The 142,373-nt window shown below is 44.0% G+C and overlaps 7 protein-coding genes across 15 annotated transcripts; 5 read left to right on the top strand and 2 right to left on the bottom strand.

Annotated features, from left to right (window-relative positions):
- Positions 1-12,693: 12,693 nt before the first annotated feature.
- med10 (mediator complex subunit 10) lies at positions 12,694-14,109 on the bottom strand. Its single transcript, XM_058048068.1, has 4 exons — positions 13,801-14,109; positions 13,631-13,714; positions 13,263-13,365; positions 12,694-13,187 (listed from the first exon to the last, which is right to left on the bottom strand). The coding sequence occupies exons 1-4, from the start codon at positions 13,920-13,922 to the stop codon at positions 13,092-13,094; spliced, it is 405 nt and encodes a 134-aa protein (XP_057904051.1). The 5' UTR covers positions 13,923-14,109; the 3' UTR covers positions 12,694-13,091.
- A 586-nt stretch (positions 14,110-14,695) lies between these two features.
- Positions 14,696-24,665, top strand: ube2ql1 (ubiquitin-conjugating enzyme E2Q family-like 1). The gene is made up of 3 exons (XM_058048061.1): positions 14,696-15,147; positions 15,415-16,346; positions 21,042-24,665. Exons 2-3 carry the CDS (start codon positions 15,630-15,632, stop codon positions 21,171-21,173), a joined length of 849 nt encoding a protein of 282 aa, XP_057904044.1. The 5' UTR covers positions 14,696-15,147; positions 15,415-15,629; the 3' UTR covers positions 21,174-24,665.
- Positions 24,666-33,602: 8,937 nt separating this feature from the next.
- nsun2 (NOP2/Sun RNA methyltransferase 2) lies at positions 33,603-39,200 on the bottom strand. The gene is made up of 19 exons (XM_058046409.1): positions 38,962-39,200; positions 38,619-38,776; positions 38,455-38,550; positions 38,274-38,379; positions 38,052-38,123; positions 37,894-37,978; positions 37,614-37,806; positions 37,394-37,468; positions 37,119-37,249; positions 36,851-36,924; positions 36,653-36,783; positions 35,973-36,069; positions 35,657-35,853; positions 35,493-35,585; positions 35,286-35,421; positions 34,630-34,710; positions 34,390-34,528; positions 34,277-34,316; positions 33,603-34,206 (listed from the first exon to the last, which is right to left on the bottom strand). The coding sequence occupies exons 1-19, from the start codon at positions 39,091-39,093 to the stop codon at positions 33,930-33,932; spliced, it is 2,313 nt and encodes a 770-aa protein (XP_057902392.1). The 5' UTR covers positions 39,094-39,200; the 3' UTR covers positions 33,603-33,929.
- A 755-nt stretch (positions 39,201-39,955) lies between these two features.
- Positions 39,956-46,901, top strand: srd5a1 (steroid-5-alpha-reductase, alpha polypeptide 1 (3-oxo-5 alpha-steroid delta 4-dehydrogenase alpha 1)). The gene is made up of 5 exons (XM_058046410.1): positions 39,956-40,506; positions 40,604-40,770; positions 43,104-43,205; positions 43,286-43,436; positions 43,512-46,901. Exons 1-5 carry the CDS (start codon positions 40,196-40,198, stop codon positions 43,576-43,578), a joined length of 798 nt encoding a protein of 265 aa, XP_057902393.1. The 5' UTR covers positions 39,956-40,195; the 3' UTR covers positions 43,579-46,901.
- Positions 46,902-47,093: 192 nt separating this feature from the next.
- Positions 47,094-57,776, top strand: tent4a (terminal nucleotidyltransferase 4A). Of its 2 annotated transcripts, none has more exons than XM_058046406.1 (13): positions 47,094-48,092; positions 49,787-49,910; positions 51,496-51,542; positions 51,639-51,759; positions 52,204-52,311; positions 53,624-53,752; positions 53,862-54,069; positions 54,210-54,336; positions 54,407-54,510; positions 54,614-54,798; positions 54,929-55,087; positions 55,340-55,393; positions 56,335-57,776. In XM_058046406.1, exons 1-13 carry the CDS (start codon positions 47,344-47,346, stop codon positions 56,497-56,499), a joined length of 2,280 nt encoding a protein of 759 aa, XP_057902389.1. In that variant the 5' UTR covers positions 47,094-47,343; the 3' UTR covers positions 56,500-57,776. The 2 variants fall into 2 exon arrangements, with proteins under 2 accessions (XP_057902389.1, XP_057902388.1); XM_058046405.1 differs by having other exon boundaries at positions 47,100-48,092; positions 55,340-55,507.
- An 8,612-nt stretch (positions 57,777-66,388) lies between these two features.
- adcy2b (adenylate cyclase 2b (brain)) lies at positions 66,389-91,545 on the top strand. 2 transcript variants are annotated; one of them, XM_058046404.1, is made up of 25 exons: positions 66,389-66,951; positions 72,106-72,303; positions 74,779-74,940; positions 75,550-75,699; positions 77,051-77,199; positions 77,784-77,895; positions 78,734-78,861; positions 79,620-79,778; positions 80,025-80,157; positions 81,025-81,201; positions 81,420-81,460; positions 81,530-81,610; positions 81,810-81,879; positions 82,449-82,546; positions 83,084-83,168; positions 84,068-84,208; positions 84,772-84,903; positions 85,373-85,557; positions 85,675-85,759; positions 87,851-88,009; positions 88,077-88,223; positions 88,308-88,415; positions 89,019-89,133; positions 89,202-89,339; positions 90,007-90,173. In XM_058046404.1, the coding sequence occupies exons 1-25, from the start codon at positions 66,685-66,687 to the stop codon at positions 90,024-90,026; spliced, it is 3,240 nt and encodes a 1,079-aa protein (XP_057902387.1). In that variant the 5' UTR covers positions 66,389-66,684; the 3' UTR covers positions 90,027-90,173. The 2 variants fall into 2 exon arrangements, with proteins under 2 accessions (XP_057902387.1, XP_057902386.1); XM_058046403.1 differs by having other exon boundaries at positions 66,391-66,951; positions 89,202-89,326; positions 90,007-91,545.
- Positions 91,546-95,525: 3,980 nt separating this feature from the next.
- Positions 95,526-137,622, top strand: trioa (trio Rho guanine nucleotide exchange factor a). Of its 7 annotated transcripts, none has more exons than XM_058046620.1 (63): positions 95,526-96,016; positions 104,561-104,611; positions 110,425-110,499; positions 111,863-111,977; positions 113,076-113,268; positions 114,311-114,415; positions 114,503-114,699; positions 115,149-115,389; positions 115,987-116,109; positions 116,292-116,483; positions 117,172-117,303; positions 117,371-117,601; positions 117,934-118,056; positions 118,807-118,998; positions 119,188-119,357; positions 119,856-120,030; positions 120,105-120,300; positions 120,773-120,939; positions 121,015-121,134; positions 121,218-121,409; positions 121,551-121,700; positions 121,795-121,909; positions 121,993-122,108; positions 122,177-122,299; positions 122,385-122,579; positions 122,658-122,773; positions 123,256-123,322; positions 123,387-123,496; positions 123,716-123,785; positions 123,866-123,955; positions 124,041-124,133; positions 124,201-124,312; positions 124,381-124,571; positions 124,646-124,747; positions 125,581-125,610; positions 126,183-126,325; positions 126,425-126,524; positions 126,607-126,850; positions 126,973-127,080; positions 127,152-127,345; positions 127,418-127,588; positions 129,295-129,390; positions 129,464-129,612; positions 129,683-129,749; positions 130,123-130,226; positions 130,300-130,369; positions 130,439-130,528; positions 130,609-130,701; positions 130,775-130,825; positions 130,902-130,979; positions 131,604-131,795; positions 131,853-132,033; positions 132,100-132,339; positions 132,427-132,920; positions 133,490-133,737; positions 133,882-134,014; positions 134,081-134,108; positions 134,193-134,355; positions 134,792-134,913; positions 134,984-135,062; positions 135,149-135,349; positions 135,440-135,578; positions 135,839-137,622. In XM_058046620.1, the coding sequence occupies exons 1-63, from the start codon at positions 95,947-95,949 to the stop codon at positions 136,388-136,390; spliced, it is 9,270 nt and encodes a 3,089-aa protein (XP_057902603.1). In that variant the 5' UTR covers positions 95,526-95,946; the 3' UTR covers positions 136,391-137,622. The 7 variants fall into 7 exon arrangements, 6 of the variants coding, with proteins under 6 accessions (XP_057902603.1, XP_057902601.1, XP_057902604.1 ...); XM_058046618.1 differs by having other exon boundaries at positions 133,879-134,014; XM_058046621.1 differs by lacking the exon at positions 125,581-125,610.
- The last annotated feature ends 4,751 nt before the right edge of the window (positions 137,623-142,373 follow it).

Below are 142,373 nucleotides of genomic sequence, written 5' to 3'. Positions count from 1 at the left end.
TCCCTTCAGAGAACACAAAACGTCTGGGGACTCCCAGACAAACTGACTTCACGGGGTCTATTTTGTGACTCTTTTTTTCTTCATTTTTTCAAGCCGTTGTACATTTCATGAAGTCTTCAGGTGCCTTTGTCTGTGCCTGTGTCCAACATGCATAATGGTGTTTCTGTTGGTCAACTTAATTGGATGATGTGAAATGATACAAGGAAGTTTGATTTGGATTCAGAGTGAGGATCTAGTGTTCTTGTAAACCAGGGGTCTCAAACACGCGGCCCGCAGGACACTAGTTTGAGGCCCCCACCTTGATATGAAAGTTTAATGTTAGTGCGGCCCGCGCAAGTTTGATATGGATGCTGTATGGTATCATGTACCCAGAAAAAATTATTACGTTTGATTGATGTTCATGTTAAAGGTTAAATAACTGTTAATAGTTATCCTCCCTATCCGTGTGGAAGTGGTAAGTTTTTGGCTATTTAAGTTTAAAGGAAATAACTTGAAGGCTACTGTTTAGTCGCTAGCTCTCTAGTTTGCGAGTTAGCATGTGTCTCAAGACCCTGCAGTTGCGCAATATGTTGTAAATAAAAAAAGTATAAATGTGACTATAGTCGTGTTTTGTCATGTCTACAGGGCTCTAATAATGCTTTGTTAATTTTAATTTGAAAAATATAATTTGTCTACCCACCAACTATATGTGGTTTCTTAAGTTTTTATTATTTGCCGTTTTATTATTATTATTATATTAATTTATTTATTACTGATTGATTTTCTTTAGTCTTGATTTGTTTATTTATTTGCATCTTATTTTGTGTAGAAAAATAAAAAGTAAGATATTTGAGAACAGTGGAATGTTTTATCAGAGCTTTTCTTGTAGAAAATTGGGACCAAAGCGAAGTTTTTAAAAAAAATTTTGTTTTTAATAAATGCGTTTTTTTGTTTTTTTTTGGAAAACCTGATGTGGCCCAGTCTAACCCAGACCCGAGCTCCAGTGGCCCGCCAAGTAAATTGAGTTTGAGACCCCTGATGTAAACTGTAAAAAGCTTGAGAACCACTACTCCACGGCTTACATATTTGAAGTTCATTCATTGAGAAAGAAATAGATTTTCTAGTAAGACTCCCCCAGAGTGCGGCATCGACCAAATTGACTACGTTGCAAATGGCTAGTAGCGGGACTATGGTAATGCTATGCTAATGAGGAGTGAAACCGGGTTAAAAGTGAACACATGCGTCTGGCTGCGTAATCACTCAGGAGTCTGGCTGTTTGAGCCGATGTATGCTAATTCAAGATATGTGTCGCATGGTAATTTGATAGCGTTCGACACAGTCTCAGCACCCCCCCGGACACCGCCATTTTCACCTTTCTTTTCGGCTTGCCTCAGCACCGCTGAGATGTGTGTGGTAGACTCAAGATTGTGCTTTAAAACAAAGGTGATTGTCCTCTGTACGAATACATTATTTAGCATTACCGGGACATCTGACCATCATTCAGCCAACAGGAAGTACAGTCGAAGGTCACTGATGTTGGACAGGGCCTGTCCTCACAGGCATTATACTGTACTATTTTTCAACAAGTTTAGTCTCAGGGATCCCATAATAGTGCACTGGAACTGTACTGGTCTGTGTATTATGTGTTTGTCCACAACATACCAACCTATGCAGATATGCTGAGATGTTTTTTTTAAGAAAACCCAGCCTGCGTCTTAGCTTTGTGTTATTGGTGACGGGCATTTTGTTCGGAATATTCAAACTTTTCCTGTATTTGAGAGTGTGCCGAGGGCCAATCAAAAAACAGCCGTGAGCCTTAAATGGTCCCTGGGCCGCACTTTGGACACCCCTATGCATATTACTGTTCGAACATCATTAGATAAGTCTGTTTTGCATAGCAGGGTAGCTATAAATGATGTCGTGCTATAATCGGTCTATATAAACAAGCAGCGTTTGTACCTGTGAATATATGCCAATCAACACATACGCACTGACTTCTCAGTGCCAAGTGTCATTCCAAAATAACCACGGCACTGACACGGCAGAGCCCGCTTCTGCTGAGTCATGCTCAGCCCTTTTTTTTCCCCCAAATAGCCGAGTCACCAAGCAGCTCATGTGGCCTGATAATGTCCCCTTATGTAAGAGCTGTCCTCGCCGAGACGGGTCATGCAACAATTTAGTCTCTTTTGTGCAGACGACAACACTGTAATAGAATTAAATTGTGTGAAAGCTGTTTTATTGCCTTTGGATTACTTGGACACAACATGATGGTACTAAATCCTGAAGCGTTCATTCAAGCTTAGCTCCATTGAAAATGTGTGTGTAAGCCCCTTATTAGCTCTATTCCTGTCTGCGCCTACTGTAGTGCACAGGTGCTTACATAGGCTTAAGGAGATGACTGACTTTGTGCCGTGTGTGTATGTATGTATGTGTGTGTGTGTGTCTTCTCACACAGTGACTGAAACACAGCAGATGACATGAGTGGCATCATGACCTCACACACATCACACACACCATGCATACCTGCTCATTAGGTGATCATTATACAATAGTAAAGGCTTCAAATGCGCAGATGGAGTGCCAAGTCAACACGGAATAATTATCAAGTTGAGCATGCTTGCCAATCAGCACGCAAATGCCCCCCCCCCCCCCCCCCCCCCCCATGTCACATTTCCTGGAGGGAACGGGGGATTTATAGCACCACCACCACCACATATATAGCATATATCATCTTGTTCCCAGAGGTCTAATTCTTTTTACCTCCATGAAAAAGCAAAATCCCAGTGGTGGGTTTGTACACCAGTTGGTCCATAAACCTAGTCCTGAGTCCAGTCACGATCTCCCAAGCTGGTGGTAAATTTTTATCATATATGTATTCATTTAGGGCTGCACGGCGGACTAGGGGTTAGCGCGCAGACCTCACAGCTAGGAGACCAGGGTTCAATTCCACCCTCGGCCATGTTCTCCCTGTGCATGCGTGGGTTTTCTCCGGGTACTCCGGTTTCCTCCCACATTCCAAAAACATGCTAGGTTAATTGGCGACTCCAAATTGTCCATAGGTATGAATGTGAATGTGAATGGTTGAGAATGAATGAATGAATGAATGAATGTATTCATTTATTTACCTTTTCTACAGAGAGTCTGTTGACTGTAGGACACACAAAGTAGCTTTCAATTCTCAGTTACTTCACGTGAACAAAATAACTGTTTTTTTCTGGTGACTTTACATGTCATTTCCATTGTTTTTCTACTGCATTATTTGTGATGCCCTACCATGGTTTTTTGTTAGATGTGTTACTTGCATCAGGCACAAATGTGGATGAAATTTAGTGTGGAACTGTAATCTAACATCTACAAAAAATGGTGTTACATTCAAGTTTGTCCTATATTTGGGTGAAATGGTAGTTTGAGTTTTGGTTTTCTATGAAATTTTACACCAAAATGTTTCCTGTTTTTGTACATTGTCACAGTTATTGCCCATATGTTTGCCCTGTGCTGTAGCAGTCCGTGAAATTGAGTGCCCCTGCATGTTCTTGACTCACTGATTGTAGATTTTATATGAAGTGCGACTGCTATGTATCCGCATGGCCAGGATGTACGAGAAGTCCACATCAAGTTCATCAAGACAGAGAAAGGAAGGATGCTGATGTTGTCAAGGGGGTCTTTTGTTGGGAAGTTGTTGTTAGTAAAAATGAATTTCGAGTGTCTGGGATGGATGACTTGGATTTACATTCACAATTAATAACGAAAAGTGTGCGACATAGTGAATGCTATCTTGCGCTGCAGCATCCTCTCCCATTCTAATCATGCTGTCATCATTCTTTATGCATGGAGGTGCCACATAAATGGGAAGTTGCATCAGTAGCCTGCAGTAAAAAAGGAGGCAGGAAATCGTTGTTTAAACTCCCCCGATACACTTTGCGAAAGTGAAGGGGGGTGGGGGGTGGGGGGTGAATAGTGGAATGACGCAATAGCGATACGGAGCTGCAAATGAGAGCCTGAGAGTAAATATGAGTATTCCTCTCTGGAGAGTTGTCCATCCTTGGCAAAGGAATCTGGTTCCTAACAACAACAACAACACAGCAGCGCTTATTTAGCTGCACTCAGTGCCAAAAGTGCTGGAATGAGATCATGCCAGATTTGGTTTAATTAAATTTCGATTAGTCCAATTTTCTTCTCACTGAGGTGTAATTCCTCTTCACTTTCATCCCAGCTTGCCCTCGAAGCCGCTGTGACGCACACCTCAGCACAGGATGACATTTTCCTCCCGTGTAGATTCATGACATCACTCATGTAATCCATCTTTATCCCGCCCTCTTCTTGTCAGGTGAACGCCACAGTGCAAAAGAGTGAGGGTGACCTCGGCTTCTATATATAGACGCGGAACCTTTGGCAAGTCTTTACATAGACGCCTACGCTCTAATAGTCGCTTCGTCTTCACACCACTTGTCTGACGTTGTTTTCAGGGAAGGTGAATGATGGCGACGACCCATAAGGAACGGACCATAGCACCATTTAACACTCTAGCTGGGGGGAAACCATCTGATGAGAACCAAAAATGGGTCCAGGAACACTGATGTTGAGCGTTTTCTTTGTGTGAAGGCAGGCAGGGGGTGAAAGTGGGTTCATGGAAAAGAATCAATGAGAAAGTAGAAGGGAGGGGGTGAAAGATAAAATGCAAAGCTGCCGCTGCAGTCTTTGAGAAGGGATTATGTCCTTCCTACGGCGGATGCTGTTTCTCTGTACTACTGTGTTGTGTATCTATGGCTGGCTGTGACCTAATTTGCTTCACTTGGATGTCACCTAATGCTGTAAAAGGACATGATGTTTCTTTTTTTACTTACTGTGTACCTGTAGCAAATACTGTCAATTGCTGGAGGGTTATTTTTGTGTATTTTTAGTATTATTGTAAATTGTCTTTTCCGTTTTACAGCGCATATTCTCAGTGACAGCAAAATGTCAAGTCGCATGCTGGCATTCTTAACTATCCTACAAGTGTAAAAACAAGTTCATTATTCTTCAATTCAACATGTTTGGTTAGAAAAAAAATTGTATCCATCTAAATATTTGACTTTTTTTGCAGGAAACACGCATCAATCCGCCTGCTGTAGTCACCGGGTTCATAGTCTATAATCACAAATAACTGCTGTGGTCTGTAGGTAGAATACATAACAAAATATTAACAACTGTGACTGTAGGCAACCTCCGGATGTACACTAACATTCAAGAGTTTGGACTCACTTCCTCGTGCTATTTAATCAGGAAGTGTGTCCAAACTTGTGAATGGCAACTCATGATACTTCAAATGCTAGCTCCATTCAGCATCCAGCAACTTTATCTACCTCTGCATGCGCTAGAAAATGTTTGTTGTTGGTGTGAAACTCGTGCATGCTACACTTTTGCTACACAATTTAATTGTTGCCCCCCAAGTGTTCTGTTTGTTCTAGGTGCCATACTTGTACATTCCGAACTACAATCCATCTAAATGACAAAAAAAATATCTTATTTATAAGGATGACTTGAGTGCGTTCTTGCACTTGAAAGGGGAAAAATAGTCCAGCTCACATGCAAAAAAAAAAATCTAAATATTCCATGACCTTTTATTGTAGTCGTGTCTTCTCAGCTTGAATGACTTCACTGGTGAGTCACCCTAAACAGTCAGTGCCCAGAGGGGTTCCTTGAGGACACCATCGCTGGCTGAACATTCTCCAATTATCTCTGAAAAAGATGCTCATGTAGCCACCCAGCTGTGGGTGAGTTTAAAAGTCCACTTCGCCGCCGCTCCATGACGTAGTCTTACATAACGTCTAAGCCAGTGTTGCCACTGGTGGTCACTGATGGCTAAGCTGCTCAGACAGTGAACTCAACTTAACTGGGTCTGCATTGGACAGATACGTTGCACTGAGTGAGGGATGACTCCATTGTGTGTTTGTGCAGCAGCCAGGAATATGGAGAAAAAGAAGCATCCTTTTGGAGAAAAGGCATCATAAAAGCAGACAGAACAACACTTAAATTTAATATTTAATACAGAGTTGGCCGGTCTGTGCGGCTTCTGCTTTTCTAGTAAGATTTTGAGTCCCATATATGATTGCTCATTCTTCCAGAAGAGCATTTGTGAGAACATTTTTCAGGGCTCTCATCCAACCTGTATGAGAACAGAACAAGGCCTTCTCGACAGGAAGTGTCATTGTGGGAGTGATCATAGTGAACCGCAATTCCGTGAATAAATAATAGGAACTTTTAACATTATTAACATTCATTCATTCATTTTCTACCGCTTTTCCTCACGAGGGTCGTGGGGGTGCTGGAGCCTATCCCAGCTGTCTTCGGGCGAGAGGCGGGGTACACCCTGGACTGGTGGCCAGCCAATCACAGGGCACATATAGACAAACAACCATTCACACTCACATTCATACCTATGGACAATTTGGAGTCGCTAATTAACCTAGCATGTTTTTGGAATGTGGGAAGAAACCGGAGTACCCGGATTAAACGCACGCATGCACGCGGAGAACATGCAAACTCCACACAGAAATTGAACCCTGGTCTCCCGGCTGTGAGGTCTGCGCGCTAACCACTCGACTGCCGTGCCGCCCCATTATTAACATTTACCCCCAAAATCTGGTCATCCAACTCACTTGTGTTTAGTTAATTTAGTTAAGGATTCATGGCATTTTCGGTGGATTGTAACGCTGACCAGGCTAAAATGTATGCAACATTTATTTATGTAGTATTGTCCCGTTGGGAAGTTGGTGTACTGTTGGTGTACTTGTGTTTGTGAAAGTAATCATTGCTTAGCATGCAAGGTTGCCATACTAGCGTTATATTATCCTCACTTTCATTGCAGAGATGAATGTCATCCATTCAAGGCCGATCACGAAGACCTCCTCCGAGTCATTAGACAAAATGTGGGCAAACACGGTTTTGTGTTTCCTCCCACGCCTTCACTTCATTTTCTCAATAGGACAAACTCGACTCTTCCTGCAGATGAACACACAAGTTGTGTGCGGGACGGGTGGGCACCAAGGGGGAAGGGGGGAGGATGATTCAATGCTGCATTTGTCGATTTACTACTTTTGAGAAGGCAAGTGTAGGTTGGGTTTAGTCATCCTTTGGTGTTTGTGTGTGTGTGTGTGTGTGTGGTGGGGGTGGGGGCGACTTCGCCAAACACCTACACAAGCACACACACACACACACACACACTGCATTTGACTGGAGTGAATAGCTTATACCATTTTTCTAAGATGGATGTCAACTCCTATAAAGTTGGTTTCGTAGCTAGCAGCACAAACTGGAAGTCCTTAGCACTTGTGAGTGTGACCAACCACAGTGGAGTGGGTGTGCCTGGAGGCGGGCCGTGGTTGAAATACATTACACATTAGACCGTTTTCACAGGAAGCACGAAATCCAAAGAAATACTGCTGAGTTAGGTACAGATTCTGGAAGGACTCGAAAGCTTTGTGTGCTGTTTATTGTGTGTAGCTGCTCTATAGAAGTCCACAAGTCAATACAAAGAGCCAAAAAATTAGCATTATAGGTCCCCTTTAAAATATAAGATAATAGAAGATTCCTGCAATTTGTGTCACCCCTTGACATTGAGTGGTGATGGTGGGTCCTGGGGCAAAACCATTTGAGAACAACTATTCTCAATTCAATATACTCCTCAATTCATGGCATTTCTGCCCAGCGACAACATATTTCAATCATTCTCAATTCTCAATAATCCTAGACAGTTCATTTAGCATTTATGTTTATGATAGTGTTACCTTCTACACTGTTTTTATAATGAATGTGAATATTTGTCTGTGATTAATATACATGAGGAAAAGGCATTCATGCACACTGTACATAACACACAAGGAGAATCAGACAAACGTGTTGACGCAAAACCACCTGGCAGACTGTATTGCATACACACATATACACACACAAACACACACACACACATCCTCCTTGACAGAGATTAATGAGCTTTTCTTGTTGTTGTTGCGGTGCGGCTCCACATCTGCCTCCGTGGGCGACCACGTCAGCACGAGCCACAAACCGTATGGCCTGCATGGTCAATTATATCCAGTGACCACTCCATCTAAACACACTCTTCCGTCTTATATTTGACCCCAAGCACCATCCGGCACCCTTAAACCCGTTAAGAGTCTATCAGCCCCCCCCCCCCCCCCCCCCCCCCGGTCTACAACAACATCCAAAATGTATGTTGTTTTTTTTTTTTAGCTGGAACCTGGAAAAGAGTGGTTACCATGCATATGAAGTATGAACAGCACTTAAATGGGGTCAAAGAATGAAAAGGGGGTAGGGAGCGGGTGTCGGCTTGGCATTTATGTGTTGACCTCTGCAGGGGGTCACGTAGGAAAGCAGAAGTTAAAGCCAAATGGTGAAACAAAGGCAGGGCGTGGTGGAGAGTTTTATAGTGTGTGTGTGTGTGTGTGTGTGTGTGTGTGTGTGTGTGTGTGTGTGTCCACTGGGATATAAGACATCTTGTGTGACAATGGGGGTTATGGGTAGCAGCTGACTATAGGCTAAAATATTCAACAAGCAAATTAACATTTGACTCCACCACTTGGGGCATCACCTATTAATGTCACACAGTCTTATTTAATTGGGATTTAAACTCCATCCTCAATTATATTTTGTATTTTGAGGGCATGTGGGGGAACATTCTGGACCTTTGTGATCACATGATGGAAAGGATATGATTTACTGAATGGATGTATTTTGTGTATTTTCAGTGTCAAAAACCTTCTATTCTTTTTTTGTTGCATTTGCATAGCTAGATACCAATGGCCAAATAAACAACACTATAATCACACCTCTCTCATGGTGTTAATCACAACTAGGCATTATTATGTTTATAAGAATTGGCGCCCCCATTTGTGTTCATCTAAATCATTTGTTTAATATTGTACTTGTTAGCAGTGGGAACGGTGCTTTAATTAAGTTCCCCCGCTCAGCTCTAATACTCATTTCCCAGCAACCCCCTTTCAAAACGCCTCGAGCAAAAAACCCCCTCTGGCAAAAACCGCGACATGACAATGACCACACTGTGAGAAGATCCACTCATGTTCTTCCCGTGCACCTTTTAAACGGATGCCATCACTGTCTTAGACGTTTTGCAGCACATTAATATGGCGGCTAATTGGCTTTTTGGATCTTCTGGAGTTGACTAATGAGAGACGAGGGTTCAACTCGACAGCGAGACGACATCAGTCGCCAGGCTGTGTCAGAAATGTCACACTCAGGGCTCACAATGTCACCTTTTAACATCGCAGCACTTGAGGCACAGAATGTGCGGGCTTAATTAGAACCAAAGGGAAATGACGGCCTGTTTTGCTCTGCAAATTACACATTCAGTGATGCAGATGAGCAACAAAAGCATCAACGCAAACTGTCATTTTCTACCTATTCATGCCCATCTGTGGTGCTTTTTAAACAACGTCAGTCAATCGCCGCTATCGACGGGGTCCTTAGCGGTGGGCAGGTGCGAGCGAACATCAGGCGGCATATGCCGTCGCTCTGATTTATGGTTTTCATTTAACGCCTTCATCATCCCATTATTGGCACCCTCACGAGCACAGACGCACCCAATCTGTTCTTACTCCCGTTGCATCGATTGCTGACACTCGTGGGTCAGTGGCTCACTGCTTCAAAATATGACGCAGGAAGACAGTGGGGGAGATGATTGCGGGCAGATGGATTGTAAAGATGGCGCGTGAAGTGTGCGTCAGTGACAAGCTACGGCTATTTCTCAGAAAGATTAATTACAATTAGAAAACCAGAATAGCAGTCAGTCGTCAAGTTTGGATAGGACCGCTAACGAGTGTGTTAGCGTGTTGGCCACACAGTCAGGAGATCAGGAAAACCTGGGTTTCATTCCCCGTTTAGGAATCTCTGTGTGGAGTTTCTGTGTTCTCCCCGTGCATGCGTGGGTTTTCTCCGGGTACTCCGGTTTCCTCCCACATTCCAAAAACATGCTAGGTTAATTGGTCACTCCAAATTGTCCATAGGTATGAATGTGAGTGTGAATGGTTGTTTGTCTATATGTGCCCTGTGATTGGCTGGCGACCAGTCCAGGGTGTACAGTCAGCTGGGATAGGCTCCAGCATACCCGCGACGCGACTGGATGTGAGGAAGGCTCCAGTGAAGAAGGTGGCATAATTTTGACTTTATATCCCACAATCTTGAGTTTTTATCTCCTAGTTATGACTGTCTTATCTCATAATTTTCAGTTCCATTATAAAAAAAAAGAGAACAATATTCCTCAAACATAAGTAGAAAAGTTTGATGGAGCGATTGCATGTTAGTAGGATACTTTAGGATGACATAAAATGTCAGCAAACTGTCAGCTACTGTATGGCCCCGATGCAAGTGGACTACAATTTGGACAAACGGGGAAGAAAAATTAGTTTATGGGTGAACCAACTAACCAAAACCACACACACTATTAATGTAAAAAGGCATTCTAGTTGCATCACTCGTTGACGTTCTGGCATCCATATGGATCAATGAACGTACCATATGCTGGTGTTACTCATCATTATCAGCAATATAATTCGTATTGTTTTATGTCTGTGTGCAGCCCCAATGAGCCCTCTCAAAGAGCGACGTGGAATAGGGCGGAGTGTTGCCGTGGTGACGAATGCAACAGAAGGAAGATGGGGTTCCGCCTCCTGACCCTCACAGAGACGGTGAATGACAGCCACGGAGCCGAAGCGAGACGGGCGCTGGTCACAAAGCAAAGAAAAGACATGGGGGGTAGAGGTCGACCTGCACCCGTGCAAACAAATCGCGTGGGTTTCAGCGACTACTCTCAGCCATTTAGCATTAGCATCCAAAAGACATTATGCTAATCGCATCAAAGGCAGCTAAATGCTGCTTTTGTGTCCCTGGTAGGAAACCAAGGGTACAAGAAGGCCAGGAGGGGGAGATTCAAATAGTGGTTTCCCTGACCTGATGCTGCACCATACTCTTCCAATTTAGATCCAATCCCAGAAGTGGCTAATTGAGCAGAAATTAGACAAAAGGAGAAAAGCGTGTGTTGGCTAAACTTGTGTCCTTCTGTGTGTTCAAGCACCCTTCAAGCTTGTGGGCGCGGGGGTACCTGCGCATCAATCATTCCAACGAGACGTCACATACAACGCTGACAAAAAGATGCGGAGGAAGAAGGACAGAAAGACGACCTTAACACATCACTGGCGACATCACGCATCCACACGCTGCCAAACAAACGTGTGCGCCACATAAAGTGGATACAAACAGCAGCTAATTCAATTTTGCATCGCTCGCTCTTATTGGATTGGAGGAAAAAAAAGCGTCCTTGACCGCCGTTGCCTGCGTCATTCGCCGTAGTGCGAATACTTGTCTTCTCCGGAAGGACTCGCGGGGTCAAAGGGCGATTGTCTGATTTATGGTGCCTTTATGGGCTTATGAGGAAGCACAGGAATATTGATGGCACCGTTACTTAAACATTCCTAATGTAAACATTCCCAAAATATTGTGGATGCAGTTAAAAAAAGGCCACACTATCACATGTATTGCTAAATATCTGCAGAAACTAAAAACTAACGTTTTTGGCCTTTAAACGTAACTAAAGTTAGCACATCAGGTTTGAAAAAGGTGTTTTTCTCACACAGGAAAGAGTCAGCATCGCTCTGAGCTGTCTTGATGTGACAGGAGACACCTTAGATCACCGCTGCTTGGGATTGATGGCGCTACTGCTCTAGTTGCATCTCACCACCAACCAGAGAAGTGTCACACAAGCTGCTGTGCATATATTTGATGCTTAAAGTGTTTACTACCAATAATGTATCACAGTAAGAGTGGAAGTCATCTTCAGACTGGAGGAGTACACCACTATTGTCTTCATGAAACATCATCACTCAGCCTTCTGAGGACAAACAAGGTGTGTCCAGGGGTCCTCAAAAGGGCTGCCTTGATTACCAGCCTGCATATAATCACAAACCAATAACAAGCCTGTCTCCTTCCTCCAGCAGAGGGACGGGCACAGAACCCTCAGCGGGAGCATCCATGCCAGGTGTTATGATGGTGGCGGTCCTCCACAGCATCACAGTCCCCTGTTGGCACATCAGGTCAGATTTAGTTACCGTTCAAGTCGTGCGACACTGGAGCCGGATGATGCGATGTGACCCATGCAGGTGTCCTACTAACACACGTACTCATGTTACTCATTCATTCATTCATTTTCTACCGCTTTTTCCTCACGAGGGTCGCGGGGGTGCTGGAGCCTATCCCAGCTGTCTTCGGGCGAGAGAGGCGGGGTACACCCTGGACTGGTCGCCAGCCAATCACAGGGCACATATAGACAAACAACCATTCACACTCACATTCATACCTATGGACAATTTTGGAGTGGCCAATTGACCTGGCATGTTTTTGGAATGTGGGAGGAAACCGGAGTACCCGGAGAAAACCCACGCATACATGGGGAGAACATGCAAACTCCACACAGAGATGGCCAAGGGTGGAATTGAACCCTGGTCTCCTAGCTGTGAGGTCTGCGCACTGACCACTAGACCGCCGTGCCGCCCTACTCATGTTACTGTCTTTACTTATTTTACAAACATCCTAATAGTTTGCTAATACATCCTAATACAGCTACAACATGTAATCAAAATAACTCTCAGCGTGACAGCATGGAGCTGTGCAATATATTACCAAAAAATCAAAAAACTAATAAATGAGTCCATGAAGGATCGTTTACTTACAAAACTTTTAATACAAACGGGATACAAATGCAGAGCACAGGTCAGACCAAACAACGCCTGCATTCATAGGGTTACCATGGCTGTCAGAAACCTGAGCAATAATGTACTGTAAAAGGTGTAGGAATCGGTACAAAAGATATAAATAAATACAACCGCTTCATGGCAAATCAGGAAAGACCTGCTGCTAATACACGTCCATGCAACTCGGCAACAATTATGTGCATACATTTTCCTATCCATTTAAATAAACTCGTAGGAGAAAGAACAAGAATGTTGGCTCAGTTAGGTTGCAATCACGGGAGGATCCTCCTTGGGCCAACCTCTTTAAGCAAGGCTTAAAATTGTAAAGGTCAAGTGTGGAACGGTCAGGAGTCACTAAGAAGGGCCGTCATCGCCGTGAATGGCCTTGTATTTAGCCATCTCCTCTGGAAAGACTTTACCAAGCTCGGAGATGAGAAGACTCTTGAATTTCTGTCATGGGACAAAAACGAATAAATACTTGGCATCATTATATCATCATAAAAGACACACTGCATCATTTCTTACCGTCAGGGTGTCGATCTTTCCTTTAACCTGCTCGTTCCTTGCCAAGGCTCTCTCCAAACACTCCTTCGTGTACAGCTGAGGGTTTTTGCCCTGGTCGATATATCTGCAGAAAAATCACAAATGTTTTAGACTTGACGCAAATAATGTAAACAGCAAGCATGCCTTGTATTGCATACTTTGTTGTGTACAGATGGTAAACAATGTTTTGTTTATGCTGAAAAGAAACCGGAAGCTAAAGTATGATCCTGTTTGATTTCACAATAGGGTCTGATATAAGTATAGCTGTGCTTAAACTATAAGAATAATAAACGTAACAAGGTATATAGGCATAAACGAAAGACAAGTAGACGATCGTTGTCCGGACTCACTCGAAGACCTCAAGGGGCACGTTGATCTCATGAAGCTGTTGGCGACATTTCTCGATGTCTTGCAGCCCGGTTATCATTAAATTTCTGCAAATCAACAAACCACATCGTTATAACTTCCATTCGTTGGTAAAAGAGTTTGTTTTCAAGGTGCAACATCGAATATGACTCACAGCTTTTGGTTAAGTCCCGCCTGGCTGCTCGACTGGAAGTCGCTGACAATGATCCCAAGCTGTCGTATATTTTCCACAAACTTCTCCAAATGTTCCTCCAGGTTTTCGTTTTTCTCTGCCATTTTCAATTGAATGTTATTCCGAAGCGGTGAATGACTTAAAGTGGTCCAGAACGTCACAAATAATCGCCGGCTCAGTGTTAGCCACCGATGCTACAAAAGCTAAAGTGCAATGGTGCTTTACGGCAATGAACCAGCCAATCCCTGCTGGTTTAGGGTTGTTACCATGGTGATGCCCGACTGGAGGATGTCGTTTCCTGTCGTATTAAGCGATAAAATGTCGTTCTGTCCAAAATAAAATTGTTTCTTTGCAAGAGCACAAATTAAAGCAAAATGCGTACACTTTTGCACAATAGCTATTGTGATCATTAGCCATTTGTCAGAATTTAGAAAAGGTCCTTTATTATCGGTAGATGTATTTAAGCATCATCATTATAAACGTCCCAAAAGGTACCAAAATACCACTTTCGACACTGCTTACGCGGTTTTCTGTGAATACAAATAGTTGCGTAAATAAGGTAACTCATATGTGTAATTCATCTGAATTATAAATGCCCATAATACAGAATTGCAATCAATACATTCCTCAAACATTAAAACATCACCCACTTGACACTCACGATACTATTATCACTAAACACCTCTCTGCAAGGAAAAATAAATAATTTCCGTAGATAAAAGGAAAGAAAAGCAATTTCCCCTTGTCAATCATTTTGTCAACAGACGGGAAATTACACCACTTTCATTTCGCAATAAAAGCAATACATTACACATTGTACGTGACAATAAAGACATGAAACACTAACGTGCCACTATACATATTTTTAGGTTTTAATTTTAAGATACTTAAGATACTCGTTTGTGTGATCTCTTTTTTATATCATGTGTGTTTTTTTTATACATTGGCGCATTTGTTGGCCATTTTGATGAATCTTTTGTTTTTTTAATAATTCTTCTAAATGGCATGGCCTACTTTTGCTACGCTGCGAAAAAAACAACAGAAAAAACGTCGCTCGATGCAAAGACCTTTACTTTGAAATGTCTGCAGCGTTCCTCTGGTTGGCGTAGGACTGGCTGAGCCTTTAACTGGGGCTGCTTGCTGGTCCTCCCCTGCATTAATACGGGAGCTGCTGCAGCTGTACACACATACAAAGACACGCACACACAAACTAAGGCGCTCCTGCAGCTCACATCGGTGCTGGATCTCCTGGATCTGCTGGATTGTGTCCTCATTTTTACGCACAAGGGATCGCTATTAGAGGACAACACGCTGGATTTTGCGCATTTGGTAAGTGTTGAATCTTTGTTTTTTTGTATCACTTGTGCTTTTAGCCAGGGAAAATAATGCAGGTAGAAAATATGACCTCTCCATCTTTTATGACAAGAGCGTTGATGATGTCATTATCGCAATTTCGTGGCATTCTTCACGAATTCGCAAGGCATTTCGATGTAATGGCGTACAATGCACGTTTTTTCCAACAACCTCAACTCCTGTATGTGACAACTTTCAAAAGGTTTGTCCTTAATGTTGTTTGATCGCTGTTTTCTCGCGTAGTGACAACGTTCTGGGATGATGCAGTGAGGAAAAAGGCGCACAGCATCGTGGGCTGTGATCATCCCTCAAAGCTGCAGTGAAGGAGAGATTGTGGTGCAGCAACACGAATCAGTATCATCAGGGAAACCCATTTTGAAAGGGTGAAGAATCTCGACCCTCTACGTGGGGGGATCGGTGGAGAGAGAGAGAAAAAAAATAGAGCTGCAAACTAAATTATGGCCACTTTACTGCGGAAGATCGGTCTAATCCGTCTGCACGACCGAGACACCGAGGACCCCAAACACCATCAAGGCTCTTTAAAAGGAACCAAAGGGAACCAGAAAAACAACAAACACTGTCAGACGGCCAACGAAACCAACATCCTCAGTACCCCGGAGATTAAAGCGAGGAAGCTGGACCAGAACGCCAAGGACAAAACTCCCGGGAAGGAGAAGCCGAGCAAGGATGCGAGCAAGGAGAAGCAGCAACAGCAACAGCAGCAGACCGGCGGAGGCGGAAATAAAAGCACCGGAGCCTCCTCCATACCTCCACTGGCGCCCCACCGGCAACACTGCACCCAAGTGCGGACGCGGAGGCTGATGAAGGAGCTGCAGGAGATCCGGAGGTTAGGGGACAACTTCATCACGGTGGAGCTGGTGGAGGACAACCTGTACGACTGGAACGTCAAGCTGCACCAAGTGGACAAGGACTCTGCGCTGTGGCAGGACATGAAGGAGACGAGCACCGAGTTCATACTCCTCAACGTTACCTTCCCCGATAATTTCCCCTTCTCGCCGCCTTTCATGCGGGTGCTGACGCCCCGCTTGGAGAACGGCTACGTGCTGGACGGCGGCGCCATTTGCATGGAGCTGCTGACCCCCCGCGGATGGTCCAGTGCCTACACGGTGGAGGCGGTCATGAGGCAGTTTGCGGCCAGCCTCGTAAAAGGACAGGTGAGGTGGAGGCGGGGGTTTTTTTCCGGATGGGGACGTCGCCAACCACATCCATTACGCACACTCATTGACGCATTAATGTGCGTATATACATATCTTCCCCGCGTCCTGTAGCAATTTTATTAATCTTTGCATCCTTTGACAACAATGAAAGTCACGCAGGCTTCTGTGACCCCCCCCCCTCCCAATTGGGGAAAAATCATCATAATTAGACCATCAGGGGGGTGGAAAATCAAGCAGCAGGGAGCCACCATTGCAGGCCTCTGTGATTTAAATCGACTGGATTATGTAATCCTGTCAAATCCCAACCTCCGATGGAAATGGATGCATCCTCAAATGCACTCCAGGATATAATCTGGGTAGAGAGGAAAGGGAATGGGGGGGAGGGTTGCTTTAGGTTAAAAATACTCTCTGACGTCAGCAGGATGACAGATTTGATCAAAAATTGACCCACATATGATCCCATATTGTTGCAAAGTTATGGGAAATGCAGATTAACAGCTGTATTGCTAACTAATTATGGTGCAGTGTCTTATTGTTTCTAATGGAAACAGTATTGATCGTAGTGGATGTACAGTGTGTGTGTGTGTGTGTGTGTGTGTGTGTGTGTCCTACATCCTAGACACTCACAATGTATTCACGCATCCTCGTCTGGATGGTGTTCTGTGACAGCAGTGTAGTGATGTGCCTTGTTTAGAAGCTCTATTTTTAGCGTGAGGCGGGATACATGTGCTGAGATGAAAGTCAGTAGACATTACCTGCTGAGATGAGCGTACACGGTATGTGGGTCACAGGTTTGATCCTCACGTGTGATGGTTTTATGTGAAAATGCATAGCAGGGAAAAAAAACTACGGACGCAGGAAAACTACAGCAATTTCTCCCGAAGGCCATTGTTATCATGCATTCACAAGTCAAATTAGGACGATTATTTTTATAGGCAATTGATCTGAAGCTTGTTTTGATTAATCAAGTCATCAGTTAGGCCCTAGACGGGCTAAAATAAGAACCAAAGACTAACATTTAGCGGTTTGGTTCTGTGCATGGCTGTTTTCCACTGATGTGAATATCTTGTTTTGCCTAAAACACAAAGACGACAGGTCTGCTTTCATAAATGACAACAATGTAACAATACACATCTGAGAGGCTCAAAGCAAAACATACATTTTTAAATTAAAAAATGAATAAAATGCCAAAATAGATGTTGATTAATTGATTAATCAAAGTCCTCGATTAATCATTGCAGGTATAGTTAAGATTTGCTAAGTAGTTAAATGTATTTAAAGAAAAAAGATTGTCGACTGCAAATAGCCCGACTTTAACTAAGACATCGTTTGTTTATGTCAGGTGTATCCAAGCTTTTTGGCCTTTTTGCGGCGTTTCCCTTTTTTGTTGCTTATCTTTATTTCTCCAGTGTGCCGTGGGTCAATAGACATCATGCCGCAAATGGCCGCAGACATGGCCCCCTTCAACCTAAAGACCGAAATACATGTCATTGTTGCCCAGCAGCATCGATCAACAGACTGGCTAGTGTTCGTTTTCCCGCTCTCGTTATGCGTGTGCACATCCTCCTGTTGCTAGGCAGGATTGGTTGAGTACATTTATTTGCACGGCCAATGCTCGCTCGGTTGTTTCTTTGCATCACGCAGCATTGAAAGCCACAGGCAAGTCGAGACACGGAAGTATAGTTAAGTTTATATGCAGCCATTTTGCGGTTGCATCACTGCTATGTTGCGTATAAAATCTATGTTTGGAAGAACAACAAGCTTTGTTCCTCCTCTACTCCCCAGAATCAGTTTACTCTGTCAACACTGCGACAAAAAAAACAGTTTAGGAAATAAATGTTACAGTCAGCTGACAGTCGAACAGAATCAATCGCTTGTTCGCGTCACACAGTTCCACCGTTGTCTGACTTCCCATTCCTGCCGCCTCTCCCTGTCCTTTAGTTGCTGTGGAAGTGATGTACCTAAGAAATGTACCCAGGTATTGTGGTATTCCACTAAGACCAACACGTTGCTGTGATGCAGTTCGATTCAGTTCATAAGTCGCGTTCAGTCTGACCTTTTTAGAGATACGTCGACCTTTTTGCTTCTTACTATGTCAATATCTGGTGACATTTATATCCCATAGTGCCTCAAATCACATATTTTCCTATTTTTTTTATGATGGCAGATTCAAAACAAGGATGTTGATATCACTTTTGTGTTTTAAGTGATGAATTGTACCTTTCATCCTTACTGTGGCGTAGGAGCCAATTTCTCCACTGATTCTAAATGAATGCTGACCAATGCGATTGAAATGATGGCTAACTTCCCTTAAATTATGTTTTATCCTTTGGTGACCCTGCTGTCAGTCCCAGAGGGGCTCGGTGATCTGCTGCCATCGATCTCATGTTTGTTTATCCCAAACTCCTGAAGCACATGTGTTATGCAACACAACACACACACACACACACACACACACTCTGCTCCCTAGAGCTGATTCCCAGCATGCACCACAGCCCTGCATTTACTTCCTTGTCCTGTTCTGTCCATTGACTGATTCCCATTCATGCAATTAGCCAGCAGCCACTCTGTGCAAGTAAAACAGATAAACACCGACATGGGACTGAATAAGCCCCTGGTGCTCACTTAGGAAGACTCTTCTTTCTTTTTATTTCTTTTGCTTTGCATCCTTCTACCAAGACAAATGCATGCTTAATTTATCCCCCCCCCCTTATCAGGGTTGTAAAACAGTTTATTCTCTATAGTCTTTTGCACACACATGTGACCACTAAGGGGGTGACAACAGAGGTATGTTCTTGACCACGGTGATCGCCATGGCAGCAAAGTCTTTAACAATAGCTGATAACAACAAGGCAGCAGGCTGTCTGGCAAGCAGGCGCCATTTTGAGGTGTCGAGAGCAACCGTATGTGGTGTGGAAGATATGCATGGCTAATAAGAGGCGATGTGACGGGGAGCCGAGCTAGCGAGCGACTCGACAACACGGTGACATAACAGGCCGTTAGATCATTGTCCTCTCACAAGCGATGGGTGGAAAAACTCAATACGAGTTTGAATGGCGGTCAGGGTGGACAGTGGTTGTGAGCGATTGATTTCACATTAACTGGAAAGAGGAGGACAAAACCACTTGAAAATGGTTCAAATAGGGCGGCCTGCATGGAAAGAGCAACACACAAGTTGGACTAGAACCCTTCATTTACAGCTGATTCAAGACTTTATTTGATGCATAGAACTTTGTGGGAAAAGTTAAGGTTCCAACCCCCGTTATGGCTGCGGGCCCATTTCAAAATGTCAAAGGTCAGAAATACCCCAGGCCACGCTTTGGACACCCTGTCCTTGATGGACCATATCAATATGAACCAAGCACAGGCAGTGGTTTGGTCATACGTACAACATATCAAAATATCATATGTGTGTCAATATCTCGTTTTGCCTAATAGGTCTGTTATCATTGATGACTGATGAAAGTACAAAAAATCACTTTTGAGAGGCTGAAATCAGAGGATATTTCAATTTTTTGTGTTAATTAAGTAATCAATAGATTAATTGTTGCAGCTGTAACGGTAGCTAACATAAACAAGGTCCCTCGGGGCATGCTTGTACGAGTTTAGTGTGTAAGAACTGGACTATGGAACAAACTATATCAACTTCCTTTGCCTCACTGGAAATGGCGTCCAAATGGGGAATTATGACAGCGCTTTGATTTGGTGCGTATTCATATTCTCTACGTGCCATGAGATGAGATTTGGTCTACGAGATTAGTAGAGAAAAGTAAAGAAAAGTACAATGAAAAAAAATCAGGCAATATATTTATTACCTTACGATCTGCACTCTGTATGCTAGCAGCCCCGCCTCCACAAAGAGACTATATGACTGACAAAAGGGTGCACTCCTTTCATGCTGTTGTGCACGGAGTGAACCGTCTTCCTGCTTATTTTGAAGACAGGATACGAGGAAAACAGGCACGCAAGCAGATGGCAATATATGAAGGCCGGCAAAATGATCCATTTCATTTAATCATGCGGTTAATTCATTTATTATTATGACAAGGTCGAACATGCATCGCTGAGATTAAAACAAAACACTGTTGCATTGAATCATTCTTATTTTCTGCATGCCGTAGCTCTGCTGTGGTAGACGATGGATTGAAACTAATAAATGTCCGTAAGTTACGGTAACATAACATACCGCAACAGTAATGGAATAAAACAATAACAAAAGGGTTGTTGGAAGATTTGTTGTTTGCACTAAGGATGATAGTAAATAAAATAAGTCACACAATAAACGAAAATAAACTAGCTAATTTTGCCGGCATCGGAATATTGCCGTGTGCGTGTGTCTGTTTTCCTCCTCCAAACAGCCAGGAGGTTTCATACCTGGGTGTGTTTGTTCCATAGAATAATGGCATGAACGGAGTGAGCCCTTCTGTCAGTCATGCTAGGCCAATAGCATACATGCATGTCATTCTCGTTGACTCTCCGTGTCACAGCACTTGCAGATAGTTTGTTCCCTTCCTCTGCTGTACCAGAACAAACGAGTACAGAAGAAGGGGGGGGGGGGGGGCACATTATTAAGATTACTGTAGAGCCTGAATCTAAATGACTTTCCATTTTTAATTTCACTTCCTATCTGTTTTTTTTTTTTAATCTTGGCAATAATGAACTTTCTCTTTCGTCCTTGTGTCCTTCGTGCAGGGGCGTATATGTCGGAAAGCCGGCAAGTCCAAGAAGGCCTTCAGCCGCAAAGAAGCCGAGGCCACCTTCAAGTCTTTGGTGAAGACCCACGAGAAGTACGGCTGGGTGTCTCCGCCCGTGTCGGACGGCTGAGCTCTGACTGCACGACCCGTCCCCCCTAGTGCTGGCCATCCGGGACTAGCCTCGACACGCTAAAATGACACACCACGCTAACTCAACAATCTTGTCACGCTCACCTTTTTTTGCTGTAGCTTTCTTTTCTACGTGTGTGTGTGTTATTTAATTTTATTTTTTTAATACGCAGACAAGTCATCATCATCATGGCTCCTCCAGGAAGTGACTTTTGTTGCCCCGTTTTGGGACATGCCCAAAAGTGAGGAGTGTGTGCATTCGAGAATGCATTTGTTGCCCCCCCCCCCAAAAAAAAAAAAGCAGTCGGGCGCAGTGTGCAGCCACGTGAAAGACTAACTCCTGTTTCCTCACCATCTCCATGCTTTCCCGCCTTCATCGTCTGCGTGGCTGTGGGTTCATTTACATATAAATGAAGCTGTTAATGTTTAATAGATGGGGCAGCGCACCGACTCCTTCACTCTCTGTCATTTCAGCCATTTTTTTTTCCTTGCGCTCACACTTGGATGCAACATGACGATTGTATTGTACATGGAGTTCGCTCGTTCACACTCTCTCTCTTTCGTCTCCCGTGGCTATATTTAGAGCTCTCGCGTAGATGGGTATGATTTCTAATGACGAAAAAAAAGCAGTCACGTGTTGCATTATGCAGAGACTTTGTATCATATGTAGAATCGTCTGTGTGTGTGTGAGGAAGACTAGATGTAGATGAAGGCCAAGTGTTTGTGTGTGTGTGTTTGTATGCGTGAAAGGGGGCACAACCCTTTAAAACAGAGAAAAATATGATTAACTGTGAATGACACAAAGGCCTAAAGGAGTTACTGTAAACACCAGTGTGTGTTCTTAAAAGGAAAATGTGTGTAAAAGAACCAAAGTCCAGCAGAAAAAAATCCGCTGTGCTACTACGCACACCTTCTGTACCTGCATGGCTTGACAGGAGCACGCCATTTCCAAATGAATGTACGCTCCAGAGCACCACATGATTGCCCAGGAAGAGACAGGAATGGGTTCTTGGAAATGTCAGCCATTGGCCGTGAAATGGTAGGAACCCGCTTTGGCTTCTTAATGGATGCACAGGATGAAATGCGGTTATAAAGGCAGAAAAATGGTGGACTTTGGCAGCTGTGACACCTTCCACTCTTCTGGGAAGACGTTCCAGAGATTTTCCAAACGAAAATGCGCTGCTTTGGACAAAAGTATTGGGACACCATGTCGTTACACAATGTTCATTTTGCACTTAAAGGCATTTTGAGCCTTTTTTCTAGGTGGCAGTTCAGTGCAAAAGTAAACATGGCAGAATATTCCTCCTTCTGGAGTAGCAGCAGAGGCGAGTGGTGCCTGTGTCAAAGGGAATGCCGGTAAACTGGGGGGTAGGTTGTGAGATTAACGCTTCTCCCACCCCTGTAGTGTTGGAAGCCATTGTCACTAAGACAAGATTAGTTTTTTTAGAAGGTTGTTTTCAATGACTATAAGTATGATGACTGTGTGACAGGAAGAAAAGCTCTGACTCCCGCCCCCTTTTGCTGCCATTAATGGGAAGACTTTGTAGAAGACGTGCAACGTAACCTAACTACTGCACCATGTCTGCATACAAATACCCCCGCAAAATACACTCATAGTCCTGCCGCAATGAATGCTGGGTAGCCTATGGTACATTTTGCCGCATTTTTGCTCATGTTGAGGTCAACATTGGTTAACATACTTTTGATAGCAAATGTCTTATGACTGGGCGGCATGGCGGTCAAGTGGTTAGCGCGCAGACCTCACCGCTAGGAGACCCAAGTTCAATCCCTCGGCCATCTCTGTGTGGAGTTTGCATGTTTTCCCCGTGCATGCGTGGGTTTTCTCCGGGTACTCCGGTTTCCTTCCAAAAACATGCTAGGTTAATTGGCCACTCCAATTGTCCATAGGTATGAATGTGAGTGTGAATGGTTGTTTGTCTATATTTGCCCTGTGATTGGCTGGTGACCAGTCCAGGGTGTACCCCGCCTCTCGCCCGAAGACAGCTGGGATAGGCTCCAGCACCCCCCACAACCCTTGTGAGGATAAGCGGTAGAAAATGAATGAATGAATGAATGTCTTATGACTTGTGTTGCTGATGGACTACCCAGCATGCCTTGCGGCACTTGCTAATAACTTATATAACACTTAGCTGTTATCACCCAAGTAGAAGCAGCAGTTGATTTACATGATTAGTAAACTTTGTGTTTTCATTTTGTTGCACCGTGAGTACGTTTTAATTTAATTTAAGTGGACCCCATTGTGTGGCATCCATTTCTCATCCCATTCCCACACCAAATTCATCCAAGAATAGAATTATCCCAAACTACCTCGGAAAGGTGATGTAAAAACTAAGCCTAATGGAGAGGAATTGTCCCAATACTTTTATCCCTCGGTGTTACGTCAGGCATGTCCGCCCTGTCTGCGTGCGTGTAACTTCTGCTACCTGCCAGTTAAATGTCACGAGCAAAGCTGCTAATTGCTCTGACATTTCCGCCAAGCGTCATTATAGCGGTGAGAGCAGAAGGATGGAGGATGTCAAAGCGCTGACATTTGGTCCACGTTGCCTGCTGTGTTGTTTTATGAGTGAAAGGCAGAAGACGAGGTGTGTGTTGTGTGTGTGTGTGTGTGTGTTTGGAGCACCGTGACCACAAAAGACGAGATGTAACAACAGTGTCATTTCAGGGTTGATTGTATAGTCCTCTCTCTTGAGTGCAGAAATACTGTAAATTCATATTATACCACAAGATCTCTCCAAGCTGAGTGTTTGCTGGGTTCAAGCCAATCATTTTGTGATGTATAGTTTTAGACTGGTAGTTTGCAGACACTAACTGAGCTGGTTATGTTGTATTATATTTGCATGTCAACTGTGATTGGTAGCTAGCTACTGTATATCTTTCTTTTTTTCAAGAAAAGTGAGAAAAACACGGAGGAAAAACAAAAATGCAAACGCTTCTCTTGTTTTTGTTTGCTTTTTGGGGGGGTTAAGGGAGCGTCTGTGCTTTTCTTTTTACACGTTCTCAAAAGTCATATTGTCTATGAATGTGTGTGTTTTAATTTATTTGTGTTTTGCCAAAATGACGATTTGAAGCATGATGCAGGTATTGTCACAAGAACGTTACGAAGAATGATCCTTATTTGGAGGACTGAAGAAGTTGCAAAGCCTCAACACTTTAAAGGGAGTTTTCCCTTGAACACCTTTCATGAAGTCACACCATCCCCCATTGGTCCTGCAGTGATTAGGATTTGTGCAATTAACACCACAATATGGATAGTTCCCCCCTATAGGATCAGTATGACCTCCCTGCAGTGTTTCATAGTGGGCATGTGCACATCTGACCTGAGATCAGCTACTGCGGGTTATTCCACTCTCCCCTCCTCCTGACTTGAGTGTTTGGTCAAAAAAAAAAAATTGAAAATAAAAATAAGCAAAGAGGAGTCCATTGCAAGACCAAACAAGAATGTGCAATAAAAGTTCCAGCATATTCAAAGTGATTGGATTGTGGTGTTTTTTTATTTCTATGTAATGTGAACCAGCCAGCACACATTTGGGAAACTCGTTTCAGGGAGCAGTGTCCGCCCTCTGACCCCTGTGTCATCCCACTTCCGATCAAGACCAACACCATGTGAGTATACAAAACGTAAGAATAAGCCTTTAAAGCAGGTTTGCATAACTTGATTATAATTTTTTTTTTCTTTTGATGAAAGGTTTTTTTTTTTACTATCTTTCTGTATTCTCATGTTAAGCAATCAGCAGACCGCATTGTGTCGTCACCTTAAGTCCCACAGCCCGCTGAGATGTAGCAATAACACCCAAGTGCCAACAAGTGCTACTGTTTGGATTTGCTTCATTCACCTTCGCAGTTTTTGATGCTTGACTCCGATCTGTGGGGTAATGAAAGGAAACTAAGAGTACTACAACGCGCTACTTTGGTACCTTTGACCATTTTTTACAATAGTGACAAAATGTACTAGCATAAGCATGTGTTTCGGCAGTGTTGCAACTCATTCATTTTCTACCGCTTTTCCTCACGAGGGTCGCGGTCGCGCCTATCCCAGCTGTCTTCGGGCGAGAGGCGGGGTACACCGTGGCCAATCACGGCACATATAGACAAACAACCATTCACACTCACATTCATACCTATGGACAATTTGGAGTCGCCAATTAACCTAGCATGTTTTTGGAATGTGGGAGGAAACCGGAGTACCCAGAGAAAACCCACGCATGCACGGGGAGAACATGCAAACTCCACACAGAGAGATGGCCGAGGGTGGGATTGAACCCTGGTCTCCTAGCTGTGAGGTCTGCGCGCTAACCACTTGATCACCATGCCGCCAGTGTTGCAACTATTAAATGTTAATAGTGTTAATACATGCATATCAAACCTTGCAAGAGGGCTTCATAGTCGAAATAGGTATATCTCAATGACGTGCATTGTTAGCTAGCTCATATTAACTTGTTTTCTCATGTTGTAAAGCACAGAAAAGGGAAAGAAATATGTGTTCATGTTTCTTATAAGGATTGTGAATGATCGGCAAAATTCCCCAAAAAAGTGCAGTTCCCCTTAATTAATTAAGGAGACTAATGTCATTTTTGCACCATGTAACGTGTTCCATTTGTTATAGTGGAACTGCACGACTTGGTGAAAATGGGTCTGGAGTCTATCGTCAACTCCGGGATTTAATGGTAAACTGTCTTTAAATTTGTTTGATATAAAATATAATTTAAAAAATATATGAATCATTAATTTTCCTTGCTGCTTCATTCTCATTAGGGTCACCGGGGTAAAGGAGCCCATCCAAGTTGACTTTGGCCAAGAGGCGGGGTCCACCATTGACTGGTCACCAACCAATCACAGGACACGTGGAGACAACCATTCACACTCACTTTCATACCTATATGGTAGGAAAAACACGGAAACAGCTTTATTTTTAAAAACAACTTGTTTATCACAGCATTGTTAAGACTAACTATGTACACAACTTGGTTTACACTTTGCACATTTTGTGCAAAGGTTTACAAAAATACACCCCCACCATCATCAAAAAAAAAACAAAAACAATTCCATCCTAGTCAGCACATGATCAGCAGGTTCGAACACAGTTCTGCTGCAGTATACAAATTTGCAAGTGCTAAATGACACGCCACCACCTTTATAAACACACACACACACACACGCACGCGTCCTAATTAATGGATCCCCCAAGCGCTCCTTGTTTTTGTGTTGCTGATGATGTTCCTCACTGCTCATTAGTGCAGGACAGCCCAAGCAGCGTATGGATCAGTGAGTTAGTGAGCCAAATATTCATAACAACACCGAACGGACGCCTGGAGGTGGAAAACTGCAAAATATTAGTCAATAGAGTCAAATAAAAAAAATGAGCAGATAAGATTTCACATCATGAATCACTTTTTGATTAGGATATAGATGAGATGTATCGTTATTATTAGGTCCAATATCGGCTTTTTTGCAGAACTCTTAATTTCCGATACCGATATGTGTAACATGCCATGTCTTCAGTGGTGGAATGACATCAATCGGTTTTCATGATATCAACCGATATGGCATTTTTATGCTGATATTGGGCCGATTATTATTGTACATCCCTAGTTATTATGTATTGTGATTATTTTTTATCTAATATTTTGTATTCAACTATTTGATTTTATTCCGTCCTTTTAAATTGTATATTTTGTACTTTTGCATGATATAGTTTGTTGATTTTTAACACATTTTTATATACATTTATTCATATATGACCCACAGTATATAAGCTAATGTATTGGACTAAATATTTGATGTGTGTTCAGGACTAATTATCATGGCTATTATAATTATAATAAATCATATTATTTAATCATAAATATTTAATTTTATTGTCAAACATAAATATCTCTTTTGTCATTATTTAATAAATACTAAATTAATATGTGTGTATATATATGTTTTTAATAAATATGACTACTATTTTATTTAGGCCAATTTTTGACATTATTGTTTATTAATAATATGTCTGTAAAATTATTTAATGTTGTGTTTCTTAAGGACTAATTACAATTAATTGTTATAACTGTTATTGTTCATTATTCAATTGTAATAAATTCACAAATATTTTTTTATTTAAACATAACGTACTTAAGTTAAAAAAAATTGTAAGGACATAATATTATAATCCTTACAAAATAAATACTGTAATACATATTTGACTTGAATAGTATTGACATTTTCAATGAAATAGAACTTTGTGATGAAATATATTTGATTGTATTTGATTTAACGTTGATTTAACAAATGGATAATAGGGAGCGTTCAACAAACCAAAATAGGAAGTGACATTGACTTATAAGGCCACAAAGCTTACAGTATTAGCTCATCTCCATCTGAATAATATGAATATTATTAGATAAGATGGGATTTGTGCCTGTAATATTTCCTCTTTCTAATACGCACACACACACGCAGGAGATTTGCCACACTGACACACACATGCATCCAAATCTCACCCACAAACACTTCCTGATCCATGGAGACAAAATGCGGCCATAAAAGGTGCGTAACTGGGACATATCCTGTATATTACTATATGATCCCCTCCAGTGTGATATACCGTGGTTTAGCGTGGTGCTTTACGGTGAAGGCAGATTCAATTCTATGCAGCCGCATGTATAATGCAGTCATGGATCCGTTTACTTGGAAACGTTAAATAATGAATTTGCTTTTCCCCTGCCTGATATTTCAATGTATGGAATGAGACAGATTGCTCATAGATAATGAATGGTTTTGGCTGTTCCTTGTGTTCCCACCCTCCACCCGGTCATTGTCGTCGTGTCCCTGGGCGAGACACTTCACCCACCTCCAGTACCGCCCACACTGGTGTATGAATCTTATAAGGATGGGCTTTAGGTGTGAATTGGCAGCCACGGACAGCTGTTTCTACAGATATAGTTAACCGAAAATCGCGATATAAAATCTAACCGGTTATTATATTCAACTAAAGGACCTGATAGTTGACTCTGAGGTGTCCATCTTTGCAGTTTTACTAAAAAATGTGCATACTGAAGACAACACTGATGCCTGGTTGCTATTGGGGTTGAGTGTGTGTTAACTGCAGTTGCAGTGTGTCAAGCTGCACTTAGCTCTTATGTAAGCGCTGGCACTGGGATGGAGGCTTCAGTCAGCTTTGGCAGGCCACCCCCGCCGTCCCCTCCCCGCCTTTTCAGCTTCAGCATCCATGCCATTCTTAGCCGACTAAAGCTCACTATAAATATTGGATATGGCACAGTGCACGTGGGAAAAAAGTATTTTTAGACACCATACAGAGCTGCCATGCATTGGAATGGTTTTGTTTAGGATGTTTTATTATGGGGCTTGTGGGAATGTGGGAATAACTGAACAGCAAGAGAGGGAAAAAAAAAGGCCACTGAAGACATCTGTAAGCAAAGGTTGAGTCATTAAAATGCAAAGCACACGCCCGAGGCCTGCTAGGAAATGTATGCATGACTATAAGCGACACAGTGGGATGGAAAAAAAACTAAACAAAACAAAATATTTAGAATGAAATCATCCTTCTTTCTGGTACATTGTGTATTTTTCCACTCCCACACACCAAGTGCCCTCCATCTCACCTTGATCAGCGGTGTGGAGGACCACATGATTGCATGTGAGATCCATTAAGCTGATTTATTGAGCCCCCTCTCTCGTAAGAGCCGTCACATGCGCAGGTATCTTTTAACGATTCAATAGCGGCTAAGTGTAACGAAGCAACAAACGCTATGGCAACAACCTCTGCGGATGTTGTTCTCCCTCCCTCTTGCCCTCCTTTCCTTGTCTCCTCTCCTGGCTGGCTGCATGCAGGATGGCAACCATGCTGACTGCTAATGAGGAATGGTCGCTCCTGCTGCCAAATATGTGTGAGAATGAGAGTGCGGGTCTCGATTTGTGTGTCGGCATGACTTTGCAGTTTTTTTGGGGGGGGAGAAGGAAAAATAAGGCCAGGAGCGGAGAGAAAAAGGTTGCTAAGTGGCGGGAGGGATAAAGAGAGGGATGTTCTTCAGCTTCTCTTCTCTCACTTTCTGTTACTAGGCAACACCTGCAGGCATGCACTAAATAAAGCCTTGTGTCCGCCGCTCGCCCCCCCTTCCTCATTCCCAACCTCCAACTTTTCATTCACCTAATCCATCTTTTTTCCCCCTCTGGTAAGCCATTGCTGAGAACATTTGAAAATAACGACTTTGGGACGCACATTTCACCAATGACATTTCTGCAAACTTTTTATTCTATTCTTTAATGGGACAGCACTAAAGGAAGTAGACCAGCACAAAATATGCTGGTCATGCTGGCAGCTGGTCTCCACACCAGCATACTAGCACTAAAACGCAACATATGCAGGTCCTCCAGACCAGCATAGACCAGCTACCAGCACTAAAACACAACATATGTAGGTCCTCCAGACCAATATAGAGCAGCTACCAGCACTAAAACACAACATGTTGGCAACTGGTCACCAGACCAGCATACCAGCACAAACCACAACGTATACTGGCCTATGCTGGTCATGCTAGTACAGTAGCTGGTCTATGCTGGTTTTTCTATCAGGATTTTTTCTGCTATTGTGATAGGTCTGCAGTGGTCTAAATGCGAGGTTTTTAAATTGTAGCACGTGAGCCTCCCCTTAGAGAATGTAACACACTCCCCGAAAAACGTTTTCTGTTCATCCCAGACTTTACTCAGTCACTGTAGGAACTACAAATCTGTTTATTTTGCCCTTAAAAAGAACTGAAACTGGCTTAGCATGTTTTTTTATGTTTTTTCTTTCAGTCCATACGCCCTAGGCTTTACTACACGTCTTGAAATAGCCTGAAGTTTTGCCAACTCTCCGCAGGGAGTACGGTGGTCCACTGGCGGAATCAAACACAGACCAGCCCACACATCCCCGCTGATTGAGAGGTAAGTCGAGCAGAGCAAAAAATCCCCCAGCTGTCAATCCACCACCCAGCACAGCTCTTAAGGCATCAGGGAGTGAAGTTGTACACAGCAAACTATCAAACAGCCACACGAGCTGGCATTCGTTACACTTTGCATGTTGTTACAGCAGACAAGCACTGCATGGGAAAACACTGTTTGTGCTATTATGGGATGCAGCGATGATGATTAATAAGAGAACAGGCGGTGGCAGATGGCAGCCATGGCAGCAATGATGATGCATTATTGTTATTTCACGCCATTAGTATTTGCCGTGAAATCCTAATTGTGATTCATATGCAACTTCTGATGCCATTTGGTGACGTTCGTAGCGAACGTGTCCGAAGGAATAATGTGGGATAACGGCTTGTCCACTCTTGTCCTTTTCTTCAAAGACATCAAGATGAGTCTTTGCACTCCCAGACAGGTGAAAGTGACCCCAAACTGTCTGCGTCTTTCCCTCGACGTGTGCCGAGCGACATAAATCTTTGAAGTGTGCAATCAGTCAAAGTGACAGGCAGCCATTCCTACACGTTGGAAGCAATGACCCTGCTGCACTTTTTTATGCTTTGTGGCCTGCAATGCTGGCGTTTCTACTCGAGTTTATAGGCTTCTGTTATTGTCATGACCAGCAAGGAAAGGACACATTACATCATGTAAAATATTACATTAGTAAATACATTCATATTGATTTTATATTCATAATTAAATACATTCAATTCATTTATATATTTTATTAGGATTTTTTAAAATATTTTCTATAAAATAACAAATATTATTACTACAATTCAAATTTTCAACAAAAATACAGCAGTTAAAATGCGTACATGATGGATGTTAAGGACAAATTATAACTCATATAATTTTACATCTTGTAAAATTTTACATTAGTAAATATATTCATATTGATTTTATATTCATAATTAAATACATTCAATTCATTTATTTATTTTATTAGGATTAAAAAAAAATATTTTCTATAAAAAAACAAATATTATTACTACAATTCAAATTTTCAACAAAAATACAGCTGTTAAAATACGGACATGACGGATGTTAAGGACAAATTATAACTAATATAATTATTATAAATCATATGATTCATTATTAAATTGTAATAAATCAACAAGTAATTATTAAAATTAATTATAATTATTATCTGCATGTTCTCCCCGTACATGCGTGGTTTTTCTCCGGGTACTCCAGTTTCCTCCCACATTCCAAAAACATGCTAGCTTAATTGGCCACTCCAAATTGTCCATAGGTATGAATGTGAGTGTGAATGGTTGTTTGTCTATATGTGCCCTGTGATTGGCTAGCCACCACAAAGACAGCTGGGATAGGCTCCAGCAGCCCCCGCGACCCTCGTGAGGAAAAAGCGGTAGAAAATGAATGAATGAATGAATAATTATTATCATAACTATTTCATTTTTATTTCTCAAACATAAATACGTACCTATTTTGTCATTATTTAAATGAATACATGCATTTTTAATACTTTTGTAAAAATATTTTATTTTGGCAATCAATCATAAAGACCTATTTTCGATGTTCTTGTTTTTAAGTACAAATATTAATAATAATAAATTATTAAAACTGTTATTCATTCTTAAACTATAATGAATTCACAAATACTATAATAATTCATTTTTTAGTTGTCAAACATAACTTAAATCCTCCAAAATAAGGACCTGCTATCGCCATTTTTAATTAGAAAATATGAATGCTGTAATTAGAATATATTGTATTTTTGGGCTCATAATTCTTATGAAATGTCTAAACAAAGGAAAATAATACTGTCATACATAAAAACCTGTCACACAAAATAAAAGCAATAATACGACAGTCCACCTCTTGGCTAACAGAGTGTACACATGCATGTTCAGATTCAATAGAGGAGGGGAGAGAAAAGGATGAAATGCTGGACAAGCTGCAGCTTCACCAGCTAAAGCACATTGATGGGTGGGGTGGGTAGGGGGTGGGGGGGGGGGGTGTCTGCATCCTTGGCATTGTTTTACTTTGCAGGAGGAGGAGTGCACACAGGATGAGAGAAGAGGCTTTGCGCCATTATCAGACAAAGCCTGCAGCCATAGCCAGAGATTTAACAACAGATTTTAAAGGCCTTGCAGTGATTGGTTTAATCCAAACATTCTCCATCCTGTGTGTGTGTGTGTGTGTGTGTGTGCGCGAGAGAGAGAATTTGCCTCACTCAGTCTCTTCTAGCGTTGCGTAACTGCTTGATTACATAATCCCCAAACATATATGCATGTGGACGAGGCTTAGCAGGCGAGTGGGCATAAAGTGTCTCATCGACAGGACGAGGAGGAAGGAAAAGGAGGAAGGAAGATTCTGGTGTACTTTATGTTGAACTCTTCCAGAGGCAAGAAGTACATGTTAATACTGTTAAACCATATCTTCTCTTGATATTATTACATACATCTGGTCACTGCACCCACACAGAAGTAGTTTTTCAAGCACAGGTTAAATGAATGTGCCATCAAACAGCAGAGGAGGTGTTATGATGCAGATTTTAGGATAATTGGCATCAATGAGTCTTCTTCTTCTTCAAAAAAAAAAAGATGGACATTGAACTTTGTATCACCTTGCTGTCTATCTCATGTAGGATGCTAAGGTGCCTCTGTCCAATGTTTCCTGCCACCAGCGGAGCAAACAGGTAAGATTCCTTGTTGTCATAACAGCGGTTGTCGTGGTAACGCCAACAGGGCAGTAAACACTGTCCATCCATTCATTAGTTCAGCCGGTGCTGTGATGCTGACACCGCCGATATAGCACTGCCCTCAGCATACGTTCGTTGTCATGTTGTGTTTGGATGTATGGGCTTCAACCCAACCACCCCCCACCTCTCTATAATCTTCTAGACCAAAACCTATGCTAAAGCACGTATGCTTTAACAGTTCACACCTCAAAACCATGGCGTAACCACAAGAGTTGTTTGGAAGTGTACGTAATAAATATGAATCATCATAAACATCATACTGTACATACGCGCCTGCTGTAGCATTCTTAAAATATAAATACAAAATATTATCATTTAAAGACTAGTAGTTCTACGATAAGGACCTGTTTGACATTATTTACGATTATACTTTAAAAAAATAGTAATTTAGTCCAACAAATGACCTACAGTATTATCACAACTAGCTTTTAAAAATAATGTAGTACCGTAATAATTACTGTATTTCAATGCATCTACTATAAATCCTGTATATTAGTATATAACAGTATATATATATATATATATAATATACTGTACTATATATACATTTCTCTAGCATGTGTTATTGCAAGTCAATACAATTCAATTAAGTCTTAATTATAGAAATATTTCCTTTCAATTTAACACTAATACTAAAATAAATTATATTATAAACAATATATATTTTCTTAAATTTAGTACTGGTTAATAATCAACAGACCCATTATATTGAACTCAAATATGACAAGTGAATATTTGTCACACCTTTATTGATTTCTCCATTTCTGATCATACAGGTGTAGAAAATGAGATAAGACTGATATAAAACTTTTTAAAAAATGCACAACTGAAGGAAATGTTATGCGGCTGTGTGGTAATACCAAGACTAAAAAAAAAAATAACAGAAGCCATTTCATGAACTGAAAACATCGTCCTCCTAGAGGCATCAAAACCAGAATTTCCAGCTGAGTGCTGGTCTGGCAGGGATTGCTTCTGTAAACAAAGTCCTCTCCTGCAGATTGTGTTTTTTTAATCCAGCTGCTTTGAGCTTCAATGCACTTTCATCGAGTCCTCCTCCTCTCAGCCGCTCGTCCCATCCATCTTTGTTTGTGGTGATGCATTCTCACTTCCATTATCCAAGTCCCTCTCATCCTCCGCTGCTGCCACATCTCCATCTTCCTTTCTTTTGTTCTCCTGTTCTGTTGCTTTCTGACCCACGCCCTGCTTGTCCCTAAAGACCTCCACACCCAGCATGCGCAGGTAGTGGTACCGCTCGTTTCGGGCGACGAAGGCTCGGATGGACGTCTTTCCTCGCCAGCCGCACAGCTGAATAGGACACTGAGGCTCTTTGGGCTTGCTGTCAAATAGAAGGTAAACACATTAAAACAAACAAAAAAATTGCGTTCAACCAGCTGGAAGACACTTACTCTGGGTTGGGAATGTACTTCAACACAATGCTGCCCATTTCTATAAACAAAATGTAAATCAAGATATTAGCTCATTTCTAAAGCTTGATAACATTTAATAAAGTGCACTGTACCTATTTTATTGGCTTGAGCTTGGGCGTCGTCCTCCAGTTTGCTGAGGAAGGGGTTCTCCTGGGTGAGCAGCACCTTGATGTCCTCCACACTCACCGTGATGATCCTGGAGCGAATGTATGGCTGCAGAGTGTAGATACCCTGAAGAGGAGGAGGCACAGTTAGAAGGGTGTTGACTTAAATACATGTACATGCTTATCAAAAATATATCCCAAAAATACATAAAACCCCCTAACACTCACCTCTTGAGCCACTCTAAAGGCACACCCAAACTCCTCACCATCACTGTTGCGAGACCACACTTTCACCCCTGTGTTTATGACCTAGAATGGAGATGAAAAGACAAAAATCACAGTAGTCAGCACATCTCTGTAGAAGTCTGCTATTTTTAACATGACCGGCGTCTTTCATGAATTCTAACAAGGGATTCCACTATAAATTAGGCTGTTTGACTTGAACAAGGGCGCAGTGTGTTTTTTTTTCCCCTCTCCTCCTTGCTTAAGGCTGTGTAAACAAAAGTGAAGCCGCTCTCTTGAGTCCCAGCAGGAGTGGGAGGCATCGCTTTGTGCTTGGCAGAGTCCACATCACAACAGGAGGTAAATAGTCGCATTTACAATTAGGATGTACCTGGCTTAACATGACAAGAATTACAATCACAAATTGTGTTGTTGAGCAAACCGGGGGAGCCTTTTTGGCCCGCAGAATTTTTTTTTTTTATCTCCGAAAACAAAGCTAAAATGGTAATGTTTTCTACATGTAGCTTAGCATACACTGTCCAACATTGTGGCCCCTTCAATTGCTCTATGTAGAGAGAGTTTGGTCGCCCCTGCCCTCCAGGGAGTAGGATGGCAGGGGTTTGGGATTGAGGACAAAAAGAAAGCATTACGCAGACACGCACCTTCATGCGTTCGCTGTTGTTGATCAGCACGTTCCGCAGCTCTTTGGACACCATGTATAAGTGTCTCTTCTTGCCCTCGTGGGTTCTGGTCAGGACGTTCAGCTTGGGGAAGTTTGGGGACAAATCATAGAAGGATCTGGCGAGTAGAGCACATAATATGATGTAATGGAATGTGGAAACGGCGCCACAAATAGTTCTCTCGCTCACTGCATGGTGGTGAAGATGGGGTCATCTTCACTGAGAAAGACAAAGGGATCTTCCTTATAGCCAAACAGTTTCAACTTCTTTGAAGGTGGAGGCCTAGAGAAGAAGGGAAGGTAAGGTAATTAGTATTACCTTAATAATCAGTATACTCGGTGAAAGTGACTCACCCACACACGCCATCTTGTTTGTTAATCTTCTCCTGATCTCCTGTGGGTGCTCCATCCAGGGCCTCCCCGCCAACACCATCCTCCTGCCTCTCCTCTGCCTCTACAGCGCCGCTCTCAGGGAGACGGGAAGTCTCTGCAGGGGCCACTGGAGAGCTCTGTGTTTTGGCTTCCATGCCAGATGTGGGCTCTCTCCTCAGCTAGAGGCAAGCAGGGCAAGTAAATGTGATTAGTTACCAGCTGTGATAAGAAAAACCCAACAGATGAGAGACTTAGTATCTAATGATGCATGTTTTGCATGAGATGTATGAGAACGTACCTTGGGATAACGTCTGTTCCAGGGCATGGTGGCTTTCTTCATCAACACGGCCACAAAGAAACCTCCTGTGTTCTGGTGATGTGGCAAAATTCTCATACTGAAAAGAAAGAGCTTAAAATTAAGTCCCTGCATTTACAGAATCAAAACACATGGCTAACGGTGCCACCAAGAAATTAAGACTTGTTTCAGGGTTCTATGAGCTGAAGCACGTGACAACAGCGCCCTCTGCTGGACAACAGTTATAATCGCCCTTCCATGTACACTCAATTCATTCATTCATTCATTTTCTACCGCTTTTTCCTCACGAGGGTCGCGGGGGGTGCTGGAGCCTATCCCAGCTGTCTTCGGGCGAGAGGCGGGGTACACCCTGGACTGGTCGCCAGCCAATCACAGGGCACATATAGACAAACAACCATTCACACTCACATTCATACCTATGGACAATTTGGAGTGGCCAATTAACCTAGCATGTTTTTGGAATGTGGGAGGAAACCGGAGAAAACCCACGCATGGGACAACATGCAAACTCCACACAGAGATGACCGAGGGTGGAATTGAACCCTGGTCTCCTAGCTGTGAGGTCTGCGAGCTAACCACTCGACCGCCGTGCCGCCCACATTCAATTCAACAACTATCAAATAATAATGACAAGCTTTATTTTTTTTGACGTGTGTATGTACCATCTCTCCAGATGCATGCCAGCCAGTTTCTCCGCGTCATCCGGCGGGAACATGGTGGGTCGGATTTGAGTGTGCCGGCTGCTCGGAACAGACGACCAGTCAGGATACCACTTGCCTTCTTTGGTCATCAGCTACACAGAAACAAGAATAGTGTTTCACATCCAAATGATGTATAGCATGAGATTTATGTTGCATTACCTTCCAGGAAGTGACCCCAGGCATCCACTTCAAGCCAGGCAGGTCAGAAGAGCAGTCAACAAGCTCCAGTGCTCCTAGATGGGAGAAAGAAAGTAAGACCACACGTATACTATATACTAAATACTATAAAGATGAAACTTGGATGTACTTAGTAGTCAGCTTGTGTAGCATTTGTTATTGTGTAAATAGTTGGGTAGCGCACCAGTCCAAACTGTGGGAAGTGTGTTTGCGAGCACCATTTTTTATCTGGCCTCACTGTGTTGGCTACCTTCACTCTTCTCCAGCAGCGCCGCGATGACAGCTTCATCTTCAATAGGGTTAAGCGAACAGGTGGAGTAGACCATCCTCCCACCCACAGATAGCTGCTCAACACCATGCACAGCTATACGCAGCTGCAGGCTAGTAGGCGGGCACACACAAAATAGCACCAACTTTATAAGCACCAAAGGCCACTTCTTCATTGCTACTTCAGCCAAAAATTTATTTTCCACAAAGAACTACTTAAGTGGCTCCTTAAAGCACACAATCACCATTTCTGCTCACCCGTGAAGGTGCAGGCTGTTGCTGGTCGTCCACTTCTTCCACACGTCAATGTTCTTCCTCATGGTGCCATCCCCGCTGTGTGCCGACAGCAGCAGTTACATTCAAGCACATTGGGAAACTTGGCCAACAGTAATCTGATTATTATGAAGGTGCCTTGTCCCTAGATATTCCACTGTTGATGTAAATAACAAAGCGGAAGGCATAAAAGGCATCATCTGACCTGCAGGGCACGTCACACAAGATACGATCATAGAAGAGGATGTCCTTCTTTCCATCAGCCTGGATCTGCAGCGTGGGGATGCAGGAGGCGTCATGGTTGACCACTACAATGCAGGGGCTGTTGAGACGCTTGGTCTGGTGCACCAGCAGGTAGCAGCGTTTGTTGTCCACATCGTTTGCGATGACAAAGCCCTCTGAAAGGAAATTAGATGGCAGTACATCAGCCATGTCTATTGTATACAGTATGTGATCTCTCATGCATCAACTCATGTTATTCTTACCTGGAAAAGGTACTTCCATGTCAGCGTGCAGCATCTCAATAAGCTGGGCTGTCTTGGACCCAGGGGCTGCACACATGTCCAATATCTAAAACACACACAGCTGTTTCATTATTTTCACTAAAATAGATACCACCAAACTAAAAGGACTGCTCTCTGACTTTGTGATGAGGCTCAATCTTCAGTAGAAGAGGAGGGATCATACTGACTGCTTCCTGGCGGCTGATGTTACCCTGTAAAGGTAAGCACAAGAAGGGAGTTCATCTCCCTTCCACAGAATTCCTCGGAGCAGGGATTTTCCAAAGCGTGGCACAGTGAGGCTTCCTTCAGAGAACATAATACGGCAGTTCCACTCTCTTGCATATTTGTTTGTATCCACTCACCGATTCTGTCTCGCTCACAAGAAACTGGTGGAATTTCTCCAGCAGAGGAGACTTCCTAATGATCTTCCGGCTCAGGTTGGTGTGCCAGGCTTGCTCATCGGGATACCTGGAAAAGTGGGCAAAGTGAGTGAGGAATTTCTTATGTGGTGTGACTTTGCATGCATTCTCATATTCGGTTTACCAGCTGAGAGGCTGTGGCGCCTCAATCTTCTGCCCATCAATCTCCAGCTCCTTAAAGTATTTGTCCTTCAGACAGTGAAGGATCTCTTTGGCATGGCTGGAAGCAGAAATGGAGGAGGAGGACATATTTACTTGGTCATACACAACATGCTGTGCCAACCTTACCTCTTGTAGCCAGTGATACGTATAGTTACTGGCAATGGTTCCCTCATTGCGTCCATAAACTGTTCAAACTCTCCCTCTGGAACTAAGCCTTGCTCCTTGTAGTAGTGCTCAAACAACTGGTTTTCTTTAACAATGTCAGCATAACCAGCACCCCAGCCCTGTAACATATTGAATTCACTTCAATTAATCACATTTAGTTTATTTAGTTATTCTGTGAGTTCGACAACTGGTATGGCTTTGACAATAGCTCTTTCAGGACTATACAACACTGCAGATGTTGTCTCGGTCATTGTTAGCATGTTAAAAACACTACAAAACCTTCAAGTACAAAAGTGACTCTTACAGGGATATCTCTGTGGTCCCTGCCTGCTGCCGGCTGGTTTTTCTGTCTTTGTCTGCTTCTTTTCCCCATTTTGAAGACCAGTGAACCTCTGGAGGAACTTAAACGGGTGAGCGTGTTTCGAGGACACAACATAAAGTGGTGTACAACTCGGCTAAAACGTTAGCAGTGAGCCGCTATCCTATGTTGTATCCCTGAAGCACGTAGCCGCACTTACGCGTGTGAATTAAGACCCCTGTAAGCTGCCCCTGCGTTTGCCTGTAAGAAATACAGTGCAGCGATAGTGAAGAAAAAAAGCATTATTTTTACCCAAATCAATGTCTGGTGTTGGGACAAGACGCTAAACGATTGGCTCAGTTCGTGAAGTATTTCTATTTAACGCGGGGTATTGATGGGTATTTATGGACAGGCAGATCCTTGGACACACGGCACTCGCAGAACTACAGTTTATTGAACGTTTTTTTTTCTGTTTTCACAAGAAAGTGTTTTCTCCTGTCATTATGAAACGTAACATGAGTCCCTTAATAGATTTAATTAAGTGTAACAACATAATCTGACTAGCTAATAAAATTGGTAGTAATTGGTAGTACCACTGATTTTCTTTTGATACATCCATCCATCCATTTCTATCCCACTTAGCCTCATGAGGGTCGCGGAGGTAGGCTGGAAACGCGGGGTACATCCTGTCTGGTCGCCAGCCAATCGCAGGCAAACATGCAGACAAACAACCATACATATGGACTAGAGTCATGCATGTTTTTGTCAAGCTAATATAAAACAAGAGGGAAAAAACTAAATCATATAAAATCAAAATTGTGTTTTAAACAATAAAAAAGACAGCCAGTAAAGTAATAAAACCATCCCAACACATTAATAACTACTATACAAATTAAAACGTATTTAAAACGTATTTATTTATACGCCCATGTGCTCCTTGTCAAAGATGTACATTCCTCAAATAACTAAAGTGTCAAATAACTAAAGTGTTAAAGTAGCGATATTTTAATTACAGAACTCTAAAGCGTAAATGACCGGTATCAGAAGTATCGAAGTATCAATTTCCGTATCGACCCACACATCACTTGGCATTTGGCACAGTGTAGCCAAGTGATTTCGGCCCAGCGCAACACCACCCTGTCCGACAATGAGGCTTCTCTCGACTTCAAACTTCCATTACACTGTACTTTCAGCTTGAGGTTCCATTGTCATTGTTCGCCTCCCCTCCCTCGCCGTCAAAATGGACATTGTTCTTTCGGCGATCTTTTCTTCCGAAGAGGAAGAGCAGTACGTCTTGGACTGCATGGCGTACTTGATGTTATTAATGGCAGCTTGGACATTTTTCTGTTTGCTGTCTACCAATGTACCCTACGGCCGATATGCCATGTATGGACACGGATTTCCAGTGAATGCGAAGTTCGCTTGGTGCGTCCAGGAGCTGCCCGCGTTTCTGGTGCCCGTGGGTCTGCTAGTGTGGACTTCTGCTTCCAAAACATCACTGCTCACTAATAAATTGATCATTGCTATGTATCTCTGCCACTACGCACAGAGGTAAGTCTTATTCTCCATTCGTGCTTGTACACGTGAATGCACCATAGTTGAGTTGGGTACAATGGACACTATCAGGTGATGCTTTTTTGTGTTACAGATCGCTTGTTTATCCATTGTTAATTCGTGGAGGTAAACCAACACCGTTCATGTCGTTTGCTTTGGCGACCCTTTTCTGCCTCTACAATGGCTTCATGCAGATCAGATACCTGAGCCACTATGCCGAGTACCCTGCAGACTGGATTACACGACCGTGCTTCATCACAGGTAAGTGCACTGTTTTGTCTCCCGGATGGCCATTAAATGCATTAACATGAGACTTACAGTACACTCAAAGAAATAATTTGTTGGGTGAACGTGATAAAATTATGGAAATAATTTCCACCCAAGGCGGCACGGCGGTCTAGTGGTTAGCGTGCAGACCTCACAGCTAGGAGACCTGGGTTCAATTCCACCCTCGGCCATCTCTGTGTGGACTTGCATGTTCTCCCTGTGCATGCCTGGGTTTTCTCCGGGTACTCCGGTTTCCCCCCACATTCCAAAAACATGCTAGGTTAATTGGCCACTCCAAATTGTCCATAGGTATGAATGTGAGTGTGAATGGTTGTTTGTCTATATGTGCCCTGTGATTAGCTGGCCACCAGTCCAGGGTGTACCCCGCCTCTCGCCCGAAGACAGCTGGGATAGGCTCCAGCACCCCCGCGACCCTCGTGAGGATTTTATTTGTAAAATGACTGTATTCTTCAAAACAGGCAAACAATGACAGACAAAAAAGCATATCTTGACTTGATTGCCACGAAATGTATGAACTGAAAGTACTCTGTCATGAACCTGAGACCGGCGAGGGCGTGTCATCAGCCAGTCAAACTCTTTGGTTTGATGAAGCTGAAGAACCGGTCCCTTTCAGGTGGATGGCAGATGTAGGTGAACTTGAACAGGAGACCCTTTTAGTTTGTGACACAGGACATCTTCATAGTATCAAGTTCCTGGGATAAATTGAGACAAGAGTGAGGAGGACAGGTCAGCTTAGTTTAGTGACTAACAATCAAAGCAACACGTCAAAGGTTAATAAAAAGCTGAATTAATACATAATCATGCATTTTTTATTAGTTATGAACTTTTCCTCACGGTTTGACATATTTCTTAAATAAAAACATGAACGCTGTTCTATAAAAATTAAAATATAAATGTTAAGTAACAGTACTTGAAAAATGAGCTTTGAGCTGCTTTGAAAAATATTTCATATTTGTTGCAATAATTGGGATTATACAAATAACTGCCTAAAGAAACACACCATAAAAATATTTATTCTGAAAATACATAGAGGAACACACCATTCATACACCCACACAAATTAACATTAATATTTGATTACACATTTTTGGGGATGAAAAAAACCTTACAAGGAGCTGGGATTGTCTTCATTCTGTATAATATGAATGTACTATAATCTGGCTTGCTGCTCTATCAAGAAAGTTGTGATGTATGTCCCGCTTTGTGAAATAATATCAATAAATACGTCCATAAACTACTATTTTATCATACACCTGCACATATGTTTGGGAGGACAAAATGATCATCTCCGTGCACGCACGTGACCGTGCACTTCAGCCTAACATGACCACTTTAGCGTCAGCCGTTTTAACAAGTCACAAGTTAATTTTTACAGGCATGTGAACAGCCCATTGTCTTACAATTGTTAATTTTTCCACCTACCAATAATCTTACTTTAACTGATCTACTATGTGTTGTCTACGTGGTGTTTAACAATGGGCAGCAGTTTAGTTTTAGCTAAAAGGTAACAACACAAAAACTAGCAGGCATAAGTATCTAAAATACATAAAACAACGAAAGAAAGATCACAGAATTAAAAGTGAAAGTGAACTTACCAATTGAGATCTTTCTCCACCAGGGATGGTTTAACTTTTGATGGATGCAAGAAGCGGCGGCACGGTGGTCGAGTGGTTAGCGCGCAGACCTCACAGCAAGGAGACCAGGGTTCGATTCCACCCTCGGCCATCTCTGTGTGGAGTTTGCATGTTCTCCCGGGTACTCCGGTTTCCTCCCACATTCCAAAAACATGCTAGGTTAATTGGCGACTCCAAATTGTCCATAGGTATGAATGTGAGTGTGAATGGTTGTTTGTCTATATGTGCCCTGTGATTGGCTGGCGACCAGTCTAGGGTGTACCCCGCCTTACGCCCGAAGACAGCTGGGATAGGCTCCAGCACCCCCCCGCGACCCTCGTGAGGAAAAGCGGTAGAAAATGAATGAATGAATGAATGAATGAAGTGTTACTGCCACCTTCTGCTCTGGAGAGGTATTGCAAATGGGATTCCAATCTGAACCTGAAGCTGACATAAAGCGATCAAGTAGTTTTAAGGATTTTGCTTGTCATGTTAAAACTACATGATTGAAAAATGTCTAACCACTAAACATGAATAAATATAGCAGAAACTACATGTTACACTTTTGTTGATAAACCCATGTTGCTTTTTTTGAGTGTACATGCAAAGGTCAATACGGTGAAAAGCTCAGCGTTCCAGCTTTTTATCATGCCTGTGTTTTATTAAAGCAACTATTGATTTATCTCTTTCTAGGATCTGCGCTGTGGTTCCTTGGTTTGCTGGTGAATTTGCATTCCGACCACATTCTGAGGAACCTCAGGAAGCCTGGAGAGACTGGTTATAAAATCCCTAAAGGTTTGGCATGGAATATGATCTTTCATCAGCTAATAACATGCAGGCGGAAGACAACAACATGGACTTGATTGCAATTGCAGGTGGAATGTTTGAGTACGTGTCTGGTGCCAACTTTTTAGGGGAGATAACCGAATGGGTGGGCTTCGCTGTGGCGAGCCAATCTGTACACAGCGCAGCCTTTGCCGTCTTCACCATCGTGATTCTCAGGAGCAGGGCTGTGGGTCACCACAAGTAAGGAGATAAGCACGCCATGGTTTCCATTCAGTAGCAGTAATAATTCATGGATTGTGTCTTTGCTCTATGCAGGTGGTACCTTGCTAAATTTGAAGACTACCCAAAAACACGGAAGGCATTAATCCCATTTTTGTATTAGAATATACTGCCGTTTTTTTCCCTACAGGCAGGGTATTTTTTAATTCCAAAACTATCCCATATACTTTTTAGGAGGATTTTAAAAAAAACTATAGGGCTGCACAAAAAATGGGAAAAATTCCATCGGCAACACAAACATGCAAACTAATGTGGAAATTGTTTTAGAAAACACAAAGTTCCTGCTCTCTCGCCCCTATTTACCATCTTGAAGGACATTATATTCATTCATTTGTTGGGAAACGACTTTGTTAGCGCCACCTTCAGGACATGAATCAATCTTCAGCGACAGCAACGTAGGGTTGTTTAGTTTTTTGGTTTGTTTTTAATATTTCAAGCGTTCCACTGCTGCACTTCCTTTGTTTGTTATAGTTATAGGTCACCACTGGTGGAGTTTTTTTTAGGGTTTTTTCTTATTATGCATGAATATCTACTCAATATTTTTGATATACAGACTCCGAGTTTGAAGTGGAAGCAAAGCCAACATGCTTTGCTCTATAAAGAACCATAAAGAAGAATTGCAAAGCAGGCTTTTCATATTTTTGTATCTCAAGAGTCATCAGTTCTATTTAACAACCACTTGACTGGAATGGATAAGTAAGGGACCTCCTGTTCATTTTTTTTCCACCTCATCCTCTCAAATGCAGTACATAAAAAGACATAAAATGTAACCGCACCTCCAGCCTGTAACTGTAGCAGGGCTGTCCTTGACATTTGGACCTGCTTGGAGCAAGTATGGCGCTCAATCATAACTCGGCTATGTCTGAAATGGCCGGTGTCGCCTGAACACATCACTACTGTCAGGGTCTAAAGAGACCGGATCCCTGGATGAGACGACAGAATAAGAAATATTCATTTATATCATGACTAGACTATTTACAATCAAAAGCCATCAAACGTCCAACGCTAGGCTGTTTGTTCCTTTGTGTGTCGTCTGCATGCCACATTCTTGTGAAATGCAATATTCATATTTCTACAGGATTGAATGGGAAAGCTACAGCTTTTGCTTGATGAGGTTTTACACTGCATGGGAACTATCCAAACAATTGTATCTTCTAGCTGGCATTCTTATCTTGCATCTTTAAATGTAACATTTTAACATTCCTGTTATACATGTTTAAAGAGGAGGGGAGCACGGTATAATACAACTAAAATAACATTTGTCATTTACGAGTGGTAATGCGATGGTTAGCGCGCAGACCTCACAGCTAGGAGACCCAAGTTCAATCCCACCCTCGGCCATCTCTGTGTGGAGTTTGCATGTTCTCCCCGTGCATGCGTGGGTTTTCCCCGGGTACTCCGGTTTCCTCCCACATTCCAAAAACATGCTAGGTTAATTGGCAACTCCAAATTGTCCATAGGTATGAATGTGAGTGTGAATGGTTGTTTGTCTATATGTGCCCTGTGATTGGCTGGCGACCAGTCCAGGGTGTACCCCGCCTCTCGTCCGAAGACAGCTGGGATAGGCTCCAGCACCCCCTGCGACCCTCGTGAGGATAAGCGGTAGAAAATGAATGATGAATTGAATGAATAGTATGAATTTTTGTTAGTCCAACACAAGCTTGTTCATACTCTCCTGGACTCGACAAGAGACTGAGCATTTTTCTGCATTTTTGTGTTATTTCTTGACGGCAGTGGGAGAAAATCAGTGTTTTATACGTCTCAATTAAGGATGTACCAAGTCGAGCAAAGTCTGAAGTCCATGGGCTTGAAATGTTTGAGTCCTTACAAGTCATAAGCAGCGTGTCCAATGTCACAGTCTTTTAAATCCAATTGATTGTGTTTTCCCAATAAAATAAGACATGTGACAATACTTGGTCACAGAAAAAGATGTCTGGCACAACATTCAGGATTTAGTCTGTTAACAGAAAATTCAGTGAGGCAGATTCTGTTGGAAAATATACTGGAAATGACATTCATGATTGGTTAAATACTTTGAATGGACACATTTTATTAACATCACTAAAAATCTCAAGTATTTGCAGGTCATTGGACTAAAGTCAGGCGGCACTTTGGTCGAGTGGTTAGCGCGCAGACCTCACAGCTAGGAGACCAGGGTTCAATTCCACCCTCGGCCATCTCTGTGTGGAGTTTGCATGTTCTCCCCGTGCATGCGTGGGTTTTCTCCGGGTACTCCAGTTTCCTCCCACATTCCAAAAACATGCTAGGTTAATTGCCGTCTCCAAATTGTCCATAGGTATGAACGTGAGTGTGAATGGTTGTTTGTCTATATGTGCCCCGCGACCCTCGTGAGGAAAAGCGGTATAAAATGAATGAATGAATGGACTAAAGTCCGAGTCGAGTCGAAATTCACCAAAATTGTGACTTCAGTCCACACCTGTTTCTTGAATGGACTATCTATCCACGTGCAAAAACAACGGAAGTACTGAATGCAGCATTTCGCTCTGGCTTCACTTGACACCAAGCTGCTAATAGACTTGTTTGCCTCATCTGCTTGACTACAACCTGACGCCACGTCATGTTACACACAGCAATAGTCCGGTGTCGTGGGTGGGCGGGATTGTGTTCCAGCCGTTCCCAATGCGTGTAATCACATAAACGATGACAGTGAGGCAAAGCAGCCATGAAAACGCATGATACAAAGCCTCATAACCTGCTCTTGTTGTTGTGCGTGTGCTTGCAGCGTGTGCCAAGCTGATGCTTATGTTTCCTGCACTGAGAGATGAAGATAAGGATACGGCTTAGATTTTTTATTTTTTTTTTACACAGGCAGTGGGAGTGAGCAGCTGTGTGCATGTCTGCATGGGTGTTTTGTGAGGGAGAGAGAGCTGCATATCTTTTCTGACACATAGTTTGCTCTGGGGGGCTTTCCTTGACTCTGTCACATGCTACACGTGAGCAGCCGGGGTCGGGGCAAAGCATTATGCAAGAGGCGTTCCCTCTCCCTCACTCTCTTTTATAATGTATACTCATCCCACAAGGTGCTGGTTATGTCGTAGCCTGTCTTCCTCTGCTTCATGATGGATGCATAATGGGCAGGCTGGGATATGGCTGCCACTGATGCAGAACACCACCTGCTGTTATGTGGGAAACTGCAAATACAGTATTACAAATACTATATAGAAAGGGTATGGTTCAGTATGTGAGAAGCATGAAAAGATGTTTGCCTTGTGAGTATTTTATATGGCAGATGATCTCTACTGGGTTATGATTCATGTTTTGCTGGATAGATAGCACATTCTGCACACATGTTTTTAGTACTTATTCCCCCACCAATACAGTAATAGAAGAGACAAAGTTACATATCAGTATATGTACAGGTGATAATATGATGTGGGAAATGAATGACATTTACAATTGTTTGGTATATTTTAAATATGCTTACCAAAGTTACAATAGTAAACATGAACATAATCAGAACCTATTTGTGAGTTTCATTTTTGTTAAATAAAAAGTCAACAAATGTGGGTGCAGTACCTCAGCCGGCCGCTAGAGCGGTATTGGAGAAGTGGGCGGGGTGAGGGGGCGTAGTCGTTCTTTAAGGATCCCCTCTTAGCGCGCATGCGCAAGGATTTGACGAGACTCCGCCATATTGAATCCCCGTAGAAAACGGCTAGCGTTTTCTCCCCATCTAGCGGCGTAGAGGGGGCCGCTTTATCCATGGTCCCAAATCGTTTTAACGGTTAAATATTTGCCCTCTCGTCTCCCTGTACGTCTCTCTGGTCCCGGGGATCCGTACGGCATCACGACGGACTCGTTGGCGTTAGTTCGATACTTAACAGGGGGGGTGACCGGAGAAAGAAGTTGAATGGATCCGAGGGTAGCTTGGATTCAGCCCGAACAGAAAGGACCTGCTAACGCCTTATGGATGCACGTCTGGGAAACCTCTCAGGGAGTACGGACACTCTCCGCTCAGCAGCTCCACAACCAGAACCACAACCAGTGTGTGAGTTACGCCGCGTTTGACGTTTTGAAAAATGCGAGCAAGAGCTTTACGGGCAGCCATCACAGCATCATGAACGCTTGCGGTAAGGACGCCACCGCGTCCTCCTCGCTGGGGATGACGCTGTCCAACTGGAACGTACAAAGCCTTTTCACCTCCGAGACAGATGTGGGGAAGGGAATAACGCCCCCCAAATCTGGATCTATCGCTTCTTCGTCGCCGTCGCAGGAAACCGGGGCGGACAGTCCCCCGGCCGTCTGCTCAAAGGAGAGAACTGGTTATGTATCTGTCAATAAAAACGTCGGCGGTGCCAGCTTGCTCTTCAGTTTGGGGGACACCATGGACAACAACCGCTACCACCATCTTCATCACAACCTACAGGACATGCAGCACATTTTTACTTTGCAGCAGCTGTGCGCTAAACGTCAGCAGGTCCCCCCCTCGGTACCTTCAGTGAACCACTCTCACCATCACCACCACCCTGGCCGAAGGAAAAGTGACAACAAGGCCAGCACTTTTGGGGTGAATTACTTGCTTTCTAACTGCACTAATGGCAACTTTGCGAGCACTTGGACGCCCTGGAAGACGAGGAATTACAATCCCGGTGTCCTCGGGTGAGTGTTAAATAATGTGTTTTTTTTTGGGGGGGGGGGGGGGGGGGGGGGCTGTTACAAAATTTACGTTACAAGCGTGGACATGTACGGCTTTTCAATTTGAATACACCCGTACGTATGTAAAGTGGCGTAAGGCCCTTCCCTGAATAGCATCTGTGTCTTACGTAAAAGCACCAATCCACTGTCTGAGTAGGAGTTTTTAACATTTAAAAGTCCAGTTATACTTCGAAAAATATTTTTTTTCCGACACACAATTAAACTTTATATTTTAAGCTCTAATTTCTAAATAGTATTGTCTTGAAATTGTTTGCTAGTTTCCACCGGAAGTGGGGCTATCGCTTTCTCGCGAGCTTGACTAAGGAGCTAACTCGCACCCAAGTTATTTTCACATTGCGGTTATTTAATTAGTTAAATACATTCGGAATTTCAGGCAAGTCGTCATCGTGTTAACTCTGATATACTTATGGTAACTTTCCTCAAACTACTGGAATTTTAAGTAACCCCACGGTATGTTGTCAGTTATAGTTCTGTAAATGACTAAATTAATATTAATATAATAATAGAATCGGTAAGTTCAGTTATTGTTTTGCTTGTGTTTCGCTATTGCCATCTTCAGCTTGACTGAGAAGCCAACTAATCTAGCAAAAAGCATGAATTCCTACAAAGGTTCTTCTTTGCACTGACATTTTTGCACTGAAAATAACTGCAAAAAATAGTGTTGTGCTTTTGTTTTGAGGTGCAGTGGGACTACGTTAGTGGGTGTTCCAGCGATACTTGTGCTTCTTTGACTACTGGCATGGACGTGTGTCTTGCAGGCTATCTGGCTGGCTGGCAGAGGGCTTTCACCAAGGCGTGGGCACATGGGCTGACTGAATAGTCCCACAGGCCTTTAGTAATTGATTGTGACAGTCCCCCTGTTCTGTATTTCACACTGACACCATAGCATGCATTCCTCGAAAAATGAGCGGCCACAGGGTTGAACAGAGCGCCACTGTTCTTTGGCATTTGACAGCTAAGAAATATTCCCGTTATATGTAATAATGTAAGGGTTTTCTCTGGGTCACCTACACTATATACCATCTGCACGCATAAAGATATATGCAACAAGGCTCCCTATTCTCCTCAAAGTAATTTTTTTGTTCGTCATCCATCGATGACTTCAAAATTCATAAAACAAATTGTCAAATGTCGGACAAGATTACTTTTCACTTCCATGTCCCCGGTTCAACTCACACGGTTGCAACAGTACATGCAGATCAGATGTTAGTATTACACGGTCTGCAACGCTGACATCATGCCTAAACACATAAACATTAGCCTTTAAGCGTGGTTACACTTGAGGAATCACGTTTCACAGTGCATACCGACTGGTTTTGCTTGCCAATGTTTGGGATTTAAACCCACTTTATGAACATGTGTCAAGCATTTGAGTTGTGATATAACTGGAAATGTATTTGCATTATACCTCTTGCGTTTTGCAAGCATGTAAATGTATCATTTGGATCCAGAACATGTGTGCACAGGGCTTGGGCTAAGAAATGAGTCGCTGCTGCACAGCGTGACCATCAAGGTGCAATATGCCGGGGGTAAAAATGATGTAAAATGCATATGAGCTGACTATGAATCTATGTTAATGCGCACATTTCATGCAGGCAGAAAATTTATTGTCCTTGCATTGTTCCCGTCTTGCTCAGGCTCCATGAGGAGGTGATGGACTTCTACAACTTTATGTCTCCACGGCCGGAAGAGGCCGCTATGAGGAAGGAGGTGGTCAACCGAATAGAGAGGATCATCAAGGAACTGTGGCCCACTGCAGATGTAAGTTTGGTTCTATTTCATTGTAAAGCCCACATTCACATACTTAGCTGTGTCAGGCAAAGCTCAATCGCACGCTGTCTTTTGTGCCATTATCGCCTGGTCGTATTTCCCAGACGCAAAAGGAAGGACCTCCACTCCAGTCTCCCATTTGGAGAGCCGTTCCTTGCAGCCCTGAAACACACAGCTATTTCTTTTCTAGTCATTGTTTGCTTCGTTTGGCAGCGTTCTCCGTTTGGCAGTCGGCCCGCTCTGAAGTGGAACCCGGAAATGCATTGTCCAGCAGTGTGTGGATGCTTCAATTCAATATTATAGACTGTAAATCACTGATGCATATGGGATGTTATGCAACTTGGGAGTTGAAACGTGGAGTCGTAGTAGTGTGTTTGAATGGTATTGGTCAAAATCTAGCCTTGAAGCTGGAATTTAGACACGTCCTGGCAGCACGTTGTTTAGTGCATCCACAGCTTTAATGCTAATGAGCCTCCCTCGTCTGTCACATACAACAAGGTAACATCAGGTACAAGGTAACATACAGGAGTAGGATAGGAGGATACAAATGTTAGGGATACTAGCATAGCTGGGAACACACATTACTGTTATAACAGCATTAAAATGTCAATTTTAGGCTATGAAAGTTACATGTTCTCTGTATGCTTTGCTGTGTTTTCTTGCAGGTTAGATTAATGCAGTGCTTCTCAGATAGTGGGGCATGTTCTGTTGAGGTGTCGGGGGCTGCATAAGAGGGAGGAGCATCGGTGGCATCATGCATTGCTTGCATGCATGGTATTTATTCTTGAACAATACACACAGGCCTCCGGCTAGGTAGCAGCAGTGCTCAAACTAATCAACAGGCTGCCTGTTCAACCCAGTAGAAGTGTGCCGAGCTGACAGGGGAGGAGTGATGGAGAGGTTTCTGACAGAAATGCAAAGAAAAACAAAGGAGACGTCAGATGAAAGGAAAGCAAGTGACGATAACTGGAATTAAAAGACCAGGAAATAGGAGGAATCATGCATAGACATTGGGTTTACTGTGGAAACGGTAGGGAATGAAGTGTGTGTGTGTGTGTGTGTGTGCATGTGCGTGTGCATGTGTTGATGCAGATGTGACTGTATGCAGAATTCTGCTGCCAGCAAATCATTCAGTGGTTTGTACAGATGTATAAACACATATCAGGTTGTCAATAGTATTTCTATTTGGGTTTCTGTCCCTTAGCGGCTGCTTGACAGAAAATACGTGGGAACCTTTGGATTAATGATTAATGACACACTAATCCATGACGCATCTGTTGTCCTACCGTCTGAATGTGTGCGGCGACAACCGTGTTCGCCGATACTCTTCTTGCTGCATCCTTTTGCCATGGTTGCGGCCGAAACTAACCTGTTTTGTTCAATAAAGCAATTGTTGATTGACCCCCGTCCTCTTCATTGTTATAGCATCAGTGGATGCTACAATAATAACTGTAATATTGAAGCAAACAGAGCTCCAGTAGGAGAATGGGATCGGGATTGGAAGTGGCAAAAATGTGAAATGTGCATCCTGGTACGTGACCAGTGGAATAAATGTTTCTTGGTTTTGCTTTTCTAGGTCCAAATATTTGGCAGCTTCAGCACAGGACTGTACCTTCCAACAAGGCAAGAGGCCGACGACTCAATCAATGAGCTGTGTATACTTTCTGATTTGCCAGACATTATTTTGACGTGATATTTGTTTCTTCCTCCCCCTTACAGTGACATTGACCTGGTGGTGTTTGGAAAATGGGAGCGCCCCCCGCTGCAAGAGTTGGAGCAGGCTCTTCGCAAGCACAACGTTGCAGAGCCGTTTTCCATCAAAGTGCTGGACAAAGCTACTGTGAGTATTCTGTGATTTGGCTATTATTCCCATGCTCATGTGATTCAAATTTGATCCTGAAATCAACTTATTTGATGGTATCGTTGAAGTGTGAGAAGCTCCCTTAATGAGAAACAGTGCAGGGAACTGGATGAAGCTCTGCCAAATCACAACTTGGCAGCACTATTTATGCAATGGGGGGGGGGCGTTTTTTAGACTTCAAGTGGTCAGCCAGAAATCTAAAGCTTTGGCTCACTTTATCTTTTTAAGAAAAGCTAGTGGAGAAGAGGTGCACTAAACTATCAAACACAATTAGCATCATCCATCTGTTTGCGGATATCTTTGAGAGTGTCTGCAAAGCTGGGCCACTGGTGTCAAGACTGCCTTCCAAGAAGTGTGAGAAGAAGGAAGTGCCCCTCACCTAACACTAAAGCGCCGAGTGCTCTGGATTTTGTCGCTCCCCAGGTGCCAATCATCAAGCTTACTGACCAGGAGACTGAGGTGAAAGTGGACATCAGCTTCAACGTAGAGACTGGTGTCAAGGCGGCCAGCTTCATCAAAGATTATGTTCAGGTGAGACACACATCATAGGAAGACAGAACGGGAGAGAGAGTGACAAAAAAGGGTCATGAGACATACTTAACTAAAACTGCCCTCTAGAAGAGTCGCATAATTACTGTTTTACAGTGGCATCCAAATATAGAACTTTGGAAATTCCCTCTGTGAATTGTGGCCGGCCAGCATTTCAAAGCTTTACTTGCTTTGCCCCATCCCAAGATGGAAGCACGCTGGCGATGGTGCTACTCGATTACACTAGCAATGGCTCTCCCGCCGATGGTGAAGTTATGCTTGTTTTAACTTTAACACAGGAATTTCAGGCGCTAATCTTCCGGCAAGATGTCATCATTTGGGTTTTGTCCTTTTGTTTATGTTGCGTCGTGGTTCTCTGGGGCTGCATGCCGCGGCTTGACAGCCCACTGCTGACAACCACACTCAGTCAACCCCAGTGTAAGTGTCAGTGTTGTTAATGTGCGAGAGAGCAACACTGTGGTGCAGTCTTGTCATTGGGAGGATAGCATGTCTTCTTTTCACCTCTTTGAAGCCTCTTTGAAAAGTCAGCCAAGCCTTCCAGCACCGATAGTGCTTACCCATTTTCCACTGCTGAGTTTTTCCATTGTCAAGGCCCCCACAGGGGTGCTGAACTGGAGGTGTTTTTTGGGTTCACACCTGGCTCCAAAAGCTTGTGAACTGTTTGCATAATGAAGTGGGGGAGGTGTTACCTCAAGTAAATACCCCCTGTTACCTCCATTTATATATCACAGTTAAAGCAGACTTCATGTTAGTCGGCAAATCTCATGGGCCAACCAAGAGGCTCAACCACAGAGGGGGCAGAGCTCAAATCAGCCACAGGTAGGAAACATGGCCCCCTCGGACGCCGTGTCTGCCTCAAATGGATCATGGTCGAAGCTCTCCCAGGGTTGGGAGTCGAAACGCCTTCTGATCGGAGACTCTGCCAGACGTTCCTAGCAGACCCTCACAATGTATTTGGCCCTGGTACCTCCCCCCACCTTCGGAGCCAACTCACCCCCAGGTGAGAATGGTTGACAGTTCCGCCCCTCTCTTCAACTAAGTGTCCAAAGCAAATGGCTGCAAAGCCATGATGACACAACCTCAAAGTCCACCATTGAATTGCGGCCCAAGGTGTGCTGGTGCCAAGTGCACATGTGGACTCCCTTATGCTTGAACATCCTATGTACAATCTATTACCCAGCTGCCATCCATCTCATACTGCACTAGACCCCCTTGGGCCTGAAAATGTAGCCCCCAGAACAACTTAAGTGCCATACATACGCCATATGTGCTGTATCACCTTGTCTGCTTTCAGAAGTATCCAGTGCTGCCTTACCTGATCTTTGTGCTGAAGCAGTTCCTGCTGCAGAGAGATCTGAATGAAGTCTTCACGGGGGGAATCAGTTCCTACAGCCTCATCCTCATGGTCATCAGCTTCTTGCAGGTATGTATGCTTCATTTTTTTTAAAGGAAGTTGCCCCAGTACAGACTTTGCGGTAACAGTTGTCTATCATTATTTGTTAATTCCCCTTCCTATCACTCTCTGTCCTCAGCTTCATCCTCGTATCGACACCAGAAACCCCAACGAGAACCTAGGTGTCTTGCTGATCGAGTTTTTTGAGCTGTACGGCCGCCATTTTAACTACTTGAAAACAGGGATACGCATTAAAAATGGAGGTGCCTACATTGCCAAAGACGAGATGGCCATGACCAACGGTTACAGGCCGTCCACGCTCTGCATCGAAGATCCACTGCTTCCAGGTATGTCCCCCTTTTATTCTGGCTTCTGTGTAGGGATCTCTGTGCTGTCCACATACATTTGAACACTTAGAGAGGAAGCTCAGACCGAACACTAAAGCATTAGGATGACTCTTCTCTGGCTGACGTTTATTTTTGTGCAGGTAACGACGTTGGCAGGGGTTCTTATGGCGCCATGCGTGTCAGAGAGGTGTTTGACTACGCCTACACGGTTCTCAGTCATGCCGTATCGCCGCTTGCTCGCTCGTATCCCAACAAAGACTCTGAAAGGTTAGAACACAGAAGAGAGTCTGGATTAAAACGGTACTCAACCGAGACTGAATTTCTTTCCTCCTCGCAGCACCTTAGGAAGAATAATCAGGTTGACCCAGGAAGTGATCAACTACAGAGAGTGGATCATCAAAAAGTGGGGGGTCAGGGATCTGGCACGGACTGATAACAGAGGTACAATTCTTTTTATTCTTATTTATTTTGTCTTCATACTTCAGCAGCTAAAGTCTTTGTGGTAAATCACCGTGCACCATTAAACTCTGATGGACATGTCTAGTGCCAACACCCAAGGGGGCGGTGTCTGAGGAGGATCCCAGCTGCGTGCTCGACAGCGGCGTGTCCTCAGAGGAGCAGCAGAGGGACTCGGCATCCCCCCAGAGCGCAGACTCCCCTATGTCCATCTCTAGTCCCCAGCAGCACTCGTCCTCCTCCTCTGTCTCCTCGCTCTCCGGTTCAGATAATGTCAGTAAAATTACTAAACTTAATTTATTCATTTTGATTAGAAAACACCTTCTGGATACTACAACTTTTACCACAGCGCCCTTCCTTCAGTCCCGTACTTTATCTTTTATTTTGTGTGTCTTTTTGTCAGGATTCTGATTCAGCGCCACCATGTCCTGTGCCTCCACCTCCTCTGCCACCGTACCCGTCATTCCCGCCACTGGGCCTCGCTTTTCCACCGGGATTTAGTCTCGGCACCGGCAAGCCCGCAATGGGAGGGCCCCAACTGCTGTTGCCTCCTGGCTCACAGGTAAACAGGCTGCAACACCATGAACACCTTTCCAGTGTTTCCCACAGGACTGCCGTCTGTCTGAGGGGATGGCGTAGTCGTATAACTTGCACAATTGGTCATCTCTGTACTAATCTTTTAAATCGCGTTTTTGTATGTGTTTTGGCCTCTCGTCCACACATGAAAAAACTTAGCTTGGGGGAAAAACATTTGTGGCGGGCCACCACAAAATGAGTACATGGAAATATACTATTTTATTCTCCTGTTTGCCAGACTCGTGTCCCACTCCCTGGGGGTTTGACAATGCACTCCATACATGGCAGACAGGTGTGTATCGACACCGGTCTCCCTGCCTTCTTCCACATGCACCCCTCAGCCCATGCCCCCACCCCTTCCAGTCCCCAGCCTCCGCCTAGCCCCCACTCCAGCCACACTCACAAGGTAGGACTCACACACACACACACACACACACGTTTTCTCCATCACATACCGCCTATTTCTTATTATCCGTTTCTTTTTATCACCCTTATTGTCTTCAGACTAGATATGGAGTCAATATAAATTCCACCAGTAATCAGTTACATATCTCAGTGTTGACGGGCAACAAACATCCATCACAAGTTAATACTCACTTGGCAGCTACGTGACCCGGTTATTTATCTTTGGACTTCAATGTTTCCTTAGTGGGTTTGAAGCTGTCCTCAACGCCAGTTCACAGGGAGACCCTTGAGTGGAAATGTTTGCCTTGTTTTACATGCAGGAAAAATTTTGTTGATGCAGACTTCCCGTTTATCGGACAGGATCAAATTCAATAGCGTTTTTCACCATCTTTATCAAATCGGTGGCACTCTGAACTTTATTTGGCCACATAGGGGGTTATTTAGCCGTCACTGTCATTTATCGCAGTTGGGTCTGGAGCCAAGTAACCGCTGTAAACGAAGGAAGACTGGACTCGCTTTGTTCACCACTGGCATTTTCATGCTGGTTTGCATTAACGTAGTTAATTCCATGTTGAATACACTGACTCCTCCATTGTCTAGTGACGGGGAGATGAAATATGAGAAGGCGAATTTGAAGTCACTTGCGTCAAAGTTTTCTGGGGTTCACCTTCCGGCTTCAGTCCCTTGCGCGCGGCAACTGGAATCAATCAGTTGACGTGTATTAGAAAGGTGCCATTTAAGATGGAATGCAAATGTTTCTATCCTTAAAACGCACTGACCCATCCATTCTCTCCATCCAACCAATCGTCCACCCCTTGTCCTCTTCAGAATGGACCCAAGTTCAACGTGAAGGCCTTCCACAACCCGCCACTCATCACCAACCAAGTTGTGACCAACCGCGGACACATGCACACGCACATGCACACACAGTACCACCGCAACACTTGGCGGCGCAGAAAGAGGGACAGCCTCCCGGTTAGTCCCAGCAGATAGAGACGACTCCCTCCCTTCTATTATCGCCCTTCCCCCTCACAGAGACCAGCAGTTTTCACTCGACTGGGGCAACCGCTACATGGAGCAGCCGACAGCTCTGCTTGACTTTTGTTCACTGCCTTGTAGCTTTTCAGTATTATGTTGCTGTCAGTATTTTGTCTTCTCTCAGTTACGGCTTTTCTCGGTCTTCTCTCTCGCTCTCTCTCTCTTTCTCTCTCTCTCTCTCTCGCTCTCTCTGTGTGTTTTGTTTGACTGGTGCTGCTGGGAGCTTCCATTCACCTCTCCAACCTTGTTGTGACCCGAGCAGCAAAGCTGTTCAAGGCTCAGCGCTACAGTTTATTCACTTACTTTATTTTGTGCAATATTTTTTGGGGGGAGGGGGGGACTAAACTAAATGCTTATTTAATTTTGTGTGTTTATACAGTATGTCAAAAGCATTTTTATACAGTTTATTTTATTTTTGTAGTAGAGTTTAATTTTTTTTTTTTTTACGGAGCCTTTGGGCGTCATCTCTGGATAGGAACCAAGAGATGGAGATCCCGCCTCTGCCCTTCTGAAAGGGATAAGGAGCGCTTATCTTAAATAATCCTCACGCTTTCCCTCCTCCATCCGTCTCGTGAACGTCGACAAGGGGAGCCCGAGGACGTCGGGTTCCCCCCTCGCTCCGAGGCATCCGGGAGGGAAGAGGCAGGAAAACTGCACGCTGCGATATCCCGCTGGGAAGTGAGGCGAGAAGTTGCAATTGTATTTTGCCATTTGCAACCACAAGATTGTTGCCATATTTCATTCGTCACTGCCTTTTTTTTTGTCTTTCTCCACACTGGAGGTGTCAGCATTGTGGAAAGAGTCACTTGGGTTTTATGCTCAGTGTTTGGAAAGAGGCCAGCGATGACTTGCTTGCACTAAATCTGAGCGCAACTGTGCCGTGAAGCTGTAAATCAGCGTAGGCCAACACTATAAGGTGCTCAGCGATAAGGGGCTTCCCTTTATGGGTGGGGGTGGGAAGGTTGTACTCCTAAACCAAGGACTTGAGTCAAAGGGATTTATATTTTTTGATTCTATTCAGGAATCTTGTGTATATTTGATTGCCAGGTACTTCCGCTAATTGTTTGCGATGCCTTTCTTTGTGTTTACTTGGTGTGTGTGTGTGTTGTTTCCCGCCACGCAGCGCTCACACACTTGTGACTGTGACGCGCCAACAACACTACCATGCACCCCAGTGTTATTTCTATGCAAGTGGGTTACTCTTGATTGTCTCTGGTTGGTTCTTTTTTTTTTCCTTCTCCCACCCTCACTCCCAAATGACGACAGACTTTGCTCCTTTGGAAAGGACTGGAGTCATTCTACCTGTGTGTGTGTGTGTGTGTGTGTGTGTGTGTGTGTGTGAATGAACCACAGCCCTGCCCATCAGTCCTCTTATATTAGTATGAAGCCGGTGACTAGTTTTTTACATCTATCCGCCAAATGTAAGGAATTGGGGATTTTATCGTCCATGGTTGGGGTCAGAGTTTGTGTAGTGTGTGTGTCTGTGTGTGCGAGACATAGTCAGGAAAAGCTTTGGAATCAGACAGGCTGCACCTAGAGAGCGTCTTGCACTCGTGCACCTCCCACAGACAAGCTTTTTTACATAATGTTCAATGCTGTTACACGATTTATCTTTTTTTTTGTTTGCCCCCCACCCCTCACCCCTTGGTCATAAACTACATGCAACTCTGACTCAGTCTGTAAAAAAAAAAAAAAAGCAGCAGCGAAGGTAGATCATGAGCTAATCGCCACCATTGACGCCATAAAATGACCGTGGAATCATTCTATTCAAACCGTCACCTTTTTAATCTTGATGATTGTATTAGCAGATCGTACTCTTGATGTCTTCATGGGACATGAAATGCTCCATTCCAAGCTCCAAAAATGGATTAGGCAATTTAAAAGAAAAAACACAACGCATCCTTCAAATGACAATGAAATTGCTGATGGGCTGGGTCAGAGTTACCAGACGTTTTCGTACGGTGTCTTACCGCCTCCAACGTCGCTCGCTCCTTGCTTCATTCTTCATTCTCATTGGTATTTTTAGTCATGCTCTGCCCTCAATACATTTCAAGTGAAGCAACAAGAGAGCACCACAGTGTCGTTGAGGTGCAATGTAGTATCCTGTCCCCCCACCCCCCCTTGTGATGATGAGGGCTTTTAAACTGTGGCTGCTGTTTTGTGAAAGGTGCCCCCCCCCCCCCTTTTTTTTTGTCCTCTTCGGCTGATTCATGTGAGCGAATGGCCAGAGGGAAACCATTTGGCCAGCTTTTGTTTCGGGGCTGTTTTTTTATGTCTTTTTTTCTATTTTATTTTTTAATAAACATTTTAAAACTGTCACTCACAGTGTACATTTTTAAAGGTCACCTATCATGCAAAATGTGTCGCGCAGCAACCATGTCAAAAATATCTAATCTCTGGATGATACGAGACATTACTTTGAGGAAAAAGTACAATGAAAAAATATTTTAAAATACATTGCAATCTACTAATTTATACTATGTCACACTCTTCTGCAATCTGTGTGTATGCTAGCCGCCACTCACCAAGACAGACAGTATGACTAACAATGGGGCTCACTCCGTTCATGCCATTGTTCTATGCACATGGCAATATTAAGGCAGATAAAGCTATCAAGTTCATTTTCACTTATTGTGTGGTTAATTAATTTATTTTCATTATCCCAGGCCGAGTACCCACAAGACATTTTTCATTCTCAACAAGAATCTTAACATGTTTTAATCTTGTGACACCCCTATTAGTTGCTGGTTTTCATGACCCCATATGTGGGGGGGGGGACTAAAATCTTCCTGCAGGGACCTGATGATTGAGCCAGGTTTGGGGAAAATAAAAAACTACTACAGTGCAGGCTTTGCTGCACATCTTAAAGTGCAGCCTGAAGATGTCCCAACCATCCGGCAGCTGTAAGTTTGACCATTTTGTTTTCCTTCAGCATTAGGCTAAACTAGCATGTTTTTTTAAGGTAGCATGATAAAATGTAGTAAAGTGATAGTAATGTTATGCTACTTTTGCTAATGTTTGTTTCCTTCTGTTTACAATGTTATTTGTGATATATGGCATCGATTACATTACAATATTAGTTTAAGTGGATAACGCTTATAATAGCATCATTGGCATTCAAGCTAAAGCTAGCCAAACTGCTGTTCTCAGTATCAATTACCAACAACACTGTCGACATTCCAGTTCCAAAGCAGAATTTGGGGTAACGCTCTTTCAATAGTCTGTTGGGGGATCGTTGAGACTTATTTAAAATAGTTTGAAAACAATAATATATGGGATGTACTTTGATGTACTCCTTACAGCAACGCGGTTGCACGTGTGTACAGAAAACCGACGTTGGAGACGAATACGAAGATGGCTACTGAGGGGTATGTGTTACGAATATAAACTGTATGTGTTGCTACTTCAGCACTGCAAAAGTCAAACAACTTGTAAACGAGTTACGATTTCCGCTGTCTTTTAACCAATTTTCCTAGGTTTTTATTCTGTTTGTACTGTACTGACATTGTCAGAAAGCAGATGCACTGCAAATGATCATCAAATGTAGTCCCCCTATAAACCACTAGATGGGGCACTTGCACTTGTTTGACTCGGGGCCATTGGCTGCCCTACACATGGATTTTACCCCTATAGCTGGTGTACAGTGTATTGTAGATTACACTTAAAAGCACAACGTGCAGGTCTTATCTAGAATTCAAATAAATAAAAATGCATTACTTTGAACCAATAGTAAATATGTTATGTTTCATGCATTGCATGTGAATGACGCTGTACCTATGTATGGAAGTTGGTCAAGACACTGATTTTGAGGAGCTCTATCATCTTTCCCTCCCTGAATATTTCCCATGCAGGAAGGGGCGGGGTAGAAGAAGCTTATGTAAGAGTCAAGCAAAATTGGCCTGAAAATACTGTACAGTTTATATCATTACATTCAGTGGAGGAGACTATCAGTTTGTTATCCGTTAATGATTTCCTGAGTGTCAATTGGTAACTGCGCCTGTATGTTGTCTTGATTGCTGCATATTTAGGTCGCCTCCGTGTGCTTTTAATCACCGAGACGGAGGCACATTTTGCCCTCATCAAGGTGGGCTTGTTGTCGAGCTCATCAGTCATTCCGTATTCAACAGGTTGCCTTGAAAAGATCACCATATCTTAGGACCATTTTGTTATGACCCTTTGTATTGAACTGATCTGTCAATTATAATACATATTGTGTATTCTATATATATAGTGTACCTCTGAGCCTTATTATTCTTGTGTTGTTGGTTTATGACAACTTTCCAATTGGATGTCATTAGCCTGCATGTGAAACTATAGGCCTAATTGTTTTTAGTAAGTAACACCCATCAGCTGGATGAGTTGTGTAATTAGTTACCCTTTTTTTGTGTTGGGAGCCAGTATACCATTGTTCTTTTGGAGATAATTGTGTGTTTCAAAGCTTTTAGTTCATCTTATTGCTCTTGTGCAAACACCACTCTCCCTCATCAGTTTCTTTTCTGTGCACACACATCAGGCCGGTGCTTACCAAAAAAAAAAAACAAGCCTTAATAGGCCTGCCGCATGTCTAGTCCGGTTATTAACTAGCATAGAGAGCAAAGCGGAGCAACGGGGCAGCTTAAGAGTCCGTTATTGGACTCAGCAACAGGAATAATAATAGGAGGTAAAATTGGTGTGCAATTTCACATTGATCAGACTGTCAGTATAATTCATGTTTCTGGGAAATCTGAGAGGTTGCTGATGCGTTCTTGAAATTGTATGCAATTACTGTATAAAAAACCTGTAGAGATTCAATTTGTCAGCATGGAAAAGAGTGGGTGGATGAGTGTGGCACTTTCTGGTTTAAAGATAGTTATTCATATAATAATAAAAAGGTTTTGTACATCATTAATGGGCATTTAACAGTACACGGGGCCCCACAAGACATATACAGTACCAGTCTTCAAACCATTGACTGGGGCTGTACTGTATATATTAAGTAAAAATAAAAAGTTTGGATTATTTGTTTGTATTTTTAATGTTTTTTATGACCTTCCCAAAAATGCATGAGAGTTAGGTGCATGTGTCCGAATACTTTTGTCCACATTATGTTGCAGCCGTCTTCAAATTGTACACTGTGAAGTACTCGTCAAAAGTTTCGACACACTTTGCCATTCTATTGAATGAGCCAGTGTCTCTAAACTTTTGAAACGTAAGTTAATATATAATAAAAAGTTTGGGGAATTATCAAATCAACTTTATTTGTATAGCACTTTTCCTGCAAGGAGATGCAACACAAAGGGCTTTCCAGAATTAATTATATACATATATCTATTTTTACATTATATTTCATGCCCCCCCCCCCGATAAAACCTTTAAAAAAATGATTTTTAATGAGCTTCATGTGCATGTGTCCCAATATTTTTGTGCATATAATCCAGCAAACACACATTGAAATTGTGCAAAAATAATACATATGTGTATGGACAACGTGTTACTGGCCACCACATGAGTATCCCAATTTCCCACTGTACTGGAAGGCAACATGGTCCTTTCCCTGGCCCCTCCATAGGGCCGCGTCCACCATCCTGACGCAGTGAACATTGAGGCTGTTGGTTCAGGATTAGTGTGTTAAGACCACTCTTCCTCCATGTGCTCCCATTCTGTCACCGCTTTGTCTGTGTGTGCGTGTGCGTGTGTGTGTCTGCGGGGGAAGGGGGAAGGGGGTCGGCTAGCCCACACCTGTTTTTGAATGTGACAGGTTTTCCGAAGCTTATATAGTCTTCTCGGGTCCGTTTATAGCAACAACGCACATTCAGTACCTCGGAGAAATGTAGTGCACATCATCACCTCCCCCAAGGAGAATGTTTACAATCTTGGAAGAGGTCTGCCGAGCTAGTTTGTTCCTCTCCTTTGCTGGGGTGATGATTTTCAAGCGGTACCTTTCCGGATACCTCCAAAAGCCTAATTAGGGGGTCCTGCCTTTTTACTTGTGTGTTTCATTTGAGTAAGATGGCTCAATGGCCCATGAAAAGCATTGATCCCAGCAAGCCAAGGAATAAAGGAACACGAGTCACAGTTCAATGTCTCACACTTGCACTCGCTGACACGTTCACCTATGAACTGTTACTGCGTGTGCGTGTGAGTCGGAGTGCGCCCACTGGAGGAAACCAGTTCATTAACGTGGTCTCTGTTGCATCAAGGCAGGTCTAATTAGATTGCCTCACATGTGCCTAGTCAAGTAAATCCAGCAGGGAGACTATGATATGTTCCAATATGGCATGTATGCAGACGGGGAACTCGTTTAATTAGATTCAAACAAGACTCTCGCTGCTTTTTTTTTCTGGGAGAATCCATCAGCACGCTCTCACTGTCACAAAATGCAGAATGAGCAACAGTGAGATGCTGTGAACGCATCGCACTTCCGTGCAGCACGTCCACAGAATCTGCTTTTCGTATGTTGCTTCTTGTCTTTCCAAGTTATTGATATTAAATATACTTTTAAATATACTTTTTAAAGATTTTTTTATACATGTACGACATAGTATCTGAGATTTTGAGAATACAGTTCTAGATAGGGATGTCCGATATTGGCTTTTTTGCTGAAAACCAATATGCCGATATTGTCCAACTCTCAATATCCGATAACGATATCAGCTGATGCCGATATGTGTAACATGACATATCCCCTGTGGTGGAATGAACACACATGTGTTGTATATAGCATTTTTTTAGTATCGTTTTTTATGATCGGGAAAAAATCTGATCCCGATATTGCATTTTTATGCTAATATCAGGTCCATAATTATTGGTACCACTAATTATCGGACATCCCTAGTTCTAGAATAAATTCATGACCTTGTAAATTTACCACTTCATTCTTGTAAATTTACGACTAAGTGAATTTATGACCGGGCTGCACGGTGGTCGAGTGGTTAGCGTGCAGACCTCACAGCTAGGAGACCAGGGTTCAATTCCACCCTCGGTCATATCTGTGTGGAGTTTGCATGTTCTCCCTGTGCATGCGTGGGTTTTCTCTGGGTACTCTGGTTTCCTCCCACATTCCAAAAACATGCTAGGTTAATTGGCCACTCCAAATTGTCCATAGGTATGAATGTGAGTGTGAATGGTTGTTTGTCTATATGTGCCCTGTGATTGGCTGGCCATCAGTCCAGGGTGTACCCCGCCTCTCGCCCGAAGACAGCTGGGATAGGCTCCAGCACCCCCGTGACCCTTGTGAGGAAAAAGCGGTAGAAAATGAATGAATGAATGAATTTATGACAAAAAGTCATTAATCTCAGAGGAAAAAAAGGCACAAATTTACGAGAATAAAGTCAGAATATTACTAGAATAAATTCGAAAATTTACAAACATAGAATTTCCGACTTTGTTTTACATATATTTTATGAAAATGCTTGTTCAGGGTACGACCGAGTATTAGGGCAAATTGACAAAATATATCATTTGAGATTTTGAGAATAAAGTCGTAAATTCCTGAGAATTAAGTCATAAATTTAGAGAATGAAGTGGTTAATTTACATAAAAAGTTGTAAATTTACAAGGACAAAAGTAATAAATTCACAAGAATAAAGTCGGAATATTACGTGTCAGAGGGAAAATAGATTATAAATATAGTATCTGGGTCACATCGGGGTATACTTTTTTGTTTCACGAGTTATACAACTTTTTAGCCTAAGTCTATTTGTGTGTGGCCCTCAGAAGTTAACAGGGTAGGAAATAGGCAATTAGATATTAGTAGCCCTACTTGCAGCCCTGCACCGTATGCACACAGGCATGCTGTGAAAGTAATCAAGGCGGGGTTAAATGAATTTGGTGTGATCCCGTGGCGTCACAGTGTCCTCTGCGCCGTGGAGAAGTAGGACAACATCTGTCTTTTTCAGTCAAATCAGCACACATAGATTATAGGCCATTATGGTCATTTGAAGGCCCAGCTGGGTGAAGATCACTTAAAGGACCACAAACTCAGACCATTACTGAAGTTCGTTCAGGTTAAACATGCATATATTATTCATGTCATCTTTGAAAGCCTAAAGATACTAAATAGGATGTCATACGTGCCATCAAGCAATAGCCAATAACGCCATGTCATCATTTTTCCATCAAGGCCTGTTGACGTTGAAATCTCCTGATTCCTCCGCCACCACCCCCCCAGCCGTTTGACATTTTGGGATTTTTGTTTCCAGTGTTTCAACATCTATTGGATGGATTACCATGGAATTTGATATAGATATCCTCAGCACCCCCCTCCACCCCCCACCCCACCCCAGCCAAGGCAATGGATGCTAATTACTTTAGCAAATGCCAGACTTTTCATCAGCCTCAGAAGGTCAAAGTTTTTATGTTTCCAGTGAAATATTTGATTGTGAATTGCCATGAAAATAATTGCCCTACAAAATTTGGATTGATCCGATTCAAAACTACATGAATATGGTTTTACTAGCTGTGATGCACTAATTTTATGTTGTTTTTGCTTATGCTAGGGTTCACTGTGGCCAGTCCTAACATAAACTCGTCATTTTTCATAAACTCGTAGGTTCAGACCAACACATACAGTATACAGTACAGTGGAAACTTGGTAAAGATCCGCCCCGCTTGGCCTCAAAAATGTATGCTACGTTTCTGCCTCGGTGTGCATGCATTCGCTGGTTAGCTTCCAATATGGCGTCCATCTTGTGTCATTAATACACAGTGTGAGTCTGTGTGCTGTGTTTGTAATGTATTTTTTTTAATCGCAAAATGGCCTTACGTGTTAGCATTCTATTAGGTAGCTAATCAATATGGCCACCGGAACCGTGAGCTATGTTATGTTGCCCGTCTATGAGCTATGGTTGACTGGCAAAAATGACAACACAAAACACGTTTTTATAGCTTTACAATTAGTTCCTTCCATCCTCCATTATGACCCCTCGCTTGAGTCCAGTTCATTTGACCTTTTTTCCAGATAAAATTGTGGTACAATCCACTCCATGTTGTTTTCTGCTTGAACTAGGAGCCTGCGAGCCTGCTAGCTTTTCCAACTTCATTTGACCTTTTTGCCGTTTGAGTGACGACAGAAGGGTTCCTCTCACCCCATAGTCCAAAATGGTACGACCCAGTCCATTTTATTAAATCTTTCATTAAAAAATGCAAATAGTAAAGCCCCGTTTTCGTGAATCAGGAAGTGGTCTGCTTTGCTAGCTAACGATTGGGCAAACAGATACAACGCTCCAAAGTTTTGTTTAGATTAATTCCTTTGATGGAGCCCTTCCCTCCTGCCTAAGAATGCAAATGGTTGAGTCCTGTCAGTTTATACCTAACCTCATTCTCCACGAACCAGGGAGTAGCCTGCTATGCTAGCTAACAGACAAGCAAACACAAATATTGTGGGCACACCATCATTTTCTGAATGAATCACAAAGTAGCATTTGAACTACTGGATAAAGAAACATTTTTTAAATATTTCATTTGCTATTTATTTTAATCCCATTCAAGTTTTTGACACAAGCTATCATTGCATGCTTAACTTTTTCATTATCAGCTTCTAAAGCTCTCTCTCCCAAAGGCTTTTTTTTGTTTAACCTTCCTGACTTTGTTTCCCCTTCCTTTTCCTCCCCATTCTCCCCCGTAACCCCCCACTCACGCTTAACCCACCTGTTTAATCTTATCCCAGGCTGCTGCTAGTTGACATTTTATTCCCTTTTTTCGCCACACTAGTCCTGCTGCTACAACCCTTCTCACACACCAGTCACTTTCAATGGGCTTTTTACACACACACTCATTTTTCTATTCCCTCCTCTTCCAACTTCACACCATCTTCTGTTTCTGTGCTTCCCCCCCCCCCCCCCCCACACACACACTATCTCTCCCCAGCACATTTGTACACACCCTCTCTCCTTTCACACACTCCCTCCCAGCTCTACACATTCACTGCCTCCCAGTCCTCATCTGCACTTCGTCCGATCGGCATGCTGCCTCCCACAGCTGAGCCACTTTAGACGCAAAACAACCCCTGCCCCCCCCCCCCTCCAAAGAAAAGACCCTTATGATGCTGACCTGAGAAGATGTGAGGTGAGCCTGCATGGGTAGGAAGTGCCGGCATCTTCCACTCAGCCGTCCATCCGTCACATTTCAGCAAACTTTTTCCGGAAGGAGAGCAGTCTACCCATGTGGGAGGAGGCTCTGTGGACCCGCGGACGCTACCTGCTGGAGAAGAGCGATGGAGGTGAGAGCGGCGAGGGGCCGGACAGCCTCGGGGGAGAGGGCTGCCCGGGCTTCCAAGGGGAGGCGTGCATGGAAGGGGAGAAGCCCCAGGACTGGCTGTACGAGTCCTACTACAGGATGAGCCAGCAGCATCCGCTCATCGTCTTCCTGCTGCTCATCGTCATGGGAACCTGCCTGGCGCTGCTGGTGGTCTTCTTCGCCTCGGGACTGGTGAGTGAGCGTGGCTGCTGGCGCCAGACAGGAAATGTTTTGGCACGCATACTTTTCATTTGGAAGTCTTAGTGGCAACTTTTCACTATTCCTGCCTCCACTTGGTTGCCTTCACCATCGCCAGTTAATTTCATTTTTGTTGGATTGTTTGTTCTTCTTGAAGGTTACTGTTGATGACTTCCAGCTATTTCAAATATTATCAGCAATTTAAAAAATATGTTTCTTACACTTGATTGTTGTGCTTTGAGACTTGCACAAACAAAAAACATGATCATTTATTGTTAAATTATGGAAGTACAACAATGTAACAAATTATTTTTAATGACTAAATAATGTAAAATAAAATATTTGCTGTATGGATTATATAATTATATAATACGTCTAATGTTTTCTTTTCCCCACTTCCGCCGTTTCCCTGTCTGGGGAGCGAGGCTTAGGCTCAGGAATTGCATCCTGACGCAAGCTTAAGCCTGGCCCGGAATCAAACCTGTGCCCTGAAGAGCGCACTACATTGTTTTAATTATTGATTTCTTACTCAGTTATTTATTATTCAGTGATATTTCAGTGACAATAATATGGCTTCTCTCTTTTTGAGCAAGGACGTTTTGAAGGAAAGGCTGTATTGTATATATTTGTAGTATATACTTAATACAGAGCAGAGTAGTGCCCTGCGATTGGCGGGCGATCCGTCCAGGGTGTACCCTAATTTTGCTCAAAGTCAGCTGGGATAGGCTCCAGCATACCCGCAACCCAAATGAGGACAAGCGGCATAGAAAATAGATGGTTAGATGAATGAATATTTATGAATGCAATATTTTTGGAGTTACAGCACAGAAAACTTTATAGCCTTTGACATATATATATTTAACATTATTAGAGCCCACTAGACATGAAATAACACCCCTATAGTCACCTTTACAGTCATATTACCCAATATAGTAGAATTGATAAGAGAGAATACGATATATTAGCATTGGGTGAGCTTCTTGTTGTTTTTTCATTTCCTGTCCTAACTATTGTCTCATCAATGTAACATTACTGAAACCTTGTGACCAAAGTACAATACTACATATCATCACATGTTTTCTTAATGCCTTATATTTTTATTTTAGTTCATTTAGCCTTTTGGGGGGTTTTGAAAATGCTGACTCTAGGCCAGAATCATGTATAATTTGCTTAAATATGCATATTTCTTGACTAAAAGGCTGTAGTCAACCATGAAAATTTTATGATTATTCATTAATATATTTTGTAAAACCACAATATTTGAAGCGCCAAGTGGCAAGAGAAGACTGTAATCGGGCTTGGCAGTCCCCCGAAGGTGTGTGCCAAACTTTGTGGTGATTGGCCGAAACGACTTCAAGTTACAGTGGCTGCTTTGTAGAGTGCACTGTGCTGTGTGAGAAATTTCAAGTCGAGCCGACATCTGGGGTGGAACTTTGGAGTTGAAAATCTGCGCCACCATGTGGTGTATTTGAAAAGAAAAATAACAGCACCGGCAACACAGTTAGTGTGCACGTTTTCACAAATTTGCACCTTTTAGTGTGGAGCCGTTCAGGAGTAGCAGCGATAGCATAGCTTACACAAACACATCCCTTAATTACATTCAGTTCATTAAAAGCCCATTAAAAACAAGAAAACAGCAGCAGCAAAATGTATAAGAATAAAGATACTCTCCAGATGTGGGCAAGCTCTTTGTATGCACATAGCCTACATAGGCGATTCATGTTCTATTGTTTTTCTTTGTAATGTTATTTTTTGTGTTTAATTATATGCGACAACATAAGAGGGTGTGAAGCGCCACTTAAAAATCACAACGGTGGGTTCGCCAAGTGGATCAAGAGCGGGATGAGAGTGCAGTTCAGGGTTGCGCGGGCGGCGGTGCTTTTGTCAAGTGAAGACTATTGTTTGGACCATAAACACACGCCATTGTAAGTGAAGTGCTGCTGTTTTTTGATTTCATAAATGGCACACAAAGGCATGTGTACTTGTTATTATTTATGATCATTTGGTTTCTTCAGCATCATCATGGAGGTATTCTTCCTTTCATTTCGCCATAATCGTTGTGTTCCTGGAAAGCCGCAATCAATCACCTTGCTTGTATTTAAGACCAATCAATAGATTCCATGGCCTCCCCTTGTCAGTCAATTTATTTCCCTTGCACGTGTACAGGGTTACTCATTACTTTTCCAATTTGTTGCCATCCAAAGACATATGCAAGAACCATATGCAAGTGTCGCCAGCCAGGCGTGTATTTTATTGGGACAAAGAAGAATAGCAGGAATAAATGCAGTGGCGCTTTGGAGGGGACGAGGATGTTGTTGTAAGCGTTGGGCTCACCAAAGCAGCACTAAGGCTCCTAAAATGAAGGAACGCCTTTATCTTTCCCAGCAGATTAGAGCTGTGAGTGACTGAATGTGGACTTGATGGTGATGGAGGGTCCTCCGCCCACACTGTACAAAGTCTTGTACGTGTTTGTTACTGTTTGGGTGTGTTTGTCTGAGGAAGTCTCTCGTTTCCTTCTTAAGCTTATCTACAGTTTTCAGGGGGGGTAAAAATGGAATTTAGATTTCTTTAGGTGGGGTTAAGCAAGCTTATTTACACTTGTGGCTTCTATAGCAGACTTCATGGAGATCAATATATGATTCAATACAACGCTGCAACGCTGCATTTTCACCATTGATTATTACAGCACGATGTTGCATTATTGGCTGCGGGTTCATATTTCAAATGGTTTGTGATCATTAGCAAGCTTAAAGATTTTGTTAATATTGATTTACAGCATCCACATATGATTTCATTCCATCTTGGCGACATTTTCATGAACACAGTGAATAAAATGACATTTGTGGCGTCCCCATCCTCTGGAAGACATCCATGTGATCACAGATATCCGAAGCATCTTAGAATCGTACACATGTGCTTGTCAGTCCCCAAAAGGTGTGTACCAAATTTCCATGATAGTTTTGTGTGAGGTATACAGTATAATATATATTTTGTATTTTTATTAGTATTAACATTTCAGCTTCTTCTCCTGACAGTTTGCCTTTTTATTCAATTTTTCCCATTTGTCGTTTTGCTGTATTTCTGTGCCGCTTGCCAATAATGCCGCAAATGGCCCCTGGTCAGCACTTTGGACCCGCCTTGTCCTAGGTTGTCTTCGTTGGTGGTACTATATTTCACTTCTCTGACAATATATGCAATCAACGTCATAGAAAACCAGAACGGTACCCTTACTATGCTAGTTACTGTAACCTGGGACCCCTGCAGCCTAATAATGATGGCATGCCTAGATTTTCACACATTGTGTTCATAATATCATCATTTTGTCTTATTGCCGCGCTTGGAACTGATGTACAAGTCTGATGTCCCAGTTGAAATGATCCCCTGAGGTGGTGCCGGCATAGCATTTGCAGAAAAACAAAAAGCGAGCACTGTCACAAAGACGTTGTTGTCCATTTTGGTGACATTTGGGGACGAAGTCGCTTGAGGATAGTTCATGCAGCCATCAAGACAACACTGGTACTTGATCGTGATGGTCTTTCAACCTCTTGTACGCAATCGTCAACAAAAGCACTCAAGTTAACACAAAGCAGAGTTTGGTATGAGAGTTTGTTTTTAATGTAAAAGCCTGTTCACAAAACCAAAAATTTCAAAAGTGCAAAGATGGCGCCTTCTGACACAGCGCATTTGCTATATTTGTGTGGACTAACTGTGAATAATAATCGCATTAGTCGCACATCTTTTCATCCCATCATGCGGCTGCAGTATAATAGCTGCATAAGGCAGAGTGGGTTAAAAAGGGAGTTAATTGTTCTGGCTGGGAACACAATATATTATAACAGACAGGCAATTTCATCCCTCTCTGCCACACTGGGAAGGAAAATGGCTTTTTAAAAGCTCCTATTGGCTCGAGTGTGAAACATACAAAGTGAACATGTTACCACAAATAGCTGATTTTTTTGTGCAAGCATGCAGCCTTACTTACATCCTTATCAGGGCTCTATTGTGCACTGCTGTGGCGTCGGCCGTCGTGTCCCACAGGACCCCTGTGCCAGACCGTGACTCACACTACCTCAGCTACACTTTATACTCTCTCTTTGGCCCAGGATGCTCTGCTTTTCTCAACAAGCCGGTCCATTCTCAAATGAGTCATTAGAGGCGTACCAGACGTCTCCTTGACCGAGACCTTCTAATTGCAGACATGCAATTGCTTATTTTAAGGGACGATTCAGTGCATTAATTGGACGCATGTGCATGTGTGCCTGTGGGTGTGTGTGTGTGTGTGTGTTGACAGTGTCAAAACGCTGACTTTGACCATGCCAGCGTAGAAGTGATGCTGTAGCACATTCTCTAGGCTCAGACGCTCTGTGTGTTTGCCGATCTGCACGCCGTCTGTTCATCTGTTTGTGTCATATTGTGCCTCCGTCCCTGCGAGGACCGACTGTCCTCGTTAGCATGCAAAGATAGCGAGCGCTGCCCCACTAAAGTATATGGATAAGGCTTTTAGTTCGGCATTGGTTGTCAGGATTAAGGTGAACAAGCTGCGGTGAAAGTGTGTGGAAAGACAATTTAGTGGGATGGAGTTTGAACGCCATCTGTTTTTGAACACCCAATAGGATGTACCGGCATAGTAGCAGCACCCACTAAATTGAAAGAGAACAAAAGTCAAAACATGCCAAATGTAGTACACAGATTTAAAAAAAACTTTTCATTTAATAAAAGCATTTTTCCAAACAGCAGCAAACAGTGCATGTAACATGACTAGCTAAACAGTAGTCTACCAGAAACATATTAATCATCGTCTTAAGTCATCCTCTTCACAATTGGCTCATAATTCCTTCATCACACACCTTGTCGGTCTCTCTCCCGATTTGTTGTTGTCTCTCTCGACGTCACATCTGAGCTGTAGGGCATCTGAAGTCACTCTTGGACGACACAAAAACTTCAGTCATACCTAACACCTGCTCCTTCTTTTGGAATAAGCCAAAGAAAAAGCAGAACACTCGAGCATTTTATGCATGTTGATGAGGCTTCAGGAGGTAAATGAAGCTAGTTTGCATATGGGTCATCTTTGATGGTGAAAGGGAACAAAAATCAAATGAATGTTATGATTGAAAAGCATTCAAATGTAACCTTTGCCATCCTTCTCAGAATACGGAGGACCACCTGACCTTTCTCATCACCGTGCCCACGGCCCTTTTCCTCTTCCTGTCCATCTTCATCCTGGTCTGCATCGAGTCTGTCTTCAAGCGGATGCTCCGACTCTTCTCTCTCCTAATATGGGCGTGTCTGGTCACCATGGGTTACCTGTTCATGTTCTCAGGAGGGATACTCAGTCCCTGGGACCAGGTACGCACACAACAAGAACAATTTCAATACATGACCGATAAGAGCAACAGCACAGCAAAGGCAAGTTGCGATAAAACTGTCAGCTGTCATTATATAGACATCTTTATGCTTCTATTAGACACCTGCCTACTAAATAAGCCCATCACACACGTCATGCTTTTTACGCAGCAGTCTGATGCCACATGTGTGTGTGTTTGTTGACGTAAATAAATTCCACACGTGACAAGTGTTAATTAGGTCTGATGCACGCAGTCAGACACATTTGTCCTCAGTGTCTGACTCCTCCTCGCTCCACGTCTCAGGAATCCTATTTTCTCCATGTAGCGCCTTGTCTCCACGTATTCATCAAATCCCATTCTCTCCCCACCTGCCTCGTCCTCGCGAGTCCCCCACCACCCCGACAGCCCCGCCCTTCCTCTCCTCCCCACATGACAATTCCTTCCTCCCTCCCTCTTAGACGGGGGATATTTTTGTCATCAGCCACCTGTGAGAGCATAATCAATTTGAATTATTAAGCACCCCATAGCTGCTTCATATCTCCCTCTCTCTCTCTCTCTCTCTCTCTCTCTCTCTCTCTCACTCTCTCTCTCACTCTCACTCTCTCTCTCTCTCCCTCTTTCTCTCTCTCTCTCTCTCCCCCACGATCCATTGATATTGCATGAGCAAAAGTATCGGGACACCTGGCCGGCGTGAGAATGTGGAGCGTCCGCTTTTCTGGGAAGCCAAATGTCACTGCCGATCATCCGATTAAAAAAAGAAAAAGGACAGGGAGTGAGGGAGTACAGAAAGTGAAATTGCAGCTCCCTCTCAGCGGTTTGCCAGGATTGTGATGAGTGGAGCCCACAGAGCTAATAACAGCAAAGGTTTGAAGGGGGTGGGGGAGTAAAAGAGAGGTACATAGGCTTCCTGCTTGCTTACCATCCCATACACACACATGCAGACAAGCCTGTCAGACTCAGGAGTCAGAGGAATGCCAGAGTTCGTCATTGTCCACTTGCAAGCCTCCATTGAGATGCGTTAACCTTTTAGCCTGGGCTTTATTCGATTTCTCCAAAGGCCCTGTGTCTCTCTCATGGAAGCGTGACTCCATGTTGTCACAATTACCTGGCCTGATTTTAAATGTAGCCTCACTCCCACGCAAGTTTGGAAAGTACACAGAATCATTAATTGGTTTATGCCGTACCACTGGCAACCCTCTGTTTTGGGTACCATCTACAAAATAATCCATAATGTCCTCTTGTGTGGGTTACTGTGTGGGATCCGTTTTAGACCGTAAGTCCAGTTTTGGTGGAAGTTGGACCTTATATTTAAATTAAATTAATTTTTGTTGAGGGTGCTACCTGCAATGTGATCCATACCCTGTGATGTTCTGAGTTGTTGTAAGGTTCTCCATTGTTGTTCTTTTAAATACCAAATTTACCATCCCAAGCATGCCACTTTGTGGAAACAGGGTTTTAGTAAGGGAATTCTTTCCCACATCATTCTGTGTTTGCATATCCCTGTTGTGGAGGTAGGAGAGCAGTTCTGAATGAATGAAACCTCAGCCCGGGTTTGTGTGATCAGAGGAGTTGAGAGCGGAGGCGGTAGTAATCAAGGCAGCTGAAGCCAGGTGATGGCTGCTGCAGCTCCCATCTCGAGGTGTTTGAGGGAGTATTAGCATTCAGGTCGGGTGTGCGGCAGAGATGAAGTACGCCTGGCTAGCCAGCGCGGCTGACGGAGGCAGGTGACGCACCTGAAATTGGCCTGCCAATGTCAATTCCACTGAAATGACTGGACACCACACTCTCAATCTGCAGGAACCCCCCCACCACCCAACCCCCCACCCCAAACACCACCGCTGCTCTCATGTCAGCCTTCTCAGCGGTGCCGGTTCCCTTGGTAACAAAGTCTGAGCCTGCACGTAACACCGTTTTCTCTCGATATGTGTTGGAGAAGCAATTCAGTCAATCAAACACTTATCTTTGGTATCGGAGGATTGATAAAACACAACACAGTCAAAGTAGGAGCAATCACTTCTACTCCCTTTCAGAGACAAAAATACTTCAGAGAGATGCAACAACGGGGGTCCTGCCCTGTCGCTCTTCAGCAAGACTCTTTTTTTTCTGAGTTGCTGAAAGACACAGGAAAGCAACAGACAGGCAGGAAGGTCAGAGTTCATCTGGTGTGCACAGTTGAAACTGTCATGTTTGGGTGTGCAACCAGCACAACAGGAAGTGTCGAGGTCACGACAGAGGAAGTCGGCAAGGACGATGTCACAAGTCACACTTTCATAGCACGCCCCAAATATTTACACAATCTGAGAGTGGATGCAACAATTATTTCAGAAATGTATTTAGTTTAATTTAAGACATTTGATAATAATTATCCTGATGATTTATTGACTTGATTTGTATTGTAGATCTACGTATTTGATATGTATTGCTTTGTATTAATTTTAGACTGAATTTATCAATTAATCGATCTCTCTATTCTCAGGTCTCCTTCTTCCTCTTCATCGTGTTTGTGGTGTACACCATGCTGCCCTTCTCCATGAGAGCGGCCATTATCGCCAGTGCCATCACCTGCTTGTCACACACCGTCACCCTCAGCGTCTGCTTGGCCTCGGCCGCCGCTGACTTGGAGCCTCTGGTCTGGCAGGTGAGATGCTAATTGCACACGTTGACCCTCCTCGTGCAGGTCAATTGGAGATGATGTGATTATAAAGGCCATTTTCAGTTGAACGTGTTTGCAAGACTGAGGATGAAGTCAGGACTCTAAACCACACCTTAATTGAATAATTAATGAGTGTGACATTTTGGACTGTACATATTGTGCAGCTTCAGGCACTTTGTATAACATAGTTGCAAATTACGTCTGCTTCAGCTCCGCCACAGACAAAGGGCGTGCGGGTAAATGGTGTAATTGTCCCTATAAATACACGACATGCCACATAAAGGATCTGAAGTTAGACGTCATGCACGGAAAGACTTGCACAATGATGCTCACACACTCACAATAAAACATGTCCAAAGAAGCCTTTGGGTAGAGAAGCAAAAGACAAGCTATTGATATGCAAGGCCACATTTTAAAGAGCCTGAGGTTGACACAGTGGTGGAAAAGCACGGCTGAAGTGCACGCTCTTATCTGGTTTTACAAGGTAATAATGTAGGCGTAAATGGCAGGCGCTCGATAGCGGGAAAACACGCGTCACCTTCGTACGCATTTTTAAATGCCATGTTCTCCATGTGGGCAATATACTGGATGCAGATCCTCGCCAATGTGATCATCTTCACCTGTGGCAATCTCGCGGGGGCGTACCACAAGCACCTGATGGACCTGGCCCTCAGGCAGACCTACCAGGACACTTGTAACTGCATCAAGTCCCCCATTAAACTGGAATTTGAGAAGCACCAACAGGTAAAAAAACACACTTCTCCATGCTGTCTTACACATATACTTTAGAGTAGTATAGATTCTGCCACTATTGTGTTCAAAGTGTCATTAAATACTCTTGGGCATGGGCTCCACCAGATGCACAGGTTGTTAGTGAAATCCTCTTCCATCCTCCATGATGATCGCCGGTGGATGTTAGACACGTTGCGCACCTGTGCGGCCACACAGCTGCTCATTTGGGTTCAAATCTGGAGATGTACTTGGTCGCTCCATCAACTTCACCTCCTCAGCGTGTCAGCTCGAGTCTGGGCTCGTGATGATGTTACAAAACTACCATGCAGCCCAGTTTTTCCCAACAATTCAGAATCTCATAATACATGTTTTCCCCTCAATGAACCGCAGCTCCACATTACTGGCAGCACTCACATCTTATTGCTATCATGCTATTTCTGTGTGTTGTGTATACTGCTACACAGGCTCCCATGTACTGTACACTGACCACTCTAAAGTCTATCCAAGTTTCATCCCCAAGAAGACATAATGAAACGGCGACTGAAATGTGTGTGTGTGTGGGGGGGGGTACTGTTTTAATTCTAACCCATTCTGCTTCATTTCTAAAATATTTCACAGCTCCCGGCTGCTGAGTTGGCAACACATAGTCTGTGCATTATGCAGTGACATTTGCTTGACATTAATATCTTGACATTCGCCATTCATTTCAGCCCGGGAAATAACAAATAACAGCTTGGATTATAAATTGAGTCTTCAGTCAATTGGGATTAGCTATGAATATTTGTATGAATGCTGTTTGAGTATTTATCTGTCGGGGTGACGATAATCGGTCGTGAATATTGCAAATGAATGAATGAAATCAGTGAAGGAGGTGAGCCCTGAGACTGAATAAATACCACTTGGCTTCATTTATCAAACGTGTTGGGCACTCAGCGGAGTGGAGTGGAGCAGGGTGCTGAAGTTTTCTATTTTTGGTGCAGCCCAGCGCCCCACGACCTCTCCATCTTGTTAATTTTCTGCTGTGTTTTAGGAAATGAGTCCACAGTGTGTGAACAGTGTAATGACCCTCTGTGCTCTGAGCTGCATTTATGAGTCACACCCCCTCAGGCGGCTACTCCGTCTCTGTAACACACACACACACTCCCACACGTGTTGGAAAATCAGCCTGAAACACCTAATGTGCATGGAAAAAAATAGCGCTTTTAGTGATTACACAATAGGTATGAGGCAGCGTCCCCCTCCCAAAAAAGTGCAAAGTGGGGTGTTGGATGCCTGTAATTTAGCTAAGCTTGTCCAAACTGTAAAACACAATCATGTGATATGCTTTCCTTTCCTTACTCACTGTTCCTCTCTTCCTCTCCAGGAGCGTTTGCTCTTGTCTCTGCTACCGTCTCACATCGCCCGAGTCATGAAAGCCGAGATCATCCAGCGTCTCCAGGGACCAAACTTTGGTCGAACGGAGAGCACCAACAACTTCCACAACCTCTACGTGCAGCGGCACACCAACGTCAGGTGACTTTCTTTTCGTCACGTTCTACCTCCCCCTCGTTGCTCATCCTCAACCTCCTCTCATCTTCTATGGTGTCGTTTATTTCTTCTCTTTCTGCCTCTCTTCCCTGCACTCCCCGCATCCAATCTTCTTATTTCTATTGTTGGCGTGGGCAATTTCAATTCAGAGTTAATCCGTCTCCGTTGTACTCTGAGGTCACTTTGTAAAATGACACCCCCCTACCTCCTCATCACCGGTCGATGCAAGAAAGCCGAGCAGAGTACAGTAATTTGTTTGGGCTTATCACGAGTGGCACTCCAAGGAATGTCCTCTAGAAAGCTGATGTCCAAAACAATAAGACAATATCCTGAAGTGGTCTTCAAGTCAGGTTAGACGTACAGTGTCTTGGGGATAAAAAAAAACATTCAAAACAGCCTTTTACAACCACAGTTGCATAAGGCATGGCAGTTGTAATGTGATAATTTGAGGCTACATGAGTGCGACCTGCACTGGGGACCTGCGGTTCATTGAGGGGAAACATTAATTTTAGATGTTATTGTGATGTTCTGAATCAGAAACTTGTTAACTTTGGTGTTTATTCTTGCAGTATTCTGTACGCTGATATCGTGGGCTTCACCAGGCTGGCCAGCGACTGTGCTCCAGGGGAGCTTGTACACATGCTGAATGAACTCTTTGGCAAGTTTGATCAGATAGCAAAGGTAAAGTCATATAAATCATGCTCGCCAATCCCTATGGATCTTTGCACTATTTTTCTCAATTTTTTTTCTTGATGAACACAGTCATTGAGATGGGTAGGTATTCTTTCATACAAAATAGAGGCCACCACATACATTTTAAATTATGTTCTGGCAATGCAGGCCATTTTTAAAAACTAGCTGTAAACCAAGAAAAAAACACAAATGGCCCCCAGGTCAGACATTGTACACCACTGATTGATGTACAAATCAAGTTTTACCCAAAGTGAACATATGTATATATTTCTGTTAAATCTTGTCAGATCAGGTTTTCATGTATTTCAGAATTAAAAGGAAGTAGAAATGTTCTCCAAAGGCACATCACATTTACTATGTTGCTCCCCATGTGCCCTTGTTAGGAAATAAAACCCCAGTAAGGCAAGAAGTTCTGTGTTTCTGTTCCTGTGAGAACAATCTGGGTAATTATAAATAACAAGGAGAATGTCTGTCTTGCGCTGTCCATCAAATGAAGGTCAATCAATAAATCTTCACCCTGTCCTGCGGTCTTTCTCGGACCCCCGAAGACTCGAAGTTTGGCAGCGTATCCGCTGGTTCTTGTGGCTCTTTTTTACTCTCAAGTCCGGCTTTGTGCCCGCTGGTGGACGGAGCTGTGCTGTTATATAAAACCAGTCCAGCCACGAGCTGTTACACATCCCACATGTGGAACGCGGACTAATGTGTTATGTGAGTGGGTGCATGATGTTGGCCTTGATGCTGTACTTGTGTCCAGAGGAGGAGAAAAATAATCGACATTTACTGTATCTCGAACAAACCATTCTTACATATTCTCTCTCTCCTCTAGGAAAACGAATGCATGCGAATTAAGATCCTGGGAGATTGTTATTATTGTGTGTCGGGCCTGCCGGAATCACTGCCTCACCACGCCAGGAACTGTGTGAAGATGGGCCTGGATATGTGTGAGGCCATCAAGTAAAATACCAAATCTCTCTCTCATCAGTTTCTCTCTCTCTCTCGCTTCCTCTCTGACACACACACACACACACACAAACACACACAAACACATGCTCGTCAGAGTAGGAAGAAAGCCAAAGTTAGTTTTAGCTGTGTTTGAACTCTCCAGTAAACAAAATGTGAATACATTATGATAAGCCTCACTGCTCTAAACAATTTCAAACAACTTAGAAAACATTCTGTGGCATTCACGCACACACACACACATACACACACACAAAGAAGTGTTTTTGACCACAATCTGATTACCCAAATCATGCATTACATACAACACAAAATGCTTGGGAAAACATGCAAGCATGCAAAAGTTTTATAACGATCAGACAATTGATCACTGATTTATGGCAAATTGCTCAGCCGGTTTTGCTTAATGGCGGCCATGTTTTTCCCAATTGATCTTGCTCAAATTCTACATGCATGTGCTTGTCGGTCTCCTACAGATGTGTATTAAATTTCGTGGCGGTTTGGCAAAACATCCTAAAGTTATAGTAGGTGTTTGGGGAGCTGTGGCTCACAGGCGTTCAATAACAGCGCCATCACCATCTGTGGGAAAAGCAATAGCACTGGCAACACAATTGCAGGTGCATGTTTTGGGAAATGTTCACCCTTTTGTGTTTAGTGGCTCATGAGTAGAAGACTTTTCACATGACTTTAAATGAAATGCGTCAATCATGAAGTTGAACTGTCCCTTTAAATGTGTTTCTTGCTTTCTACAGGAAGGTTCGAGACGCCACAGGCGTTGACATTAACATGCGCGTCGGCGTTCACTCTGGGAACGTCCTGTGTGGTGTGATCGGCCTCCGCAAGTGGCAATATGATGTATGGTCACATGACGTGACACTAGCCAATCACATGGAGGCGGGAGGTGTGCCAGGGTGAGGCGCTTAGGCATATGGAAGAACTTGGTTCTGTAGTTAAACACAGACATGCTACCATTATACACCCAGTGCCAGCCTATTGTCTCACTGGGCCCCGCTGTCAGGAGTTTGAAAAATATCAGCTGGAATAGCATTGGCATCACCATCCATCATTGTTTTAAGGAAAACAATACCACAACATGTGCTTACATAAGCTAGAAATTACAATTCTATGCGAGCTAAAGTGTGCTTTCTCTTCCACAGGAGGGTCCACATCTCATCAGTCACTCTGGAGCATTTGAAGGGCTCCTATAAGGTGGAGCCTGGAGACGGACAGAGTCGAGATTCTTACTTGAAAGAACATGGAGTGGTTACCTACCTGGTCGTCAACCCCAAGGTAGGATCTCTGCAGGTGTCATCAACTGGATGTCTCTAACCTAACCTGACCTGACCTGAGCTGCTGGGGACAACAATACCCAATTCTTATTGCATATCATCTCCTTACATAATGTGACGAGCCTTCTACTTTGCACTCCTTCATTCACATTTATGAGGATCGCCTTTCAATATCCTGTCAGATATTACCAAAAAAGGCCGGGGGTGTTTGATGACATTTTCAAGAAGCTCTGAATGGATAAAGGCTATATATGCGGGGCACTGGCTGTCAGGATGTGTCGTCTCCACAGTCATTGTTATCGAATGTCACTGTCAATGCGCCCTGCTGGCATTAGCGCAACCATTTCCATTCCTATAGGAATGTGTTTCATAGTAGGCCTGTCACACCAACCATTTATCTTCTGTCAAAATAAACCACCAGGGACCATCCAGGAAGGCTTCTCTGATTCTATTATTAAGTAGGCCAAACTAAACCACAAGGCTTTAATTTTTATCTTTATAGGACTTTTTGTATGGCAGTTGAGCTCTCTGTCACAAACAGCAGGTGAAGGACAGGGAGATGCGACAGGAGCATAGAAAAAGCCAGATACAGAGAAGAATATAACGGGTGCCAGCCAATATGGATGCGTGGAGGTAAGGCGGTAAAACCTCGCTCCCTGACACCTTAGGAGTCGCGATTGAGTTGACATCTCCGGCTTTTTAGGCTCATTATGAAGACCCTGGTTTGAGAACGAGGGGCTGGTAGGACCAGTAGGGTTACACAAGCAATTTCAGGATTTTGTAGTGTATATACATTGATTTTTCCACTGATTTTCTACTTTGTTTTAATCTTTTTAATCAATCTTTTTGTGCGTTTTTTGTTGTTCAGACTGAGAGACACAGCCCACTGCTGGGTTTGCGCTCTCGCCCGTCGTTGGATGGCGGCAAGATGAGGGCGTCGGTGAGGATGACTCGCTACCTGGAGTCCTGGGGGGCCGCCAAGCCATTCGCCAACCTCCACCACCGTGACAGCATGAGCACAGACAACGGCAAGATCACCACTACCGTCAGTACAGTGCGGCCCACCGCCACTATTAAATACCGTAAATGCTCTAATGAACGCCCCATACTAATTGTCATTAACATCTGTGGCTGTAGGAAACCTCCTGATGTTTTTATTCCAATTCATATAAATAAAGGGCCCGGCTATAATTTGAGCATTTATGATACTCTGTATAAGACTGATTCAGATGTTAGCAGTGAACGTTTTATTCCTGTTGTCAGGATGTTCCGATGGGGCACTACCACTTTCAGCGACGGGAGAGGTGAGCTACAATATTCGGTGCTCTCTTTTCAGTTTCTACGTCAAACCGAGCCCCCCCTTTTTTTTCCAGGTCCAAGTCCCAGCGCAGGAGGTTTGAGGAAGAACTGAATGAGCGGATGATTCGCACCATCGATGGCATCAACTCACAGAAGTAAGCGCCTTCTTACATCATCATCATTTAAAATAAATATCACCCGCTTACCTGCACATTGGCTGCAGCCGAACTCAAAGCAGTCGATTCCAAAATGGGTTTGAAAACTGCATCACTAGACGTTATATAAGCATGTTGATATGCCAACCTGCAGAAGTTTCTGTGCAGTGGCTCTCGTAAGAACTCTTCTGCTCTCCAGACAGTGGCTGAAGTCAGAGGACATCCAGAGGATCTCGTTGTTTTTTCACAACAAAGCTCTGGAGACCGAGGTAAGGCCAGTGCATATAAAACAGCCTTTGTCATTGTTTTCAGCGGGAGCCAATCAATTGCAATGCGTTGGTAGCTGTGTAAGTCATGAAAGAGGCTGTTCAGTGTGGCACTCTCTCGTATGTGTGGGACCATATTTGGTCACTGAAATGCAATCGGTTTTGGTTGAACTGTAGAATTTCAATGAGGTCCCCTGGAAATGGTTTGGCCTCATGTTTCACATTTACGTCCCTGTTCACGGTCACATGAATGCAACAGCTGTGCGGAAAATTAAAACCAAAAGAAGCAATTGATGTTGAATCTGTTTTTGGGTGATGTGGCAGATGTGCCCAGTTGTAATTAAATGGACAGAAGAATTGGGAGCGAAATTGTCACAGAACTCAAGCGATGTATGCGAATATGACCCAGTTTAAGAAACAGTCGTAATAGCATAATAATAATAATACATGAGATTTTACATTCATTGATAGAGTTTTTAAGTATCGTACATGAGTCAAGGTCTAGTTTTGCTTCACTTGCCGTCTTCGTTTTATTCAGTCCTTAATTTACAATCTTGGTCTTCTCCCCACAGTACAGATCCACCACCTTACCAGCCTTCAAGTACTACATCACATGTGCCTGCCTCATATTCTCCTGCATATTCATAGTGCAAGTCCTCGTCTTGCCCAAGTGAGTTCACGCCCCATCACCGCCGTCGCCATAGTGTCGCCAAGCTCCAGCTGTGGCAGCAGATTGATGTGAGAAAGCTATTTGACGCCAGTCGACTCATTAAAGAGCATTAGGCAGGATGTTCAAATACAGACCCCAGGATGAAATGACTCCATGCCTGCTGGTGATTATAGATCAGGTGAATCAAAGTGTGGCGGGGCTGTAACGGCACAGGAGAGGGAGTCATGCTAATTTGCTGCCTGGGCGGGCCAAAGGGGTAATTCAGCATCTGAGAGTCTATTGATTTTCTAATTCAGCCCTCCTTCGCTCTTATTTTTTGAAACCTCTGGTCTGTTTGTGGCAGGATGGAGCCGTGACATCATCCACTTTATGACAGACATCCTTAAATCAGGCTCGCTGATGCGTTCAAGTAAATCCATTATAGAAACACAGAGCGCTCCCCAATACATTCTGATAAATGCTTACTTACATCGATTGCAGGACTCAGGCAGAATACATTAGGAATCTTCATTACATTTATTGCTGTGTGTGTTGCAGAACTGCAGTGCTGGGGATATCCTTTGGCTTGGCCTTCTTGCTGTTGGCTCTGATCCTGGTGCTTTGTTTTGCTGGTCACGTTCTGGTGGGTGAGCATGGATTTATCCGCAAAACGCACACAATCGCACTTAAACAGAGAATGTAAAGTGACCACGCTGCTTTTTTCCTGTCTTGTTTGTGGCGCCTCCTGTGGGCTGTGGTTAAAATTTTAACATGCATGTCCGATAAATGCTCAATGACATATGGAGTTAGTTACTAAGACATTGTTTGTGAAACTGTATGTATTATCCTGTATATAATTACAGCTATTAAAATAAGTGAAATAGGAGAGTTCAACATTTATGACATATGTAGCCAAATATATTTGAAGCATCAGTTTGCACTGATATTATAATGATGCATATTTACTTAATATTTTGTTTGTTAAACACTTTTTTCTTGTATATAAGTTTTAGAGGTATAACAGCCTCCAAATTGTCCATAGGTATGAATGTGAGTGTGAATGGTTGTTTATTTATATGTGCCCTGTGATTGGCTGGAGACCAGTCCAGGGTGTACCCTGCTATTTTATCAGATGTCCTGCCATTTTTTACGTGCTGGTTTAATCTTGACCATCTCATTCTCATTATCGCGATTTGGTCGTTTGAAGTTCCAAGCTGGTACCTGTCTTGCATGTTTTATGACCAATCCAAACACCCTCTTCCCCCTTAAGACCTCATCACTCTTCTGGCTGCTTCTCCGAAGAGCCGATAGTCCACCTGTAAGTGGGTCGCTCTCGAATCCACAAATGGTTATCAATAACCTTGGGGTTTGACCTAGATGTCACTATGAATGAGAGTCGAGAGCAGGCGAGAGGGATCGTTTTTAATGGGTTTGCAAAGGGCATTGATTCAACACCTGGCGTGTTTCTCAATAAAAGCAGTGCTCGTTGAGCTTGCAGTAGAAGTAACCGATGCATCGTTGTTGATTTTTATGTGTCCCTAGCAAGGAAGGAAGGGATCGGCGTGCTCTTTCCCCTGGTTGAATACTTCCTCCCGCATCATCGTCACTAACAATCCCTGGCTGCGCCTGGTCCTCACCATGACGACCACCGCTCTGATTCTGGTGATGGCCGTCTTCAACATGGTGAGACATCTTTCACACGCGAGTAAAAGTACAAATCTGAATGACCGATCTCAGCCATTTTCCATAAGCCACCATTTTCCATGATTTTGACAGATTTTTCAAGGCACACAGAATATTGTGTTCTTGGGCTATATAGACGTCGTATCGTATACACCAAAAGAAAGATTAGACGCTGATCAGAAAAAAAAGTTTGTTTCTACTTTTTTCATTGTTTAGTAATCAGCAGTAGAACATAAGTAAGTCCAATAAGTAAGAAAAAAAACGGTGAAAAGATACACAAGCATAACTTTCACTTTGATACAAATTTTGCCAAAATGTCAATGATGCCACAACATTAACAAAATTTTTCTGTTAGTTGTATTTCCACAATGTGCCACAAATGGCCCCGGGACCACAGTTCTTCTGTATGCATCCCTAAGTGAAATGTTGGACATCCTTCTTCCTATAATGTGTCCAGTTAGTGTGTGTTGTATACATACAATAAGTGCAAATAATGACAAAATATTTACTAATATTTGTATACATCAGTCCCTGTACTCATTATTTATTCAAATTGCTTCTAGTTCTTTGTGGAGGAGCCTGGGAGATCCATGCAGGAAGCCTTGCCGTCAGCCGCACCTGAACTGAACATGACCAATGACACCATGCTGGACTTCCAGGTTGAACCCGCAGGAGAAAGGCGGTTTTATCTCCCAGTGAGTTCACCGTAGATTCCATACATGGATAACGTCGAGATGATGTTCTCCACAAAGGGTCATCAGGACACCAAGTTCTCTGTATAGTATGCTGCATTCTTATGCATTATGCATTCAATTCTTATAGTTCAAAGCTTTGGTTTCAATGACTAATGAATTTTAAATATGCACACAAGAGGCCTTCTCCCTTGAATCACGTCTTTGTTGCTTACAAAGTTGCATCCGTGTCAACAGATAGCTTTGATGATTACTTGATTGACAGTTGATTTATAGAGCTATTTTGGTCCATTTCCACTTCAGCATTATTTTTGCTTTCTTTTTATAGCTACTGTATATGAAAGAGCTCTCAGTATCATGCATAGCAGTTCTACACCACTGCAAACTACAAACACCATGAAAGATTTTGTCTGTCTGGTCGTCAGAAAGGCAATCCACTTTGGCATAGATACCGTGTTTGTGTACTTTACAGTACTTTATCTACTGCTGCATCCTGGGCCTCGTGTCGTGCTCTGTGTTCCTGAGGATCAACTACGAGCTCAAGATGGTGGTGATGCTGGTTGCCGTGGTGATCTACAACATCATCATCCTCCAGACGCACGCCTCCCTGTTGGACGGCTTTAGCAAAGCTCTTTACCCCACGGAAACACTGGATAGGTAACATGCAACCGACCCGCGTGCAAAGCCATTACTCAATGATGACATCACTTTTGCATCTAAGTAACTTCCGCACGTAAGTCTGCTCAACGTGATTTTCTCTGGCTGCCTGACTAGACCCGGAGTCCTGAAGGACCTGAAGACAATGGGCTCTGTGTCTCTCTTCATCTTCTTCATCACACTTCTGGTGTTAGCCAGACAGGTCAGCAGTTCTTTGTAGTCCTTTGACATCATCGTAAAGGTATCTAGAGGGGCTGAGGTAACGTCCAACCCAAACTTTCATCAAGTTGCACAGCCCCGGTCGATTAATGGGATGAAAAAGACTGTTGTTCATAGAGTGCATTGTGTATTGCTTGACTGGCAGATCATCTTACTACTAAACGTGCCAGTGTGGCGTGCCTTCCTCCATCTTTGGCGAGGGAAAGATGCTCATCTGACACAGATTTACTTGCGCATGTTTTATTTATCCTTTATTTTGGGCGTACTATCCATCAGCTCTGGCCACAGAGCAGATGTTACAGATGGGGAGGACTCCCTCCAGAGGATCCGTAACCAGAAATGTACGCTCTCTCCGGAGAGCCGCAGTTGGTCCAAACAGCTTTGAATGTCCTCATTTTGGGTCACGATGAACAGATGGGAGGGGGAAGGTTTTGTCTCGGAGACGACAACTTTTTGTTTGTCCTACCTGGAATTGAGGTGAAATACACTGTGGGAAAAGATGACAAACAGCCATTCCGGATGGTGCTAGATTGCTTTTTGTTAGCGTAGCACAGGTGTCTCCAAACCACGGCCCGCGGGCAAAATGAAGCCCGTCATCCATTTTTAACCATATCAAACTGTAAAAATATGATTGACTATGGCCTGCACACAATATGTGCTTAACTGTTTTGTACGTCTTAGATTAAACTCTAGGTGGAGCTAATTAGCACAGTAAGCTTATGTTTCCATGTCAGTCTGAACAGTACAATTAGGAATTTTTAAAATGCGAGCCATATCTTATTTGTATGTAGATACAAATCTCATATGTATCCACCATGTGTATGTCATGGGTGTGTTTTACTGGGATGGGTCCTCGTAGGTGTAGACAACAGTGTCATTCAGAAATTATTTTTAAATTCTGTCAGTGACACGGCTCACGTCAATGTCCCAGCACTCCTGGCTCCGACATCCACCCACATGTTCCTCGGAACAGACGTCGCAGCCAGTTTCATTATGAACTCCTAAATCAAAGGTTGACTCCGGTTGCACAAAAATCCTGACATGAGAATCCTGTGATTGTATTTTCTTCATTGATGACGAAGGCTTGTAAAGCTTGATGCTCCATGAATGCCCCCCCCCCCTTGTGACAAATAGACCCCAACATGCATTGCGGGCCCCTACGCACAGCACGTGTTGTGTGTCTAGCAAGTTAATTACCGTAGTTACCAAGGTAAAGCATAAATAAAAAAAGAAATAAAGGGCTGTCAATCGACCCATTATTGATTGCCCCAGTGGGAAAACTCCTGGTACTCCCGATGGCCAATCTGCCCGTGTTGGACAAATGGTCGATGCCTTACGGACAGTTGGTTAACTTAGACCGCTAAGTTCCACCTTCTTCACAACACATGGATTGTGCTTGTCAGTCCCCAGTCAAGTTACAGTGGATCTTTTGTCGAGCACATTGAGCTGTGTGAGAAATTTCAAGTCAATCCATTGACAAGGTCACAATTTGGGGTTTACTAACCGCGTCATCATGTGGTGTATTTTTGTAACACCGTCGGGGTGCATGTTTTGACAAATGTGCGTGTAGCGGTTCAGAGGTAGTAGAGTGACTTCATGGGCTGTCATCATTTTTTCACTGTTTATAGCGATATATGAAACTGGCGCCATTCGCCAAACCCAAGGGAAAAATATGCTCTGCTCACATATATCATGTTGGCTTTTAACACACACACACACACACACTGCGGAGACCTGCCCACAGGTAGCCTGGAGCTCTCTGAGATGTGAGGAAAATGATGGTGGGGGTTGAGGAACCCAGCACAAACACTCCAGAGAGGTTTTGATCCGGATAGGCGACGCTTGCTGACATACACAAATGTGTTCAAAACTCCCCCAAGCATGAAGGAGACCAAGAAATCTTTGCTGTCTTTTATGCAAAATAGTTTCCGTTTCCATGAGCAGTGAAAGCGGCGCCTCTGTATCCTTTCTCTTTGGGGCGTTGGTTTTAATCATGAATATTTATTTCCATCCTGGTGTGTAGCTGTTTGGGAATGACGCAGGTGTCTCTTTACTCTGTGTCCTCCTGTAACAGAATGAATATTACTGTAGGTTGGACTTCCTGTGGAGGGACAAGTTCAAGCGGGAGTGTGAGGAGATTGAAACCATGGAGAACCTCAACAGGGTCCTACTGGAGAACGTGCTGCCCGCCCACGTGGCCGAACACTTCCTGGGACGCAACTGGAAGAACGAGGTCTTCTTCTATGAGGTCTTCTTCTCGATTGAAAACACCCATGTCTTACCTTCCGATCTGTCATCAGGATCTTTACCACCAGTCGTACGACTCCGTGTGCGTGATGTTCGCTTCCATCCCGGACTTCAAAGAGTTCTACACCGAATCGGACGTCAACAAGGAAGGACTGGAATGCCTCCGTCTTCTCAATGAGATCATAGCAGATTTTGACGAAGTAACCTGGCAACTGCTGTGACTTCCTGTTTCTGTTCATGTCACGTAACACCCTTTGCTCCCCCTCGCCGTCTGTCCTTGCCAGTTGCTGTCCAAGCCAAAGTTCAGTGGAGTGGAGAAGATTAAGACCATCGGGAGCACCTACATGGCGGCCACCGGACTCAACGTGACACCAGGACCAGAGTGCACACAGGTGTTTTTTTTTACACACATGCACATGGAAAATGATAGCTTCACACATGGATGTATGGCTCAAATCACTTTGGAAGGCCCCCCACTCTCCAATCAAATAAAATAAGATCCAAACTATAAACTGTATAAATAAATAAAATTAACTGGGGAATACTGGGAATAAGGCTGCGCGGCGGTCGTGTGACCTCACAGCTAGGAGACCCGGGTTCAATTCCACCCTCGGCCATCTCTGTGTGGAGTTTGCATGTTCTCCCCGTGCATGCGTGGGTTTTCTCCGGGTACTCCGGTTTCCTCCCACATTCCACAAACATGCTAGGTTAATTGGCGACTCCAAATTGTCCATAGGTATGAATGTGAGTGTGAATGGTTGTTTGTCTATATGTGCCCTGTGATTGGCTGGCCACCAGTCCAGGGTGTACCCTGCTTCTCGCCCGAAGACAGCTGGGATAGGCTCCAGCACCCCCCGCAACCCTCGTGAGGATAAGCGGTGGAAAATGAATGAATGAATGAATGAATACTTGGAATAAATCTTGATATCCGGTTGGTGCTGTACTGTAAAAGTCCCTTTATTGTATTGTATTTCTTATATTTTGTATCCCCATAGGAACATGACAGGCAGTACATGCACATAGGCACCATGGTGGAGTTTGCCTTTGCACTAGTTGGCAAGTTAGACGTCATCAACAAACATTCCTTCAATGACTTCCGACTGAGAATCGGTGAGGACTCTTTGTCCGTGCATTTTCCATTTCCTCAAATCTGACTTGTGTGGTTTTTTTTTCTTGAGGGATAAATCACGGACCAGTCATTGCGGGGGTCATCGGGGCCCAGAAGCCTCAGTACGACATCTGGGGGAACAGCGTGAACGTGGCCAGCAGGATGGAGACGACAGGCGTTCTGGGGAAAATCCAGGTTAGGAAAATAAGTGGGTATCACAGACCCCTTCTGGGTGTGGGGTCGTGGTCAACAAGGCAAAAAAATATATTAAAAAGGTAGTTGAAAGTGGGGGTGCACGATTATTATCAGAATTATGACCCATTAATCTGATAACATTAAAAATAGCTCAGATAATGAAACTGAAGCGCTCCTTTTTTGGCCTGTCTATGATGTTAACAACCTGTTGTAACTTCCTCTGACCTCACTTATAAACAAACATTTACTTTCCGAGGAAGACATTTTGCGTGGTAGTTGTACCAAAGGCTCGCAAAAATCACACACCTTATCAGCCGCCTGAAACGCCAGCGCCGCGGCGTTTGGAAAGTACAAAAGGTTTTCCATAGACCTCTGTGGCGTCACACCGGCTGCTCGGAGCGTGTGCCTGAATACAGTGCACCTTCCTGGGCACATCAGGTGCTTTCCTCCACTCTATACTCTGGTTCTCCGGATAGTAGTGCTGTCGTAGTAGTAATGCCATGATGTTTGATTAGCAGGTACAGTTTGTTCAAGTCCTTCTTAAATCCAGGTGCTGTTTAACTACAGTTAAATCTCAATTTAAAGGGTAGATATAAAAAATGATTGGTACCTTATCGATTCAGTTTGAGACAAAGATAAGGTACATCTCCTGTTCCGTGCCTGCTTTGCCGTCCATCCAGGTGACAGAGGAGACCAGTGAGATCTTATCCATGCTGGGCTATATGTGCTCGTGTCGAGGCATCATCAACGTGAAGGGCAAAGGGGAGCTGAAGACCTACTTTGTTCACACCGAGATGACCCGATCGCTGTCACAAGGGACCGTCATGCCTTGAGAGAAAAATAAAAACAGACTCAAGTGTGGATACACAAAAGTGGCATCAGCACTGATTGGTCATGCTCTGTATGTTGAAGTCGTTACCAGAGGCCACATCGGACTGTGAAGACACACAGTAAACCCCAGCCAGGCGGACACCGGATCTTGCTCTGTGGGTGTTTTTTTTTCACCTCTCAAGTGTAAAAGACCTGCTGAGGAGTGTCGAGTGCCTAACCAGAGAGTTGTTGGCTAAATGGCTGCAGCTCTCAAGGAGCGCAGTCAAGCGTTTGTACAGAAGTGCACAGCTAATTAGCCGAGTCAGTCTTGCAGTGCTTCGGAGCAGACTGTAGATATACACTATATGGGCAAAAGTAAGGAGACGCACTTCTTTATCCTTTTTCTATCTAACTTCACATCATTAAGGCGAGCGAATGAGATGGAGCCGGGATACACCCTGGAGCCGATGCCAGCCAACCACGGGGCACATACAGTATAGATAAAAGAGTCTCCGATTTAGCTGAACATGCATGGGAGAAACACAGAGATGTTCCAACAGAGATTCAAACCCAAATCTTCAGTCTGTGAGGCAGACATGTTAACCACTATCTAAGACATTTTCATCGAAGCAGGACGTTTTGGACTATGAAGACACAGTTGGGTGAATTTGCTATGGAAGAGCTGACTTTGTGTGTCCAGCATCACAATTGCTCTGTCAAGCCGTATTTGGTACTGCAGATGACAACGGTGACAGTATCTGCAAGGACAATGGTGCAGTGCATTGGCCGTAATTTCAGCCTGCTTTAATTCATTTTGGAATGTAATTTATTTACTGAAATGCATTACATTTACTCGACTAAGCTGCTGGACACGTCTTTGTCGCAATAAGTTCAATTTCTGGTTCTATGGTTATCATCACACTTTTTCCTCTTTGCAATCAGGGGCGATCCTGACAGAAGGATCGGGTTCTGTGCGGAAATTGTGCTGCTTTTGGCGTGTTTGACATCGGAGGTTTCACAAATGCACAAATAGGTGAGAACCAACTGTTTTCTCTCGTCCTGTTTCCCCCCTCAATACTTTTGTCTATATCCTGTATATGCATATATACATATATACAGTATATTTGCCTAGTTGGCGCTGTGGGACACTTTGCTCCTGTTTATTCCAAGCAGATGTTGAAATAAGAGTGACAAAGGACAGTTAGTGCCAACAACTACCTAGCTTGATTGGTAGTTTTGAATGTGAATTGTATTAATAGAAGCTTTTAGAGCAGCATTCCACTGGAGAGCAGATGGATCAAGTCGATGATTGCTTTCTACCTGGAAACTAGCCAACTGCAGTATGTGTTTAAATGTGCCCCTTGCTACCATCCTTTTTGCTATTCATTAAACATTCGTATATAACTTGACATGCTTGGTAGCTGTGTGTGTGTGTGTGTGTGTGTGTGTGTGTGTGCGTGTGTTCTAATTTCACCATTGAAGTGCTATTTATGATAACATGGTGGCCTATTTTAGATCTGGAAGTCTGGAAGAGTCATGCAAGCATTCGTTATGGCACATTTGATGACAATAAAAACAAATAAATACGCATTTTCTCCAATTAACAGCACTTATAGTCACCAGGTTTGTGTGTCACACTGACCCTTGTTTATCGTGGTTCTAGGTATAGTTCTAGGCCCGACCACGATAAGCAAAGTTTTGCCAAGTAGGATTCAATATTAATAAATGGAATATGTTCCTACAGAAAAGCCATTTATGACTTTCCAAATACAATTTTACCATAATTAGAGATGTGCAGACATGAAATAACACCCTTATAGTTACCTTTACATTCCTATTCTTTGTTCACACCACTGTGGGGATCACTGCAGGGACACAGATGGCCACCACTTCAAGCATAGCAAGCTAGTTAGCTTCATTCATTTTCTACCGCTTATCCTCACGAGGGTCACGGGGGTGCTGGAGCCTATCCCAGCTGTCTTCGGGCGAGAGGCGGGGTACACTCTGGACTGGTGGCCAGCCAATCACAGGGCACATATAGACAAACAACCATTCACACTCACATTCATACCTATGGACAATTTGGAGTCCGCAATTAACCTAGCATGTTTTTGGAATGTGGGAGGAAACCGAAGTACCCAGAGAAAACCCACGCATGCACGGGGAGAACATGCAAACTCCACACAGAGAGGGTGGGATTGAACTCTGGTCTCCTAGCTGTGAGGTCTGCACGCTAACCACTTGCCACCATGCAGCCGCTACTTAGCTTCCAATTAGTTTATTCTAAACTTAAGAAATGGAGTGGGGAAGAAGGACAAAGAAAAAAGCCAAAAACGGACCACTTCCACACGGATTTGGAGGAGACCTTTTTTGCACTACGTTGGACATGCCATGGCTGACTTCATGCAGCGTTAAGGTAATGTACTTGGAGGTAATGTCTCAACACTGTAACATTACTGACACCTAGTGGCCAGAATACTACATAGAAGTTGTCTTTCAATGTCTATAATATCCATCCACCATCCTGATCAAGGATCAAGAATAAGTAAACAACGTATTCCTCTCCTACTGTTCACCTCAGCTTTCATTTACTGTCTTCACTTGCAAAGGTTATGTTGTGTGTGTGTGTGTGTGTGTGTGTGTTTGCAGCTGTTGCGTTTAAAAGCAACAGTTGTGGACAATAGACAGAATATGTTGTTGTATGTTTGTTAAAGCCATGAGCGGCAGCATTGTGCGTCTGTAGAACAGACTGTGCCTGTGCCTGGCAGTGACACATTCACAGGTGGGTTTATTTACCATGGCTATTTTCCAGGAACAAAAATAACACATTGTGGCTGTTGTCCTGCATGGGTACACTTTATGCAACCAAATTAAAAATAAAAAAATCTAATTCCCGATTAAAATGTGTGGCGAAAGAGAGATGCTAATTTGATTAATTCCCTCCGTGTGTGTGTGTGTGTGTGTGTGTGTGTGTGTGTGTGTGTGTGTGTGTGTGTGTGTGTGTGTGTGTGTGTGTGTGTGTGTGTGTGTGTGTGTGTGACCCAGAAAGTCAGTATGAGCTACTTTTCTTGATGTGAAGAATCACCCCAAGGGGACTACTCGTCTTCAGAAGGAGGTACAAACAAGCTCACAGAAAAATAGACTTCAATAAAGTAAAAAGGTTTAATGTCTCACTCTTTAAAATGTTTGACTGTCGTGTTGAGGCAATTCCAATAATTAACTGTGCACTTAGGCGGCACGGCGGGAGAGCGGTTAGCGCGCAGACCTCACAGCTCGGAGACCAGGGTTCAATTCCACCCTCGGCCATCTCTGTGTGGAGTTTGCATGTTCTCCCCGTGCATGCGTGGGTTTTCTCCGGGTACTCCGGTTTCCTCCCACGTTCCAAAAACATGCTAGGTTAATTGGAGACTCCAAATTGTCCATAGGTATGAATGTGAGTGTGAATGGTTGTTTGTCTATATGTGCCCTGTGATTGGCTGGCGACCAGTCCAGGGTGTACCCCGCCTATCGCCCAAAGACAGCTGGGATAGGCTCCAGCACCCCCACGACCCTTGTGAGGAAAAAGCGGTAGAAAATGAATGAATGAATGAATGAACTGTGCACTTACACTGGCTCAGAAGCAAGTAAAATGCATATGCGGATATTTTACAATATTCCATTTTGATATGATTCACAAGCAACTTTATTGCCTGGAATTTTGCGTGAATGCTGTTTTGAGGCCTTGGAGTCGGGACATACACATGAGTTGCCTCGGAATCGTACTCATTTATGTCAACAAGACATTTTGGATCATTGCAGGCCCATAAAGCCATGCTTGGGTGGTTTTGGTGTGCAAGTCCTATCAGGTCCCATATCAGTGATCTCTGACCTTACAAAAAATATCAAAATCTTGTTGAAAGTCTTCCCAGAAGAGCATTTCTCTTTCTTCTTTGCTTCCTGTGGGTATAATGGACAAGTGTCCTAATGCTTTTAGGCATATAAAAGCAAAATCTCATTATTTTTCATGAGCCACAATGAAGTAAAACTACACCATTGAAAGTATTGCTGAGATATCAAAATTGTGGATATTGGGGGGGGGTGTCTTTACTGTCATGTGAAAATACTTATCCCATGGAGGCCTTTCCTGCCTGGTCTCTTCTCCGCTATATCTTGTCGTGCAACACTGGCAACGGAATCAATTTAGAACACTAGACAGTGTGTGCCTGCCCGGAGCGCTGTGAGGAATATGTGCTTCAGTAATGGGCGACAAGAAAGTCCAAATTGCCTCGGCTTGGGATATAAATAACCTCCCAGTTCGTCACTGGGCTAAAAACGGTGCACCTGGGTCTCGGCAAATTGAGTCCAATGGGGGGGACAAACGGCCCAGAAGAATAGAAGATTTCAAATAACAGACACAGTGGAAAGTCAGTGGAAAGTAAATACAACAGGCCATGCACAAAATGTCAGTCAGAATTTTCCCACCCCTATTCTCAATGTGGGATTATTATTATTATTACATGAACACAAACATTTGAGAGAATAATCTAAAATATATATATAAAATCAATCACATAAAATGTAAATTTCTAATATTTTTTTAAATAAATAATTATTTTCTAAAAATTCTTTGTAGTATGTTTACAATAGTGACTTTCATGCTACAAAAAATATTTTTAATGTAAAATATAATGTAAAATATGTATATAAATCAATCACATAGAATGTAAATATCTAATAATTTTTAAAATAATTACTTTCTACTACTACTACTAGTGAACTAGTGAACTACTACAAGACATTTCAGTGTATAAAAGTGATGCTTATGTAGTTGATATACACTGAAATGTCTTGTTCTTCACTAGTAGTAGTAGTAGTAGAAAGTAATTATTTTAAAAATTATTAGATATTTACATTTTATGTGATTGATTTTATATACATATTTTAGATTATTCTCTCAAATGTTTGACTTGTGATGTTGCTCTGAGTATATGAAGACAAATAACTGCAAAAAGAGCATTTGTGTAGTGTATATACACACATACACAATTTGATAAAAAAAAAACAAAAAAACGAAACGTCTGTTTGTAAAGCGGATCGGCTTCCCTCTAGTGTCAATGTAATGAAGTGCAACAACATGATATTCGTAAACAAGGCAAATACGAAATATATTGTCCACGATAAAAACATTTCCAAATTACTACTGTGACTTAAAAAATATTAAATTTCTAGTTAGAAGTGTGTCCCGATACTGTTGTTTTTCGTGCACACGTCATCAGTCTCTATTGGGAGACTTGCATTCGTTAGTAGTTCCATATGCAACCAGCAGATGGCAGCAAAAGCCCACATGACATTAAAAATGCAGCGAGAAAGAATACCAACATAGACAAATGTGAGTCAAAACATTTGACCTTTATCCTCCCTCGTTGTGTTTTTCAAAACATATACTTTTCCCATAAATGCCGTTTCATTTTACTGTCAATATGACCAATTAGTATATAATGTATTGTCCAGTTGACATTTGAATGTCACGGTAACCGTCGATCCTGGATGAGCCACCACCGGCCGGCCCCTCCCGCTCCCTCTTTCCATCCTCCGTAGCGACTCTCCGCGCTTCACTCCGTAGGAGAACCCGGTGCCACCCGTACCGGTTCATGTATGATTCTATGCTAAGATGGAGGCTCTCCGATGGCAAGATTAGCGTTTAAAATACAACTACACCTTCCGCGTGTCTTCGATGACGCCTTGGTTGGCAGCAAGAGGGATTTAGTGACATCTTTTTGTCGATTTTGAGGGGATCTAATCATCGGGAGCTGTTGGGGTAGTGTGCAGCCATGAGCTCCGGGGAAGGAGCAGAGGAGACGACGAAGGACGCCGGCGACATAGCGGCGTTTTTTAAGACAGGTAAGCCCTACAATGACGGAGATGGTCGGCTAAATCATGATGGATACTTTGTACCACTGTGTTGTTGCGTTTGGGGGTGGTGGACTCTGAACGACTGGAGCATAGAGGCTACAGTGTTTTTCATTATGATTTCACCTAATTAATATTGTTTAAATTGCTTACATTATAAAACATTGCTTTTAATGGATAATACACAGCAGTGTGTTAGCACGCTGTGTGGCTAGGCGACGTTAGCTTGAATGCTAGTGTTTCCAATCTTTTCCCAGATGTGCAACCATTTGTCAATAAATATACATTATAATACACTCGTTAACGTTTTTGCCGTAACTCCAACCACATGCACACCGTTTGCAAATGTAAAATAGACGTTATGCAATATAAGTTTTAACCCCAGCTGAAGTTGGAAGGCATACACCAACCGCGTGTAGATATCTTCCAACACCACAATTTAAAGGAAATAGAGCATCTGCACTTAATATTAGGTTTAGATTTACATATTTTGAGCTTTAAACCCTGTCAACTGTGCAAGCAGCGACCAGACAGAGCGATAATATACTGAGCCTGCAACATTAGCTTCCCGTAATAAGCTGCCTTGCTTGCTAACAAATGCTAAAGTAGCACCGCTAGCATCGCCACTGAGTTGACAAAAGCCTGTGTGTTTGTCAATCCGTGTGTGCGTGTATCTCAAAAAGATCACATCGAGGACAACCGTGGATAAAATGTTTAATTAGGTCAATTCAACGCGACGCTAACCAAACACAGTATGTGGTGTTTTGTGTGCGATCGTGTGAAGTATGTAAACAATACATGGCGTGGCACATCTAGCCAGCCTGGGTGTGCACGGTTTTAAGCTAAGCTAAGTGTGCTACAAAAAAGATCCAGGGCTGGGTCTTAATGATATACAATTTTTATTTTTTATATTCACTGCATGTATTAATGAGTATTAACACCACCAGTAAGTTTGACAGGACTACAGTGATAGAAAAGACAACAACAAAGGGTCATAAACTGCCAATTCCAGCAGGTCTTATTATTTTACACATGCATTTTTTTGGTAGCAAGGTTTTCCCCTGCCCCACCTATCCTCCCTACACACTCTATAGGATGCTATTGTGAATTTGTGCCTGTGGGCTCCCTTTGGCACATACAGTATGTGCCAAGTCACCCTCTGGATCCGTGCACTCTGCAGGCATCCACTTGCACCTGATGTCATGTCTGCTTGTGTCATCATCCTCAAAGCGATTGTAAAATCACTATCATGGCACTAACAAGCACTAGAAAGCTGACCTTAAAAGCAGCTTCCTGTAGTTTCATGTCTCTCGTGTGATTAGGAAACCACACCAGCGTCCCTATTATCTGATGGCTTCCTCTTTAAGAGAGCTCACATCCTGAAAGTCACAGCAAACCACACACTGGTTTGATGCCGCACAGCTGCTGCCATTCTATTGCCTTGTCAAACAGATCCCTTGCTAATTTGTCTTATAATTAGACATTGTCACACGTGGGTGGCTACTTTTAAGAAAACTACACTGACAAATTATAGGAAAGGACAAACAGACTTTTATTTAACTGAATCACAGAACAGTGCAGGTACATTTTGAAATGCATGCATGCATGCATGACCTAAGCATGGCGCTTTAAGTTGCACTGCTTTCCACAAACAAAAACAGAAACAAGTAGCTTTATTACTAATCATTTATGTTGATGTGTATATATGTAAATATCATGTAATATAGAGCTGGGGGGCGGCACGGCGGTCTAGTGGTTAGCGCGCAGACCTCACAGCTAGGAGACCAGGGTTCAATTCCACCCTTGGCCATCTCTGTGTGGAGTTTGCATGTTCTCCCCGTGCATGCGTGGGTTTTCTCCGGGTACTCCGATTTCCTCCCACATTCCAAAAACATGCTAGGTTAATTGGCGACTCCAAATTGTCCATAGGTGTGAATGTGAGTGTGAATGGTTGTTTGTCTATGTGTGCCCTGTGATTGGCTGGCGACCAGTCCAGGGTGTACCCTGCCTCTCGCCCGAAGACAGCTGGGATAGGCTCCAGCACCCCCCGCGACCCTCGTGAGGAAAAAGAGGTAGAAAATGAATGAATGAATGTTTACACTGGGAACGCCGACTGTAGGGAGCATTGCAAGATTTATAGTGTGGCACTTCCAATCCTGCCTGGTCATTCACAGTAACATTGCCATAGTTTACAGTCTGTGTGGTTGCTTGACCAGCCTATATGGATGCCTATGGCTTTCTACACTTAGCACAAAGCTACATGGAAGAGCATAGACTGTCACATACAAGCTCTCCTATTGCAACTCCTTCCTCCATACTTGGAATCTTGTTCGGACATGCACACTTTGAGTGTCTCGCCGCAGGCTATCCCCACCCCCGCCCCCACCTCCTCTACATCGCCGTGTTCATACTCTTGTTTTCGTTTGTCAGTGCAAACTTTTCATGTGTTTCCTTTCCTCTCTAGTTCTTGTTGCATCGTGTCGTAGTCATTCCATGCTGATGCACAGTGACAATTAGAAAAAAAAAAAAACACTGCCTCCTCACCTCGTCTTGCCCGCCCCCCCACTTCCTCTGTCTTCCAGACTGGAATTAATACCTTGGCTTTGCAGCACAGAGACGAGGAGGTTTGTTGTGGCATGTTGTCAATCATCAACTTATTCCACACCACAAACGTCTCTCTCTGTGGAGACGACATTGTGCATTGATTCCAAGCACATATTACACATTGCTAATGCGTTTACAGTTAAAGGTCGGACTTTGTGAATGAACATTTTCTGGCTTGTATGTTTGAATGAGCATGGCTGCGTGTGTGTGTGTGTGCGCCCCTGCAAGACATGGTAATTTGATCTTGAGCTTACATTTATGACTCAGGCCGATTCACCCAGGAAGAGGTTTGCTCAGCCAGACGCACAAACACACACTCATGCATGCACGCCCGCACTCGCAACACTAATGGATATTGATCCCCAAGATGGAGACTGATTGAGGTTTCCCTTCAGGCTCAACCTTGTCAGAAAAAAAAACAGACATGGAATTACGCAATTAGTTAAGCTTCCTTGTGCAAGTTCTGCTTAAAAAGTATCTCTGCTCGGCCTGATATGACACAATGAATGGTCACCAAGGGGTCAAGTTTACTCTGCAGTGACGTATTTCAGTGTCTGTATTTGTTTGCTCAGCTTTGAGAATATTCTGTGAGTTTAATGTTGAAATGGCTTTAACTGGACATCCTAGTCTTAGGACATCCTAGTCTTAGGACATGCCTTCCAATTAATCAGAGTTTGGGTTACAAAGGAGCTTTTCCTGTTCCTGTTAACTGTGACAAGTCCAAAAGCTTCTGTCCATAGAGCGTACGTCATAAGGTAAACCAAGAGATGCCTTTCTAATCTCTGCCGCGGCCCAGTAATAGTTTCCTGTGTGAAGAAGCACTCAACATTTTAGTGGTTGGAGCCAATCTGGCAGGAAGTTGTATTGGGTCCTGTGAAGATGATAAGCAGTGTTGAATTATGCCTGTCTGTAAATGGTGACATTGTCATTGTATGCGCACGTATGATGGTGATGCAAAGACTTAGCGCCGTGGTAACCGGCAAGCAAATAGGGGAAATATGTTGTGACCTCACAGATTGGGTTCCACTGCAACAAGAAAAAAAAAACTGTTGGAAAATCTTGTCCCACATGCTTTGGCAGCGCTGAACACTGTAATTATTCAATAGGAACACGACGAGCGGAGAAGAACGTGCAGTGGAGTTACAGTCGTTCACATGACGTCAGCGTGAATCTTTAGCAGCACCACAACAATACACCCCGAAAGTAGAACAAGGGATTAAATTACAGAGCTCACGTTCTCCACATTCACATGCCTGCTAACAATTCTGTCTTTGTTGGGTGTTGAAAGATGTGTGATCAGGACAGTGGAGGAGTGTTGGGCCTGTTAAGGTGAGAGTTCACTGGATTACACGCTAACCCAATCCAGACTGTGTTGTGTTTTGCTTTGCTTGTGTTTTTCTGGTTTGAAGGAACAAAGGGCACAAGGTTTGCTGTAGCTTTTGGGGAAGTAGAAATCCGTGACTGCCTTTCTGGATGTGTTTCTCAATAAAAACTTCCATATTTGGGAATATGTGCTTTGTTGCCACAAGTATTTCACTGCAACTGTTATGCACATGTAAAGACTTCTTTCCGGTACAACTAGCTGTACCTTACACATTTTATTGTGTTTCCATTGTTAAGGGCCCCAAAATATTTGGCAGAAACAGTCCCACTTTGGAGCACCAGCCCGCCTTCACAGCCTGATCAGGGTTTCTTCCATTGTTTGGCTTTTTGGCTACATCTTGGCTTTTGTAACCGTTGAGAAAATAAAGAACATAGAAAAAACTGTCTACATTACAAGAAGCCAACAATTTCCAGACAAGCTATTTGTAGGACTATTTCTTGTCCTGGTCCAATGACTTTGTAGGTCTGTCGTACCAGACTGTGGCCCGATTATACCACATCCATAATACTACATGTCCACGTTGGACGTTGTAGTCATACTACAAGAAACGGTAGCTTCATCCTAGTACACTTGCGTGTATATTTAAGAGACTAAAAAGGTTTTTTTCCGACTCAAAACCCACTTTAGTGCTGACATTTAAAAACGTGACGACCCTGAAGTTCACAACCATGACATTCTAAAACATACCTGAGTGCCATTATCAGCATACTGACTGACTGTTTTACTAAGCAGTCAATAGTACAAACCAGGTCAGTAAACGTCTGTGCACTCAGAAACACATCAGAGGTTAGGCGCGGACCAGATAAGTCTAAAGGTCAGCTGATAAAGATGTTTAGCAAACAGTGCATGTCTCATTCTGTGCCAGTGGGTTTAGGATTAGGTCAACTGGACATATTTATATATAACTCTCATACACAAGAAACTAGATATCACTCTACTATTATACAAACCTCTTGTCTCTATGTGGGTTTATTAGGAGCTGTCCCACTTTTGTCCCCTCCCACCCCCTCCTCATATGCCGTGCTCTCGTTCAGTAATGTCTTCGGCGTGATATCTAATTGTAGCAACCTCGGGGTAAAATGATTTGCTGCCAAAAGCTGTTGCCTTCTGGGAATGAGAGAGGGAACGGTGTCAATGCGCTAAAGAGCAAACAGGACAGGAGTCGGGGATGGAGAGGACAGGAGTCGGGGATGGAGAGGACAGGAGTCGGGGATGGAGAGGACAGGAGTCGGGGGATGGAGAGGACAGGAGTCGGGGGATGGAGAGGACAGGAGTCGGGGGATGGAGAGGACAGGAGTCGGGGGATGGAGAGGACAGGAGTCGGGGGATGGAGAGGACAGGAGTCAGGGATGGAGAGGACAGGAGACAGTTTGTGGGCGATGGTGGCCGCTATTCGGGAGAGGGCGACTGGAGATGATCATCTCTAAGTGCATCTGGAGGACCTAAAAGGCTCTTCAGTGGAAGTAGAAAGTGGCAGGCTTAGGTGTTTAATTTTCCTTGGATCTAACTGGACGGGTCTTTGTTCCGGTTTCCAGGGTAGAAAAAGACAGTGAGGCAGTTAACCAAACTAGGACAGGTCCTGAAAGACCATTGTACTCCTTTTTCTTGTGCTCTCTAGAGCATTCAAAACTGCTATCTCACTGTTGCCCTTCCTTTTTCTCTGACTTTCTCTTTTTATCTCTCGCACTGACTACCTCTACCCTTGATTTATCTTCAGCTTTGGGCTGGACGTATGAAGTCTGATGTACCCAAATAGAAATTCTGGTACCAAAGGATACCAAGCTAAATGATCCATTCTGCATTACTTTTTGGCACCCCTCCATTTGGGTATCGTCTACAGTGGTGGGGCACCTAAAGGGTGGAATAATCAGCACTGCAGCACTGCAATAGAAAGGAAACAAGGTGCTACTTTTGGTACCTAGGCAGTCGAGTCTATACCATATGGGTGACGTGAACCACAACAGCAAACAGGAAGATTAGCTCACTGTGTTGCTGTGCTTTAGATCTGAATGCTACAGTGTTATACTCCATAGTCTCATCTTCGCTGCAGTGCTCAGTTTTCTTACTGCTCCAACCATGCTGCGAAGTAAACATAGGACACCCTCGTTGTCGTCCATTTTTGTTGCCATGTTGCATTTGACACCTGAATGGGCTCGGAGTCAATAAAATGAAAGTTCAACACTTCTAATTTAGTTGAGTGTTTATTTGCTTGTAAACCCGCACAGCAACATATTTAATGTTGGAAGCATGCTTGCGATGAGGAAGGACTAGCTTGCTAGATAGCTAGTAGTAGAATGATTCATCTGTTTATGTGGCTGACAGCGACCTTCGGAAATGCTGTAATTATAACCGCTGTGTTCATTCACCTGCACCACAAAGAGGAAAGTAGGGCTAACTGGAGAGAGATTGTTCTTTCTGAAATTTGAAAAATGTGTCTTGTGTGTTTTTAGTCACGTTACAAAAGTTAAATATTAACTATTTTTTCACACCCTGATGTTATGCATGTTAAAACTTCACTCCACACCTTTGCATCCCAATTCCATGGCCCTAGTGTGTGCTATGCATACAATATATACATACAATATACGTACCACCATGTCATACCCAGCTCTGCAAGGCTGCCTCTACTTGCCTCATTTGAATCAGTGTGACCAAGACAATAGGTATTCTTAAATGAGGGAGGCCGCTCTTGTCTGCCAATGACTCAAGCGATGAGTGTGTCTGCCGAGAAGGGGCCCCATAGCAAGGGTGGTCTCGAGTTCATGTGGGCCGTGAAGCAGAAACTAGCGAGCGCTGGGGCCACAGGGGAGCTGTTTTTATTTTTTTTTTGCACAGGTCTATGTGAGTTGACTGTATCTATAAAGTACATATCACAGACGAAACGTCCGGTCGTTTTATGGGATCCAGCCTGGTTGGATTTTTATTTCTGCCTTGTCATTTCCTCAGTAGTTCTTATAGTGTGTCTATGCGTGTGTGTGTGTGATCTGTTACATTTTTTCCAACCAGTTGGCTCTGTGTTAATGCATGTAACGTGTGTGTGTGTGTGTGTGTGCGTGCGGTTGAGTTCCACTTTAACTGCTGCAGGGAAAGTTTCAATACTTGAGTCTTTGTGCCTCTATATGTTTGATCTAGCTTCTGTCTAGCTTACAAGTCATTGTTTATACAGTCATTCAATTTGGGAAGCTGTATTATGTTGTGCACGCTGTGGCATTACAAATATTTCAAGTATGTTTGGTCTGTTCCCCTGCGTGCCGTCCCATTCATTCTCTGAAGTCAACCTGAGAACCATTTGCCCATCTTGACTGCTTCCCATACAGCGGACACCATGTGCTGTTTAGCTTTAAGGTAAACCAGCAGGAGCCGAATGCTGAGCTGCTTGTCGGATTACTCAAGCAGGAAGAAAATCCCTGCAGACATACATGTGTTGTATAGATAAATTATGCTGTTTGGAACGGGAAACCGCTGGAAACTTGCCACGGGGATCAGAGGTCATGCATTGTTATTACATAAGAGATCATTATATTGGTCTTTTGGCTGAATAAATACATACGTTTTTCGTGGGTTTGTTGGTTTTCCATGACATATGCTAAACATATTGTCACTGTCAAATGCTGACCGCACTTTTGTACATCAAATATCTGTTATATACTACAGCAAAATATATATGCATATGTATGGCTTGTAATGAGCCAAAAATCATAATCATTGTATTAAATGTCCATACAATGTAATCTATCTTTGTGGCTGACTTTTATAGTGTGTGTAGCAAAGCCTGCCTTTTTTTTTAAACATTTTAATATTTTACAATCTACTATCATTTGTGCTATGGTGGCCCCGCCTCCTCCCACCAAGATCTTGTGACAGCCCTATTATTTACTTAGACAATTGCAACGATACACCTCATTTCAGTCAAAGTTGCCAATGAGAACTGAAACTCTTAAGAGTCTCCGATTTGCATCCCTGTATGTACTTATCACATGATGATCATAAGTGGCGTATGTCTCATGTTGACTTGATGTTTACGTCTGTAAGAAACCGGATCCTACTCTCCAAAGCCAAACAGGAAGCAGTCAAGCTGAGTCACCTCGGCCGGAGAGCGTGTGTGCGTGTCACTGAGTCAACCAGTTGACCCGTTGACCATTCACCATGTTTACATTTAGATGGCGCGTGACTTTTCAGCGTGTCTTTGCTTCGGTCGCAGCAGCAACAGCGCGCTTTTAATAAACTGCATGAATGGGGCGATTGTAGCACTCTGTCATGAGTTATAATGTAGGAAAAGTACATGATCTAAGAGGCAGGGATGGGTGTAATAAATCAGTTGTGCAGCTTGATGGATCCAATGTTTATCAACAAGGCTAGCTTGTTTTGCTGCTTCGTGGTAGTAAATTGATGTGGCTACTTTGCAGCAACCAGCAGAGGGCCCCCGTCATGTTGTTTGCTGCCTAAACGGGTTGCAGTTGAATTTGACACAAGATTTGGTGCCGTCTGTGTTCAAGTATTTTTAGCTGCCGGTTGCTCATTTATCTTTTCTTGTGTCTTTCCTACAGATGGAGCCCTCCCGAAAGAGCCCAGAGGAGATGTATCAAGTCAGATTGCAGGTAAAAAAAAATGGTCTTATGATGGTTCCCGCTGCCATCCATCAATTTGTCTGGGTGTGTGCTGTAAGAGTGTGTATTTTATTAGTCTACTGGATGAGGTCACAGCAATTTCTCACCATCACACTCACCTTGACTCTCTCTCGCTCCACTTATTGTCGCATCCCTCTACTGATTGGTTGTTCTGCGCCTGTCTCCGTAGAGACGGCAGCCTCTCTGGGTTGATTTGAGATGGATGTGTGTCGCCTTCACTCATTTTCCTGTCTGTGTGTTTGCCATTGGGTATAAACAATAGGGTTTGCTTTCAAGGGTTACTTTAATATCTTTGGGAATACAGGTCATCCCTCGTTTATTCCAGTTAATTTTGTTCCAGACCCGATCGCAAAAAGTGAATTTCTGCGAAACAGACTTTCTAAATATGGTTGTTAGCATTATTAGAGCCCTCTAGACATGAAATAACACCCCTATAGTCACCTCCACACTCGTATTACCCAATACAGTTGACTCACACATCAGCATTGTCAGGGTACTCGGTGGCTATTATCGCATAGATAGATAGACTTCCTTTATTGTCATTGTACAAAAACACAGCAGTGAAATTGGCAACGAAATGTCGCTGCCTGGCCTCATCAGTCTAATATCCTGGACACCTAGTGGCCAATGTAGTAGAATGCTACTGCAATGACGCAGTAAAAAGTCACACAGGAGCTGCTGTCAGCCACAACTCACCCCAGTCGCTGACACACTCCACACTGCCAATCATGCTAACGCTCAGCAACTGCACAGTAGCTAGCTGACATCACAGACACTTCTAAGGCCCCACCTCTTAAGATATTAAGATATTACACTACATATAATTTCTTATATATGTATTTCTGTTCATTTTGCCATTTGTATGATTGAAAATGTGCCAAGAATATATGCAATTTACTTATGCTGTATATGCATATGTTTTGACTAATAATAGGCATTATTCAACCACGAAAAATGTATCATTTATTCATTTTTGAAATATCGCAATAGAGTGAGGGGGCAATGTTCTAACAGCATAGAATGTAGCAAGGAACATCTGTACAGTAATCATCAACATTATGTTATTATGCTTTGAGTAGAGTCAGGCTTTGTAGTCCTTCAAGGAGGAACACGTAGTCACTGTTAAGTGATGGTACATTTTGGTGAAATCCACCCCCCCCCCCCAAACCTACATATAAAGGAGGACAGTGACTTGGCAGGTTGCACCAAGGCCTGAGGGGACAATGCTGGAAACGACTCCCATTGAAAAGAAAAAGTCAATTGAGACACAGCACCGCTAACTACATAGTATTTTTCTTAAGACTTTGTGCTTTCTAGTCATTACTAGAGATTTGTCGGGGATTAAAATCGCCCCATCTGTTGGCTTCCTCGGCCACTGGTCTGACTGGGCCAGGAGTGGGGGGCAGAAAGTTTATGTAATAGCGTTTTAGTTAGACATTCAAATCTAACAAGATGTGATGAGAATCACTTTATCTTGATTAGGAACAGTAGAGCTGCTCTAAAATGGAATCCATACAATAGGATTAGAGTGCATGTACTGTAAGTCATTTCAATTGTAATGCCAACTCCACCTCCAGGTGGCGTATGTGTGCGTCTTACAGCAGAGGGACGCTGCATTGACTCTCATGCAGTCGTTGAAAGGGAGGAACCTGCCACACTTAAAGATGCAGTGAGAGCATATGTATTGTAGAATGATAGTGTTAAAAGTGATGCCTTATTATAGTCTGCTAAATGTTTCCCTCCCTCAATAAGATACGCACTTTAGCCATCCTTTCTCCCTGTCCCCATTTTCTTTCTTCTCCTGGTCACTGGAGCAACCTTGGCCTGCTTCTTGCTCAGTAATCCTACCCTGCTATTAGAGGTCTGGACGAATGGGAGAACTGAAAGAGAGGCGTCTCTTGTCCTTTTTGCATCAAAGGCCAAATATTCAGATTTGGGGCCAAAGAGTGGATTGGAATTGAGATTCAGTACTGTCGAGTGCATGCTAATTAGTCAAACTTTGTGCTTGCCGTTTCCAGACGTAAATGCATTCTTGCAGCATGATTTGTCGACACTTTCTCTGATCTGAAGGAAATTATTATAAAGATGTCCAGGGACTTTAAGCGTCTCATCATACCCATAGCAGAACAGCTCTGAAATGATAAATGAATCCGTTTGGAGGAGAACTAGGTCCTTTTGTCCCATTTTAGTCTTAAATCTAGTGCTTCAATATAAATTTTATACCTCAGTTCCAGCATGATGGTGACATCAACATAAGGTCCATATGGGGCATGCTTGGATGAGTTAAGTGTAGGAGAGCCTGCACACAGCCCTGATCTCAGCCTTATCAAACACCTCCTGGTTCTGCAGGATTCATTTATTTCTGGAAAGTCCCACCGACTCACTCCAAAGTATTGCTGAAAGTCTTCCCAGATGAGTGGAAGCAATTTCCATGTTATAGCCAAGCGTCCAATCGCTTTTGTCCATTAGTAAAAATAGTGGGTGCATATTATTTATGTTCTTTGAATTGCCAGTATTGTCCCATTGTGTTTCACATCCCAACAACCAATCAGAGAAGCTCTTCATGTGAACGGCCCAATCCAGTCGTCTCTGAGAGGGGAATGGAATGGATGCAGTCATTGGAATTAGTTTTAATGCAAACCATATTTCTGTAGCATACATGGACAATCTGGGAACTCTATAAAGGACTTGGAAAAAGACATTGGTTAGTATACTCTATCTGTCCAGTGTTCTAAAGACTCAAAGACCTGAAAGGCAGCGGTCAATGATAGACTACTACCCTGCAGTGTTTACCTGTTTTAAACCGGATTTACAGACCCCTTGCTGTACAATAGGCGTAGAAACGTCACAGTCAACATTGGATCATGCATTTCCCATTGAGTCAATCAGGATGTAGGTTAGGGTTCCAGGTCACGGACACCCTATTCCTGGCCACTCAACCCCACCTCAAAGAATTCCTGCTATTCCCCACGCATCACTTGGCCCAGGAATTTCTGGCACGCGTTCAATGCGGGAAGTTCGCAGCTACAGTATGTGGCGACACACATGTGCATGGTTCTGGTTTCCCTTGCCCTGCAACAGCTGGCCTGTAGACGCTGCACCCAAGTCATTACTCAAATTTGATAACGCTGCCAGACCAGACAGGAGTGTTTGTTTTGTGGTATGATGGGAACTGTGACCCTCCCTCTACTGACCCGTCCCATCTGTCCCGGCCCAGGCAGCCGTCGCCTTCTGTCTTTCTCCCATCAAGGCAAAAAACACTTAGGAGGTATTTGTCACACAGTCTTTGTGTTGTGGTGTTGTTGACTAATCTGCTTTGTTGTATCAAGCCTGTCTAATGCCCACTTGACCTCCACAAGCCTTTGAAGAGCGTGTCGGCAGCTGATGTTTCTCGACACACGACTCTATGACACTCCTGGCCTGGAATGGTCACTGACTTTTGGAAAAGATGTCTCTAGAATTTCACTCCTACATCCTTTTGCCCTTCTCCATGAGGGGTGTAGTCGCATATTATCTGCAGCTCCATTTCGCCACCACCCGCTTTGTGCATTCACTCAGGAGATAAATCAATTCAAGGATAGGATGGACACACACGCACACACATATGTCCCAAGGAACATTTGTGGAATAACTAATGGATCTGCCTTCAAACCTCTGCAACAATGTCACAATACATCTAGTCAGGTGTGTTATTTACTGTAAATTAGATTACTTACTCCTTACTATACAGGACAGAATGAATAAAATATCAATCCTTTCAATCGTAATGATGACAACATATTTTAATGAAATTATTTTCAAACGGTGTGATGATTATATCCTGCTTTTAAGAAATCACATTCATCACTCTGGATAATTTAGCCTCATATTCCTGTCATATTCAGTTGCTAGGCAGTTCTTCACAATAATCTAGGGCTCACCACAGCTGCTGGTCGCCTCGCATGTGCAGGCTTTGCTATGCGTTGGCGGTGAGTTCCTCCAAATCCCGTCGTTTGTCACCTCCTTGTGTGACGCCCATTAGTTGACACTGAATCAACAGCGCCTCTGCTGGTTGCAGCTAAGTAGTGCGCTCTGCCGGGAGTTTGTATCACAGCGTATTGACGCAAATCCATGTGTCCGCCATAGTCTGTTGACTTTTGAGTGCATGGGAGGAATGTTTTCCAAGCTCCCATATATAGGTTTTCCCCGTCAGCCTCAAATCTTCATGCTAAGCAGCTTGTCAAGAAGTATAAATGCAGTGCAGGCATATTATAATTGCACCCCCTCACACACGGCCAGGATTACCTCCCTCAACCTGGGCTGGTGTATCCGACACCTAACAGCTCTGCGTCTGCGTCGGAAATGTTTGCCCCGGCTTTTCCATAGGAATGGTAGACAAAGTAACAGCAAAGGGTGTACTTTTCTCCCGGATTGGAATATCAACACCAAGGAATGCCAGGATTAGGCGCTGCTGCTTGCGGCTCTGCCGGCAGCAGGAATGGAATGGGCCCTTCATCGGAACCTAATTTGAAGCGTTTCTGGATGAATTGATGACGATGGCTTGCTGGGCAGCTAATCACACATGGTCGGATGCTCCAAAAGGCTCCACAGTCATTTGTCTGACAGGTACAAACTTGTCATTTACCACCACTTCATTCCCAATTAGCCTCTGCGTGCTTTTGTGCATGCGTATGTGTGACTGTGACCAGGCCACTCTATATTTAGCTGCTGTGCCACTTTCTCACATCCCACAGCACCTTAAACACACATAAGTGGCATGTATGGGTGTCTGTAAATGTTTTGGAAGTCTTCTGCATCCCTTCTTGGACCTGCTTAATGAACTGTGCGGTGATCACAAAGCAAGTATCGCCCTCTATCGATACCGTTCTTTTTCCACTAATATTGGCCGATACTGTGACCGATGGATCGGAGCACCCCTGGTTGAAACAATAATTCATCAAATGCCCTAAATACAGGATATAGAAGATCTTCAATAGTGCTGTAGTCAACTTAGTGTTTGTCCTTTAGCAATAGAGGGGGATGTTGTGTGTGTGTGTGTGTGTGTGCTGAAAAAAAGCGAGGCCTGTAAACGCTCTGTTTACGCTCGCACACCGTGTTTTACCGCTTGTCATCTTGTCAGTAGTGAACGTCTCACTGACCTTTCGATAATACCCGTGCTTGGTGGCAGGCTGCCAGTCAGACCACACATCAAAGATGCTCTTTCTTCAGAAGATGAGTCACTCGGCGCGGAAAAGACGCTGACGTGGGTTACATCCATCGATGCCCTTTACCCTTATTATGCGTTACTTCACTCCCCCCCCCTTAATATGTGTGCCTCTTAACTGCTGCCAATTTAGCTTTACTCAGCAATGGAGAAAGTAGTTGGCTTTCAGGGACGTTAATGACTTCATGACGTCAGTTAATGGATCGACTTCTGTCATCAGTAAAGGAACTTATCTGGGCCGTTATCTGCTGTTGACTCTCTGTCACAGTCATGAGATGATGATCAGAGGGCCTGCTTGTGTAAGTTGTTGCCGTCGGAGGGCATTTGCAGCACATTGCTTCTAAAAAAAGCAACATGTGATACGCATCGTTACTTGTATGGGTTTCTTTGAAGACCAGAAGAAGACATTTACAATGTCTGCACATTATTTATGTATTCTGTCACTGTTCTCATAGTATGTTATGTATGCCGGTCTCAAATTGACTTAACTGTGAATGAAGCAGACGGAAAGAGGCGCCGGATTGTCTGTTTAAAAGACGTCACGTTCATTTTGTCTTTCTTTTCTTCTTTTTCTCTCCAGGTTTTAGGAGAAATGAGGACATGAGAGCGATGGAGGTGCTTCCCATCCTGAAAGAAAAAGTAGCGTTTTTGTCAGGTAATGCTTTATAAGGCAACTTATCTTGCACAAATGTTACAAGACATGCTCCGAACGCCACTCAAGATGTGTACCAAATTTCATGGTGACTGTGCTCAAGTTACAGTGGGCCACCATAGTGAGCTCACATAAACAAATACATCCAGATGAGACAATCTGATGAGACAATATGTATGTACAGTTCTGTGACATTATAATGAGTGCCAATTGACAAGGTTGAGCCACTTGGTGTTTTTGCAACACACACAAGCACATACTCAACTCTCACCAGGGTAAAATGGCAGCAGCCTTTAGCTGACTCTTCACATTCATCTCACCCTATCAAATAAGTAACACATAGAAATTGGGGGTATGGGGGGAGCTTTGGGAAGGTCAAACAGAATAGCAATGACAGTCGTGATGACTCAGGCAAATACATTTACATCAGGAGACAGAGAGACAGGGTGGTGTTTCCATAGCGACAATGCATTGTCAGAAACGGCATCCCCGAGTCGTGGCTGGCTGAGTAATTGGCTTTGAATTGAAGAAAGCAAGGCTGGTGAGACAAACAAGGGGAAAAGGGGTGCGCGAGCAAAGCCTATTACTTTGAGCATGCACATAATAATAAACAAGCTTTGTTCGTCTTTCCCCTTGTTAGTCACATTTAGTATTTTCATTTTCGCCCTCAAGAGCCGGCGGGGCGAGCCTACGTGCTCGCTGCAAGCCCTCTCATCTGACTAATTTGTGGGCTGAGCACATTGAGCATGTGTTTACGAGCGTGTACACCAGCGCAGCAGCACTTCTCGCTGGCGAAATGCTCATCATCGTAGCTGAATACAGAGATCTTTAATTATTGTGATGTAATAGCATCAAAGACACAGCTTCTGCTTCCGAGTGGTTTTAACATGCTGCATATGGCGTAAGACTGAAAGCAGCGGGAAGTCCGTTACCACACTGAGAAGTTACAGCCGGTTGACCGCAGCTCAGTGTGATGGCTCTTGTTGTTTTATTACTCCCAGCAAAACTCATCTACTGTCAACAGCAATGCAAGCACCATTTATCAAATAGATACTACCTGAAATGCTTTCACGGACGCCTGGAATGAATTAACTGCAGATGGTGCCGGGATGGACAAAAGCTTCATGATGACACTACCTGCAACAGCTGTGTGACTAATTAAAATGTAAAAAACGTATTAATTTTGGATTTGTTTTTAAGCGTGAAGACAGATGTGCACGAGTGTCATTAAACGTAGATTACCGTGTCCGAAATGCAACACATGAGTCCCACTGCTGCAATAAACCACTTCCGAATGATCGCCACACATTTTATTTGCAGCATACAAGCATTTCTTTCTGTGATACATCTGTGTGTTTTGTCTTAGGCGGCAGGGACCGACGCGGCGGTCCAGTGTTGACCTTCCCGTCACGCAGCAACCATGACCGAATACGAACGGACGACCTGAGGAGACTGATCGCCTACCTCGCCGGCATCCCCAGGTTAGGCGTTATTTCATAGCCCCCTCTTGTAAAAATACATGAGAATGAAGCATGCAGTCCAAGCACGTGAAAGTGCTGAGTGGAGCATGTGATGGGTGAGAGAGGCAAGAGGGAGAGGGAATTATTCAAGAGCAGTTAGCTTGCCGCAGCCTTTTTTTTTGGCTGGCAAAAATCACTTCTCGAGTGACGAAAAGGGACGTGAGGGAAAGCCTGGATGAATAACGGAGAACAAGCGAGGAACGGAAAGCGGGATCCACAGGGGAGAGATAAGGGGGCGGGGCGGGGGGGGAAGATTAAAACCCACAGAGATGAAGCGCGCATGTGTGAGCTTGCGCGCATGTGTGTGTGTGCGTGTGCATGTATGTGTGTGAGGAAGCAAAACAAAACGTCGCAGTAGCTGAGGCAGTGCAGCAGCAGCGGTACTAGTTATTGTGGACTGCTTGGCTTCTCACCTCGCAGGTAAATTCTCCACCTTCTCCACGCTTGTCTCCATCCATCTCTTATTTCATCACTGCAAGATTTCATATCAGACATTTCCTGTAAATACCATCTGGTATTCTATAAGCAGTCATAGTCCTGTTATGATTTTGCATGATATACTCTATATACATATATATCATTTTGTGTGCACTTTGTGGGGATCTATTTTAGGAAAACACATTTGTCAGTTTCTGACAGGCTCCTGTGATGGAAGGATTTTAAAATGTCAAATTGCAAGGAAAGTGTTCAGAAATAGTTTGGAGAATGATAATCCTAGAGAGCTGCTGCCCAAATGTGCTGATTTATATGTTTGTGTGTGTATGTGTGTGTGTGTATTTCAACATTTGTTAGTCATTGTCACAGGTTTTTGAGTGCGTGGTCGGCTGTTTGAGTGCGTGGGCGTGTGGGATCCATGTTTGCTGCGTAGGCTTCTGACGCTATAGAAAAATGCGTCATCTCACAGATTTTTTATTCTTTTCTTTTTTTTTTTTAACCCCCCCTCTTCCACTCTTTCCCATGTCTGTCATCCATCCCCTCTTTTCTGGATTATCTCCAATCTCCCCCGCCTCTCTCTCTACATCCCTCCCTCCATCCATCCCTCCCTCTCCCTCCCTCTAGCGAGGAGGTTTGTAAACATGGCTTCACTGTCATCGTTGACATGCGTGGCTCCAAGTGGGACAGCATCAAGCCTCTGCTGAAGATCCTGCAGGAGTCGTTCCCGTCGTGCATCCACGTCGCGCTCATCATCAAGCCTGACAACTTCTGGCAAAAGCAGAGGACCAATTTCGGAAGCTCCAAGTTTGAGTTTGAGGTAACAATTTGGGTTGATGGAAGCCGTGGTTGTGTGCTTCATCTTTTTACCTTGACAGCCTACTTCCCCTTCCATACTGGATGTGCTGCTGGTTTAGAGATGCATTAGCCATCATCTCAGTGCATTCGTTAGCTTGATTGATTGTTTGCTGGGTTACACTACAGGTAAATGAAGATGCACAATTTGGTGCCGTTAGGAATTATGATTGTTAGGCATTGGCGGAGACCCGTGATTAGAATGTCCTCATTTGTTGCAGACATTCTGGTAATTCCGTGTTTAAAAATGAGCCGTTTGCTTTCCCAAGTTATGCCTCTTATTATTCACAGCCATACTCCCCATTTGTCACTGTTGCTGCACATCCATATTGATTATATGGGCGGAACACAAGCTTTGTCACACTGATTGACTTCATGTACTGCTAGCTGACCTTCTTGCATGTGCATATCAAAGTGAACTGTTTATAAATTAATTGCATGCGTGTGTGTACACAACATATGCTGAATTTCTCCCTGACATGCATGCAAACCAATGAACCAACACAATAGCATCAGCATTCCTTTCACCCTATGCAGTGTGTAGTGCTGCGTTGGTCGGGTCGGCCTTCAGCGAGCTTCTTCTCTGGCCATGTGTGTGGGGGTGTTTTGCGGAGGAGGCTGCGTGGAAAACGGCGCTGAGATGCCGAAGGCTTCTCCATCGCTCAACAAATTTGATATTGTCAGATGCGATTGTTGCATGCTATGCTGTTATATTGTATTTGTCATCGGTGCTAAGTGGAGGGTGCACTGTGCCGCCTGACATGATTGGAGGAAGCGGAAACGTGTTCACTACTAAATGCTGCAGAGATTAGTCGAGAAGCTCAGCTATTTGGCTCCATTAAGGTCTCATGTCGGTTGTTTTAGGGAAGTAAAGAATGAGCTGGATTGCGCTAATTAAAAACTTCTCAACAGAGAAAATTAGAGGAAGCAATTTATACCCATTTGATGGAAAGCGTTGTAAAGCCACACACACTCTGCTTCAATCCCTTAATGCTTTTTTCCTCCAGACCACCATGGTGTCATTAGAAGGCCTGACCAAGGTGGTGGACCCCTCCCAGCTGACAGCAGACTTTGATGGCAGTCTGGACTACAACCATGAAGAATGGATAGAGGTGAGATGACCTGTCTTCTAAAAACCTCCAGTGACTTTTCAAGAAGGCTTTCGCTCCTTCAGACCGGCATTCTTCATTTCCCCCCAGGTCCGAGTGGCCTTCGAGGAGTTCTCTGGTCATGCTACACAGATGCTGGCCCGACTAGAAGAGATGCAGGAGACTGTTTCACGTAAAGACTTCCCCCAAGACCTGGAGGGAGCCCGGAGAATGATAGACGAACACGCCACATTAAAGAAGAAGGTCATCAAAGCACCGATAGAGGAGCTGGACACTGAGGGACAAAGGTAACAACACAATGTCAGGGTGGAGGCCATACATCCACTTGCATGAGAAGATCCAGATCCACCAGATGCATTGTGTTTGTATACAATGACAGCCATGCATTTCTAATTTCTACAAGCTAAGTCTTCTACTCCTGAACCGCTGCACACAAAAGGACACAATTTTGTCAGAACATGCACTCCTACTGTGTTGCCTGTGCTGTTGTTTTTCTGACAAACACACCACATGGTGGCGCTGTTATAAACCCAACAAGTTGGCTTGGCATATCGCTTCAAAACACCCCCCGTAACTTTGTGTTATGCAGAATCACCACAAAATTGGGTACACAACTTTTAGGGATCAGTGTAAAATTTCTGAAAGATTGGTAGCAAGACTGGCTGCCACAATTTCAAGCATTTTGGGCAGGAATGTCATATCATGTAATTTACATTTGATACCAAACTCCCTCCAGGTTATTACAGAGGATCCAGAGCAGCGAGTCCTCCTCCAACCGCAATGGCGGCAGCAGCGGAGGGAGCGGCGGGAGCAGCACGAGCAGCAACGCCGACACCCAGGGCCTGGTGCCGCGTATCACCCAGCTGCTTGACAAGCTGCACTCCACCCGCCAGCACCTCCACCAGGCATGGCACGTCCGCAAGCTCCAGCTTGACCAGTGCTTCCAGCTCCGCCTCTTCGAGCAGGACGCGGAGAAGGTCGGTGGCCGTGGGGAGTCCGTGGGGCAGGGGTGCTGTCACTCAGTGAGGGCGGTGATGCGATGGTAATCTGTAACAACAGTGGCTGATCCACTTCGGGGCATGCGATATAAACACAACCTAATTATGGCCACAGAGAAACATTGATCTGGGCTGTGTGTGCAGAGCTCATCAATCCATGCCCATCTTCTTTTGGCTGGCAAACTTTTTTTCCTCCCTGCACATATTGTTTGCACTTGAGTTGCACATGATAAGACAGAATGAGGCAAAATTTAGAGATTCATCTCAGAGTGAGCGGAATGAAATAGCAGGTTGCTGCAACACAGATCACTGCTGTCTTGGATACACTGCAGTAGCAGGAGCTTGTTGCTAGGACACCACAGGCCACCAGTTGTTCTCTGGAAGAGAGCAAGAGGCTACATTTAATGGATTCATTTCTCTGCATGCTGACCTGGAAAAATGACAGCTCCGCACACTGCAGCAGTTTGCAAAAAAAACACCACCTGCACGGCTTGGTTGCACCTTGCTTCACAATGTCGCGTCCATTGAGTTGATGATGAATTTGGATCGGTTTGCTCTCTTCCCCTCCTGCCTCAGATGTTTGACTGGATCATGCACAACAAGGGCTTGTTCCTGGCAGGCTACACTGAGATCGGCAACAACCATCCGCACGCCGTGGAGCTGCAAACACAGCACAACCACTTCGCCATGAACTGCATGGTAAGACGCACATGCACGCTGAGCCAAGTACAATCACCTATTAAAGAAGCCTGGGTGTCAAATCCGAGCTGCTAACACACTCCTTGTCTTATCCACACTCGGCATTATATAACTGCTCAAAGAAGGAAGCCTCAAGAGATTCTCTCTTCTCATGCAAAAAAACACTTGGTTTCACCTCACAGAATGTCTACGTGAACATCAACCGCATCATGTCTGTGGGCAATCGACTCCTGGAGTCGGGTCACTACGCCTCCCATCAGATCAAGCAGATCTCAGGCCAGTTGGAGCAGGAGTGGAAAGCCTTTGCCGCCGCATTGGATGAACGCAGCACACTGCTAGAGATGTCGGCCAGCTTCCACCAGAAGTGTGACCAGGTTGGTGCTATTATAGACAGATTATATGCTGGTTTTTTGTTGTTGTTGTTTTGTGTTTTGTTTTTTTTTTAACCCGGGCAGGCAAAGTAGTCTTGCAACACTACATGCTTTACATAAATGTGAGGGTGGCATCTTTTTTTCTCCTCTAACTCAAAGAACCAGGGCATCTCCCTACTGGTTAGATTCAGCACCTTGGGTTTTAAAAAAAAACCATTAGGCTTTATTAAACCTACAAAGCCTAACATCTTTGCCACATTAGCATGCATTTACATACAATCAATGCACTCTTTATGTTATCTGCCATTGTTTCTGCTCATTAGTTGGACACTACAGAATGATGCATGGCCCAAATGGGAACATGCATATTTCAGCTTCACCGACAGGGAACACCGTTGTAATGCTTCATGTTTATTAGTGGAAATAGAGGCATTTCCCCCGTTTGAAGATTCACTCATGCACCTTAACATACTTAACATGGAAATGAGTGCATTGCACTAATGAGGTCACTTGTTGGTATTTATTGTTGTTTTCATATGCTCTCACATGATGCTTTAAGCTCTTAGAAGTCACCACAAGCCATCCCCAAATGATTGATACTGATAGCATACTGTTTTTTAGTCCAGTAAACAAAATGCATTACTGTGTGACCAGCATGTGACTGCAAGTGTGTGCTCCTCTTTCCTTGCAGTACATGAGCAATGTGGACACATGGTGTAAGGCGTGCGGCGAGGTGGACTTACCCTCTGAACTTCAGGACCTTGAAGACGGCATTCACCATCACCAAGGCTTATACGAACACATCACCTCTGCCTACTCGGAGGTAACCTCATTCTTTTTAACTCTTGGGGTTATTAATAGAATATTACAAAATTGTCTTCAACGCCCAGGTAAGCCAGGATGGCAAAGCCCTCTTGGACAAACTGCAACGACCTCTGACCCCAGGCAGTGCTGACTCGCTGACGGCTTCAGCCAACTACTCCAAGGCGGTCCATCACGTCTTGGACATCATCCACGAGGTGCTGCATCACCAAAGGCAGCTGGAGAACATCTGGCAGCACCGTAAGGTCCGGCTGCACCAACGTCTGCAGCTCTGCGTCTTTCAACAGGATGTCCAGCAGGTACACGCGTACACGCACACACCACCAAATGTAGCGTTACATTTGGTCTCTGCATTATAATGAGCATGATAATATCAAAAGGTCCAGTATGATAATGTCGGTACACACTGTCCAAAAAGGGGCATTCTCGATGGTGTTGACATGGCAACTGTTGCCATGGAGAGTGCATGCAGATGCTGAGGAAGTCTTGAGAGAGAGATAGAGAGGCTAAGAAGATAACATTGATTCGAGTCGCCATCATGTGTCTTCTTTTTGCGCTTTTTTTACCACCGTAGCCCCCCCCCCCCCACCATGGTAAATCTGGTCCTGATTGTGTCCGTCTGTCGTGCCAGGTTCTAGACTGGATAGAAAACCACGGTGAGGCCTTCCTCAGCAAGCACACGGGGGTGGGCAAGTCCCTCCACCGAGCCCGAGCTCTCCAGAAACGACATGAAGACTTTGAGGAGGTGGCCCAGGTATACTTGATTGTTTCTGACGCCCTTCATAGGCCCTGCTTGTAGTTATGCTATGTTAGCATATGATAACTACAGCTCTGACTGCTATTACTGTATGTGCATATTTCAGCTGGATTTTACAGCTTTTAATTTCAAGCCTTTAATAATAACATTTATTTTATTATATAGTAATATAGTATGTACTCTACTATATTTAAGACATATACAATATAGTATTTTTATTATATTTGTTATACCGTGTGATACTGTGGCGATTTCTTTCTTTCTTAATTTTTTTTATTTAATAAATTTTGGACAGTAACATACCAAATATGCTTCCTTGCTTTGTAGCAGGGGTCCCAAATGAAATGGCTTCACTGGCTTGTTATTAGGCTGTGGCACACTTTGTAAAAATACAATTCAACCAAAGAAACTTATAAAAATAGAGTAAAAATGCATAACAAGAAAAACTGAAATGTTGATTCTCTGTGGAAAAAAACTTATTACAATAATGCTGCTTTTTTTGTAACAGAGCTAACAAATAAGATTTTTTATTTTACAAGCATTTGCTTCCGGTATATATTATATGAGCTCTGAAAATAACGTTAGTAATATGATCCAATGCTCATACATTGAATTGACAATAACAATAATGTTCTTCATCACTACTAAACATCCCTGTCCTGTCTATGGTGAAATGAAATGAAATGGTTTATCAATATTCCAATCTTTGAGGATTCATCCTCCTCTATTTGCTCCCATCCTGTGTAGAACACTTACACCAATGCAGACAAGCTGCTGGAGGCGGCCGAGCAGCTGGCCCAGACGGGAGAGTGCGACCCGGAGGAGATCTACCAGGCCGCCCACCAGCTGGAAGACAGGATCCAAGACTTTGTCCGGCGCGTGGAACAGCGCAAAGTCCTGCTGGACATGTCTGTCGCCTTCCACACACACGTCAAAGAGGTGGGCCGAGGATGACGTAACACTGAAGTGGTTGGTGGGCTGCCTGTTGAGAGCCTTTACAGTGCAGAGGCAAATGATTAATACGTTTTATCTCCAAATTAGTCACAGAGGGAGCAGCACCAACATTTTACAAAGCATAAGCACTTTGTCAGAGGTCATTATATAAACAATACCTGTACACTTGTGTAGCTGTGGACATGGCTGGAAGAGCTCCAGAAAGAGCTGCTGGACGACGTGTACGCCGAGTCGGTGGAAGCGGTCCAGGATCTGATTAAACGCTTCGGCCAGCAACAGCAGACCACGCTGCAGGTCACCGTCAACGTCATCAAGGAGGGAGAGGATCTCATCCAACAGCTCAGGTAGCAAACCTGAACCAATCTTCCTTATGTTTACGGTCACTCCAAGTCATAAATATTTAAGAAAATGATTTAGGGGACAACTCAAAATGTGGTGTGCTCTTGAAAAGAATGAATTGGAGGAGGAGAGGCGTTTGCATCTTTCCATCTCTGGTGTGTTGGCTCCAGCATGTATTACATAATGCTGCTTTTATAAGTGCACGTCTAATTGTGTGGCAGTCTCCTCCACACACCTCCTGTGTGTGTGTGTGTGTGTGTGTGTGTGCGCTTGTTTGCGCTTTTGCTTTAAGTATGCATGTTTATCCTGCATCTTTGATGAGGAAGCTGTGCATTGTTTCTAGGTCTTCATTTACAATGCAATCATCAAGTAAAAGCAATTCCCAGGATGTTTTATAACAAGGACAGAAAGATTTAATGCTGTAATGACTCATTTTGATGTAACTGCTGCGTGCATATATCTGCATACATCTTGTTTGACGCATCTTGTGCCTTTCTGTCCAGGGACTCGGCCATCTCCAGCAACAAAACGCCGCACAACAGCTCCATCAACCACATTGAGAGCGTGCTACAGCAGCTGGATGAGGCTCAAGCCCAAATGGAGGAGCTCTTCCAGGAGAGGAAAATCAAACTGGAGCTTTTCCTGCAGCTCCGCATCTTCGAGAGGGACGCCATTGAGGTGAGTCTTGTTTATGTGTGTGTGTATTGTTGCTGGACTCGTCTTCAGTTAAATGTCACGTTCCTCTCCCTCAGATTATCTCTGACCTGGAGTCGTGGAACGAGGAGCTGACGGGTCAGATGAATGATTTTGACACCGAGGACCTGACGCTGGCCGAGCAGAGGCTGCAGCATCACGCCGACAAGGCCTTGACCATGAACAACCTTACCTTCGATGTCATCCACCAGGGCCAGGAGCTGCTTCAATATGTTAATGAAGTACAGGCGTCTGGTGAGTCTTCTCACCTTCATATAATTCACCAAACACGCTCCTTTCTAGGAAACCTGAACACTTATTATTATTCCATAACGAGTTGTTTTGTCACATCCAAGCTGAGGGTTGAAGTAGAAGCTGCAGCTGAGCTGAGCACATTCACCCTGTGTTGGAGTTTAGTATTGACGCTGCGGAGGTGTTTTGAGGGCCTGATTCGGTCAGTGTTTGGGATGAGAGTCGCCCACTCACAAAGCATAAATATTCACCTGTGAGCTTGCATGTTAATGTTAAGTTTTTCTGTGTGCTTACATCATACATACGCTTACTGTTATTAATGTTAACAGAAGTCCAAATAACTAATATTACTTCATCCACTGTTGTACTTGCATACTTTGATGGTATAAAAAAGCTATTGGGATACACTGTAGTCATCTAGGACATCGCATGTCTAGTTCCTGACCTGTAGACATCCACATGTCCTTCCCGCTAGGTGTCGAGCTACTGTGCGACCGCGATGTCGACATGGCAACCCGTGTTCAGGACTTGCTGGAGTTCCTCCACGAGAAGCAGCAGGAGCTGGACCTGGCGGCAGAGCAGCACCGCAGGCACCTGGAGCAGTGCGTCCAGCTCAGACATCTGCAGGCCGAGGTCAAACAGGTAAGCGGAGGACATCTCCACCTGTGTCACCGCTTTCAGGCACCTGTTTATTTCATTTCGTATTTGTTTTTGCAGGTTCTGGGTTGGATCCGCAATGGCGAGTCCATGCTGAATGCGGGTCTGATCACAGCCAGCTCCCTGCAAGAAGCAGAGCAGCTACAGAGGGAACATGAACAGTTTCAGCACGCCATCGAGGTTTGTCATTCAGCCATTTCCTGTCTGCATCATTGCTTACTCATTCACTTTGTTTATCCCGACGCTCTACTTCCCGCCTGCAGAAGACCCACCAGAGTGCTCTGCAGGTTCAGCAGAAGGCCGAGGCTCTGCTCCAGGCCAATCACTATGACATGGACCTGATCAGAGATTGTGCAGAGAGCGTGGCGTCCCACTGGCAGCAACTCATGTTGAAGATGGAGGACAGGCTCAAGCTGGTCAACGCCTCTGTGGCCTTCTACAAGACCTCAGAACAAGTAGGACATGCATTAGATGTTGACTGGCCATGACATACAGACTATGGTTGTCTCTAGGAAGAAATACTTGTTCCCATGAATGATACATCCATGCAGCGCATGAATGCACCAAAATGCAATCCAACGTTATGTTCCCTGCAGGTATGCAGTGTGTTGGAAAGCCTGGAGCAGGAGTATAAGAGGGAGGAGGACTGGTGTGGCGGTGCAGACAAACTCGGTCCCAACTGTGAAACTGATCACGTGACCCCCATGATCAGTAAACACCTGGAGCAGAAGGAGGCGTTCCTCAAGGTTTGCACCACACAATATCAGACTCCATTGCATATAAACAAAGTTCCAATCGTTATGTTTGTGTCATGAATATCAACATTTTTCCCCCAATCAGGCGTGTACTCTGGCCAGGAGAAATGCTGACGTCTTCCTCAAATACATGCACAGGAACAGCGTCAACATGCCGGGAATGCTGAGTCACGTCAAAGCACCCGAGCAGCAAGTTAAAAGTGAGTTTGGGTGGGGGGGGCATTTCAATGACTGTGTGCATCTAGTGAGCAAAGTAAGAAGAGGTGTTTGTCGGTGTGCACAGACATCCTCAATGAGCTGCTGCAGAGAGAAAACCGTGTGCTGCACTTCTGGACCATGAGAAAGCGGCGCCTGGACCAGTGTCAGCAGTACGTGGTGTTTGAACGCAGTGCCAAACAGGTGAAAGCACATATTTGCACTTCCTGTGGGGATCTCGTGATCTGATGACAGCCAAATCTGATTTGCAGGCCCTGGAGTGGATTCACGACACTGGCGAGTTTTACCTGTCCACACACACCTCCACTGGCTCGACTATCCACCACACACAGGAGCTGCTTAAGGAGCACGAGGACTTCCACATCACCGCCAAGGTTGGTTGCACAGTTACATACTGGCATCAAGCGTGTCGCTGCTTGTGTGCACACATGCAACGCTTCCGCTCTCCGTTCAATGCAGCAAACCAAAGAGCGCGTGAAGCTGCTCATCCAGCTGGCGGACGGCTTCTGCGACAAAGGTCACAGTCATGCGGGAGAGATCAAAAAGTGGGTTACGGCCGTGGACAAACGCTACAGAGACTTCTCCCTGCGAATGGACAAGTACCGCTGCAGTTTGGAGAAAGCCTTGGGCATCTCCTCGGACTCCAACAAGGCTGTACGTGTGCCGTCATCATTCACCGTCGTCATAGCAACTTTTAGAAAATAAATCACGTCACTGTTTTCTCACTTTCAGAGTAAGGATCTCCAATTGGACATCATTCCAGCCACAGCGCCAGGGTCAGAGGTCAAGCTGAGGGATGCTGCCCATGAGCTCAACGAGGAGAAACGCAAGTCTGCACGCAGAAAGGAGTATGTGACTAATTCTTATTGGGGCAGTTAAATGCATAGTATTGATAAATGTAAATACAAAGGTAAAGCTACCACAGTGGATCATGGTTTCCTTATTAGCTTGTTGAGGAAGTGGTGCTGAATCGGAGGTGAAGTCAGTGCAAAGGCACATCCATAATGCATTTGCATGATTTAAGTGTCCTGCCTGGCCTCTGCGTTGCTTGGTCAGCACAAGAGCAGCACAAACGCCAGTCAAGCACCATCAGCTCACAAATGACTCTCGCTGTAGACACAGGAAAAGGAAGTGTGTGTCATTTTACGAGCCGCACAAATCACCATCATGATGTCCATCATCTACAGCTGCTTTACGACCGCGTTTTATAGCCTCTGAAAGTCTTATATTAAAATGAAAACTTCTATGATCCATTAGAATAAATGGGGGGAACTTAGAGATTTAGATTTAAGGTTATGGGCACTCATGTGTTGTTTATGCTTTTGTTAAGGTTCATCATGGCAGAGCTGATTCAGACAGAAAAGGCCTACGTACGCGACCTACGGGAGTGCATGGATGTAAGTTTGGCTATTCTTTCCATGCATATGTAAAAGAACGCAGCTCAATATTTTTCTATTGCAGACGTACCTGTGGGAGATGACCAGTGGGGTGGAAGAGATCCCTCCAGGAATCATCAATAAGGAGCTCATCATCTTTGGGAACATGCAGGACCTTTATGAATTCCACCATAAGTAAGCATCAGAAGTTCAGCTCTCATGTGCACAGAAAAAGCAGACAAGAGAGATGTTATTGCTGTTGTTCTAGCCCCCCCTAGCGGTTCACAGGCTTTATGAAACTCTTAACAGTATTTACACATAAGCATTGGAAAGCTGACATATTTATGCTTTTGCTTTTATCCTTTAAGAACTTATTCATAGAGTTTAACAATGTGACGTCCTCTCTTTCATCAGCATCTTTCTCAAAGAGCTGGAGAAATATGAACAGCTGCCAGAGGATGTCGGCCATTGCTTTGTTACATGGGTATGTATCACTGTCCCATAACTCAATACTGATCCATTACCCTGCGAATCATAAAGAATCTCTTTTTTTCCCCTTTCTAGGCTGATAAGTTCCAGATGTACGTGAATTACTGCAAGAACAAGCCCGACTCCACTCAGCTCATCTTGGAGCATGCTGGGAACTATTTTGATGTAAGTAAAACATCGCAAAGGTCACAATGAAACTACATTACATAACATTGTATTAAATCATTTCTCTCCCTGGGGGAATTAACAGGAAATTCAGCAGAGGCACCGACTGGCCAACTCAATCTCTTCCTACCTGATTAAGCCCGTGCAGAGAATCACTAAATATCAGCTTCTGCTAAAGGTAAGCTAAAAACATCTCAGGGCTGATGTGAGCATGATGATGTTTAAACTTTTGGACATTGTTTCAGGAGCTGCTGACGTGCTGCGAAGAAGGCAAAGGCGAGATCAAGGACGGCCTGGAGGTGATGCTCAGTGTTCCCAAAAAAGCCAACGACGCCATGCACCTCTCCATGCTGGAAGGTGACCGACAGAGACCACTAATTCATTCATTTATTCGCCAGGTGTAAATTTGCATGTCTTTCCTCTAGGTTTTGATGAAAACATCGAGTCGCAAGGGGAGCTGATCCTCCAGGACTCCTTCCAAGTGTGGGATCCAAAGACGCTGATCCGCAAAGGCCGAGACCGCCACCTCTTCCTCTTTGAGATGTCCCTGGTCTTCAGCAAGGAGGTCAAAGACTCCAACGGCAGGAGCAAATACATCTACAAGAGCAAACTCTTTGTAAGTGGGGCTTAATTAAATGTATATTTTTTATTCTACTATATATAATTATTGTTATCTGCCGCTTTGTGTAGACCTCAGAGTTGGGGGTGACGGAGCATGTCGAGGGAGACCCATGCAAGTTTGCACTTTGGGTGGGACGCACTCCCACGTCAGACAATAAGATCGTGCTTAAGGTAATTTTCTCCTTTTGTTCTTTTTCCCTGAAAATACCTTGAAGGTTCGACTGATATGGCTTGGCAAACACTGTACAAACATCAAGTCCAATTTTGGAGCTCAAGTGTATTTACATGATTAGAATCTAGGAAAAGCCAACATCAGTCTAGCCAAGGTTTTCCTCCTGTCACTCTATGCTTTGGTTGCATGAGCAGCTTCAAGATGGGCCATCACTTCTCTGTAGTCACGATTCACACCTGAGTTGTCCTTTTTGCTCTCCCAGCCAGCCCCTGGTTTGATTCTGCTTTGTTAGCACGCACGTCCCGGCTTGTCTGTATATCTGGGGCTGTGTTTTCTGTGGATGTTTGTCTCCAAAGTCTCTCTGTGGCCTGACATGCTTCCGCCAACGCTGCTGACACTTTTTCAACTTCTCTCCGCCCACCATCCTGGCTGCACGCCGTTGTTTTGCTCACTCAACTTTTTAATGATTTGACATCCATATTCTCAAACCCCCTTCCTCCTGTTTCCGAAGTGGCAGAAGGTTGAGATTTGTGTCAGCATTTGGAAGCTAAAAAATCTGACCACGTCCAGTGAATAATACATGATAATTGCTGAGCTAACAGCTAACAAGCAGTCCTGCGCTGCCCTGTGCATTGTAAAGAAAATGTGTGTCATCACTAACTACACATGTTCACATCCATTACACTCTCATAATTGGGCTATATGGGCTGTCCAGGCAGATTATTGGTGTTGTGTGCCCGTTTATTGTGACAATCCATGACAGAAAAATGTCCTTTACCTCTTCTCCAAACAAACCAGTGAAATTGTCTTATCTCATATTTCAAATTTAAAGCTAAGTCAGGGATCCAAACACGGAGCGATGGTGAGTACAAAATGTCCTACAACACAGCCCTCAGCAGCTTCTCACAAGTCTGAAACTCAACGCATTTCTTATAATGTGGATTTTTACTATTTCACCAAATAGCCGCTTAATACTCAAAGCTCCAAGTATAGTGTATTCTAATAATTGGAGAGACACTGTTATTTCCCAAATTTGAAAACCCGTTCTTTACAAAAACATACTCTGGAGTGCATGAGAAACTGGAAAGACTCAACTTTCTTTGACAACATGGTGATTTATTTACAAGTGCCAACAGCATGATAGCCGATGCCACTGCTGAGTTAGTTGGAAAGAGCATGCAGATGTAGGGAAAGCTGACATATGCTGACCACTAGGGGGTGTCACAAATTCTCACCCGACTAAAACGTGGCAAGATTTCTTGTTCAGAAGTTAGAACTGAATAATATTATGTTCATTCAGCATTTTTACCAAACTCCCAGATAAGAGATGCTAAGTTGGTTGATTCGGACTTGTGGGAAGAAACGCCAAGTAAAACAATATTTCCAAAATGTCATATCTAAATGACCTCATGATTAAGCTATTATTATTAACAGGCGTCCAACATTGAGAACAAGCAGGACTGGATCAAGCACATCAGGGAGGTGATCCAGGAGCGTACCATCCACCTGAGGGGGGCGCTCAAGGAGCCCATTCATATTCCCAAAGCCAGCACAGCCAAGCACCACAAGGGCCGCAGGTAACTTTGTCATGAAGGAGCCATGGAAACTACACCAAATCCATAACTGTAGCATGTGAACATAAACGTAGATGAACAGAAGCGGTGGTTGTGTTTCAGGGACGGGGAGGACCTTGACAGTCAAGGTGAAGGCAGCAGCCAACCAGACACAATCTCCCTTGCCTCTCGCACCTCCCAGAACACACTGGACAGCGACAAGGTAGCCATGCTCATCTAAGCACATGCAAACTGCTCATGTTTCAACTCTGCCATCACTCACCTCCTTCCTCCTCCCCACGCAGCTCTCCGGCGGCTGCGAGCTGACGGTGGTGATTCACGACTTCATGGCGAGCAACAGCAATGAGCTGACGGTGCGTCGCGGCCAGACGGTAGAGGTTCTCGAGCGCTGCCATGACAAGCCCGACTGGTGCTTGGTGAGGACCACGGACCGCTCCCCCGCCCTGGAGGGCTTGGTGCCTTGCTCCATGCTCTGCATTGCACACTCTCGCTCCTCCATGGAGATGGAGGGCATCTTCAACCACAAAGGTAGGAAGCACACTAATAAACATATATAAATATAATATATTTTGTGTGTGTGTATTTGATGCATATCTCATGATCTCTTGCCACATAATGTGTTATAAATAACATGTTGGTTTCTATTCCAGACACTTTGTCAGTATGCAGCAATGACTCCATCATGCCAGGCTCCTCTGCTACACTTCAGCCTGGTCATGGAATGGGCTCCCATGCTTCACCAGGGCCAAAGCGACCAGGTAGAGACGCAGCCGCTATACAATTTAAGAACAAGATAATAGCATCAGATGGTTGTGGGTTTTTTTTAAAGGCAACACCTTACGAAAGTGGCTCACCAGCCCCGTCCGCCGGCTCAGCAGCGGCAAGGCGGACGGCCACGTGAAGAAGCTGGCCCACAAGCACAAGAAGAACCGCGAGGTGAGGAAGAGCGGCGAGATGACCATGGGGTCCCAGAAGGACTCTGACGACAGCGCCGCCACGCCTCAGGACGAGACTGTAGAGGAGGTTGGAGAGTCGTGGCCGCATTCCGTCGAGTCGTGGTGCGGGTCGGACTTGAATGGTTTCGCTGTGTTGCAGAGGGTCCGCAACGAGGGGCTGTCAAGCGGCACTCTGTCCAAGTCCAGTTCTTCGGGCATGCAGAGCTGCGGCGAGGAGGAGGGCGAGGAGGGTCCTGATGCGGTCCCCCTGCCTCCACCTATGGCCATCCAGCAGCACAGCCTGCTGCAGGCGGACTCACAGGACGATAAGGTAAAGGCGCAGGTGCTGCAGCCATGGAGAAAGAAAGTCGTAATGTATTGTCATATCTTTGCATCCTCTATGCTAATTACACATCATTGCTCTTCATATTTTTAATTTGTCCAGGTTTTTAGTCGTAATCTCTGATAGTTTGTGTTGGAGCATTTTACCTTCCTGTGTTGCATCATATTCTTTCCTCTCTTGAGACGTTTTAGGCAGCAGAGACTCTTCTTCTGACACTAATTTCTGTTTCTCTTTTTGTTTTGTTTCTGGTTGTATCGTTTGCCACAATGTAGCATTATCTTGATTTATGTCCTGTCTTTGCTTTGTCTCAGTTTCCATACCTGTCCATCTGAAATGCCCCATCTTCCTCCCCTCTTTCTTCCCTCAGTTCTCCTTTTACCCCCCCTCCCCGGCACTCTTCAGCTTCAAATGATTGCTCCTTCTTCTTCTTCTTTCTTGCTTTATTGAACAAAGTACATGAACAAATCCCTCCCTTTTTCTGACGTAACAGACTTTTCTCTTTCTATCCTCCTTTTTGTATTTTTTCTAAACAATCCTGATTTTCTCAGCTAGAATTTCCCCGCAGTCCATCTTTTTTTTTTTTTTTTTAAACTCCATGTTTCTTCAACAGACAAAGCCTTATTTGTGCCAAAGTGCTGCAAAGCTCTCCTTCAGCCGGTTTCAATATTACTACGGCTTTTTTCTGCATGTGCTAAAACTGAGAAGCTCTTAGCTGTCGGTGAAGCCCTAACACGCCCCCCCCCCCCTGCACCGAGGTGAAAAAAACCCCAACAACAACAATCTCCCCCTTGTTACCATCACCACTCCCTCCCTCACCCCGCTCGTTCTCATCCCCGTTTTACCCTCTGTGCGTTTAATCTCATGACCCATGCGAGTAATTGGCATCTCTATAAACGCTGGCGAGGCCACGAGCACACAGGCTCACCCAGAAAACCCAGCAGAGCAAGGGTGAGAGTCTACTGGAATGTATTTTATATTACATCCACATAAAACTCCTCCATTCCCTTTTTTTCCATTTGAAAGACCACTCATCACCTCGTCCATGCACAGCAAGAACACACTTCACGTCTTTTCTTTTTGTTGCTTTTTATCTCACACGACCCTTTTTTTCTTTGACCATCCCATTCTTTCAACCTCATTTTTTTTAAACCTTTCATCTTCTTTTTAATCTTTAACGGATGCATCACATTAGCCGCATACGACAGTTACCCGCCTCACTGAAACAAATACGCTCATCTTCTAATCAGTAAACAGGTTCATACCATAACATTTAGGCATTCGAATGTGCATTCCATTGAAAAAAATGCTGGTTCATCGAAGTTCTCCTTGGAAAAGATTTCCTGTAGAGATGAAGGGCTCCAGGGTCTGTGTTCACCAATTATGTTTACCTTCCAGAAGCTACCTTTGTGCCAAAATGCCTATTTTCTTCGTCTACCATTTTGAAGGCATGATGCCCATCTCTGATGGTAGTGTTGGCTTACCTATGGATACTTTGAAAAGGCCATGCAAATTAGAAATAATGTAATGTTATTAGCTTGCATAATATGCGGCTCTCGGTGGAAAACGTTCCTTGTCACGCTATCCCATGTTATTCCCACATTTATCCACACTACCGCTGGTGGACACAGGCCCTAAAGAAGACAATCCGGTGAGAAGGCAAGTGGATCTCATGTTTGTTTACTGCCCATCTACAGAACTCCTCTCGTCTGTCGGTCCGCCCATCCAGTTCAGAGACGCCCAGTGCTGCCGAGCTGGTGAGCGCCATCGAGGAGCTGGTCAAAAGCAAGATGGTAGGACAATAACCTCAAGCACTCGCATGTCATGTATACGTTTCCATCAGCTATTGAATTTCTCTCATCTCAGGCTCTGGAGGATCGGCCCAGCTCGCTGTCAGTGGAGCAAGGCGACAGCAGCTCTCCTTCCTTCAACCCCTCAGACAACTCCCTCCTCTCCTCGTCCTCCCCCATGGAGGAGATGGATGAACGGCGGGCCAGCATCCTTAAGAAGAGACAGTAAGTCACGTGACTTTGACACCGTTAACTCTTTGATTCTCTGCTGCATCATTTTTTGCTTTTGCTTCAGTTACGTTCTGCTAGAATTGGTGGAAACGGAGCGAGATTATGTGAAAGACCTGGGCCAGGTGGTGGAGGTGAGTGGTAGTCACATGCTTCTTGTCAAATGTCAAAATCGTGATGCGCATGGCCCTGTCATGTGGACACTTGGTAGCAATGTTGGCTAACCTTTGATTGATTGATGATGAGCTTTTCCCCACCAATCGGAAGGTGATGTCATGTTTCATTCCTGTGTTGATAGTACACACACATTACCCACAAACATGACGACACAACCACAAAATGATGGTGGATATTATTATTACTGGTTTTACTTGGCCCATCTCCACCATTTAAAGACTTGTATGTTGGGTGTCTGTGTATTTACTACGTATACTATGTATTTGTGTGGCTCGGTCATCATGCTAAACAGTCATTTTTTGTGACTAATGGCGGCGTGTCGGTGCTCAGGGTTACATGAGTCGGATGAAGGAGGAGGGCGTCCCCGATGACATGAAGGGCAAAGACAAAATCGTGTTTGGCAACATCCATCAAATCTTTGACTGGCACAAAGAGTAAGGAGCACAATAACAATAACACATAGTGTTCTCCGCTACTAGCTTGCCATTATCTCTCTCTTTTGCTCAGTTTCTTCCTTGGTGAGTTGGAGAAATGTTTGGAGGACCCAGACAGACTGGGACCACTCTTTCTCAAACAGGTTTGTCATGAATAAAAGCCTATATATGTCTTTTTTTCCCTTTTAATAATCTTTTCCCCGATTGTGTAGGAGCGGCGGTTAAACATGTATGTGGTGTATTGTCAAAACAAGCCCAAGTCTGAGCACATCGTCTCAGAGTACCTTGACACCTATTTTGAGGTAAGATTTAAAAAAAAAAAAAAAAGCTGAAATGCTTGGCAACGATCCTCCTTTTAATTCACCTTTGACCTTTTGTGCAGGACTTGAAGCAGCGGCTTGGCCATCGCCTGCAGATCACAGACCTGCTCATCAAGCCAGTCCAGAGGATCATGAAGTACCAACTGCTGCTGAAGGTTGGTGCGCTGTGGTCCATATCTAATTACACATGTGCCTTAATGCCACATTATTACATCTACTTTGTTTCAGGACTTGTTGAAACACTCTAAAAAGGCAGGGCTGGACTCTGTGGACCTGGAGGTATGACAAGAGATGCACTTTCTCAACAATCGTTCAACAATTGTACCAAAAAATGATTTGTGTCCATTTCTTGCAGAAAGCAGTGGAGGTCATGTGCATCGTGCCTAAAAGGTGCAATGATATGATGAATGTGGGCCGGCTTCAGGGATTTGATGTAAGTACAATTTGAAAAATTATTTACAGGATATGTGGGGTGTCCAAAGTGCAAGGCCCTTTGCAGCCCGCTGCTGCTGCTGTTTTTTTTTTTTGCAAAGGCATAATAATAAGTTCATAATAATATGCTTTTTCACCTATGTCACAAAGCTGTGATGCACACACATATTTTATGCTTATAATTTTCCTTGAATTATTTGTCTATTTGTCTTAACTATCAGCTACATACTATCAGCTGTATTTTCCCATGTCCCTTTTTCAGGAGCACTTTAAACATCAGACCACATCAAACTGTCATTTAATTTTACAATTTACAGTTTGTTTTTTTTACTAAATAAGACATCAAACTTGCAAGTCATGTTGCCAGTTTGTATGTTAAGTTGAAATACTTAGAAAGCAACTGGCGGGCCGGATTCAAACACTCTGCTGCATGTGGCCCCCGGGACGTAGTTTACCCACCCCTGCTGTACTTACTAGGCACAGCCCAATATCACTGTTTCATGTTCCATACTCCTGCTTTTTATTTCAACTTTAAACATGAATAGCATTTGTGATCGGTTGCCAGATGCAGCAGCACCTTTTGAAAGGACCAGTGTGACGTATTTACCTTCTTCTTCCTCTCCAGGGGAAGATCGTAGCCCAGGGCCGCCTTCTGCTGCAGGACACGTTCATGGTGTCTGACGCAGACAGCAGTGTGCTGGGCCGCATGAAGGAGAGGAGAGTCTTCCTCTTTGAGCAGCTCATCATCTTCAGCGAGCCGCTGGACAAGAAGAAAGGCTTCTCCCTGCCTGGCTTCCTGTACAAGAACAGCATCAAGGTAAGAGATCACATGATCTGCTGAAGCAGCCGGTCTTCCATGCATCTCCTTCTACAGGTCAGCAGTTTGGGTCTAGAAGACAACGTAGAGGGCGACCCCTGCAAGTTCATGCTAACTTCTCGCTCGACCAACGGCACTGTGGAGTCGTTTGTGCTGCATTCTTCTCACCCGGGGGTACGTGAGGTGTGGACGCTTCAGATCGGCCAAATACTGGAGAGCCAACGCAATTTTCTCAATGGTGAGCTGACATGAAAACATTTTCCAGGATGAGTTGGAGCTCACCGTGTTTTCTTACTTATTGTAGCTCTGACCTCGCCGATAGACTACCAGAGGAATCATGTTGGGGCCAGTGGGGGGTCCAGCATGGGAGCTGCAGGTGGAGGCAGTAGTGGGTCTAACGTAACAGGAAGTTCCCAAGCTGGCAGCGCCATCCCTCCCCAAGGTGGCTGCCGTCGACCCTCCAGGATCCCCCAGCCGTCTCGCCTGCCACAACCCCTCCGCCAACACCCCGGGGCCGACCCCGACAGCCCCAACAAGATGTCAGGTATGACTTACTCAGGGCAATCTCTGCGGCCCATCTGTACGATCAAAGATGTGTTTGAGGTTTGAGTTGTGCTCGCTTATGATCCAGGTCCAAGTCCCCGTCCCGTTCCTCGCCCCCTACTCCCTCCGGGGGGCAGCCCACAGGGTAAGCGCCCCGGCGTCCAGGCCCTAGAGGACCAAACACTGACCCCTACAAATGCAGTAGCCCCTATGGTCCGTGCCACAGTTGGGCCGTTGCCCTCCACTCCCGTATCCAAACAACGGCCTGGAGCCGTGCCCCCTCTTGTGCCCCCCACTTTTACCAAGGAAGTCCTCCCTCCTCCCCCTGCCAGCCCCAGTCAGAAGTCTGGGTCTGGATTCTGGAGCTCCATGCCAGGCTCTCCAGCGAGCCGGCCGGGCTCGTTCACCTTTCCAGGGGAAGCTGGGGAGAGTCCGGCACGTCAGAACTCTAGCCAGGTCCAGACCGGCTCTGGGAACCCAAATCAAAGCCACAGACACTCCACGCACAGCAAGGACGCTGACCGCATGAGTACCTGCTCATCCACCAGCGAGCAGTCCATCCAGTCCACTCAGAGTAACGGGGTAAGACCTAAGACCTGCTAAGACCTGCTGCCTGGCGCTGATCCGACTAACACAGAGGCAGAGGGAGGCCCGGTCTGTCCCGACTCCTGCAGACAGCACTACTAATCTGTCCACTACTACGCATCATCCTCTTTAGCTCTGACAGTCTCTGAAGACTCTAGCAGCACTTTCCTCCTGGTTCTCAACTCCTCTGGTGGACCAATCGTCAGGGCTGCCTCTTGATTTCCAAACGCTAACCAAGCTTTACTAACACCTGACCTTCTCCTCCTAATCCTCCTGGTTGTCCTTCACCCCCCCCCACGGTACTTAAATGCCCTCTTACTTGCAACTAACCTCTGACGTTTGTAGGCCTGCTTACAAACGACTCTCATCTTTGCCTGGAGCCGCAGAGCCAAAGAACTCTCTTCCCGTTCCACCTTTCTTGGTCCACTTCTTGTTTTCCTCAAAAATGAATTCCAACGCTCTTCATTTCAATCCTTTGTCAAGCACCAAAGTGACACCATGGCCGTGCGCCGAGCCCATTCACGGATGAAGTTACTGAGATATGCTGTGTTTGTTCCCTGTGACAGAGTGAAACTAGCAGCAGCAGTAGCGTATCCACCATGTTGGTCACCCAGGACTACATGGCGGTGAAGGAGGATGAGATCAGCGTAATGCAAGGCGAGGTGGTCCAGATTTTGGCCAGCAACCAGCAAAACATGTTCCTGGTGTTCCGGGCGGCGACCGAGCAAGGCCCCGCCGCTGAAGGCTGGATCCCAGGATTCGTCCTCGGACACACCTCCGCCATTGCACCCGACTGCCCCGAGGGATCAGTCAAGTAAGAGTTGGATTGTATGAAATGTTGGAGGATGGATCCTCAAACAGTGAAGCGTACATACGGCTACTCCTCCAGTGTTATATTATACATATAATACAAGGTATGCTGTTTGGTTTAGATCTTTCTCCTCTTCTGCCCCAGTAGGAAGTCTTCTTCCTGGCATACAACTTTGCGCATCCGTAAGAAATCTGAGAAAAAGGACAAAGAGGCCAAGAAAGATCCAAAGCTGGAGAACGGTTACAGGAAGTCCAGAGACGGCAGTAAAGTTTCTGTAAAGGTGCGTTGATGTCAGGAAACAATTCATTTCCACATATCTTCTAACTCTTCTGTCTTCCTTTTCCAGCTTCTAAATCCAAATTACATCTACGATGGTGAGTGTGTTCTTGCTGCGAGATCTAACCGCCTGTCTTTGAAAAGTGAAACAAAAAAAAACCTTTGCTTTCCCCCACTTTCAGTTCCGCCCGAGTTCCTTGTCCCTCTGAGCGACGTCACGTGTGACAACAGAGAGAGCGTCACCTTGAGGTGTAAGGTGTGTGGTCGACCCCGTGCCACCGTCGCCTGGAGGGGACCCAACCAGAGCAACCTCACTAACAATGGCCGCTTCTCCATCACCTATAGGTACAACACACTTGTTTGTATAGGATCATATATTATCACATAGAACTGGATATACAGTATAGTGACATCATGTGTGTATGTGTATATGTATATCTATGTATATGTGTGTATATGTATATCTATGTATGTGTGTGTATATGTGTATATATGTACATGTATGTATACATATATGTATACACTTTAATGAAGAACTAAAGCTCCCTTTGTTTGGACAAAATGAGCTCATAGCAGTTGAAGCTATTGATGGAAGAAGTTAACCAGGAAGTTGATCGAATTTCTTATCACGCCCAACAAAACAGCCAAACAAACGTACCTTTAGATGTAGCAGGCATTCAAACGGACGACTAAACTGAATAATCAAGTGATATAATCATTTGTTCCATGAGCGTACACCTCCAGGCACATGCGGCATCTGAACGTCATGTTTGCATTTTAGCGATACCGGCGAGGCAACCCTGCGGATCATCGGCGTGTCGTCGGACGATGACGGCGTTTACACGTGCATCGCCACCAACGAGCTTGGCAGCGTCACGTCGTCGGCTAGCCTCAGAGTGCTTGGTGGGTGCTCAGGTGTGGAGACGCGTGTTGGCGCTGCTGCTACATGACGTGATGTGAAACCGTCTTTCAGATGTATCCATTGACGGCGTGCGAGTGAGCTGGAAAGACAACTTCGACTCTCACTTCAGCGAGGTGCTTGAACTGGGCAGGTAACACACAATCCTTTCTTTGCCCCCCCCCACTCTGTCCCCATGAAAAATATGCCCACTACACACTTACCTGTGATGTCCACCAGGGGACGTTTCTCCGTCGTCAAGCGCTGTGACCACCTCGCCACCAAGCGAACAGTTGCGGTCAAACAGGTGAACAAGAAGCTGATGCGGCGGGACCGGGTCACGCAGGAAGTCAACCTGCTTCAGAGGCTCCAACATCCCAACATCATCAGCCTGGTGGACACCTACGAAACCCCCAGCAGCTTTGTTCTGGTCCTGGAGATGTGTGTACACGCATCCATAATACAGCACCTGAGAAGAATCCTCCATATGAATCCTCCATGGTATGAATCCTGTCTTTGTTGCCGTGTCAGGGCTGACCAAGGCCGTCTGCTGGACTACATCATCAGCTGGGGCAACCTGACGGAGGAGAAGGTGGCCGGCTACCTGCGTGACCTTTTAGATGCTTTACACTACTTGCACAACAGCAGAATAGTACATCTGGACATCAAGGTAGAACTCCAAATGATGCAATACACAAGTATTAATAACACTATCAAATCTATATTTAAGACTGAAATCGTTTTTAGAAGTACAATTGATGAATGAAATAATTATTCCTACCTTTTATGCCTGTGCTCACGTTGCGTGCTGGGGGTTGTTTATGCTGTCATCATAGGAGCAGAGTCATGATTTTTCTTTTTGTACATTAATATTTTTTCTATATTAATAAAGCGTAGAAGGACTTACACTGTTTTTTTTCCTGTCATCAGCCTGAGAACCTGCTGGTGGCTCATTGCTCCATCGGCCAGCCGTCAGTCAAACTGGCAGACCTGGGTGACGCCGTGCAGCTCAACAGCACCCCCTACGTGCACCCCTTGCTGGGCAGCCCCGAGTTCGCGTCCCCGGAGCTGGTGCTTGGCGACCCCGTGTCGCTGACGTCAGACGTGTGGAGCGCGGGAGTTGTGGCCTACGTGCTGCTGAGCGGCGCCTCGCCTTTCCTGGACGAGAGCGCCGAGGAGACGTGCCTGAACATCTGTCGCCAGGACTTCAGCTTCCCCAGGGATTACTTCCACGGCGTCAGCCAGGCGGCGCGGGACTTTGTGTGCCTGCTCCTGAGGGCCGACCCCGCCAGGAGGCCTCCGTCCGGGCTGTGCCTGCAGGAGGTGTGGCTGCAGGCGGCCGACATCCGCTCCACGGCCGAGTGCTGCTTGGACACGTCTCGTCTCGTCTCCTTCATCGACCGCAGGAAACACCAGACAGACGCGCGGCCCATCGGAGGGGTGCGGAGCCTCACCCAGAGCCGCCTTCAGCACCGGGTCTGAATCCACAGCAGAAGGAACTTTGGATAAAAAGTACAGTAGAAGGCTGAGCTCATCCTCACTGACGGAATGTCCTGTTGTCCCACATGGGGGCCCTCGTCTACTGCTGCTTGCTGCTTTACACTCACATTTTATACTTAAGACAATACAAATGTACAAAACATAAAAAATATATATATATAGTTGAAGTAATTTATTTTCCTTAGCAAGGGTGAACAAGGATGGAGAGCTTTTCAAGAAAGAGTGACAGCTGAGGGAGAAGCTTTTGCTTTGCTCTTTTACACTCCACTCCAACTTTCTTACATTTATAGAAAGCCTAAAGGAACGCTCCACGTGTCAAATATGGAGACATGCAGGCGTTCTTTTTCCTAGAACAAAAGCTGTGTATGCGTGCGTATGTATGTATGTATGTATGTGTGGCGCTGATATGTATGTCTAAGCCTTACCTTGTACATAAGACTTGTACTGCCTTGGTGGGCCCCGACTTTGGAGGTCTGCACCTGCGGAGGAAAAGAAGCAAAGTGTAAATGATGCACTCGTGGTACGTCGTGTTTTTCTCATGTGCAATGTTGCAGCTTTAACGTTTTATGCAACTATTTATGAAGACATCCGTGGTTGTGTGTCATAATAAAAACCATGTAGAGGAAGGCGTGTACTTGGTACTGCGAGCACTGCTGGTCGTTTGTGTTCACCGGCTACAATCATTACGATCAAAAATATGTTTTATTTGTACCGTACGTCCGTGTACCAAAGTCGCTAGCGTTACCGAACGTTACAAAAAAAAAGGTTTTATTGTTAAGTTTCACAGTTGCTATGTGAAATGATTGTTTACACGAGTCAGTGATGTTAAAAGAACAAAATGTGCCCCCGCCCCTACAAACAGCAAGGTTGAAGTTTAATTTTGTACATTATTTTGTCAAAAACGGTCTTTGTGTACAGATGTTTTTTTTTTTTGTTGTTGTTGCCAAACTCAGCATTGTTTAACAAAGCACCCTTTGCATTAAGCTCAAGAAGTCTAACATTTTATTTATTTTGGTGTGCTGAGGCCATGAAAGGAACTGGATACCTCAGTTTGAGGGTTTTTTGTTACCTGCTCATATTTCACTAGTTTGCTATTTGATTTTATCTTGTACCTTTTTTGCATGTATATTTTTTGTATAGATCATACTTCTCTTGTAAATATTGTCATTTTCATCAGTTATTTGAAGATTAAACATATTGGACACAGAGATCCACTTTAGGCTCAACATTTCATTTTTCTATTAATGCAATTTTATTGATAAAAGAAATAAGCGCCTGTTCAAATGACATCCCATAGTAACTTATGTTTATATGTACGTACATGTATGTATGTTTGAATGTGTACACATACACGTATGTATGTGTGCATATGTGTATAAACATACATACATACATGTACGTACATACATATTTGTCCTTACTATGTCGTTTGTGGGTATGTCGTTTTTTTCAACTTGCTTCTAATACACTTTTCTGGTCAAAAGAACAAGGGAAATCTCACACACGCTCATCAGGGGGCCCAGAAGCACCCAAAAAGGGCATAAAACGCCAATCTTTGAGGGGGTGATTTTTGACAAAAAACGTAAGGGGTTAGTATGTCGTTTTTTTCAGTTTTTTCAACTTGCTTCAAATACACTTTTCTGGTCAAAAAAACAAGGGAAACCTCACACACGCTCATCAGGGGGCCAGGAAGGACCCAAAAAGGGCATAAAACGCCAATCTTTGAGGGGGTGATTTTTGACAAAAAATGTAAGGGGTTAGTATGTCGTTTTTTTCAGTTTTTTCAACTTGCTTCAAATACACTTTTCTGGTCAAAAAAACAAGGGAAACCTCACACACGCTCATCAGGGGGCCCAGAAGCACCCAAAAAGGGCATAAAACGCCAATGTTCGAGGGGGTGATTTTTGCCAAAAATGTAAGGGGTTAGTATGTCGTTTTTTTCAGTTTTTTCAACTTGCTTCAAATACACTTTTCTGGTCAAAAAACAAGGGAAACCTCACACACGCTCATCAGGGGGCCAGGAAGGACCCAAAAAGGGCATAAAACGCCAATCTTTGAGGGGGTGATTTTTGACAAAAAACGTAAGGGGTTAGTATGTCGTTTTTTTCAGTTTTTTCAACTTGCTTCAAATACACTTTTCTGGTCAAAAGAACAAGGGAAACCTCACACACGCTCATCAGGGGGCCCAGAAGCACCCAAAAAGGGCATAAAACGCCAATCTTTGAGGGGGTGATTTTTGACAAAAAACGTAAGGGGTTAGTATGTCGTTTTTTTCAGTTTTTTCAACTTGCTTCAAATACACTTTTCTGGTCAAAAAAACAAGGGAAACCTCACACACGCTCATCAGGGGGCCCAGAAGCACCCAAAAAGGGCATAAAACGCCAATCTTTGAGGGGGTGATTTTTGACAAAAAACGTAAGGGGTTAGTATGTCGTTTTTTTCAGTTTTTTCAACTTGCTTCAAATACACTTTTCTGGTCAAAAAACAAGGGAAACCTCACACACGCTCATCAGGGGGCCAGGAAGGACCCAAAAAGGGCATAAAACGCCAATCTTTGAGGGGGTGATTTTTGCCAAAAATGTAAGGGGTTAGTATGTCGTTTTTTTCATTTTTTTCAACTAGCTTCAAATACACTTTTCTGGTCAAAAAACAAGGGAAACCTCACACACGCTCATCAGGGGGCCCAGAAGCACCCAAAAAGGGCATAAAACGCCAATCTTTGAGGGGGTGATTTTTGACAAAAAACGTAAGGGGTTAGTATGTCGTTTTTTTCAGTTTTTTCAACTTGCTTCAAATACACTTTTCTGGTCAAAAAAACAAGGGAAACCTCACACACGCTCATCAGGGGGCCAGGAAGGACCCAAAAAGGGCATAAAACGCCAATCTTTGAGGGGGTGATTTTTGCCAAAAATGTAAGGGGTTAGTATGTCGTTTTTTTCATTTTTTTCAACTAGCTTCAAATACACTTTTCTGGTCAAAAAACAAGGGAAACCTCACACACGCTCATCAGGGGGCCCAGAAGCACCCAAAAAGGGCATAAAACGCCAATCTTTGAGGGGGTGATTTTTGACAAAAAACGTAAGGGGTTAGTATGTCGTTTTTTTCAGTTTTTTCAACTTGCTTCAAATACACTTTTCTGGTCAAAAAAACAAGGGAAACCTCACACACGCTCATCAGGGGGCCAGGAAGGACCCAAAAAGGGCATAAAACGCCAATCTTTGAGGGGGTGATTTTTGCCAAAAATGTAAGGGGTTAGTATGTCGTTTTTTTCATTTTTTTCAACTTGCTTCAAATACACTTTTCTGGTCAAAAGAACAAGGGAAACCTCACACACGCTCATCAGGGGGCCAGGAAGCACCCAAAAAGGGCATAAAACGCCAATGTTCGAGGGGGTGATTTTTGACAAAAAACGTAAGGGGTTAGTATGTCGTTTTTTTCAGTTTTTTCAACTTGCTTCAAATACACTTTTCTGGTCAAAAAACAAGGGAAACCTCACACACGCTCATCAGGGGGCCAGGAAGGACCCAAAAAGGGCATAAAACGCCAATCTTTGAGGGGGTGATTTTTGCCAAAAATGTAAGGGGTTAGTATGTCGTTTTTTTCATTTTTTTCAACTAGCTTCAAATACACTTTTCTGGTCAAAAAACAAGGGAAACCTCACACACGCTCATCAGGGGGCCCAGAAGCACCCAAAAAGGGCATAAAACGCCAATCTTTGAGGGGGTGATTTTTGACAAAAAACGTAAGGGGTTAGTATGTCGTTTTTTTCAGTTTTTTCAACTTGCTTCAAATACACTTTTCTGGTCAAAAAAACAAGGGAAACCTCACACACGCTCATCAGGGGGCCAGGAAGGACCCAAAAAGGGCATAAAACGCCAATCTTTGAGGGGGTGATTTTTGACAAAAAACGTAAGCGTATGTCGTTTTTTTCAGTTTTTTCAACTTGCTTCAAATACACTTTTCTGGTCAAAAAAACAAGGGAAACCTCACACACGCTCATCAGGGGGCCCAGAAGCACCCAAAAAGGGCATAAAACGCCAATGTTCGAGGGGGTGATTTTTGCCAAAAATGTAAGGGGTTAGTATGTCGTTTTTTTCAGTTTTTTCAACTTGCTTCAAATACACTTTTCTGGTCAAAAAACAAGGGAAACCTCACACACGCTCATCAGGGGGCCAGGAAGGACCCAAAAAGGGCATAAAACGCCAATCTTTGAGGGGGTGATTTTTGACAAAAAACGTAAGGGGTTAGTATGTCGTTTTTTTCAGTTTTTTCAACTTGCTTCAAATACACTTTTCTGGTCAAAAGAACAAGGGAAACCTCACACACGCTCATCAGGGGGCCCAGAAGCACCCAAAAAGGGCATAAAACGCCAATCTTTGAGGGGGTGATTTTTGACAAAAAACGTAAGGGGTTAGTATGTCGTTTTTTTCAGTTTTTTCAACTTGCTTCAAATACACTTTTCTGGTCAAAAAAACAAGGGAAACCTCACACACGCTCATCAGGGGGCCCAGAAGCACCCAAAAAGGGCATAAAACGCCAATCTTTGAGGGGGTGATTTTTGACAAAAAACGTAAGGGGTTAGTATGTCGTTTTTTTCAGTTTTTTCAACTTGCTTCAAATACACTTTTCTGGTCAAAAAACAAGGGAAACCTCACACACGCTCATCAGGGGGCCAGGAAGGACCCAAAAAGGGCATAAAACGCCAATCTTTGAGGGGGTGATTTTTGCCAAAAATGTAAGGGGTTAGTATGTCGTTTTTTTCATTTTTTTCAACTAGCTTCAAATACACTTTTCTGGTCAAAAAACAAGGGAAACCTCACACACGCTCATCAGGGGGCCCAGAAGCACCCAAAAAGGGCATAAAACGCCAATCTTTGAGGGGGTGATTTTTGACAAAAAACGTAAGGGGTTAGTATGTCGTTTTTTTCAGTTTTTTCAACTTGCTTCAAATACACTTTTCTGGTCAAAAAAACAAGGGAAACCTCACACACGCTCATCAGGGGGCCAGGAAGGACCCAAAAAGGGCATAAAACGCCAATCTTTGAGGGGGTGATTTTTGCCAAAAATGTAAGGGGTTAGTATGTCGTTTTTTTCATTTTTTTCAACTAGCTTCAAATACACTTTTCTGGTCAAAAAACAAGGGAAACCTCACACACGCTCATCAGGGGGCCCAGAAGCACCCAAAAAGGGCATAAAACGCCAATCTTTGAGGGGGTGATTTTTGACAAAAAACGTAAGGGGTTAGTATGTCGTTTTTTTCAGTTTTTTCAACTTGCTTCAAATACACTTTTCTGGTCAAAAAAACAAGGGAAACCTCACACACGCTCATCAGGGGGCCAGGAAGGACCCAAAAAGGGCATAAAACGCCAATCTTTGAGGGGGTGATTTTTGCCAAAAATGTAAGGGGTTAGTATGTCGTTTTTTTCATTTTTTTCAACTTGCTTCAAATACACTTTTCTGGTCAAAAGAACAAGGGAAACCTCACACACGCTCATCAGGGGGCCAGGAAGCACCCAAAAAGGGCATAAAACGCCAATGTTCGAGGGGGTGATTTTTGACAAAAAACGTAAGGGGTTAGTATGTCGTTTTTTTCAGTTTTTTCAACTTGCTTCAAATACACTTTTCTGGTCAAAAAACAAGGGAAACCTCACACACGCTCATCAGGGGGCCAGGAAGGACCCAAAAAGGGCATAAAACGCCAATCTTTGAGGGGGTGATTTTTGCCAAAAATGTAAGGGGTTAGTATGTCGTTTTTTTCATTTTTTTCAACTAGCTTCAAATACACTTTTCTGGTCAAAAAACAAGGGAAACCTCACACACGCTCATCAGGGGGCCCAGAAGCACCCAAAAAGGGCATAAAACGCCAATCTTTGAGGGGGTGATTTTTGACAAAAAACGTAAGGGGTTAGTATGTCGTTTTTTTCAGTTTTTTCAACTTGCTTCAAATACACTTTTCTGGTCAAAA

Source organism: Doryrhamphus excisus, chromosome 14 (genome assembly GCF_030265055.1).
Source record: "Doryrhamphus excisus isolate RoL2022-K1 chromosome 14, RoL_Dexc_1.0, whole genome shotgun sequence".
NCBI classification, from domain to species: domain Eukaryota; kingdom Metazoa; phylum Chordata; class Actinopteri; order Syngnathiformes; family Syngnathidae; genus Doryrhamphus; species Doryrhamphus excisus.
The sequence above is the reverse complement of the archived record's forward strand: the minus strand, read 5'-3'. Positions and strand labels throughout refer to the sequence as shown.

What these genes read in the sequence shown, in the direction of transcription:
- med10 (XM_058048068.1), bottom strand. Translation starts at nt 13,922, where the DNA reads ATGGCAGAGAAAAACGAAAACCTGGAGGAACATTTGGAGAAGTTTGTG. An exon ending in GCGGGACTTAACCAAAAGCT is followed by an intron (nt 13,715 to 13,800) that starts GTGAGTCATATT and finishes GTTGATTTGCAG; the next exon opens with AAATTTAATGATAACCGGGC. An exon ending in GAAAGATCGACACCCTGACG is followed by an intron (nt 13,188 to 13,262) that starts GTAAGAAATGAT and finishes GTCCCATGACAG; the next exon opens with AAATTCAAGAGTCTTCTCAT.
- ube2ql1 (XM_058048061.1), top strand. Translation starts at nt 15,630, where the DNA reads ATGGCCACTTTACTGCGGAAGATCGGTCTAATCCGTCTGCACGACCGA. An exon ending in CCAGCCTCGTAAAAGGACAG is followed by an intron (nt 16,347 to 21,041) that starts GTGAGGTGGAGG and finishes TCCTTCGTGCAG; the next exon opens with GGGCGTATATGTCGGAAAGC.
- nsun2 (XM_058046409.1), bottom strand. Translation starts at nt 39,093, where the DNA reads ATGTTGTGTCCTCGAAACACGCTCACCCGTTTAAGTTCCTCCAGAGGT. An exon ending in TTGTGAGCGAGACAGAATCG is followed by an intron (nt 38,124 to 38,273) that starts GTGAGTGGATAC and finishes TTACCTTTACAG; the next exon opens with GGTAACATCAGCCGCCAGGA. An exon ending in AGCTCAAGCCAATAAAATAG is followed by an intron (nt 34,317 to 34,389) that starts GTACAGTGCACT and finishes TTTTGTTTATAG; the next exon opens with AAATGGGCAGCATTGTGTTG.
- srd5a1 (XM_058046410.1), top strand. Translation starts at nt 40,196, where the DNA reads ATGGACATTGTTCTTTCGGCGATCTTTTCTTCCGAAGAGGAAGAGCAG. An exon ending in TGGTTATAAAATCCCTAAAG is followed by an intron (nt 43,206 to 43,285) that starts GTTTGGCATGGA and finishes TTGCAATTGCAG; the next exon opens with GTGGAATGTTTGAGTACGTG. An exon ending in AGGGCTGTGGGTCACCACAA is followed by an intron (nt 43,437 to 43,511) that starts GTAAGGAGATAA and finishes TGCTCTATGCAG; the next exon opens with GTGGTACCTTGCTAAATTTG.
- tent4a (XM_058046405.1), top strand. Translation starts at nt 47,344, where the DNA reads ATGGATCCGAGGGTAGCTTGGATTCAGCCCGAACAGAAAGGACCTGCT. An exon ending in GGACTGTACCTTCCAACAAG is followed by an intron (nt 51,543 to 51,638) that starts GCAAGAGGCCGA and finishes TCCCCCTTACAG; the next exon opens with TGACATTGACCTGGTGGTGT. An exon ending in TCATCAAAGATTATGTTCAG is followed by an intron (nt 52,312 to 53,623) that starts GTGAGACACACA and finishes GTCTGCTTTCAG; the next exon opens with AAGTATCCAGTGCTGCCTTA.
- adcy2b (XM_058046403.1), top strand. Translation starts at nt 66,685, where the DNA reads ATGTGGGAGGAGGCTCTGTGGACCCGCGGACGCTACCTGCTGGAGAAG. An exon ending in CAGCGGCACACCAACGTCAG is followed by an intron (nt 77,200 to 77,783) that starts GTGACTTTCTTT and finishes TTATTCTTGCAG; the next exon opens with TATTCTGTACGCTGATATCG. An exon ending in GATGGCATCAACTCACAGAA is followed by an intron (nt 81,611 to 81,809) that starts GTAAGCGCCTTC and finishes TCTGCTCTCCAG; the next exon opens with ACAGTGGCTGAAGTCAGAGG.
- trioa (XM_058046616.1), top strand. Translation starts at nt 95,947, where the DNA reads ATGAGCTCCGGGGAAGGAGCAGAGGAGACGACGAAGGACGCCGGCGAC. An exon ending in GCCATTGCTTTGTTACATGG is followed by an intron (nt 123,786 to 123,865) that starts GTATGTATCACT and finishes TCCCCTTTCTAG; the next exon opens with GCTGATAAGTTCCAGATGTA. An exon ending in AGCATCCTTAAGAAGAGACA is followed by an intron (nt 129,613 to 129,682) that starts GTAAGTCACGTG and finishes CTTTTGCTTCAG; the next exon opens with TTACGTTCTGCTAGAATTGG.